Source organism: Siniperca chuatsi, linkage group LG18 (assembly GCF_020085105.1).
Source record: "Siniperca chuatsi isolate FFG_IHB_CAS linkage group LG18, ASM2008510v1, whole genome shotgun sequence".
In the NCBI taxonomy this organism is placed as follows: domain Eukaryota; kingdom Metazoa; phylum Chordata; class Actinopteri; order Centrarchiformes; family Sinipercidae; genus Siniperca; species Siniperca chuatsi.
This window is the reverse complement of record NC_058059.1, coordinates 26,939,461-27,078,607: the sequence shown is the minus strand read 5'-3', so window position 1 is coordinate 27,078,607 and position 139,147 is coordinate 26,939,461. Positions and strand designations below refer to the sequence as shown.

Genomic DNA, 139,147 nt, shown 5'->3' with positions numbered 1-139,147 from the left:
AGTAACATCCAGCAGCATTTTTTCGAGTTCATTACCAACCGCCGACACCATCGCTACAGCGCTTCTGGAAAGGCTGAGCACCATTCTCCCAAATGGACAATGAATAAGCACGTATCAAGTTGATATAGTCAAACTCTGACTGTAGTGTACATTTGTTCATGTTCAGCCCCAAATCTCAAATTAGAGAGAGGTCAACTGATATTTGCAAGGTTGTTTAAGTTATTATTTTGGGTATTTCCTTCTGTTAACTGTTTTGTATTGGTTATCAAGTTTTCTGGAGTTTACTCTCTACACCTCAGAGCACTTGACTCCCATGCTTATGTCCATTCAGGTGTCTGAATAGCAACTTAACACCACAAACTGCACTTCACGTTTACTTATCCTGATCTTTACCTCCCTATTGGTTTCCCCAACAAAACAAGGTCCATAGGGGCATCTCAAGAAATAAACATTTTCTATTACGTTTTATATTATACTGTATTCGCCTGTGTGGGTGGCCAAAATAAGATGTACTGATGTGTTTGTCAAGGCATTGCTTACTGCTTTATTTTATGTTGGAATCAAATAGCTGTTAAATATTTAACTGCAAAGTAGTAATTCGGTTTTGATTCCTTCCCTTTTTTGCATAAAATCATACTGGGATGTTTGCTGAAATTGATTGGATGTGGCACAGCGCTACCTAGAAAATTTTCCACCAGCTGCCACTCAGAGGGACCCCTATCAAATTACCGGTAGCCTACCTCAGAAAGGATGAAAGCTTGGATTAATTTGTATGAAAAACTGTTTTGATTCTTTTGATCGGTGGACCCTTACGGAATAAAGGAATATAAAATATCGAGGAATGAACACATATTCAGACTTTATGACCACTTAAAAGGTACGGAGGCAACATTTTTTGTTTGTCTGTCTTGTAAATCTGAATGAATTATACTTTGGTGCTCACGGTTTCCATAAAATCAGCTGAAAGATTGAATTGTGAATAATCTAACCGATTTAAAGATGTGTAGCATTTCCACATTGACAAACGTTTAAACATTTATATTTGTATGCACGATATAAGCAGCTCAGAATTAGCTCAAGCGGGCAACCGGGTGGGCTTCAAGATGTTTTAAACATCCAAAGCTCTTCTATGAAAACCAGACCCCAATGTCTAATTGAGGCTTGCATTTATTTGTCAAAACGTCTAGCCACACCCGGCCAGTAAAAGGGATCGGCATCTAATTGGGGCTCAGCTTTTAATTGAAGTTTTATGGTATTTGCTTTACTTCCCGAGGGGAAATTAAAAGATTGATACCACTCTCTGTGTCTGTGTGTTCAATACCGAGCTGGAGTCAGGATATGGTTAGCCTAGCTCAGCATAAAGACTGGAAGCAGAGAGAAATAACTAGCCTGGCTCTGTCCAAAGTTAAAAGATACACCTACCAAACCTCTATAGCTCTATAGCTAACTAATTAACACAAACCTATCTTATCTAATTTGTTTAATCTGTTCTTCAAATAATAGTTTCATCATGTAACCCCCCCTAAAACTACAAATTGTCACTTTTACATTTCTGTTAGTATACAGACTAAACAAACAAGATACATGTCAAATAGTTAGCTTTATGTATGTTCAGATAGAATTATTTGAATTATTGGTCACGAATTTCCATTGGAGTGTTTGTTTAGTCTGTGTTTATTTGCCCTAAACAGCCAATGTGCCAACTGCACAGACATTAGCTGTAGCTGGCTAGCAACTTACTCAAGTTTCTAGTGTGTGTGTGTGTGTGTGTGTGTGTGCGTGCGTGGAATGTGCCTCTGTGTGTTCGTGTGACAACTCAGATAGCCCAGTCTCACTCCTTTTTCTTCTGGTCTCTCCATGAAGTAGATTTATCTTTATGATATAGATTTATAAAGCCCAGGGAAAGCCACAGCTTCCTTGCTTGAGTTGAACCATTTTAAACTTGCATGGTGGATGCATCTTTGCTTCAGTTCCCACCACCCAGAGTGAATTTTAATTGTATCTGTCTTTATTAAAATGCTATGTACCACAGTCCTCAAGCCACAAGCCATCAACCTGTCTCTTAGACCCCATTTCAACTAGGCTGCTTAAAGACATTTTACCCTTAGTTAGCAGTTCTTTACTGGATATGATCAATCTGTCTTTATTAACAGGCTATTTACCACAATCCTTTAAAGTAGCTGTAATTAAACCGCTTCTTAAAAAGCCCACTCTTGATCCAGGGGTTTTAGCCAACTACAGACCTATATCTAACCTTCTCTTTCTTTCTAAGATCCTTGAGAAAGCAGTCGCCTATCAGTTGTGTGACTTTCTAAATATTAGTTTATTTGAGGATTTTCAGTCAGGATTTAGAGTGCATTATAGCACAGAGACAGCACTTGTGAAAAGTACAAATGATCTTTTAATTGCATCAGACAATGGACTTGTCTCTGTACTTGTCTTGTTAGATTTTAGTGCTGCATTCGACACCATTGACCATCACATCATATCACAGAGACTGGAACCGCACTAAGCTAGTTTAAATCCTATCTATCAGATCGATCTCAGTTTGTACATGTTAACGGTGAGTCCTCCGTGCAGGCCAAAGGTAGTCACGGAGTTCCACAAGGTTCTGTGCTTGGACCGATTCTATTCACCTTATATATACTTCCTTTAGGCAATGTTATTAGGAAACACTCCATAAACTTTCATTGTTATGCAGATGATACCCAATTATATCTATCAATCAAGCCAGATGAAACTTATCGGTTAGCTAAATTTCAAGCATGCTTTAAGGACATAAAAATTTAGATGACCTGCAATTTTCTTATGTTAAACTCTGACAAAACTGAAGTTATTGTACTTGGCCCCAAACTCCTCTGAGACATATTATCTAAACATATAGGTGCTCTAGATGGCTTTGCCCTGGCCTCCAGCTGCACCGTCAGGAACCTCAAAGTTATCTTTGATCAGGATTCATCCTTTAACTCCCACATGAAACAAACTTCAAGGACTGCCTTCATTCACCTACGCATCATTGCAAAAATCAGGCACATCCTGTCTCAAAATGATGCCGAAAAACTAGCCCATGCATTTGTTACTTCTAGGCTGGATAATTGCAATTCCTTATTATCAGGTTGCCCGAATATGTCCCTTAAGATTCTCCAGTTGATCCAGAATGCTGCTGCACGTGTAGTGACAAGAACAAGGAAAAGAGATCATATTTCTCCAATATAAGCTTCTCTGCACTGGCTACCTGTAAAATCCAGAATAGAATTTAAAATCCTTCTCCTCACCTACAAAGCTCTTAATGGTCAGGCACCATCGTATCTTAAAGAGCTCATAATACCTTATTACCACACTAGAACACTGCGCTCCCAGAATGCAGGGTTACTTGTGGTTCCTAGAGTCTCCAAAAGTAGAATGGGAGCCAGAGCCTTCAGTTATCAATTCAATTGAATTAAATTTTATTTATATAGCACCAATTCATAACAGAAGTTATCTCATTGCACTTTTCCTACAGGGCAGGTCTAGACCGTACTCTTTATAATATTATTTACAGAGACCCAACAAATCCCACCATGAGCAAGCATTTGGTGACAGTGGCAAGGAACAACTTCCTTTAAGAGGCAGAAACCTTGGACAAAACCAAAATCAATGGGGAGAGAGAGAGAGAGAGAGAGAGAGAGAGAGAGGTTTTGAGTGAGAGGGGTGGGGGAGAGGGAGGCACCTCAAGCTCCTCTCCTGTGGAATCAGGTGCTAGTTTGGGTTCGGGAGGCAGACACCATCCCCACATTTAAGAGTAGGCTTAAGACTTTCCTCTTTGATAAAGCTTATAGTTAGGGCTGGATTGGGTGAGTCCTGAACCATCCCTTAGTTTTGCTGCTATAGGCCTAGACTGCCGGGAGACTTCCCATGATGAGCTCCTCTCTCCTCCTCTCCCTCTCCATCTGTATGCTTTTTTATCCCATTAATGCATTTACTAACTCGACATCTTCTCTCTCCCGTAGTTTTATGCTTTCTCATCTCTCTCCTCTCTCCTTCTGTCGCTTTCAGCTGGTGTTTCTGCCTCCGGAGCTGCAGAGTCTGGATCTGTGATTGCAAGGCACCTTCTGGCCCTGTGTTCTTGCTCAATACTTCCTGCTACAATTATTATTGTCAATATTATATCTATTATTATATTTTATTAATCTTAATATTATAACCACTACCATTACATTACTATTACTTTACATCTCTAAGTGGAACTTGCATTGTGCTGTATATTCTCTTTCCTCCTGCTCTCTCTCCCTCTCAAGACAACCGGCAGCAGCAGATGGCAACCCACCCTGAGTCTGGTTCTGGTCTGCCTGTTAAAAGGACGTTTTTTCTTGCCACTGTCACCAAGTGCTTGCTCATGGTGGGAGTTGTTAGGTCTCTGTAAATAATATTATAAAGAGACCTGCTCTACCAGGCTAGCTGTCTGAGATTAATATTGATAGTTATCTTTATTTCACTCTAACAGAGAAAGCACATATCTCCCGTAATATTGAATTATTCCTTTAACACAAAATTCCACTAGCATGAATAATTCTTTAAAAATACTCACTTTATTGTCAGATACATTAACATACCATTGCCGTCGTCCCACCCTCGCCCATCTCCTCCCCTCATCTTTTCAGTCTCACTGCTTGATTGTCCCTGGCTCCTTTTACCACTCCTCTGCTTACTTTACTGACATCTTATTTTTCACCCCTCGGTTTCTTCCTAAGCATGTTCATTTCTCTCTCTGTACCTTGGAGAAGGAGTGCAGCATTGCAACACAGTTGCAGGTGTCAGCAAAGCAGATGCTGTTTTCTCTAAGCTTCCTTTGCATGCAATGTCAGCACTGGAGACCATAGAGGTAGCTGTCTCTGCTGTTGCCACAGTCCTGTATCCAATCCATACTCACAGTTATTGCTTCCATGCATCTCGGATTCCTTCTTCAAATTTATCGACATCTTTCCTTGTTTTATCTATTTCTGTATCTTCTACAGCTTGTGCCTATTTACTGAACTTCTTACCAACCTCCTTCCCAGCTGTTCTGTTCAGTCTTGTAGAAGAGCAATTGTTTGTAGCAGATCTTTCAAATATGGAGTTAGATAAGTCTCAATATTAATGAATGCACACAGAAGGATTCACAAATGTATTTTGGGATTTATATAAAAATGACTCTCTCCATAAAAATATTTTTAAATGCACACAAAATATTTTGTTGTTGTATATAAATGTAGAACGAATAAAAAAAAAGTTCACAAATGTATTTCTGGTGCACACACAAATATTTCTTTTTTAAATAAATGAACCATTTACAAACTGCTAATATGTGTAATAGAAATCCACAAGTATATGTATTTAAAAGTATTTTATTATTTTCATCAAAAATATATTTGGATGTTATTACATTTATATACAACTGCTGAATCTGCATTTACAAACTTGACTTACTTGTCATGTGTGAACTTCACTGCGTTTGTGAGTGGGTTTTCTGAGACTCCCCTGACAAGGCTCGATTCACAAATGCATTTTTTTCAACAGGGATTTATCTGTAGCCAATCAGATGGCTCCTTCAGCTTCAGCCAATCACATAAGCGTAGATTCGAGGGTATCATTTAATGTAATTACATAACATAGCCGCAGGTCAACCTCAACGTGGAGTCTGGTAGCTGTTCTCCACAGGTAAGTGATGACTCTCCTGTCGTGCATGATTCAATATGTTTGAGTTATGAATGCTTGCTAAATTAGTGATGTGGCATTTCACACTAGCGTTAGCTAACAAGTTAATGCTGATAGACAACCTAGGATCATCCATTAGCTAGCTAGCTAACTTAGAAATCATTCATAACTCAAACATATTTAATCATACACAACAGGAGAGTTATCACTTACCTGTGGAGAGCAGCTACCAGACTCCATGTTGAGGCTGACCAGCAGGTAGATGTATCGCCATAGATATATACACTAGATGCAGCATTCAGGCTTGAGAGATGCATCTGTGCCACTGCAAGCTTGTAGCAGGTTCTGACCCATTCAAATCGATGTCAAATGTCAGACTTTTGTGCTGCTTTTGGATGTTCCAACAAAGGAAATGCCAAAACTAAGAAACAGGGAATAACATTCACAGCTGAGAAGTTATTTTGCAATATTGTTTATCGTGTATATGTCTATGGATGTAATGCTACGTGATCACATTAAATGACACCCTCGAACTTGAATTATACACTATGATTGTACAGGATTGAGTCTGTCACTGTACTTATCTTGTGTTATAAATAAAGTTGCATTAAAATTGAAAAAAATGACACCCTCGAATCTAGCTTACATGATGTTGTTGAAAAAATGCATTTGTGAATCGAGCCACATCAGGGGAGTCAAATACATATACTTGTGGATTTCTATTACATATATTTAAAACAAGAAATATTTGTGTGTCACCAGAAATGCATTTGTTAACCTTATTTTTTATAATAATAAAACTTTATTTATAGAGCACTTATCAAAACAAAGTATAAAGTGCTTCACAAAGAGAGAAATACAATACCACAGTGAATAATAAAATCTAAAATACATAAAAACAATAAAAAAACAGCCAGTTCAGGTAAAATCAGGATATGCTTTCAGATAAAAATGTGTTTTGAGAAGAGACTTAAAAGAAGACACTGACTCAGACAACCTCATTTCTTCGGGCAAGTTGTTCCAGAGCCTCGGGGCCCTGATGGCAAAAGCTCAGTCCCCCTTAGTTTCCATCCTGGACTCAGGAACAGACAGAAGACCCCTGCCTGAAGATCTCAAACTACGTAAAGGTTCATAAGGGATTAAAAGGTCTAAAATATAGTCTGGAGCCAGGCCATGAAGAGCCTTAAAAGTAATCAATAAGATCTTAAAGTCAATCCGAAAACGAACAGGGAGCCATTGTAAAGGGGCTAAAACAGGTGTGATGTGGTTGTACCTCTTGGTCCTGGTTAAAAGCCTGGCAGCTGAGTTCTGTACAGTCTGCGGTCGTGTCAAAGTTTTTTGATTAAGATGAGTGAACAGACTATTACAATAATCGAGGCGTGAGGAGATAAAAGCATGCACAGTTTCTGCATCACTAAAATTTAAAATAGATCGGATTTTTGCAATGTTTCTGAGGTGATAAAAACATAATTGGATAAGCTTAGTGATATGTTGCTCAAAACATAAATTGCTATCAAACAGGACACCAAGATTTCTTGCTTGATATGTTGTGACAGGTAGCCAGTAGATGGCAGTATTTGTTTAGTGATGTGTTGGGGCCCAATAACAAGGATTTCAGTTTTATTTGAGTTGAACTGTGGAAAATGTACCGACATCCAGTTTTTTATGTCAGACAGGCAGTCCTGCAGAGAACTCAGCATACTAAGGTCAGTGGGCTTGACAGGGAGGTACAACTGAGTGTCATCTGCATAACAATGAAAAGATGTCTGCGGATGACATCACCCAAGGGAAACATGTATAAGGAGAACAGTATTGGTCCCAGAAGTGAACCTTGAGGTACACCATACTTGATATGGGAGAAGGATGACATGTAGTTATTAATGGTGACACAGAATTTCCTATTGGACAAATATGATAATAACCAGTCTAGTGCAGTGCCAGATATGCCCACCCAGTGCCTCAGTCTATCTAAGAGAATGCCATGATCAATTGTGTCAAAGGCAGCACTTAAGTCCAGCAGCACAAGAATTGAACACATGCCTGCGTCGGCATTCATTAAAAGGTCGTTAGTGACTGAGAAGGGCTGTCTCAGTGCTGTGGTGTTGACGAAAGCCAGATTGGAACTTTTCAAAGGTATTATTGTTTTCCACAGCAGCAAGAAGCTGCTAAGATACAAGATTTTCATATTATTATTATTTGTGGATTTGTTTTACATTTATATAGAACTATTCAATTCAGTTCCGTTTTATTAATATAGAGCCAATTCATAACAGAAGTTATCTCATTGCACTTTTCCTATAGAGCAGGTCTAGACCGTACAACGATAAATATTTTGTGTGCATTGAAAAATATTTTTGTGAAGTGTCATTTATATATTAATCCTGATATACATTTGTGAATCCTTCATTAATATTGAGAGTGATCTAACTCCATATTCAAAAATGTGATTTTAGCAATGTTTTCCAAAGAAGGAAGCAGGAAACTACTGAAAATAAATACAGTATAATGATTTGCTGATGAAGACTTGAGTCAGTTTCTCCCTCAGTGAAGCTTGGGAGGGACTATCATGCCTGATTTCTCCATCCAATCTTGTGTGTCTATCACACAAAATATATCAGATGCTAGTGACTGGATTTAAATGATGCTTTGGGGAATAATGTGTATCACTGATTGGCCTACAGGGAGAAATTAATGTTTGATTTGATCATTTCTACTTGGGCCTTAACTATAACTCTGTGTTATCTAATGGGGAGGACATATGAAATGGTTAATCCAAGCAAACATTTTCCATTTAGCCACGTGAGGTTAGGTGAGGAGTTGCCAACACACACTCTTAATAAAGCATGCACAGAGATATAGGTTGTTAAGTAATTGAAACATAGTTCATTAAGCTATAAACTCTGGTTGACTTTTCCAAACGTAAATAAAACAAGATCAAAAGCAGGTTTCAAGATATTTCTTGACATGCGATGTGGTCGTAAAACTGCCATGTAACCCACCCACAGATGTTTCAATAACCTACGTAAAGGCTACATATTGGCACCCTGGTGACGCAGAATCAAGGAGGCGCATCATATACATCACACACTGTATCAGGTAATTATCTCCTTTGGACTACACAATCAAAAGTAAATAGTTCATCATATTTCATATCAATACTTCAGATATTGAAATATGAGATATCTGTCTCTGAGATTTATGCCTCCTTTTCAATATAATGGAGGTGAATGGTTTATGTTTCGAAAACTGTTTTAAAAAATTCAACAGCAACATCCCTTTCCATAAACAGTGTTACACCAGTAACACTACATAACAACATAGTTCCACTGCAGTTGAGAGGAGTTGTTACAGAAAAACAGAGTTTCTAATGCAATGATTACACCTGAAACTGAACAAGTTGTAAACACAACATCTGGTTATAATCGCCTTATAAAGTTGTTATGGTAAAAGTGTTAGCAAACAGTTGCTTACACATCCAACAGACACAGAGGAACATTAGCATTCATTTGAAGTTGTGTTGCTGGCCACCCAACGAACCCCCCTATTCACTCTCCTTTTAGCTCTGTTTTTGGTCCTCACCAACTCTTGCGGGAAATATTCAACCCTTTAGTTGTTAAATACTGCACTATGTTCACCAGCTGGTTGCTAACTTTGTCAGTCTGCTGTTTGGTGCTGAGCAGGTAGTGCACAGCATGTTTATCACAGCTGTTTTGCAGAAAAACGAGATGGATGAGAACGATGAAACTGAACCAAAACATCTGAAAGATGCAAAAACGCTCTGTAGAGCTGCGGGAAGGGAGTAGGGTGATAATTCTCTATGGGTCATCATTACGAGCGACCTCTTTCACATTACACAGTCATTTGACCCATTGTTAATATAAAAGTATTAATTGGTGCAGCATTAACAAGTGTTATGTAGTGATGATTCACTACAATACATTCGCAATACATCTGCAATACAATACATAGCACTACATGTGATTCACTGTATATCTTCTTCTTTTCCTTTCGGCTGTTCCCTTTCAGGGGTCGCCACAGCGAATCATGTGCCTCCATCTAACCCTGTTCTCTGCATCCTCTTCACTCACACCAATTAACTTCATGTCCTCTCTCATTACATCAATAAATCTCTTCTTTGGTCTTCCTCCAGACCTCCTGCCTGGCAGCTCCAACCTCAGCATCCTTCTACCAATATATTCACAGTCTCTCCTCTGAACACGTCCAAACCACCTCGATCTGGCCTCTCTGACTTTATCTCCGAAACATCTAACATGAGCTGTCCCTCTGATGTCCTCATTCCTGATCCTGTCCGTCCTCGTCTCTCCCAAAGAGAACCTCAACATCTTAAGCTCTGCTACCTCCAGCTCTGCCTCTTGTCTTTTCTTCAGTGCCACTGTCTCTAAGCTGTACAACATTGCTGGTCTCACCACCGTCTTCAACACCTTTCCTTTCATTCTTGCTGATACTCTTTTATCACACAACACACCTGACACTTATATATACACACACACATATATATATATATATATATATATATATATATATATATATATATATATATATATATATATATATATATACATATTTCAATCATATTTCCTGAAACTAGTGACCAAAACAATTGCTAGCACAAAGCCAGGGCACAGAGGGTGTTACTAACTAATATTGGCAATTTTATTGACGAAAGGCAAAACCACAATCCTGGTGCAGAATGGTGCAGGCTGAAAGAGAAGCTGGAGCAGGATGAATACATTTTTTGAAAGAGAACTGCAGTATCAGCAGGTGGAGTTTTAATGATTCAGTAATGGCCAATCACATCAACTCTTCTAATCCCCTTTGAAGGAGAAACTGCACCCAGCCTGAAAATCCTGCTCATGCTGCCATTTAGCAGTTTCTGCATTCTCTGCCTAACTACAACACTTCAGACGGCGCATTGTCACAGCTGGGTGTGGTCCCAAGTGAAACCATTCACACCTGACCACACCCAACTGTGATGTTAGGTGGGCAGCACATTGAACCTTTCAACCTATGGAGGTCAGTGCTTTCACCATATACAAGATTTAGTGTGAAGTTCATCCTTGAAAGCAGCAGACAGTTTTGCCAGTATGCTTCTTCAAATGCATATTTTTAGCAGCGAATTAATCCACGTTTGTTGCTCATCTAGTATTTACAGCAGCAGGATGGTGTTTGTGGGATTGAGTCAAAATAAACTACAGTGTGTGTGTTCATGGTAATGAAGGAACATGTCACCCAGTGCAACTGTGTGGCTCATTGATGTGTTTTTAATAGTTTCTGGACTACAATCCAGCTCTGTGGCTCTGCATTGTTGGTAGTGGTCTTTTCATGAGATTTTATGCTGAAAGCGAAACTTTAGACTTGAAAGGAAAACTATGGTTCATTCCAACTTTGGTTATATTTTCGTAGCTCTGGCCAGCAGTTCTATCAGATATGAAAACATTGTACTCACCAGTCATTGCTGAGATCTGCGAATGTGGCAACATCACTAAATAGAAGCAGTCAAACATGTTTTTAGATGTCATAAGAGCAGGCTTGAGACTTTCCTCTTTGATAAAGCTTATAGTTAGGGCTGGCTTGGGTGAGTCCTGAACCATCCCTTAGTTATGCTGCTATAGGCCTAGACTAACGGAAGACTTCCCATGATCAGAATCAGAATCAGAAATACTTTATTGATACCCGGGGAAACTCTTTTGCTACAGCAGCTCACTATCACGTCAGTGCACACAGGAATAGAAGTACTAGGCAAAAAAATCAAATGATGCACTGAGCTCCACTCTCCTTCTCTCCCTCTCCATCTGTATGCATTTTTATCCCATTACTGCACGTTACTAACTCGACATCTTTCCTCTCCCGTAGTTTTGTGCTTTCTCGTTTCTCTCCTCTCTCCTTCTGTCGCTTTCAGCAGGTATTTCTGCCTCCGGAGCAGCAGAGTCTGGATCTGTGGTTGTGGGCCACCTGCTGCCCCCGTGTTCCTGCTCCACAACTGCTACAACAGTTGTTGTTATTGGCCTTGTCCCTCTTTCTCTCTCTCACTCTAACACCGATGGCCGCCCACCCTGAGTCTGGTTCTGTCCAAGGTTTCTGCCTCTTAAAGGAAGTTTTTTCTTGCCACTCTCGCCAAGTGCTTGCTCATGGTGGGATTAGTTGGGTCTCTGTAAATATTATTATAAAGAGTACAGTCTAGACCTGCTCTATAGGAAAAGTGCAATGAGATAACTTCTGTTATGAATTGGTGCTATATAAAAAATATTGGATTGAAAATTGAATTGAATTGTAGCCCTAATTGTTATTAGCCATGCTAGCGGCATGACTCATACATGAAAGGCAATGTCGTCCTGTCCGTCAGTCCACCAGTTTGGTCCAGACTACAATATCTCAACAACTATTGAATGAATTGCCATTAAATTGTGTATACACATTCATGGTCCACAGAGGATGAATTCTAATGACTTTGGTGATCCTCTGACTTTTCCTCTAGCGCCACCATGAGGTTGACATTTCTTGTTTTGAGTGAAATGTCTCAACAACTATTGGATGGATTGTCATAACATTTGGTACAGGCATTCATGTTCCCCTCAGGAAGAATTGTAATAACTTCGGTGATCCTTTGATTTTTCATCTAGTGCCATCATCAGGTCAACATTTGAATTTCTCCAATTCTTATCTTTATGACTAAATACCTGCAAAACTAACATCAGCCTCAGCTGTACTTTGTGTTTAGCGCTAACTAGCTAATTTTAGCATACTAACATGCTAAACTAAGGTGACCATGGTAAACATTATCACTGCTAAACATCTGCATGTTAGCATTGTGATTGTGAGCATGTTAGTATGCTGACACAGCATTTTGCTCAAAACACCTCCGTGCCTAAGTACAGCCACACAGAGCTGTTAGCATGGCTGTAGACTCTTAGTCTTGTTTTGTAAATTAACTTTAAGAAAGTATGCTCACTTTCAGTTTGACCTCCAAATAAAGTGGTTTAGATAATCTGTATAAACTGTTGGTTTGTTTATAACGTTTATGTCGAATTGTCTGAGTGCTTGTGTTTGTTGCCCTGATCGACCTATTTCTAATGATTTTGCTGCATCCCAGAGCTCAGCAATTACTTTGGTGAAGACAATATCATTATAACCAATATAGCTGAATGCCAGAGCCACAAAAATAAAACTCAAGTTGTTAGTTGTTTTCATTTAATTAATCCATGCTGCCTTTTCTCACTAGTTGTCTGTCCACTCAAGGTGGGGCAATTTTGTTCTGTCCATCCGTTCATCTGTCTGTCCAACACTTCCAAAGCAAGAAATCTTATAACCATTGTGATGAAATTGGGTATGGATGTTCAAGTTCTCCAGAGGATGATTCCTAGTGATAATTCCTATAGCGCCACCATCAATCCAAAATGTCCTCTTGTACCCAACAAATATTTGTATCTCAGACAATTACATTTATTGAGAGGATTCCTACTTCCCAGAGGATGAACCCCATGGCCCTTTCTCTAGCACCACCCTCAGGACAAATATATATTTAGCCCCACTACCACTAACACTTCCATATTATAGGGTGTAATGAACACTGCACATTAGCTGTCTTACTGTCTGAAAACCCTTTGTCTTTCTCTTGTCCTTTCTCTATCTCCCTCTGTTGTCCACAAGATGCACATTCCATTCTCTAGTTCAGTATTTACCATTATCATCTACTGAATCCCAGTTTTTCTTAAATTTGCCTTCTCCCTGTCCCTTTTTTGAGAGTTCTATTCGTTATATAAAAGCATAAAAGGTTCTTTCCCTGCCACCAGTAGAAAGAAAATCTGTTTTCTTTTTCCTTTTTGTTTCTGTCTGGGTCCCTGCTGCTTTGCTCGGCTGCTCCCCTCCCTCCCTCTTTCCCCTCCTCCCTCCCTTCCTCTGCTTTTGCTGGCTCTGCTTTCATTCCAGCCTCCTCCCCCCTCAGCTCCTCCATCCCTCCGTCTTCCCTCTGGAGAATAGGGGTCATTGCACAAATGATTATTCAGACCCCGGTCGCCATGGCAATGCTGCCATGTAACGGGCGACAGGCATGCATCGAGCACAGCAAAGATGCCGATTAGTAAGCTGGCAATGGAGAAAGCAAGCGCTGCCTTTGTGAAGCTCCATTTTGCCTCCATTTTTTTTTTCTCGACAGCCTCTGTTTTTTGTGTGTCTCCAGCTAACTGGGGTGGAGGGAATGAGGGAGGGGAGCAGTGGAACAGAAAGAAAGCCTGCAAACATTCTGCTCACAACCCTCCAGCTTTGTCTCCTTTTCTTGCTCGCCTTGTGTCTGAATGAGGACTGCTGTTGGTTTATTTCAGCAGCTGTTTAAAAACAGTTCTAACAGTTCTGTTCTGCTAGCATATATCAAATCTATTCTGAACAGTTAGCCAGAATCTAGAGTTTGCAGGTATGGTTGAAAAGCAGGTACATGTAGGACAAGGTTTGAAAAATAATTCTAATTCTTTGTGTTTTTGTGCAACAAACGGAATAATTCCTATTTATTAGTTGCTCTAGCTCCTCATTGTGTTTGTAGGCTTTCCTTCTTTCCATTTTTCTTCAGTGGGAGCTATGGAAGCCCATAGAAACAGTCCATTTTTAAAAGTTAGGTTCACCTAAATTTAAAAAAAAGTCATATTTTCTCACTTACCTCCGGTGGTATCTAGTTTATTAGTATTTGGCAATAAAAAAAATTACATTTGAAAAAAATTAAAAACAATGTACACAAATCATGTCCTGAATAGTCAGTATAGACACAGAGAACTGAAGTAAAACCAGAACTGTCCAGGTCCTGTCTGGAGGCTAAGAAAAACTCATTCAAAATCAAATTAACGTGTGTAATAAATGTAAATTGATAACAATAAATAAAAACCCTACCTTTGGACGTAACTTTCTTCAACAATATGTTGTGCAGTGTTTTTCAATTTGTCTATACAGGGATGATTTTTTTATTATGTACTGTTGTTTTTTATCTTTAATATCTCTGTTTTTAGTAGCCTTTAACAAACAACATTTTCTATAAGTCACCAGGTTTTCAAAGTCTGAAACTTGTTCACAGTGTTCTGTGGATTATCCAGACAGTGACACTGTTTGTGGAAAGAATTTTTAAAAATGTTAATTTTCAATGCTGTGAGCATCACAAACCAAATTCCATTCACCTCCACTGTATCGGTGTGGAAACAGTAACCCCATAGACAGAACCTGGACAAGTAAAACCAAAACTGTCTGTATGGCTAGATACCACTTGTAAGTGAGAAAAAAAACTAATCCTTTTGTAATTTGGGTGAACTGACCCTTTAAGAAAAGTGGCAAAATTACTGAAGTTGAACTAAGAAAAGCAAACCCAAAATAAGTTTACACAAAATAAAATAGGTCCATTTCAAACTATGCAGATGACTCTATATTGTTAGTTGGCTCCAGGACAATGAGACCAGCCACCACCTGGTCATCAACAACTTTGTCAAGTGGTGTGAGAAGTCCAATCATTAATTAAGCATAGCTAAAACCAAAGACATGATAATTGACTTTAGAAGACGTGCCCACACTTATGAAGTCATATCCATTAAGGGTCAGACATTGGAACGTGTGCAATCATACAAATATCTTGGGACAATTATTGACTCTTAGCAACTTGTGAATCCGTGTTTAAAAAGGGGCACCAGAGTTTGTGTTTTTAATCCTCTTGGATTTTTGGATTTTTTTAGATGTGAAGCAATTTCATGGCTGCCCTGGTCCTAGATGAAATTTGATGGGACTAAAGGAACCATTTCTTTTGTTTCTGTTGCATCATCGGAGCGAGGGGGGCAATGAGCCGGGCCAGGCTACAGGAAATGTTCCATTATGATTCAATTACCCTGAGAGGCCAACAATGAGTAAGCCACAGTATGTGAGTCCTTCCTGCCAATCAGGTGTGGAGGTCACCAGACAAGGAAAAGGACATTATGTCCATCAGCACTCCATCTCCAAGGACGTTCATGTCCCTACACACTATAAGACCTTGAAGGAAAAGAGAAGGGCAGAATTACACTGTTATAGTGAAGCTGCCAGCAATGTAAAGGTAAAAAGAATACTTTCTTTGTTAACTGCACTCTGACATGGTTGGAATATTAGTAATTGAGTAAATATTAGTTGACTTCTTATATCTGTTACTACCTGTTAAAAGCAGACCCCGGCCTATTTTCATAATGGTACATTTGAAAGAGTGCTCTAGCAATTTAGTATAGCACTTCTATAAAGTTGGGTGACTCGCAGGAGACAGATTTTTAAAGAATGGTCAAAATATCCTGACTTTTAGTCCCTGCAAAAACACTGGATCCTACACTTCCCACAATGCAACACAAATCTTTTATTATACCCTATCTGGCTGACATCCATGTCTTTCAAACTCTAGGCCTCCAGCTAATAATACAGGCTGTGATAAATTTGTATTCTCCAAGCTGAGATGACATTATATACATTTCAGATAACAATTTCACCAAAAGGTCCATTTAGTAGCTGTTGTGGAGCTTTTGATCCCATCACATGATTGTAATCACAAGATAGAGTTTACTGTTGTTTCGTTTTTTTTCTGAGCACTTCATCCAAGATGAACTTTTGGCTTACAATCTGCTGATGAAGATCATGTGATGTGATTGAAAGCTCCAGAACAACTGTTAAATGGACCTTGTGATTTTACTGTTTTCTCAATTGTTGTTTCCAAGGTCAAGAATTAACTCTGAACTTCAGATTTAAACTTTAATTATACAATTTTCTAATAATCAATATTCTATAATATAATAGTACTCCCCTTTATAAGTTAATTGACTCTAACGTGTGAAATCAATGGAGTGCCCTTTGAAATTTTAATTCAAGGGGCAGTGTATTGCATTTAATTTGGTTAACTGTATGGTATGGTTAACTCCATGGTATAACCAAACATGCAAATAAAGCAAATGTCGCAAAAACTTGAAAGGAAATGGCGTTCCAACAACCTGAAAGAATCTCGTTTTCTGGCAAGATAGTCTTAAAACATATAGGAAAGCCCTCCGTCATTAATAGAGGAAAATAAAAACAACCCCAGGTTTGTTTTCATCACTGTAGCCAGGCTGACAGAGTCACAGCTCTATTGAGTTATATATTCCTATAACGTTTAGTAGTAACGACTTTGTGAGCATCTTTAATGATACAATTTTAACTATTAGAGACAAAATTCATCATGTCCTGCCCTCAACGGTACAGATTTGTCTTCGAACACAGGAATCTTAGAAACAGCTGTAAAACCTGATGTGTATTTTGACTGCTTTGCTCAACCTTTTGACTGCTTTGCTCAACCTTCTTAAACTAACTTAAGCCATCAACCTGTCTCTTAGACCCCATTTCAACTAGGCTGCTTAAAGACGTTTTACCCTTAGTTAGCAGTTCTTTACTGGATATGATCGATCTGTCTTTATTAACAGGCTATGTACCACAATCCTTTAAAGTAGCTGTAATTAAACCTCTTCTTAAAAAGCCCACTCTTGATCCAGGGGTTTCAGCCAACTACAGACCTATATCTAACCTTCCCTTACTCTCTAAGATCTTTGAGAAAGCAGTCGCCAATCTGTCGTGTGACTTTCTATATAACATTAGTTTATTTGAGGATTTTCAGTCAGGATTTAGAGTGCATCATAGCACAGAGACAGCACTGGTGAAAATTACAAATGCATCAGACAATGGACTTGTCTCTGTACTTGTCTTGTTAGATCTTAGTGCTGCATTCAACACCATTGACCATCATATCCTATTACAGAGACTGGAACAATTAATTGGCATTAAAGGAGCCGCTGGTTTAAATCCTATCTATCAGATCGATCTCAATTTGTACATGTTAACGATGAGTCCTCTGTGCACACCAAAGGTAGTTACGGAGTTCCACAAGGTTCTGTGCTTGGACCGATTTTATTCACCTTATATATACTTCCTTTAGGCAATATTATTAGGAAACACTCCATAAACTTTCATTGTTATGCAGGTGATACCCAATATATCTATCGATCAAGCCAGATGAAATTAACCGGTTAGCTAAACTTCAAGAATTCCTTAAGGACATAAAGACCTGGATGACCTGTAATTTTCTTATGTTAAACTCTGACAAAACTGAAGTTATTGTACTTGGCCCCAAACACCCCCGAGACACATTATCTAAAGATATAGTTACACTAGATGGCTTTGCCCTGGCCTCCAGCACCACCGTAAGGAACCTCGAAGTTATCTTTGATCAGGATTTATCCTTTAACTCCGACATGAAACAAACTTCAAGGACTGCTTTCTTTCACCTACGCATCATTGCAAAAATCAGGCACATCCTGTCTCAAAATAATGCCGAAAAACTAGTGCATGCATTTGTTACTTCTAGGTTGGACTATTGCAATTCCTTATTATCGGCTGCCCGAATAAGTCCCTTAAGATTCTCCAGTTGATCCAGAATGCTGCTGCACGTGTAGTGACAAGAACAAGGAAAAGAGATCATATTTCTCCAGTATTAGTTTCCCTGCTCTGGCTCCCTGTAAAATCCAGAATAGAATTTAAAATCTCCACATTTAAGAGTAGGCGTAACACTTTCCTCTTTGATAAAGCTTATAGTTAGGGCTGGCTTGGGTGAGCCCTGAACCATTCCTTAGTTATGCTGCTATAGGCCTAGACTGCCTGGAGACTTCCCATGATGCACCTATTCCTCTCTCCTTCTCTCTCTCTCCATCTGTATGCATTTTTATCCCATTAATGCATGTTACTAATTCTACATCTTTCCTCTCCCGTAGTTTTGTGCTTTCTCGTTTCTCTCCTCTCTCCTTCTGTCGCTTTCAGCAGGTATTTCTGTGTCTGGAGCTGGATCTTTGGTTGGTTTGGCCTCCTGCTGCCCCCGTGTTCCTGCTCAACAACTGCTACTACAGTTCAGAAATAGCAGCTTTGTTACTATTATTATCATTATTATTCCTATCACAATCATTCCTATTATAATTACTTTATTAATATTAATATTACCATTACCATCACATTATTACTATTTTAAAATTCTAGGTGGAATTTGTATTGTGCTTCCCTCTCCCCCACCCCCCTTCTCTCTCTCTCTCTGGTTCTGTCCAAGGTTTCTGCCTTTCTGGAAGTTTTTCCTTGCCACTGTCGCCAAGTGTTTGCTCATGGTGGGATTTGTTGGGTCTCTGTAAATAATATTAAAAAGAGTATGGTCTAGACCTGCTCTATAGGACAAGTGCAATGAGATAACTTCTGTTATGAATTGGTGCTATATAAATTTCTTGTCTCTCTTCAACTTTCTCTTTATTTGCCATCAGTAAAGCACTTAGTTTTTTTTTAGTTTTGAAAAGGGCTTAAAAATATATAAATATATAATATATATATCTTTCACTATCTATGGGTGGTGCATGACCCAGACAATACCATAAGGCACAATGTCACTTCATCTGGCAGTGCATTTACAGAAGACGCTACAGTGGTTGTGTTACAAGAATGTTATGTATAGCATAAGAGCAAAGGACAAAACAGAATGTACTAATGGCGAGTAAATGCCAGTTTACAACATAAGGCCAACAATGGCCCTGTCTGCTGTTTGGACAACAATGAAGGTAAAGGAGCATCTCACATATGTGAACAGTCCTGGAGCTTTTGGGAAAGTCGTCCCTCTAAGGTTAAGAGTCTTAAAGGGGCACTCCAATGATTTTACACATCAAGATTAGTTGACTAGTAATGAGGAATACACAGCCTCTGAAAACATCTTGTATAATATCTTCTGAGGCTCTGGAGGTGCTTGGTGAAGTCTGAATAACCCTGATGATGGACATTTACTAGACATAGAAGCTCTGACAAAATAATTTTATCATGTTGCAATATGGGAAATGCAATCTTTTAGAGCTTGACTCATAGTAGGAACTAAAATTCAGGATACCTCGGCCTTTGCTGCCTCAATTTTTTATGTATCTCTCTAAATTGATGGATTGCCTCTTTAAGTGGATAATTAATGGATGAAAGAGATTCAAAAATTAAAAAAAGGAGTGTAAAACAGAGATGAGGAGTCAGGAGAAGAGTGCAGATGATGTTCAGTGTTCCTGCAAGAATCCAATTGCACAGCAGCTTTTTCACATTTGCTGTTTAGTTCAGCTTGGTGTATTTGTCTGTGTGTGGTTCTGTCAGCTTTGTCCCTCAAAGAGCTCCCCCCCCCTCGCTTTTCCTAGAGAGAGAGCATGAGAGAGGGGAGAGAGAGAGGCTGGAGCCAGCAGTCTGGAACAAGCATGACAGAATTTGAATTATAGAAGCAGCAAAGCACAGAGGAGAGGGAGCGGGGGAGGGAGAGGGGGTTGTGTTTCAGTGTGTGTGTGCGCCGTCTGTTTCTGTGTGGCAGGGAAACAGAAAGAAAGAGAAAGAGAGAGAAATGTTTCAGCAGTGGAGGTTGTAATTTTGAAAGCATTGTTGAAAAGCAGGTTTGGAACAGTGTTTCATAGCTATTTTTTTATTTGGATGGGTCTTCTCACTGTGAATGAATGAAGAGTAAAATGTGTAAGACCTAAATGTGTTCAGTAAAATATACAGTACAACACGATTGTGTGTTTCAAAACTCTCAAAACCACATTAAGAAAATACTGAATACACTGGGAAACAAACCTAAACATAGTCCAAATGACAAAAAACACTTAGCATGCTGATATACTCACAATTGAATTGTGAATATACTGATGTTTGGCAGGTAATGTTTACCATGTTCAAGTTTCTTTTATTCTTTTAGTTTAGCATGTTAGCATGCTAACATTTGCTAATTAGCACTAAACACATAGTACAGTTGAGGCTGGTGGGAATGTCATTAGTTTTGCAGGTATTTGGTCATAAACCAAAGTATTGGACAAAATGAAATATTTACCTGATGATGGCACTAGATGAAAAGTCAGAGGATCTCCTAAGTTATTACAATTAATCCTCTGGGGACCATAATGTCTGCTCAAAATGTCAGTGCAATCCATTCAACAGATATTTCAGTCTAGACCAAAGCGATGGACCAACTAACTGACATTGCCATACTGTAGACACACACTGCGTGGCTAAAAAGCTAAAAAGTATACCATGAAAATCACCTTGAGAAGCCATCCAAGTGAATGACATGTCTGCTTTATGGTTGTTGTGCAATAAACTGACAACATGCAAAATCCAAAGTATGATCCTTAAAGCTGCATTAGCTGTAAACAGAACTTTGACATATTACCATCTCATAAAGTTGATAAAGGTAAACGTGTTAGCAAACGTTTGTCTATTTACAGACACAGACACGTGCAAAATCAGCATTCATTTGGAATTGTGTTTCTGGCCACCTGACTAATGCAGGTCCTAACCTAATACTGACCTTTCTTTTAGCACTGTGTTTGGTCTCCACCAACTACTGAAGGAAATATGTGACTCTTAAGCTGCTAAATGCTCCACAATGTTCTCCAGCAATTTGCTAACTATCTATCCGCTATTTAATGCTGGCTAGGTAGTGTATAGACAGTTTATCAGAGCTTTTTTGTTGAAAACTGCTGCTGGAAATGAGGTTGATGAGAGCTTTAAACCAAAATAATGAGCTAACAAACAATGAGAGGCAAAAAGCTCCACAGAGCTGAGGGGAACTGCAGTCAGGTGATAATTCTCTGTGGGTTTGTTATGAGTGACACCTTTGATATTACACATAGTCATTTGATCCATTGTTAATATAAAAATATTGATTAGTGCAGCTATAATGCACAAGTACCATTTATGGCCATGTAGAAAAATGTGTAATGATTGGCCAGAGGATGTGCATTAAATTAAACAGCACGATGCTGACATCTTCATTAGTGTTCTACAGACACTGTTTTCACTAGAAAAATTATTTTCATCGTGGCCTATGTTTACATTGTCCCAACAAGCAACCTCCTGGGGTCATGCGAATAACTACTGTCCTCTCTCAGAAGTAGTAACTTAACCAAGTAGTTTTAGATGCCTACACTTAACTAAACCATAACTATAGCATTTAGAAAATACTTATACTAATTATAATAATATTTTTGTAATGGTCATATGGGTCGTTGTGATAAACAACCTATTTGTTTAAGTGTGAGGACTTGTTGGTTCTACTGCATGCAGCATCTCAGAAGTCCTTTCCTCAAACTGACAACTTCTCACACTGTCCTAAATCTGAACAAACCCAGGTTTTTCTTGTATGTTTTGGCGACTAACTAGCTAGTTAACGAGATATAATATGTAAATATAACAATTTTGGAATTGCTCGAAGGCATATTATTCTGGAGACTAGCAGTTCCCCTTCCTGTGTTTGTGTTAAGCTAACACCAAACATATCTTTGACCAATCAAATTGATATTGATATTCTCATGGAACCCTCAGTAAGACAGCAAACAAGCAAATTTCCCAAAATCTTGGAGCATTCCTATAAAATCTTTGAAATTTACGATTTTACACAAGCGACATGTGCTTCAGCAGGTATGCAGAACTCTCTGCAACACCGTGGTAAATGCAAAAATAGAACTCACTTAACCAGTAAGGTTGCTTTTACAAGCGCAATTGAAGGTGGGGTCAGCGATTCTAATCCAATATACGTCTTTCTGTCAAATTCAGTGAATTTCTCCTCACGGTCCGCTAGCTGTCCGTTCAGTGCATGCGATGAAAAATCCGGTGTTTGTACTCAGCCCTGGCTCTGTGAATGGGAAACACACAACACTATTCCAGCCATGATTTGTGTGTCAATAACGTTAAATGACTTGCCCACGGACATTCAGCTGACTTTGTAGTTTGCCAAGATCTGCTGCTGTTGTGATGTTAGCTGTAGCAGCAGGAGAGTTGTGAGCGTCGCTGTCTGGAGCTGCCAGCAGCCAGGGACAGGGACAGTTTGCTAACCCACAACCTAGCTAAGCTAAGCTACAACCTAGCTAACATTAGTTACATTGCTTGCTGTGTTGTTGTTCGCTCTATATTGTGGTATTGGTCATAGTATTGTATTTCTCTCTCTAATTCAAGTAGTGCAAATGCAAGTAGTTAAAAAACATGTCTACAGAACCCCCGCAAGGTCACGGGAAGAATATGTTTTGCATTCCCTTGCAGTTCCTTTTATAGTCCCTCTGATCCATATTTCTAGAGGAAACCTGAGCTCCAAAAGTAGCTAAAGAAACTGGCTGTGACCACAGCTGTCCATTCCTGGCTGCCATTGGTGGCAACTCACTGCACCTGCACAAATCTTGCATATGGTTAGTGTTACACCCATTAATTGTGAATGTTTTACATCCTTGGTCATCATAACAGCCACAGCCATAATCATAGCTACAACCATAGCCATAATTACAGCAAGAGCAACTCCCAAAGCCTTGCCACAGTCATAACCCCAACCATTGCCTCAGCTATACACCCACTGTCACACATATCTCACAAAAGAGTTTCCCCTCGGGGATCAATAAAGTATTTTGGATTCTGATTCTGACATATCACAGCCATGGCAGCAGCCAGTCATCACACCAACTGCTGGTGCGATGAGGACTTCTGTTTGGTATTGAGCCGCTGTCTGCAAGCTGTCAGGAGATGAGCACTGAGTTTTGACAAGCCCTGGAACAAGTGGTCTTCAGTAGTCAGCACTACTTCTAGGCAAGTCAAGTTCACCAGGAGTACTGAACAGTCTCAACACCAACATCACATTCACATTTGAATTTTTATTGGACGTAATGGCTCAAATAGCAAGTAGTCATGTTGGAGTGTTTGTGATTGTTTTACATCTGTTTATTTTTTAATGATTGTGTCTGAGAAAAAGTATTTTTGTGCATCACAAGACCAGCAAGACCACTATGCCAATTCAATTCAATTCAATTTTATTTATATAGCGCCAATTCATAACAGAAGTTATCTCATTGCACTTGTCCTATAGAGCAGGTCTAGACCGTACTCTTTATAACATTATTTACCAAGAGCAAGCACTTGGCGACAGTGGCAAGGAAAAACTTCCTTTAAGAGGCAGAAACCTTGAGCAGAACCAGACTCAGGGTGGGCGGCCATCTGCTGCTGCTGTGTTAGGTTGTCTGTATCATAATGATGATACAGACAATAATTATAGGGATAGAGGGAGAAGCATCCCTAGAAGGAGACAATGAGATGGACATAACCTCTACACCACTTCTACTAACCCCTGATTGCACAGGAAACTGTGTGCACACAACTCCTTTAAGTACAGTAGGTCAAAGCTGAAACAGGGAGTGGGTCAGTAAACTGAAATGAATGTTTACAACGCAAAGTTTACCGTTTGCAAATTAGTTGGCTGTTATTAGGATGTAAGGTTTGCATCATGTTGTTTTTGTTGTTTGATCATCTGACTGCTTGTGTTTCATGCCCCGTCTAACTTCTTTTTAGTGATGTCACCGCATCCTCAGATCTCAGAATTAACTTGGTGAGTACAATGTTATAATTACCATTAGGGAAGATGGTCAAAACTATGACAATAAGACCCTAGTCGCAATAAACCGGAATGAGCTTTTAAAGCTATTTAGCCAGAGCTAGAGGTGGTGTGTGTCTCAAACTGTGAATGTAAATTGGTTTTATCTTGTCAGCCTAAAGACATTTCAGTGACATCATTAAAGATACCTTCAGCACTGTATGTTTTATTGCAGACCCTTTCTCCTTGGCTTTCTCCATAGAGACAGATGTGGATGGATAAGTGAAGTGTAGAGGTAAACAACTGAATTTTCTCCACCTCAATCTTTCCACTTCACTGTTTAACTCTCCCTCTGCCTCACACTATCTACCCACATTCAGTCAATCCTGACAGCACAGCAGGACAGAGCACACAGTTGTTCTGTGGTGGATATTTGTTGGTATATATTCAGCAGCAGTAACACCCCCCCAACACACACAGAAACCCGTCAAACTGCGATGATTCGACCAGCTCCCCCATCCCAAAGCTATCGCCTCAAAGAACACTTTCGCACAGAGAGAAAGGGAGAGAAGGTGAGGTAGGTGTGTGTGTGTGTGTGTGTGTGTGTGTGTGTGTGTGTGTGTGTGTGTGTTGGAGAGGAGGGAACATTCCAGAGAAGGCAGACAAAAAGAGAAACAGAGAGGGACAGACATCATTGTAATGACTGCATGCAACTTGATACTCTTGCATACTGAATGTTCCCCCAGAGGGCTTTTTCCATTACCCCACAACGGTGGAGTCGTTTAGCTGATCCAGCCCAGCTTTTCCACTCTTTCTTTCTTTTTTCACTCCCTCCATCCCTATTCTTTTTCTGTTTTTTCATAGACACATTGTGCAAATGTAACCTTTTGAATGCCCCAACTCCCCCCACTCCCCATCCCCAGGAAGTTGGCTAGCCACTTTGCTGCCAAGAAATATGAAAAACTGGCAGGCTGCCCGTTTCATCTGCAAACACACAGCGGAAAAGGGAGGGAAGATGGAAGCAGCAGGAGATGGAGGGAGGCGGCGAGGGAGGGAGGGAGTGGAGGTGACACAGAGGAGAAGGAAATGCTTCTGCTGTGCTTGCCACGAGGAAGAAAAAAGAATCCAGAGCAGAGAGAAAGAGAGCTGCAGAGAGATAAGGATGAATTTTACTTGCATGAAAAGGGGCCACATTACTGACTGAAGATAAAGCATGTGGAACATTTTCTGAGCAGCAGCAAACACCACACACTACTGATGAGCAGAGTGAGCTGGGTTAACACATTGGCATGCACACACACACCACACACGCAACCAAATCCTGCTCTACATGCATGGTATATAGTGGAGACACATGCACAGACATGCAGATAGATAATAATAATAATAATGCATGGTATATAGTGGAGACACGTGCACAGACATAAACATGCAGATAATAATAATAATAATAATAATATTATTATTATTATTATTATTATTATTATTATTATTATTATTATTATTATTAATAATAACAATAATAACAATAATAATATTTATTTAGCACCTTTTCCAGGAATGCAGTTAAAATTGCTTTACACTAGAGGGAAATTCCAGTATTTTTCAACCTGGGTCTTATTCTCGATTGTAGCCATTCTGACTATGGGTCATGCTAACTTAGCATTCACATTTACACTCTATTGTAGAGATTAGGGAAATACGGAGTCCAGAAAAACAACCACAGTATATACTACGCAAACCTCCTAAAGCTTTCCAAATAAACATGATTTTACAGAAATCATTTGAAACATTTGTCTCAGAGTCCAACCCAAAGTAAACACAGAAATTATCCCTCTGGGTTAGCTTTTGTAGCTAACTGCATAGGGAACTACTTGCAGACTAACCAAACTAATACTGGAAAAAAGGAACTCTTTTTTTCCCTTTTGTGCTGTACACATCATATAGATTCTTGCCGGTCCTCAACCATGAAGAAATAGCCGAGACACTGAGTATATTTTGTCTGTTGAGCTCACTGACCCACTCTTTTCTAGCTAGGTAGGTAGCTAGCACTCAAATACAGTGGTGTGAAAAAGTGTTTGCCCCCTTCCTGATGTTCTTTTTCTGAAATGCGGTGTTACTTTTATGCCAGATGTAATGGGACACACACCTTCCAAAAAGTTACATTTTTGTCTCGTCAGTCCACAGAGTAAGTCCTTACTCTAAGTAATTACTCTGAACATCATACCAACAGTAAAATATGGTGGTGGTAGTGTGATGGTCTGGGGCTGTTTTGCTGCTTCAGGACCTGGGAGACTTGCTGTGATAAATGGAACCATGAATTCTGCTGTCTACCAAAAACTCCTGAAGGAGAATGTCCGGCCATCTGAAGACTTTGGAGTGGCCTAGTCAAAGTCCTGACCTGAATCCTATTGAGATGCTGTGGCATGACCTTAAAAAGGCAGTTCATGCTCGAAAACCCTCCAATGTGCCTGAATTACAACAATTCTGCAAAGATGAGTGGGCCAAAATTCCTCCACAGCGCTGTAAAAGACTCATTGCAAGTTATCGCAAACGCTTGATTGCAGTTGTTGCTGCTAAGGGTGGCCCAACCAGTTATTAGGTTTAGGGGGCAATCACTATTTCACACAGGGCCATGTGGGTTTGGATTTTGTTTTCCCTTAAAATAACAACCTTCATTTAAAAACTGCATTTTGTGGATAACAGGATAATGCTAAGCGCTAACACGGTTGCCATAGCTTGCGTCACAGTATAGCATGTGATTCCACTTGCCATAAATCCGATAGTATAGGTTTGTGAGCTCATGAGCGCCCTCTCTCAGTTGTCAAATGTCACTGATGGCTGTGTAACTTCGCCAGTTCATGAGAGATGTGCCCAGGGTGCATTGTTGAGCTAGATACGCTGCACAAAATGCAGAAAATTAATATCAATATGTCCCCTGTTTGAACAAAGCCATGACTTCTTGAAATACTACTGCAAGGTGTAAGAAGTGGATGTAATGGATTTTGCAATGATGAATTGGTCACATAGGCCTGCGTTGACAGTGGCGAGCTGAATGCATAACCAGTAAATTCTTTTCCCATCGAGGTACATATTTTCATGTTACTGTACTTGTTATATTTTTTTTTCTGTGAAACTATGCCCGTTCATGAGAGACCATGGTGAGCCAGCTGTGTGAATAACAAGTATGTCCGATCAACCCCTGTCAAAGGGTTGCTTAACTCGCCAGTTTAGGCGGTGCCTGGCTCAGCTCAGTTACAGTACATCAAGTTACACTTGCACATTGTTAGCAAGCAAATGCACTTGGTCAGATGAGGACATTGTCCATCTCCACAACCATCTGTTGGGTATTAGTATGCACCCATTTCTTCCAGTCTGAAAAGCACTGACTGAGCTTGTAGGCTGTGGTACATGGAGGGAGTACAACAGTGCGTCCTCCAGTCTCTGTCATTTTATTGGTGACTGTGAAACTAACTGGAAAAATCATCTGCATCTAGTTTGCATACTGGATGTAGAGGAGACTGCAGCTACAATTTGGTGCTGGAGTTTGGGCTGTGTCAGAAACTGTGTCGGAGTCACAGAAGCTGTTCCTAACTTTATCCTGTCCAAACCCCAGCAGATCATAACAGTACATTGAAACACCCACTTTTCTACATGCTTACTGTCACCACACTTACCCACTTCTGTCAGCAGCTCCATATCCACGGGGGCCTTCATGGTGCAATTACCTGTAATTGATGCGGTGTTACTAGATCAGCCTGTACATATTTCGTAATCATTGACATGGAAAATCTGTCTTGAAATTTTCCACAAATGTAAAATGTACGATAACGTACGATACAGTTTTGCTCACCAACTTAATTGCTGAGATCTGGAGATAGGATAGGCACATGCACCATCGGACATGTTTTGAACAGTATGTAAGTTTGAAAGAATATGCACTGGCCCCAACTTGGGTCCAATATTGGGTGGGCAAAAAATGTAGGTACTGAGGATGTCATGGTGTAAGGAGACTCGCGTGCTCCAACTGAGTTTGGGCTGTTTATGGTAGCATCGCTATAATAGCCTGCAGGTGCTGGGAAGGGCTCTTTTCAACTTGTAAATAGATAGCTAGTAGCTATGAGGTCACCGCGGTCCAGACCACGGTAATTATTTCCTACATTTTTTTATACATATTATAGAAAATCTGTCCTATATGACTGTAAAATCAGGATTTGAAAACATCTGGTCTATCCTTTAAGTGTCTGCTACTACTTAGTTGTCACAAACTGTTAACCTATATGCTTTCAGAACGTGACACGTCCAAACGTTTGCGCACAGAATCAGTTAGGAGTTTCTGCTCTGAATTTTCAGTGACAAAAATAGGCAAATACATTATAATGAAGTTACACTGCATGGCAGCAGCTTTGAATAACGCTGTCTGTTACCGCCTACTCCAAAACTTGTGCGAGGTTCATGGTGATGAAGGATCGCATACAGCCTATGTCCAAAATAAAGATGTTGGCATGTATGAGAGAGAAGTCAGTCTCTTCTGGGTCATTGTGCTGCCAAAGGCCATTTTTGCGATTACCAAAATGTTTCAGTGATACCTCATTAATCACTATAATTCATTGATGAGAATAATGAGAAATACCTCGTCTTTTTATTTTATTGTAAATAAGAATTACATTTACAGTATTGTATTTCTTATTTTAAAGGGTATATTATGTACTGGTATATATTGAATTTAAAGGCATATTAGGCCTATGTATCTTTTCAACAATTTTATATAGCGTCCTTCAATCTGTGGAACATATTAATAATTTATTTCTTTGCAAAGAAATAAGTTTGAATCAAATTGTAATTTTCCAAATCAAAAACCTCTTTCTTTCTTCCTTGGACTCACATTCATCAGGTGGACACAAACACGACTCCAAACGAATGATAATGTTGTTCTTCTGTAACTGCTGGATGTATAGATAAGCAACTGTTTGCTTGTTAATTACACTATCTAGTACTCACGTTCAAAACATTTCATATAATTATGGCAATTCAATTAGCTGATTTTTATGTGATTTCTTTCTTAAAATTATATTTGACTTCTTCTCTTTTTTGGCTGTGGAAATATCCTTTGTCAAAGGACAGCAGATATTGCAATCCCAGAATTCCTCGATCCAGACATCAGCAGCACACAGTATGGACATTCGTGATATATTTGATACAAAGATCTGGTTTGATAACAATGTATTTCATCATTTTGGTTAGATTATTAAAGCTTGTCCAACTGCTCAGGCATTCTCCATGTTATCTTTCCTGCACCTCGTGACATTTTCTATCAAGGAAAAGTGCTGAGAAAGGAGAAAAGGACTGTTCGGAGAGACCCTGGTTCTTCCATGGAACATCTGTGTGATGTGTCTTCCTGCAAGCTCTTCCTGTGGTTTTGATGTCTCCAAGTGATGCTCTTCCTGTCTGTTGCCTGGCAACAGAAGGGAAAAAATAGATAAGGTGATGAGTGAAGGTGAGCCCGAGGGAGATAGGAGAGGAAAGAGAAAGGGGAGAGATGGGGGGAGTAAAGCGTTGGTTGTTATTTTCTTCTTGGCAAGCTTTTGCGGATTGTTCCATTTCTGTTTTCTAACATTCCTTTTAAATCAAAAAACTACAAGCGATGTGATGTACTGCTGAGTGCAAGACGATTACATCAGTGGTGAATACATGTCAGAATGTGGATTTCATGTCAAATTTGACACTCTTGACAATAAAGTTTCCTCCGTGGTGTATAAAGTAAGGGTTTATCAATATTAATTGTATTAGATCGTGGTGTATATTTCATGTGTCTTTAGTTTGTCTTTCTTAAACTGATAGATTGCCCTTTGATGCTACAAATACACATACAGTATACAGTATGAAACATGTATGTATTATAAGTATGCACACATGAACATATATCTGCAGAAATAACATTATAAGTCTTGTGATTTAAATTGTTTCTCAGTCACCTTCTTACACGACTTTCCTTAAATTTTGAAGAAAATGGGTTTTATGCTTTTTCATTGGCTTATGTAATTTTTCATTACAGCCAACAGATTTCATTCACAACCTTTTTTTCAGATTGCCACTGTTCTTCCACTACAATAATCTGCCAAGCCTGCAGTTGTAAATATTAAGTTACTAATAAATGGATATTTTCATAGCATAAGTGGTCATAAGGTCCATTACATTTTGTTATAGCAGAAGCCTCATATTAACTTCAGCTGAACTTTAGAATGCATTTTGTCCCTGATCACGTACTGTACATTGGAATCGCTTTAGGAAGAGATCTCTTTGTGGCCAGTTTGGACAATTGCAGTGCCTAAATACTTTTTTAATTCACATATGGGCATATGAATATTGTTTTAAGTAATTTGAATGTGAACCTATCCTTTAATAAACTATGCCTTATTAGAAAGTTGCACCAATCTTACCTGCAGGGGTGGAGTGACATTCATCTGGCCCCCAAGTGGCCAGCTGGTGCTAACGTGAACATCTGAGCGATTAAAGGAACAGTTCAATATTTTGGAAGACATGCTTACTCATGTTTGTGCCTGGAAAGAGATGAGAAGACTGATACCACCCACGTAACTGTCTAGAGCTGTGAGGGGCTTTAGAGGTGCAGGTAGACATTTGTTTAAACTCTGGACAGAGTCAGGCTAGCTGTTTCCCCGCCCAGCATCCGGTCTTTATGCTGAGCCAAGCTAGTTGCCACCCACCTCCAGCTTCACACTTAACACACAGATATGAGATTGACATTGATCTTGTCAACTAACTCTCCCAAGAAAGAGAATAAGTATATTTCCTTAAATGTTGAACTAGTCGGTTTAGCTCGCACATTTGCAATTTGAACTTTTCCAGTGGACCTTTCACACTTGCTCTGTCTGCCTACATTGAATATATTTGCTGTTTTAAAGCACACGGCTGCATCCTGCAAACGTGTTTTTCTTCTGGATTTACTCGGCACAATGCTTTTCTTTGTTTTTTGCTTTCCATCTAAATCATGATGTGTAGAATACTGCAGAACACAATTGTGTGACAGGTTTTAAAAAATATTGAGGTCATGCGTCCTACAACTTTTTCATGGATAAGTGTTTTTATTGCCTCGTTTGATAAACAAAGGACTAACCAGTAGCCTTGCTGTTATAATACTCATTTTCACACATTTCTTAAAAGGTCAGATTTTTGTAATGTAAGGTAACAAGAAATGTGTGAATGGAAATAAATAAAGCTGGCCCCTTAAAACAAACTATACACTGTAAAATGTATTTGATTTATTTAAGCTATATGTATAAAATATATCAAATATAGCATCTATTTAAACCCCCCTCAAAAAATAAAAAAATAATTGGTTATATCACAGTTATATAAGGTTAAATAATACTGAAGGCTTAAATTTCAAAATAAAAATTGATGTAGTGAGTGAATACATTTCTGGCAGACTATTTGGACATAGTATCACTTATAGTGTTGGGTTGCATAGTATTCTTTTATTGTTTTAGATACCTGCTTCTTCCTTTTCATTACAGGGCTTAGATGGATCCCAGCATGCACTGGACACAGGGCAGAGCTTTGGGTGTCTCTCAGACTGTCTCTTACTTCCAGGAGCTTCACATCCACTGCTTTCACACACACACACACACACACACACACACACACACACACACACACACACAATGCTTTAGTGTCATTGAGTTACCACAGTGACGCATCCTGATGGAACATTTGGTTGGTGTGTGTGTGTGTGTGTGTTTGTGTGTGCATATGCAACCATGCAGCATTTATGTGGGATATTATTTTTAATGGTGTTCTTGAAAACAGAGTTTTGTAAGCTTGTACATTTAAGTTTGTGCCTATAAACTCTACGTTGCAAACTTGCATATTCAGGTCTGTGTTTGCAGTCTGAACATTTAGGTGTCTACCTGTATGCCGTTCCCCAGTTTGTGCCTTCACTTCCAGGCTTGCAAGTTGCAAGCTTACTTTTACAAGCTGCGAGGCAAAAAACCCCTCACCTCTACCTAACTTTGCCCTTACCTCAACCAGTTACCTCTGTGATGCCTAACCATGCTCTAACATTAACCTAAATTTGACCTTCGTCATTAATAAAAAACAATAAGATTATTTTGTGTCAAACTAGTATTTTGACGGTCAAGAATGAACTCAACATACATATCGTTTTATGTTTATATACTGTATGTTGCGTTCTGTGGTGGGAAATTAAGAGCTAACTGTTCAGAGAATATGCCGTGACATTAAAATCTCAAAATGTCCCGTTCTGGACAAGTGTTGCTCCATTTCTTCCATTCTCACATATCATCCTTATATCTCTCCTCATGTCCTAAGTGGGAGGATGCAAGTGATGGAAGCAAGGATGCATAAATGACAAGAATCCCAAATGAGAAGAATCCCAAGAGTGACAGAGATAAAGAGGAAGAGAGAGAGAACTAAATGAAAAAGACAGAATCACCAGAAGGGAAAATGTGCAGTCCCAAAGCTAGAGAGGGACAGATGGGGGGGGGGGTCATAGAAGGATCAATATCTAATTTCAGTACTGAGTTTACTGTGGATGGTTTTCCAATAAGACTGGGATAGAACACCAAAGTTTGAATAGTCATGTATCTTTGTCTTTCTTTTTCCCTCAGCCTGTCTCCATCTCTGCAGCCTTATGGGTGGACCACACCTCCATCTGTCTCTGTGTCCACTGTTAATGATGTGCAGGCTTGGACTGACTTACACCAGCTATTAGGGTCACTGCTAAGCCAAGATGTGAAGTCATTCCTAAAGAATGACTAGCATCTACTGTACATTTAAAGGTCCAGTGTGGAACATTTAGGAGGAGCTGTTGGCAGAAATGGAACATAATATTCATAAGTATGTTTTCATTAGTGTATAATCACCTGAAAATAAGAAGCGTTGTGTTTTTGTTACCTTAGAATAAGCCGTTTATATCTACAGAGGGAGCAGGTCCCCTTCCACGGAGGCCGCCATGTTGCACCGCCATGTTTCTACAGTAGCCTAGAACGGACAAACCAAACACCAATAGGGCCGTTCGTGTTTTTTGCGGGTTTTGCGGCCACCGTAGGTTCTGCTAAACGCTTGGAAGGGGAGGAGGAGGCGAGCGGGATTCAAATGGTTGCAAACTGTAGTTTCACCACTAGATGCCACTAAATCCTCCACACTGGACCTTTAAGCAGTGTTAATTACAGTAAATGCGGTTGCATCACCTGTAGAGGTCTTGAACCCATAACTGCTCTGGAGCCCCAACAATGTTGCCCAAAGACTACTGTGTGTCAACTGGTTTGTGCTAATTTAACTGACAATTTGTTTAGAAATATGCACCATGAAAACAAATTATGAACTGACATGATAAGGACCTCAAAGGGGTACTCCAGCGATTTAGTATTGCGCTTTCTTAATGTTGGCGGACTCAGAATTCAATTCAGTTCAATTCAATTTTATTTATATAGCACCAAATTATAACAGAAGTTATTTCATTGCACTTTTCCTATAGAGCAGGTTTAGACTGTACTCTTTATAATATCATTTACAGAGACCCAACTAATCCCACCATGAACAAACATTTGGCGACAGTGGCAAGGAAAAACTTCCTTTAAGAGGCAGAAACCTTGGACAGAACCAGACTCAATGGTGGCGGCCATCCGCTGCTGCCATGTTAGGTTTTGAGGGGGAGCACAATGCAAAGACCACATAGAATTTTTGTATTTGTTTATTTTTTAAATAGTAGAATTGTAATTGTAGTGTTAATATTAATACATTAATAATAATAATAAGAATGACAACTATAGGAAAAATAATGTCAGCATCAGTAACAGAGCCAATAACAACAACTGTAGTAGCAGTTGTCGAGCAGGAACACGGGGGCAGCAGGTGGCCCACAACCACAGATCCAGACTCTGCAGCTCCGGAGGCACAAATACCTGCTGAAAGCTGAGACAGATTTGAAAAACAATGGTCAAAATCTGTGGGGCAGACGCTGCGATTTCCTTTCTTTTAGTATGGATCAAGCTACAAAAACAATTGATCCTAATACAACCGGATAGTGTATTTTCATTAGATTCTTCCCACCTGGTAAATGCCTACGTCTTTCAAACTCCACAGAGCCAGTTTGTGATGCAGGGTATAAACTTGTAGTCTCAAGCCCAAGCCGAGATAACCCTTATGGCATTGCCATAACTATTAAATTGACCTTTATATGTAAAATCTGTGGTGGCCTCCAAGGAAGGCCCTGCTTTATTATCTGGTCTTGAGGTCCTGTCTTGAAGAGGGTCCCTGTGACAAAATGTCATTTTAAGACCTTCGTTATTTCAGTTTTGTACTAATAAGATGCTCATTTCTAAATAAATGTATTAACCAAATTACCACACAGCAAATCTATGGTCAGGTAGTATTCCAACACAGAGGGTTGATACGCTGTCTCTTATGATGTAGTATGTCGCTGTAACTAAAAAAGAAGATATTCCATATTTTTCTTATTAACACTCAATGTCTACTAACAAGTATTGTGTGTGTACCCAAGGCCTGATATATCTTCTTCCTCTGTGCCATCGAGCCTCATTGTTGTTGAAAACACATCAGAGAGCCGCTCTGTTGCACTGGGTGACATGTTCCTTCATCACCATGAACACACACACTGTAGTTTATTTTGTCTCAGGCCCACACACACCGTGCTGCTGCCCCAAACACTCACTAGAGTAAAGTTTGTGGAAAAACTACAGTGCCAGCTGAAATTACTGACCCTTTAAATGTAAAACTATATATCTGTGAGGTGTTTTTGAAGATTTACATCTTCAGTAGGAACCAATGGGCTCGGAGCTGAGTGCCACAGACAGGGGAAGTCAGAAAGTATAAGCATTGTTGGTTTTAGTGTTTTCATAGGATTTGTTGACAATAAGAAAACGTATAGAATAACTTGCCTAGTTGAATAGCCTAAACATAGAGTCAGCAATGCTGTGGATCGACCAAAACCTCCGGAAGTACTTCAGCATGCCATGAAAAGTGGAAAAATTAAGAAAAAAGTGAGTGATTGTCCACTCTTCCACAGAAGTTGTTGTTTTTTGTAAATCATGTCAGAGCTGAGGTAATGGTAAGGTCAGTTTCTTTTCTCTGTGTCTCTCTGCAGTCCAAACCATGGCAGTGAGTGCAGGATGGTGGTGTTGAGGGGGACTTTACCTCTCTGAAATATTTATGAGAAAATGCACCAGTGCAACTGTGCAGCAGAGATAACTGTGGGGCTCTAGTTCTCTCCCTCTGTCTCTCTTTCCTTATCTCTTCCCTCCATGAATCGTGTTTCTCAAATCTCTCTCAGTGTGTGATTAGAATGTTTTTTAATCCTCTTTTTTGCCTTTTTCACCTTCCTTTTGTCTTATTATTTTCACTTAAAAACATGGCTGATAAACAACAGGACACACCCCCTTCACTACCTCTCTGTTGTCGTTGGTCTCTTTACCCTTTTCTCACACTCAGACCCTTCATTATGTGAAGGGTTTTGAGAGGGATATATTCTATTAGTGGCAGAATTTAGAATGTGTGTAGTAGTAGTTGTTTGTTTTGTTTGCTCAGCCCACATGGACCCACAAGACAACTCCAGTGGGGAAACAATATTTGTCAGAAAAGAACATAACTTATGCATATGGCATCACATTTCAAACAGAGAACTTTGTCTGCTCTTCTGGGAGACCATTAAACCCACCTGTTTCTAAGGGTAATGGTCGTGTACCTGAACATAACTGTGCACACACAGATCCTTGACTTTTGGTTAAATTCAGCTTCACATGAGGTCAGTTGAGGTTTGTACCAAACATCACCAGACCATATGTCTGCATACATAAGGAACAATTTGCACTGAGCATCACGATTATGAAAAACCACACGAAATAAAGAATTCACCTCGTCAGTCCATTAATGCAAAATGTCCCAACTGAAGATCTTTCTAGTAAGATGTTCCTACATGATAGTCTAAATGTTGTTTCCTCTAGACTGCCAGAGTAGAATTCTGGTGGAGAGATACTGTAGACCTTTGTTATATTTGAATTTGAAGCCACTACAATTAGTATTTTTATCTTAACAACGGATCACATGACTTGAATGTGAAAGGGGTTGCTCATAGTGACGAACCCACAGAGCATTATCACCTGACTCTGCAGTTCCCCTACAGAGCTTTTTAGCATCTTCAGTTCATTGGGTTTATTTTCCGGCCCACTTTAATGTTTTGGTTCACTGCCAGTGCTTTCATAGTGTCGTTTTCAGATGCAGCAGGCAGCTGTTTTCAGTTTATTTATTTTTTCTTCTCTTACAAATTGAAAGATAATTGGTGTAAACTGTCAGAATCAGCCCTCATAACCCACTCTTCCTCTGGTCATTAAAACCCTCAAATTCCCAGAAACAATACAGAGGACAAGACCTCAGTGTCCTCAACAGCTCTGCAGACATGTTCGCAGGTCTATACCACAGCCAGATCATCTCTGGGGGGTCTTTAACGTTTGCCCACCTTGATGGTGCACACTCAGGACAGCTCACAGTGCATCATCATGCTCACGGCTGCTTACCAAAAGAGTAAAAGGCAGCCTGTTTTCAAATCATCACCCAGCTTTTAAAGAGTGCAGTTTAACCCGTGGTTAGGTTAGTGTCAACAGTGAGTTAACTGGCAACATATTGTGAAACATTAGTATTGTTGCTATGGTTACCCAAGCATATGTGTTCACACTGGAACAGCGGCAAACTTAAGTATACTCAAAGATGTCACTATCCATACTAACTCTCAATACTAACTTTTCTTTGAGTGTGCTCTTGATGTCCCACAATGCACAGCACAAAGGACATAGTTGAGCTAATCATAGCTGCACAAAAATCCAAACCAATTGTGGTGGTGGTGCAGCAGCCTCAAGAAAATAAGTATGACATCTTTGGAAGGCAATGTTGCTTTCTTTTTGTGAAGTGGAATTGGCAGTAAGTAACTAAGTCCCAGTCTGAGTGACATCTGATGGTGCATGTACTGCATCGTTACCTGTTACATTACCAGCAGAATACAGGAAAGTGAGTTGAACTCTGCAAAAACAGTACACTATAATAATTAGTGCAGAATATATGTTGCATATTGTTAGCATGTAGTATAGCATTGGTACACAGTTATATTAACCCTTGTCTGGATCAGATTCTTCCTCCACCTGAATGAGAATTCCCTCAACTTCCTGCTGTTTTATGTACAGTGTCTCTATTCTTTATCCGTTTTATTTTCAGGTACTGTGTGTGTCTTTCACAAGGACCTTACAACGCACCTCATTTATATGCTGCACATACTAACATGACTAATATTCTCATATAGCCTGTACACATGCATGTTTGATATCTCATTTTCCTACAGCAGCACACTGTGTGTTCAGTACAGGAATGAACAAATCTTCAACACCACATCCTCAAGCTGAACTGAGTATAATGGATCACTGGTGACATCAACAAAAACAGTAGCTATTTTGCACTAGAGCTCCCCTCACTGGTGACTGAAGGCAGTGTTATTCAGATGAAGCTCAGCCTTGTGTTCCTTACTGGTAAGAGCTTAATGATATATAACAAACAACTACAGACACAATTATGTCTGTTGCCGAGTTCTTAACTGTAGAAAGAGGGCTTATACAGACTTAGTGAACTGAATGAAACAGACTGAACGTAATTAGAATCCAAGACTGAACTGAAGACTAGCAGAAGCAGCGCCTCAAGGCCCCCAGTATGTTTCAACAAAGTGCTTGTTGGATCAGCATCTGAAACTCCTTGTCCGATGGCGGAATCGGAGGGACTGCATCTGACAATTTTTCTACGTTTCTGAAACAGACGACCTGACATTTGTCTATTAGTCTAGTCGAGATTTCTGGCTCTTTCTTGCCCCCAGTGGTGGCACCAGAAAAGACACTGTGGCAGACAGCGATTGTACACACAGTGGCTTTAAAAAATGCACAAACTACATAGTCAGTTTGACAGAATGATTGGAACCCTAGCTTCTTCTGGAGCTTTCAGCCACAGCTCATGGTCTTCATCAGCAGATGGAATTTGCTCAGTCGTCATGGAAACACAATGACCTGTATTCAGTAAAGTAATTTATATTCTCCACCTCTTTTAAATAGTATATAAAGCATGTGCATTGTATAAGCCTACACTACAGCTGTGAACACAGTGACATTAAACATTCATACTCCCTTGCTTTAAATGACACACACCCGCCTTTATTTATCTATTTATTCATTCTGTTCTATTATGATAAGAATATAAGATATTTATAAAAATCCTTCAATTTCAAGTTAACCGTGTGCATGTGTCTGGATTCAGGAGTGGGGCTGGTGCTCTGACGCACGCCAGCCTTTTAACCTGACAGTAGTACTGTGTCTGCAGGCCCTGATACAGTTAGGTAAAGTCTAATTTTCAGGTGAAATGATATCTTCTTTTATAGTGGAGGCTTTACTCTTTGGATAAATTGACACCAGTTAAGACTAATAAAATATGATTCATCAATAAGAATAAAGCATTATTTGGGAAATGCACATGTGCAGAAATTGTGGCGGCAGTAATGTGGTGACATGTCCGACATCAGCAGATTACAGTTTCACAATGCAAACACTAAGGCTACGAGGCAGAGCAAGACTGAAACTGACAATAAACTGCTCTGACAAAGATTTCACATTCACAGCTCTATACTGCGCTGCCCTCCTGTGGTTTGTTGACTACACTGCAGCTCTCCTGTAGGAAGCGCCATCATGCAGCTGCACCGCTTTGGAATAATGACGCTGCCTGCCGGAGTGTCACTACAGCAGGCAAATATTCGGTCCCACTCACAGAGTTACACACAGTCACAGCTGACAGCTGGTCAGCACAACCACAGTCTCATTCTCTAGTGAGGCCTTTTTCACAGCAGTCATTTGGACTGGTCATGGTAGGAAAAGCACAGGTGTTAATAATTGCATTTACGATGGCTCTGTTCTATTCAGGTGTCCCAGTAAGCCACGACAGTGCGACAGCATGTACAGCACCAGGAGCCTGAAACTGAAGCAGCTAAATGGAATTCAGCCGTCATTCATTTGATTATTTACACCTGGGCTTTTCCTGCTGTCACATGTCAGAATGTCTTCTGTTAAAGGTGAACCACTACACATGTGAATCGTCTCTTTATATTGTATTTTAATTAGTGTCAAGTATCTATGATTGTTGGTGTAGAAAAACACCACTGATGCAGTCTGACTAATAGAAAACAGCCATTTGTTGAATCAATCACTTTGCACAGTTGAAATGTATAAATCTACTTTATTATTCTGCTTTTTTCGAACTGGGATGACAGTTTGTGTTTGGAAATGAATGACAATTGCATAGCTGAGTGATTGAGTGCTGATGCAGGAAAACCATTGTGTCAGAGAATACATGTTCAGTGAGTAAGTACTATATGTTCAGGGCTGTTGCTGCTATTGGAGACCCTGAGGTCATGTCCTCTGTATCTTTCCTTGGAAACTGGGAGTTTTAGCAACCTAGGGGGCGTTCACATTCTAGTGTAGGGATTGCTGGCACGAGTTCCCCAACTTGCAAGGTGAGAAGACGGGAAAGCAGTCTTAAAGGATCGATCAAGTTCTCTGTAAAGTTTTGTAAAGTGATGACCCTGATGAAGGCCACAAGCTGAAGTGCGTCGGTCTGACACCACCGTGCATGCTGCCTGCTGCCGTAGCTCCGTCTCATCGTCTTAAAAGAGTTTCCCCTCGGGGATCAATAAAGTATTTCTGATTCTGATTCTGACAGTTAAATTGTTCTTAATTATAACGAATGTTGCTGGATATTTAACCCTTTAAGACTTCCTTCCCCTCTCTGTGCACCTTGCAAATAGGAGAAGTGCCAGAAACCGCCAAACTCTACAGTGAGGCAAATGAAAAATGACCCACTGCTGTGTATATGTAATATGTGTCCTTGCTTTGCAGAGGGGGCTTTAAAACAGACTTTAGACCTTCATGTTGAGAGATATTTACAGAAATGACTATCAAACAGTTCAAAATCCAAATTGAATTTGTCATATGGGGGACTTGGACTCATAACTTCAGTAAATACTGAGATTGCTGGCCCAGTGCATGTGTTTGAATTGTGTTTTTTATTCAGCTAAAGTGAAGTGACACTCCCTCCCAAAAACTACGAATAAACCCCGAAAGTGTAAATATTCAAAGAATTTTTTAACCTGCAATTAAAGGTGCTCTGTGGAGTTTTCTCACAAACAGACAAAAATTATATTTGTGTTGAGTGTTTCTCATTGTGTCTATCCTTGAAGCCTAACAACGTGTTGAATGCATGTCCTTCCTTATAAAACATTAGCAAAGCCATTTTTCCTATTTAAAATATTGCATTGTTTACATCCATGTTAGCTTGCTAGCAGTCTTCTTGTTCCCTGCCTTTGTTTGCAATCAGCGGAATAAAGTGAAATCAATGTTTGAATAGCGCCATCTGGCTGCTGATGGTCGCCACCGCCGTTACCTTGCTGAAGGCCAGCTGGTACCAGCATTTGTCTGCGGTACTCTCTGTGAAAGTAAAACCATGCAGATTATTAAAACAATATGAGTCATCGGTGGGTTAGTGACCATGTGAGAGATGTAAAACTGGCTGATGGTGGACAGAGACAAACATGTACAATTTAGACCAAAGTTTAAGTTTAAAGGCCCATGACATTCAGAATCAGAATCAGAAATACTTTATTGATCCCCGAGGGGAAACTCTTTCGTGTTCATTTACTACAAATCACTTATAATTCACATGACTATTGACATGCCAGTATATTCCCTTCCTGAAAGTCTTTTCCTACCTTCTGCCTCTAGTTTCCATTCATCTCCACAGTGCTTTGCCGTGGCGCACACGTTTTAAGCGAATCTGCATATACAACAGCATCACCATAAACTGACTTCGACAACAGTAAAAGCAGACATGATCAAACTCACGTTTGAGGTCTCTGCCTGGAAGGCCACAACACACATTCCAAAGTCCCAAACACACAGTGGCTTTCAGAGTTTCTCAAGCCAGCAAAAAGTCTAAATCAGCAATCTGCTCATTATTCTAATGCATCTGGGATGCTTCTGCACCAGATTATAAATACTCCTCTGATGTACATGGAATATGCCAAAATCAACCACAGAAGGGCGGACACAATAACAAGAACACGTGTACGGTTTAACCCAATGAAATAGTGTGGAAAGATGCAAAAATGTCAAATCACAGTTAAATAAATAAATAAGCAAGCAGTGAATTTTGTATTCTAATGAGCCTTAAAACAGCATTTTAATAACTGGTCAATTTAATTATGAGCATTTATTAAGTACATTAGTTTGAAGTATAAAGTTTATTTTTCGACTTTATTTTGTTGTTTATGTTTTTTTTAATTTATATTTACCTTAATATACATCTAAATGGACTTTTTAAGACCTATCCAGTCTTTGATGTTTTCAAAATGCAATCGTGTATATGATATTAATATGATCAATGTGTAAGAATATGTAACTAAGTAAAGTCAGCCAGTAGGGGCGCTGTTGTCACTTCTCCTCCCGGGAACCAAATAAGGAAATGACGTGGTGCCTGTGCAGCGATGGTCCCAAATAGAAAACTGAAACACTGACACCGGGACCGGGTTTGTGAGAGGAAGAGGAGGGTGCGGGACCTGGCGCTGTGGGACAAGACGAGGTTAGTATTATTAGAAAGAATCGCTTTTATGAAGTTTAGAAATACCAGAAACCGGAAGAGCTGTCGCCGGCTAACTAGCTGGTTGGCTAAAACATATAACTTAGCACGTGCGGGGCCTCGAAATTCATCTGGAAACTGTGTTGTTATCAATTTAAAGCTCGAAGTGTAGTGGGAAACGACAGTCATGTGTACAGTTTCATGGTGAAAATAAAATGGACAGCTATTTGTTAGTATTAGGTTATAACTTATACAAGTTAGTTAAATGCCTCATATTTGAAAGGTCCAGCCCTATTTACAACTGTTCACTTTAACTCCCACGTGCATGTGGTCGTGACGTCAGCTCCCAGTTCTTTGAGTTTTAATAGCAGCTATAGCTAAGTTATTACTTTCCATATGTTTTAAAATTGTATTTCACTGGGCGTAAAACACATTTAATAGCGTCTGAGGTCATAGAAGGGTCATGGTAACGTTCTGTGTTTAACTTTAGGACACATGCATTTGTGTTATCTCGTAATAATTACACGGGGCTGGGGTGTTCTGTTGGAAAGTCCCTCAGTTGTGTGATTTTTTTTTTTTAAATTTATATAAATGTCTAAATCAACTTGATTATTAACACCTGTGTACCACGCCAATTAATTAGTATGAGCTCTTTGAAATAGTAATTATAAATACAGCTAGTATGACTTTATAAAGTGTGTATCCTCCAGCCTCAGTCCCGTTCCTTCTGAAGTGTGTGCCCTCTGCCCTGGTCACAAGATGGGGGCTGACAGCTGAACTACTGCCAAGTGTAGCCAGATTTGGCTGCAGCCAACACACTCTGTGTGTGTGTGTGCGCACGCTTGTCTTACATGCGGAACAGGTGATAGATCCCTGCCCACTTAAAACATTGCTGGATTGGGAAGTTTGATTATACACCCTTTAAGATACAACCTCTACAGAGCTGAATGAATATGAATGAATGCCCATTAATTAGAGTCGAATGGAGCTTGCACAACAGGTGGATGACAGCTCACATGAAACAATAACTATCCTAGAAACTACAGAGACAACACTGAATACTGAAAAGCACATTTGCAATCTGGCAGGCTGTACATTTTAAATGCAGAGTGATATTTTTAGTATTTTTAGTAAAGACACAAACTACAGTTACAGTGGGGAGGCTTGGTTGGAAACATAGATATGATGGTTGGAAAGCTCACCAGTGACATCTGTTGGTTAAAACGTGAACGCACTATAGGAAAACAGCAGGTCTGAGATCAGTGTTCTTCACCGTCAGTGTGCGTAGAGTGACATTCAACACTTGACGCTTCCAACTATCACAAGCTAATGTTACTTAGCAACCTTAGCTAGCTAGCCAAACAGTCAGTAACACAGATGATTCCTTTGTGACATATAAAATGTCAAGGAGCAAAGGTAAAAGCCAAAAAACGGTAACGCCATTAGAACAAGAACAGCCGAGTATCGATAATGTTAACGTTACTTCAAGCAGAAGTAAACACCGAGTTTAGTTTAATACAACATGGTAGCAATACTGCTTTGCTTGCTTTCACCTACCCAGTCTTTTTTTACTCCAGTGCTCATGAAGGAGAGGACACAATTATTAGTTATTAGTTTTTGTAGAGTGCAAAACTTTGATATTATTTATTTTAATTAAATTTCTTTTGTTGTTGTTTAAAACACAGCATTCCAAGACCATCCATTGTAAGACTCTGCTCTAGTAGTTGATTTAAACGTGTGTTGAATAAATGATTTATTTATAGCAACACATTACCTAGTCATATTTAGAAATCTCCAGTCAGCTTTTAGCACTGACTTAATGCCCTTCCCTATGGAATCTGTGTTATAGCTTTTTTAAATTCTCATTCCACAATTCTGTTTGTGATTCTGTTATCAAAGAAACTATAGGGCCCTACCTTAATGCTGCCATCAGTCTGTCGCTGGCCCCCACTGGACCCCCGTCAAAAGAGACTTGCCACCGGGCCTAACAACTTTTCTGGGGGAAACCCTGCACAAACTCTTGCAATTGGAATAATACTACTAGTTACTAGTCAACAATAGCTAAACGTCTAGGTATGTCTCAGTCAAAACTAAACTAGGTGCCATAAAATACAGTAAGAAAGTGGTTTTTGAAGAGAGACAGAGGGGGAAAAGACAGACAAGTTAGTATATATAAATAATGTCGTTATGACACGTTGTAACATGTTACTCACCAGCTTCATTGTTGCTATGATACGTCCTGCACAGCTTTGATGTAATATACTGCATACTTTAATCTTTGTCACTTCACAGTACAACAGTTAACATCACATACAGTATCTGGGAACAGTGGCCAATTTAGAAACACACAATGTGTTGCACTGTAAAAAGGTTGTCTGGTCTGATAAGTGCTGGTTCCAACTGCACCACCACAATGGTGGACTTGATATCAGCCTCTGTGGTGCTGAATAGACCGCTGAATACACTTTAAAGGAACTTTGCATTGAACTGTCTGTAAGTCATGTTATATATTAGAGATACATAGATCACAAAGCATGAATGTTGTAAACAACACAGTAGAATGTTTTATTCTTGAAATCGTTCAGTATGAAAAAGAAGCTTAATGTTAAGTCAACAGTCAGAGTTTTTGGCTTGCTGCATTTTATGATACATATTACTGGATGGAAGTAATGCTTGAAGCAGATGTTGCTCTTAAGCACAAATTAAACATCAAATCATGCAGAGACCATTCTTTCGTGAATCATCAATTGATAATGCCATTCTGTCAGTATGAGCATATGGAATTTGTTTCTCAAAGAAGGAAAAAAAGACAACAAACCTGTAGCAAGCACACGCACCCTAGAATTTAACAAAGAGAATATTCGGAAACATCAGGAAATGTGGAATTTCAGCCAGAGGATACTACTAAAATATTATAGGAATAGCCACAGATCATTTACTGTGACGATCTAAAAACAAAAACTCACTGTGATCATTGCTATCTGGGTGATGGCAGCCTTACATGACGAGAGGAGGGAGAGGAGGATGAAGGCAACAGAAACTGGCAGATGTAAATCAGTCAATGGATACGCAACAAGTAGCCAGTTTGATGCAAATATGTAATTGTTCAGTTAATTAGTTAGGCCTATTTCCTAATGAAAAGATCGTCACTTTGTAAATCAAACAACACTTAAAGGTGTGGATGTTTTGGACCATGTGGACACAACCCAAACATTGCAAGAATCATGCACGTACATCACCTTCATCAATGTTTTTCTTCATCTTCAGCAATGTTTTTACAAGTGGGTCCCTATTTTGTTTGTATCATGCACAAGGACGCACACACATGCAATCGTAGGAGCGCATGTATGGCATGATTCACATCCTGCCATTGTTTTCATGCTATTCTGCTGATCAACAGTTGGTGGCAGTAATGCCCCAAGAAAAGTAGTGCACCACCGAATGCAGGGAAGAAGAAGACTAGCTAGCTAGTAAACTAGGATGCTGGATTTTAAATATCGGCTTTGCAAATGTTTTGTGAGGAAGGCAATGCATTCAACATGTTTGATAGACTTCAAGGATGCTAGGGCTGCATTATCGATTATTTTAGTAATCGAGTATTCTACCCATTATTCCATCGAGTAATCGGATAAGAAATACTTTTGCTTCATTAAAGAGCGATAGTAAATATGCAAAAGAGAGAATAAGACAGGTCTCTTAAAATGAACAACTAATTGGTTTCCTTTTTAGAAAAATCTACATTTTTATTGCTTAAATTGCATGCAATAATATTATCTGTCAAAACTAAACCCATTTAGTGCATTTAAGTTCCATATTACATTCTGGGTTTTAAAGAAAACGTTCTGAAATGCAAAAACAAACAGGTTTTGTTTTAAAATAGGTATATAAACATTCCTCTCTCTCTCTCCCTAAACCTCTCCCTATCTTTCTCTTTCTCTCTCTCTCTCTCTCTCTCTCTCCTAAAACTCTCTCTCTCTCTCTCTCTCTCTCTCTCTCTCTCTCTCTCTCTCTCAAAACCTAACACGGCCGCCCACCATTGAGTCTGGTTCTGTCCGAGGTTTCTGCCTCTTACAGGAAGTTTTTCCTTGCCACTGTCGCCAAGTGCTTGCTCATGGTGGGATTTGTTGGGTCTCTGTAAATAATATTATAAAGAGTACGGCCTAGACCTGCTCTAAAGGAAAAGTGTGATGAGATAACTTCTGTTATGAATTGGCGCTATATAAATAAAATTGAATTGAATATACTTAAGTTTGAGAACTACAAGTTTCAACCTATCTACAGCTCAGGCATAACGTAAGCCTTCACTGTCTTCTTTGTGGCATTTGTGGGAGGCAAAAACAAGTGGACAGGAACTGTGACTAATAATATATATCATGAATGAAGCTCAGGCTTTCACAGATTGACTGCAGCATTTTATTTTCTGTGGTTAATATCTTGAACAAAACCTAGCTAACTTAGGAACATCATAACTAGCCACCACATTGATTTATGTTGTTAACTAGCCATGACATATAGCCATAATTAACGTATCCTACATTCTTTACCAGCCTTCATACACCTTTTGTCGGGTTGCTCTGCGGACTGGATGCAGACTGTAATGCTTTCTGCTGAGATGCTGAAGCAGACGTCGAGCTGTTGTGGTCGGCTAGTTCAGTTTTACAACAGACGCACTGCAGAGTTTTCATGGACACTTCCTGTCTCTTCTCTGCGCCCCTCGCGATTTACTCTCTTCCTTCTCTTTGTAATCCGTGCTGTCAAATCACACGTACGACGCTCTGAACCGTCTCTGATCACACACAGCGTCAGCGCGTTGTGCGACAGTAATAATCATCCGTGTGAAACACAGTGTGCTGTATAGAGTTATATGGATTAGACAAAGCTTCGATGCAAATAATTTGAATTGATGATATTTAGTAATCGAGTTACTTGAGGAATCGTTTTAGCCCTAAACACAATGAGTTTTGATAAGAAACAATTAATGTAAACCTAACTTTTTTGTTTAGAAGAAAACTCCACAGGGCACCTTTAAGCAGGGCTGCCAACTTTTCAATTTAGTTTGGAGTGAGATTCTGTATCGGGGAAGTTGGTGCATTTTATGAGTAGGCCTTCTGTGACATTACCCACCGCAGGGGTCGGGGTCATCACTCCTCAACCCTCAGGAATTCAAGTTCAATTCACACTTTTAAAGCATTTATAGATGAAAATCCATGTCAATAATCACAGTCAATGATGAATAAGGAAGGTTCAGCATACTTGCCAACCTCCAGACATCATCAGACCAAACCTTCACCCAGAAAACTATTTATTTCAGAGACCGTTTTCCTGCATTCTAGTGAATTTATGGAGTAATTTTCAGAATCAGAATCAAAAATACTATTGTTATATTTTGTTGCCAAAATGTGGAGTTGGGAGGACAGGAGGGAAGGGGGCATTGAAAAATGGGACTCCCAGGAGAATCTGGGGGGTTGGCAAGTAGCTACATCTACAAACAGTCACAATGTTTGAAAAGTAAATGGAGGAGAAAAACACATTGTCCAGAAAGCAAACAAACTAGATTTTATTTAACTAGAAAGCCAGCCTAGAAATAGAAGCGAGGGAAAGAGTTCTTAGCTGAACTATTTTGTTTGAATTTGTCATATTTTTCTTATTGATTATCAGGGGTGCAAACAATCCAAAATAGGTCATTTGTGTAATATGTGTAGATCTGATGAGTTTTTGAAACCAACCTTAATTGGTTTATATGAAGAAATGTCAAGCTTGGGACTCATAGGTACAGTGTGAACTTTAAGGTTGGGGCTTCACAAAAAACTAAAATTATTGGAAATATAATGTGTACAACAGAGGCTTCGTTAACACAAAAATGAATAATCACAATACCAGCAGGTGCATTTTCATATGCCGACCAATATACCCAATGAGTGATGGAATATTGCTAGAATTACCATAGAAACTGAACTCGCACAAAGCACCAAACCCGACACTAAACTAGATACAGATCCCAGCTATTAGATTTTCTCCAGAGATGAGCCTTGCAGGCTCGTTGATAGACCTACGATGTGGCGTCAAATATGAACCTTAGCATATACAGACAGGTGACAAATTACAGGAAAAACCTGAATGAATGAGTGGAGATAACGAATGCAGATGCTTCCACAAAGGTGCACTGATTCGTACAATTAAGCAGTTAACATCCAATCATGCTCTGTGGCATGTATAAAACTGCTGAGAAGGCCCAGTTGATTCTGATTTTGTATCTAGATGGCAGGAAGAAAAGATCTAAGTGACAGAGGGTTCCTTTGTGGGGGCACGGATGGCAGGAGCTTCAGTCACAAAGACTGCTCTGGCTGTTTCAATAGGAACAGTGACTAAAGTGACATCTGCATTTAGATCTGTGGGAAAGACATCAGTACATAGGCTCGGAAATTGTGGTCGACAGCGCCCATTTGATGACCATGATGCTCATGCATTAGTGCAATATGTAAGGAAAAACAGAAGAGCAACTCTTCATCAGGTGACTGAGAATGTCAATGCAGGACGTGATCAGATTTTGTCAGCAAGAACAGTGAGTCAACAATTACAAAGAGAGGAATATTATAGTAGGGTTGCAGTGCATAAACCACTCATTACAAAGCTTAATGCACATTTGAGAGTTCAGTGGTGCAAAAACCATCGGCACTGGTCTACAGAGATGTGGGGGGAAAAAGTGATATGGTTAGATGAGTCATCCTTCACCAGTTTTTAGTTTTTCCTATTTATTTTAGTTTTTCCTATTTATTGATATTGATATTATTCATATCTCCATTACTGCTGTGCAATATCTTAATAATCTCTGGGGGCGAGTGCATGTGTGGCGTCCACCATGAGAACGGTACAGGCCTGAATGTGTGACTCCTACAGTGAGGGGTTCCGGTTGCTCTGTTATGCTGTGGGGGGCATTTTGCTGGCATGGTGTAGGTCCACTTGTCCCCTTAGAGGAAAGGGTCACTGCAAATCAATACAAAGTTGTTCTGAGTGATCGCCTTTATCCTGTGATGGAACATTTCTGTCCTGATGAGAGTGGTCTCTAACTGGATGACAATGCCTCCATCCATAGGGCACAAGGGGTCACTGAATGGTTTGACGAGTATGAAAATGATGTGAATCATATGCTATGGCCTTCGCAGTCACCAGATCTCAACCAAATTGAACACCTATGGGAGATTTTAGAGTTTTAGACAGCACTCTCCTCCACCATCATCAAAACACCAAATAAAGGAATATATTTTGGAAGAATGGTGTTCCATCTTTCCAGTAGAGTTCCAGAGAGTTCCAGTGCTGTTCTGGTGGCATGTGATTGCTCCACCTTACTAAGACACTTAATGTTGGTTTTTCCTTTAATTTGTCACCCGTCTGCATGTTGAAACACAGAGAGGTCTGTAGTGTATTGGGCTCTCCAACAGGTGGCAGCGTAACCTAGGCTATAAATGCTGTGTGCACATTAGGGACAGCGTTCAGACAATGGCCGCCAGCTTAGGGAAGCAGGAGCTGTTAATTTTAGTGAATAAAGAGACCACAAAAAGCTACCATGTTGGTTTCTTATTCTGTCAATAAGAAGAAACAACAAGGTCGATATTATTCCAAAGTGCATTTTGTTTAATAAATAAACAAGTAAACAATTGCATGAGGCCAAGGCAGCTTATCAATATCAGAAATGATGAAATACATTTATCTTGGCCTAAGAACTCTGAATATATCATCTGTTTCTCAAGTATGTCAGATCTAGAAGTACATTTTAAATGTCGCTGCTGAATATGAACTTATTACACAGAAATGCATATAGGTTATTAGACACAATGACCAATTCAATATTAGATCAAATCTAATTCAAATGTGCAATGTCATTTAGTAAACAAGCAAATATTAGGGCTCTGTAGCCATCACCAGAAATCCTACAACTGAAACAGAAGGTCATAACATCTGGGTACAAGGGCTATTTCATTTATCCATGTCATCGGTTTAATTCAATTCATTGCGCTTTTCCTATAGAGCAGGCCTAGACCGTACTCTTTATAATATTATTTATAGAGACCCAACAAATCCCACCATGAGCAAGCACTTGGCAACAGTGGCAAGGAAAAACTTTTAAGAGGTTAAAAAACCTCGAGCAGAACCAGACTCAATGGTGGGCAGCCATCCGCCGCTGGCGGTTGGGTTGAGAGAGGGTGGGGGTGAGGGAGGGGGGAGGGGCGAGGGAAGCACAATGCAAATACCACCTAGAATTTTAAAATAGTAATAATGTAATGGTAGTGATAATATTAATAATAATAGGAATGACAGTCATAGGAATAATAATGACAATAATATTAAGTGTCTTTGCAAAGCATTTATCTGGCAGATTCCATCATCAGGTCTATTTCAGAAGTGCTCAAAAGAGATAGGCAATAGTAGACTAGGTAGCCATCAAGGCCATGTCTATGTAAAGTTGATACAGTCCCACAAATTTTAATAAGAAACAACCATGGGCCTGTCCCTGCTGTTTTCCAAGCTCCAGTTCACACAATCTGAATCAAAGAAAAATGACAATACCCTACATGTCAATATTGGCAATAGTCCCCAAAATAATTTTCTCTCTAATATTGCACACATAAAATAAATACATATAGCTCACATCGATACAACGAGAGAAGGACACATTTCACACAAAATTATACATCCACGAGTGCTGAATGGACAGCTCCTCCAAATGGTGCACACAATTACGCATACGGAGGTGTCTGTTACACATAAGCATAACATTATAGAGGCAAAGACAGGACCACACAGACAAACAAGTTTGCACTTTGCACAATTTGAGCCAAATGTTGCCACACTTAAATTGACTTGAGCGCATAAGCGTACATTTACGAGACGGCAACATTACTGCTTGAGAATTTAGCACAATGAATGGCTTACCTAGTGCAACAGAAGGCACCTCTCTTTCCGGCTGGAATAGATGTCCACTATCTTCTCAAGTGACAGCTTTGAAGTCATATCGCCCTCACAATGCAGCAGCGCTAGATCAGAGAATATCTCCTGGGCCATTGTAAATCTCAGCCAGTTTCTAATCCTCCTCATAGTGAAGAAACTTATCTCTGATGTTGCTGATCCAATTGGCAATGTCAGTGCCAGCTGGAGTAGTGGGAAAAAGTTTTGGTAGTTCTCCTTGCTTCTTGAAGCTTCTGAAGTGTGATGGGAGATGAGACAGTACATCTGATAAGGTCAATTTCTGCTGTCACCAGCTGTGGTGGATCTTAAGGCTTGCATAAGTATTCAGAAGTTAGTCGATGCCTTTCTTCTCAGACTTCACAGCATCACACGCCATTGCAAGGCGCATGGCTTCATCTGAAAATTGTCTGAACTCGGCCATCATGTTGTCCAGCAGAGGGAGATATAGGTGATAGTAGAAGGTGTGAGCCTCAGATCTTCCGCTCCCCATTACCTCCATCTGGCCACCTCAAGTGTGGCCCCCACTACATACTGATCAAGCGATAGAGGGGGTCTTGAGTTTCTTTTCCACTTGGAGCTGGTTGAGGGTTTGCTTTTTACAGTGCCAGCTGACACACTGACATAATCACAAAACTGTTTGATCTGGATCCATATGCCATCCCAAGCTTCCTCCTCTCCTCTGCACAGCTGGAAGTGGGCTCTCAGATCGTTGATCGCAGAGGCTGCATCTGCAAGTGTTGTGTTTGTGGACTGTAATTTCTTGTGTACAACGTGCACAACTCGCAGTAGGTCCTCAAGGATAATGAGGCAGCCAATGAATCACAGGGTGGTAATGTGCTGATACAACCCACTTGCCTCCACTGACCACTTCACTCCTACATCGTGCGTCTCCTTCAGACAGCGTGACAGCAACCTACTGTGATTTAACTGCAACATTTGCATCCCCAACGTGTCTCACAGGCCTGCACAATTTCCTTGGGCTTCATCGGCAGTGCTTTCTGCATCATCAGAAACTCGTGATGGTTGCTTGGTTCCGAAAGCATGGAGTACAGCGTGTCAAACACATTTAATGTCATTTTGATGTCTCTGTTGACGGTGTGTGATTTAAACCTGAACCAGGTTGAGCTTGTGGGCCATACAGTGTACGTAGATGGCAAAGGGATAATCCTCCTTGATACACTTCCGCACACCAGTTAAGTGCCCCGACATAACTGAGGCCCCATCATACGACATGCATCTATCGGAACGTCCTGCATTCCACATGACTCCAACCCTTTCTCGATACCCCTAACAATACCAGCAGCATTGCGGGAGGCAGAGCAGTCAATGAAGCAAATGAATCGCTCCCAACCTGTAGCTTCTCTGTGTATCTGATGCAAACAGACAGTTGCTCGGACTTTGATGATTTCGCCTCATCCGCAATAACAGTGAAAAAACTAGTCGTACGCACTGCATTGGCTATTTCCTCTCGAACAAGATCTGCGCACATAGCAATAATCTCATTTTGAGAGTCTGAACAAGTTGAAGTACTTATCCTGCATTTTATGAAAATTGGGAGAGGAAATCACATAAAGTGAGTCAAAAAAAAAAGTGTCAAAAAGTGAGCTCTTGCTTACGAACTGTTGCCTTCATGGTGTCCACGGAAAGGTAGGCCAAGTCCAGAGAGCAGTTTGACCACATGTACAACTTTGCTCAGGTACTCTGTGGGACAGTTTGGCTGCCACAGACCCAGATGTTTCACTCGCCCACAGCTGCATGCAAGTTAAGTGTGCCTGTGATGTTCCATGCTTTGTGAACCTCTCAGACAATTTACTCCAATACTGTGCACCTCTCTTCGTTAGTATTTCTTCCCCACATGAATACGCTCACCTTCATTAGTTGTAAATATACGTTCAGTTCACCATTCATATGGATGACTGTGGCTTAATGGTAGAGCGGGTCATCCACCAATCGGTGGTTCGATCCCAGCTTCCCCCAGCCCACATGTCGAAGTGTCCCTGAACATTGCTCCATGCATGTGAGTGTGTGTGAATGATTAGTTTCTTTCAACTGATGAGCAGTTGGCACCTGCCATCAGTGTGTGAATGGGGTGAATATGATATGTAGTTAAAGCTCTTTGAGTAGTCAGAAAGACTGGAAAGGTGCTACAGTACAGTCCATTTACCATTACCGTTAACCAAATACATGAGCCTGTTCAACGTACAGCGCTCTTTTAGCACGTTAATACACAACACTGGTTACATTTAGAATACCGATTTGAAACTAATGCATTTTCCCCATGATACATCCAACTCAGGAACCACTCACAGTGGCAGCGATGTTCCTTCAGGCTCCGCAGCCTGGCCAAGTGCCAGGGAAAGCACCAAGAGGAATGATAATGTTAGCTAAGCACCAACCTAGAGAACTGTGACCTGATCACATTGACCCAAAAATAAATTTTGAGATTAGCTAAGCTACAAACATAGCTAACTGGAGAGGAGGGAGAGCTAGCTTGCTAGCCAAGTTTGACGTTACCTAAACACAACTCAACTGTTATGTCTCAAAATAATCAGAGTAGGGGAGGGGATGGTTCTAACACTTTTTGTCTCAGCACCTATAACTGGCTGAATTTTTGTTAGAGCTCTCAAAAAAGTACCCTTATTTGTCTCCTACAAATAGCAATGTTGCCAACATCTCCTACTATATCACAGAATTCATAAATTAATGTTAAAATTGTTACAACCTGCCCCACTACTGGGGTACATTGTAACGAGTGAAGAATTAAAAATTGAGACCACACCACAAAATATGCATTTGAAGAAATTTCTTCCACATGTCCAACATCTTCCTCTGGTTTGTCAAGAACAAAAGGAACTCGCCACTGACTTTTAATCAGAATCAGAAATACTTTATTGATCCCAGAGGGGAACTCTTAAAAAGTACCAAAACACTTTGTACTCTCATTTTCGTATAGTTTAAGTAGTCCCGAGTATAGTTTAAATTATACTTACACACAAGTTACTCACGTCTTGAAGAAAAAGGAAAGCTAGAAGTTGGAAAAAGTAAGACGGCGAGACGGAGCTACGGCAACAGGCAGCATGTACTTTGGCGCATGCGCACTACAATCACTTTAAGAATGACTGTAATCCACAATAATGAGCACTTGCTGATACTTTGCTTCATTTATGTTTGGATAACAGGTCTGTTGTTGACACATCTGTTCTGGTCAAATAGTCTAAATTTCAGCACCATGCACTGTTCAGAAAGCCTGCTGCCTCTCTGCAGTATTAGACGTTACTGTATGAGGTCATATTTATTGGGATTGTATTTATATTCTTATCTATAATAGATTAATGGAAAGTTAGCTCTAAAGATACGGCAGCTCTCAAGAACTAGAAAAAGTCTCAAATAAAAACTATAATAGCCATCTGGTATTTTGAATACCAGCCCGTTATGAGAAAAATAAAATAAGCCGGTCACCTAGGGGCTTATCTGAAAATGTATTGGTATCACTCGGAGTTGCCTATTGTTGAATACAGTCTAAATGAATATGAAAATGATGTGATGTGTTGAGGTGAAAAGGTTACATATAGCCACTTTAATAAAATTCATAAATGTAATCATTTATGTTGACCCTTGCAACTGTTTGTTCATCTGAATTCTGCATTCGCAAACAAAATGAAATAAGTCAATTATTATAATTTTTACCCAGACAAGTGAAAGGTAAATTTACTTGTTTGAAGGACAGGTGCCTGAAAAAGTTAATGTCGAGCTCTGCTTTAAGGAAAGCGGTTCATCCAGTCATGGATGTGCCTCTGAGGCTCTAATGCTCCCAGTACAACAATCCTCCAGGACTGGTTCAGAAACATTCTGGTGAAATGAAGTTAATGATTTGGCCACCACAGTATCCTGACATCAGTCCTATAGAACACCTTTGGGATGAACTGGAATGCATAAAAAGGAGCATCCACCCATCAATCTTCCTGCATGATCAGTTTTAATTAACATTGGGACACTACAGGTCCCTTTTTGACTGGCTGCCATGATGCTTCTCCCTGACTCACTGTGGAGCATAGTTGAGCTCAGCTAACATCTGGTTTGAGGTATTTTCATCCAAGTAGTGAATAGTAGTTCGTATAAATTTCCCTGTGAGTGAACCATGTTATCTGTGGACTATGACAGGATGGGTGACAAAACAGCAGATGAGGCAAGCTTCTACTCCAATGCAGAGGACTACTGGAAAGAGGTTCCCCCCACAGTGGATGGCATGCTGGGAGGCTATGGCAGCATCTCCAGCATCGATATCAATGGATCCAAGGCTTTCCTGCAGAAGTTCCTTGGTGTAAGAAGTTATTTTAAGATGTCAGACAGCGATAACGTATTTGCTTTATCAGTTTGAATGGGAATGACTTATGAACTGACTTGACAACATTTAAAAACTTGCAACTCAGATTTTACTTTAACACCAATAACTCCTGATTTCTCTTGGAATTACACGATATCCCCAAGTTAAAAAAAAAAAAAAGCCCAGCAAATTAACTCTAAATGGACAACAAAATGCAAAACATTAAATTCTGATTTTTTTTAATTAAATTTGGTGAAGGACTTATAACAACTTGTTTAGGACTTGAAACACCAGTTTTGGTCTTGACTTGGGACTTGTCGGTCTTGACTTGGGTCTTGTTGGACTTGACCTTAAAAATAATTATTATTTATATCCAGAAAATGTGCAGAGACCTTGGAGACATACAATTTACAATGTGGAGTGAATGAACAGCAGGTTATTATTCCGTCCAGCCGCCTCTTGCCCAGTGTATGCTGGGATGGGCTCCAGCCCCCTGCGATCATGGATAAGAGGGTATAAATTATGTAGATGGATGATATACATTTGCCATATGATATACTGTATATCAATATTGGAAAAATATTCTAATAATATTGCAATATTGATTAAAGCCATATTACCATATTACCCAGCCCAATTGAAATAACACATTTTGATTGTATACAACAAAACAATTCTGAATACTATTATTATTAGTAATTGTAAGAATTTTGTTAGAGTTGTAATGTTCAGTGGTTTCCGTGCTGTTTCAAAGCCTTTTCACCCTGACAGACGCAGCTCGTGTCACAGCTTTTATTCACTAGTGTGTGATTGTGCCGTTGAAGGAAGGGCAGGGGAAGACGGGCACGGGCTGTGCTCTGGACTGTGGAGCCGGCATTGGGAGGATCACCAAGCGTTTACTGCTGCCTCTGTTCAACACCGTGGACCTGGTGGATGTGACACAGGAGTTCCTGGACAAAGCCAAGACGTACCTGGGAGAGGAGGGCAAGAGAGTGGGGAACTACCTCTGCAGCGGCCTGCAGGACTTTGTACCAGAGAGTGGACGCTATGATGTCATCTGGATCCAATGGGTCATTGGTGAGTCTGCCTCAGTGGTTGCCATCAGTAAGCAATGGTTGTTGTTTCATTAAACAAATTATAATAAATGGGTTTGAAATATAGAATTGTTTTTACAGGAGTCTTGCAAACAAAATGGTTATGTCATTGTTGAGACAGTTTGAAAGTGTGCGCTGTTATCCCCATTTGTATAACTCATTGTGTCGAGACGATGTGGTCAGACGACACATTGCATTCCGTAGTTCATTTCAGGCATGTTGAAGCCTTAAGCCTGAGGGAGGACCACAAGTCTTTGATCAGAGCGCCTAAGTATCCTTGCAGTATCCCTGCTGTGCTTGCTAAAACGTGGTCACAGTCTTGTTGCTGCAGCAATTACGGCAGCTTGGTAGTTAAGTGTTGCAAAACCCCTCAGTCAGTGCTCTGTGGTCAAAGAATACAACTCAAAGCCTGCTTTGTTCTACACTGAACATCTTTCCAACTCTTTTTTCCCCCGCAGGCCACCTGACAGACGATCACCTGGTGGAGTTCCTGAGGCGGTGCCAGAAAGCCCTGCGGCCCAACGGCCTCATCGTCATCAAGGACAATGTGTCGTATGAGGGCGTGGTCCCTGATGAGGTGGACAGCAGCGTCTGCCGCGACCTGGAAATAGTTCACAGTCTCGTGGGCAGAGCGGGCCTCCGCATCGTCCACGAGGAGCAACAAATGAACTTCCCAAAGGAGATCTACCAAGTCCACACACTGGCTCTCAGATAGAGGACTGTTCCCTCCTCCATGGTAAAGGAAGAGGGTGTATACAAAGTATTTCTAATGTGGAAATTGTGTTTTTCTAGTGAGCAATGCATATATTATCTGTTTGGAAATGATCTGCAGTGTTTGTGGAGTGTGTTTGCTAACTCTAAGCATCGGTCTTCTGCTCTGTGCTTATTGCTGAGTCATCGTTTCTGGGCTACCAGGCCTTAAGCTACAGTCACATTACACTTCTGTCTCCCATTGGAACTGTGACAGCACATCCTTTGTCAGCGCTGAGTGCGGGGCCGTTTCATGGAACGAAGGCTAATGTGAGCGAACCCCAGTGTCCACTGAGAAGCGGAGTATCTTCTTATGTTCTTAATGTTGTTGTTTTGTAGCTTATTGAAAACATGTTTGCAGGTAATTTATGATCAATGTGGTAACAGAGACTTTGTGGCCGTATTCTACTGTTTTAATTAGGGATGTCCCAATCAAGTTTTTTTTTTTTTTTTACTCCAACCCCGATCCAGGTCCTTAAATATCGGGTATCTGCTCACGCCGAGTCTGATCCGATACTTATATGTTGATTACATGTATCACATTGGAATAACAGCTTTACAAATTTCTTGACCCAAATACAGAAGGTCCTGGTTCAAAACGATTGAGTTTCTAAGCTTAAATTATTGATATGATATGACATCTCTGGAAACTGAGGTGACGTGATCTGCTACAGAGGAGACCTATCTCTCTGCTGGAGCTGTTGGAACCACAGACACACTCAGTCCATTCATGGCTGTACTCTGGTGTTACAGACTGATGCTTCTCTTACCTTATAAACTATCTTTGGAGTACAGACGCTGGCCTGCAGAGAAACACAAACCCAACAACAGCCAAGTCTTATTTTGGCCTGTCATAAAGTTACTAACAGAATTAACATCAATAAGCAACAGCTGATATGACCTGCTGCCGCTGGCCATTTTTTAACGGGTGACGGATGAGAAGCCGCTACCTGAATGTTTTGTACACTGATCTTTGCTAATATATGCGGAGAGATAACAGCTTTAGGGGGCCCGTACACTCCACCAGAACTACTTGTCGCATGGTGAATGGCTTCAGAGCCCCCCCGTTCTGTAATCGAATTAGGGGGGCTGTGCCGCACCATTTCTGTAACTTTCTGAAACTGACCGTCCCACAATCACACCCACTGAACGCTGTGATTGGTCAGCTTTGTGGAGGTCAGAAGCCTGGGTGTGGTCGTGCAGAACAACTATAAACACTTGTGGACAACACGTCATACAAACCGCTTCTTTTCTAGCATAAAGGCACGGTCACGTTCCGTTCCTGTTCAACGAATTTCCCCACACTCGGCGCCGAAAAAGGACGTGATAAATAAACTCTGATCAGAGAGTGACTACAGCGTGTAGTCTGGTAGTGTGATAATGTATTAAATATAGTGATAAAACACACTAGAATAATAACATCTCCATTTCCAAACAGTGCATCACTGTTTCTATTGGCTGGACAAGCACATCCACTCAGTCAAAGGTGAACTTTGACCTGCGAATCTGCCGGAGCAGACCCCCACGTGGCCACGTGGTTCAGGTAGCGCTCAACACTTCCAAACAAATTGGTGCTGTCAACCTGTTTGAATGTTTCCAGTGGGACAGACAGCAACAGCGACAATACATAATAATGTGTATTGATTACTACGTTGACTACACTTATATTCAATACATATACAAGCATTTCTTCTGGGGAGTGGCAGAGAGACAGCATTAATCAGTTCTTCTGTCTTTAATTTTGGAGGGAAATGCTCCTGCGCGTCATTTTATCCTAGAAAACCAAACGGGGAGATAGCAAGTTACAGCACACATCTTGTCTTTCTTCATCTCGAACGTTTCCATTCCACACCACGCGTCTCGCTCCGAGAGCTTTCACAGATGCCTCAGGATTTGGACTTTTACCACCCCAGTTTCAGAATATTTTAGACAACAAAAAGCGAATTGTCACAGCAGCCTGATGTAGTTTTTAGAGTGGGATGGTTTATTACGCCATATTTTATACAATAATATCTCACACACATACTGCTGCAACATTGGTCCATTATACTGTATATGTCAACAAGTCAAGTTTCCAGCTTCTTCAAGTTAGGATTCACCCACTACAGCGCTTTTACATAATATAGTTCACACTGGTATGTATTACATCTAACATTTTCATTTTCTACTTGGCAGTCTCAGTAAGCCAGTGACACATTCAGACTGTGCTCAGTAAGGGCAGTACGAATGTCTGGTCAGGTTAACCTTTAATTGTATGTGAAAATGTACAATATACAATCCATTACGAGACGGTTATTTATATAACAATTTATCCCCACTTGCTGCTTTAACAAATGTCAACCAGTTAAATGTATTTCCTACTGAAGTGAAAACAACTTTTGCAAGTTCCATTGATCGGTCAGGGTAGTGAAAAGCAAATCTGCTCTTTACTCGTTTCTCTGGGCTTCCTCAAGTCTACGGAGAGGCTACAACTAACTGTACCGCAAGCTTCTAAACTTTTAGGAAATGTATAGTTTATAATATATTATTTATAGAAAGGTTTCATTTTTCTAAGCTGATATTACAAGGTGTTGTTGTTGGACGTCCTGCTCCACCTCTGGAACCACTTCATGCCTCCACCAAAATGGGCTAAAATGACGTATTGTAAAAGTCTTATCTGTCCGAACCCTACCAGTCCCAATACTTCCTACCTACTGCTTAGAAAGTTTTCACATCCACTTGCATTTTTGCACATTAGTGCTACTCTGCTGCTTCATTCATAATGCACACATTAAACGTCAACAGTCTCACTTACTGCCTCTACTAGCTTTTAGAAATGTCCCTTTGGACACATTAATGGAGTCAAATGGATTTTAGGGTCAAGCCGCACACTAACAGCAGAGTGCAGTTTTTAAAGTGAGATTTTGTTTCCCAGTTTCTAGATTGGCATTATTAATACAAATGGACTGGTAAAGCCCACTGAAACTTCAATTACAGCTGTTGAAATGATTTTTATTTTATTTTGAAACTTGCTTCAAAACACTGAGGGGTTTTGCTGCTACAGCCATACTTGTTCTGGTATGACCAGTAGCTAATGTTAGCAAACTTTACCGAGTCAGTTCACTGACTTTAAGACTCATCTCTCCTTGTGCTGCTGCCACTGTACATTATGTTTTTAATGTCATGGATAAATATCCAAATGCTTTTATCACAAAAGTAAAACAAAGAGTAATGTTGATAATATCCCGGAATTGCCACTTGAATACAAACATGAAGCAAATATTCTACAGTGTATCATGTGAACAGATGTAGACTGAGCTTTGACAGATTTGAACATGTTTAAGAGGAAACCAGTGAATACATTGGATATTGGGTTGTGAAAACTAACTAGAAAAACGGGGAGCTTGCTGGTGTCTGGCAGAGTGGGACAGAGCTAGAACTATGTCTGATAGCGTTTATTGGTTATCAGTCAGTTCGATAACACAAAATTTAAGGTTGTACTTTGTTCATGAACAAAACTATGTTGATGTATGTAACAAAATAATCTCAGCTAAAAGGTTCACTTATTATTACTAGCTGGTGACGTGATAACAGGTGTTGGTATAAAGAGAGGAGATGGATCTTTGGTACTCTGTCCACGTTACAAAGTAACCCACCACGAATGCCTTGCTGGATGCTGTTGCAGCAAACTGAGCCCGGTTCAACTTCTTTGCCGGATGACGCTGTGTTATTTTGCCAGAGCCCCCTGCATCATAACCCCGCTGCACAGCCGGACTGGCCTCCTGCATGTTTTCAAGCAGGGCTAAAGTCAGTGTGAACGTGGCCTCAGAGGCACCTCAATACAACCACCTGTTGACCTAAGTATGGAACTTCGGTTCTGTGCCTGCTCCATTCGCTGAATAAAGACTGAGAGATGTGAGATGTTCAAGAATGAACTTCCATGTTCGAATATGCTGATGCTGATTGATGGATGAATGCACTTCGATTCCACAGCAGGGATTGTATCATGCAGTCAACATGGCAGCAGCAGCTAAAGGTGAACTCGGAGGAGTAGCGGGCTGAGGTCACGTGATCAGGACCAGGTCTCACTCTGAAGCTGGCCCGACCTCTCCATGGCCGCCAGCACCTGCTCGGCGTCCCCGGTGGACACGCCTCCCTCCTGCTGGAAGACCTCTTTCAGAGCGTCACGCACACTGGTCGGCATCTGTTTGGCATTGCTGCAGAGAAAAGAAACCAAGGTTACCACTGTTTATTCCCAGCCAGTGTTTGTACTGTCCCCTTTTTAACACAGCAAACCTAGAACTTCAGCTACATGCCATAATAGATTTCTTTTTGTCCCACATCTCTGCTGAGGAATCTGGGCCCGGGGCTCAGAGGTCCTGCAATAAACTAAGTTAGCGGGACACAGTAGTGTAAAGGAGGGGAGCTAATTTCCAACTGAAAATAAAATCTCAAATGCTCTCAGACACTCTTCATTATGTGATGTCAAGCAGATCTGAAAAATTGTGAAGCTCTTCTAAATACCCAGATGGGAACAAAGAAGTTTAGCTTTGGTGCCTTGGACTCACCCAGCGATGTAAACGTAGGCACTTTTATTGGCAATCAGGTCCCACAGCAGCTCGGCGTTCTCCCTCACACGGTGCTGCACATACACCTTTTCCTCCTGAAACATTCAGTTCCATTATTAGTCACAGAGACACACACAGCCAAAGTTACAGTACTGGCTGGTTTGCAGCCTTTCTTCTTATACATTGAGACATTTAACAGTCGTAATGAAATCGTTCTTAAAAGCCACCATGTAGAATTTGATAATGTCAGACTTTGGCAGCCCCCAGGTGGTAGTAGAAAAAAAAAACACTGTAGAAGAAACAGACGGTCTGCGGGCGGACATCAGTGTACTCTGATGGTGGGATGAAAGCAACAGGTAGACTGTCTCTTGTTTAATTTTTCTACAAATTAAACTTATGCCATTAGAACAATTTGTTGCTATAATCACATCATTAGTAGTATTTTGGTATTTCATGTGTTGCTTATTGGTTAATGTTAACTTTAAGTTAGACTAACTAACTATGTAAGTATCAACAGTTGGGTGTCTGACCTGGTCTCGTGAGAAGGCAGTGAAGAGGGTCAGATGTCCAGCCTTCATCATCTCCTCCCACTCTGAACTGAAGTAGAAGTCTTTGGATTCCGAGCGACAGCCGAAGAACAGGACGTTGGCTAAACAGCAGACGAGGAGGAGGTGTGTCATGTCAGAGTTGTGAAATGATGTGAGGTGAGAGAAAGTCAGAGACATAAAGATCTCACCGTTTTTTCCCTCAGCAATCCTCTCTTGTAAAGCCGCCCTGAAGGGGGCCACTCCTGTTCCGGGTCCAACCATTATCACAGGGGTGTCCTTTTCTTTAGGGAACTTCAGACTTCCCTTCTTCACCCACAGAGGCACATACACCTCCCCTGCAACACCGTTTAGTACACAACATTATATGGTCGCATGGCTTTAAATTACCTTTGCATGTAATGTAACAGATAATCGACGTTTTTTGCAACAGGAGGCACTTATTCTCCAAGTTGTGTGTCATTTTTAATTAAAGTGCATGATTTAGTAAGGACTACAGTATTTACAGTAGTTATGACAAGGCCGCTTTCCAAAACTTTTAGCACAGGATCCTTTATTTTCCTCAGCTGCAGAAACTAACTGACTGTAATCGGTTTTATTTTGCAGTTTGTTTGTGCTAAGCTATCGGCAAATAATCACTTCCTGCATAGATGTTTCACTTCCAGTGGCTAAAAGGGTAAATCTCAGACTTTCCTGGTAGGCTTTTACTATGAAACATCTGCAGGGAGTGTTGCGTTTCACTGACAGTAGCTTAACTAGGAACAACAACAAAAACGCAAAGCAGAGGCAAACGGTTTTAATTAGTCAGTGAGGACCGTATTTGTTGGAGCCAATTGTATGATTTGCAGCTTACTCAGGGATGTCGATGTTTTGGTCTGAATCTGAATACTTCTTGAGTGTTGTTGATAATGTGTCAGTGCCTTGTCCCTGGGTGCATACCTAAGGACCTGAGAACTACAAATAACAAATGAGTGTGTGGCGTAAATAAGTGTGTGTGTGGTAAATAAGCGTGTGATTAAGTGAGTTTGAATGCCACAAATTCTCTTAAATCGTTTGTACGTGCCACTTAAGAGCGAATCCGTTTGTACGAGTGGTTCCTACATGAGGCCCACTGTGCTGACAGAAAAGCTGAACGCTACTAACAGACCAAAGGAACACAACGTATGTCTGAAATCAACACGACCTCCAGTCAATCAGAATTAGGTCATCTCTGCGGCTGTGATATAAGCACTTGTAGAGTGTGATGAGAGACCTTGTGCAGGGTCCAGAGAGGCTAACCAGGTGGAGCAGAGGCCTCTTCGTGGTTTATACAGTTTGGTTTTGTAACGAACCACAGCTACCAGGATTTGAAGCGTGTGTGGGTGAGCCTGTAGGGAGAGAGAAGGCTTTTCACTGGGATTTCTCCTCTATCTGTCTTTACTAAATTCATTTCATTTACAGCTTTGCTTAAGGCTTCCAGTTGAAGCACAGCATATTTTATCCTAGCAGTTAAATAGCTGTCATTAAGGAAGAGCTACCTGGAGAGAGGAGGCGATGGAGAATGAGCGAGGCTGGATCTCAGGGAACAGATCCAAGAGATAGTCTACTTTGAGTTCTGCTGTAGTATGGGGGAAATCTGCCAAGACCTGCAGGAGCAAGAGCACAACACACTCAATAAGCAAACCAAAGGACAGGTTTATATATTTAAAGCCTCTATGTGTGGGATGTCTGACTCCTGCTAGTAGTAACAAAAAAGACACTGAGGCAGAGAGCAATAATCTGACTCTGCTGAATGAGCTAAAAGCAACACTTTGACTCTACCGGTATTTTTTAGCCGGATTCATTTTTCTACACAACACAAATTTATGCTATTAAAATTATTTAAAAGATGCTATAACCACATTATGAAAATAATAAAATACGCTTTAAAATAAGCAAAAAGCTAAGTCAAAAGCAAAGTCTTAATTGGAATCATTGGAAGGCAGAGTGTAATATTATTTTTCATTTCAAGACTAAACTCCCAGCTGACTCGAACCCTGAGCCGTCACCTCCAGCGCGGTGCGTCGGGGCCGGTTGCAGTAGCTGTGCAGCTCGTCCTGGCCTGCCGCTGAGCTGAACTCGACCAGCTTCTCCTGCTCCAGCTCGTTGGTGGCAAAGGTAGACAGCAGCTCAAAGAAAGAGCGGCGAGGCACAGCGGCAATGTCCAGGTAGCTCTCCACCAGGTGGCGCACAGTGCAGGGTTGAGGAAGCCTAGCTGGAACTAAGACAAAGGTTCATTCACTGTCTATGATGGCTAGACAATTCTGCTTTAAAGCTGCACTTATGAGTAATTTTATATTAACAGCGGATCAAATGATGTGTAATGTGAAAGGGGTCACTTGTCAAAAACCCCCACAAAGAATTATCACCCGACTGTCGTTCCCCACAGCTCTGCAGCCCCTTTTGGCCTCTTTCGGCTCATTGTTTTGGTTTTATGAACAACTTTACCGTTTGGTTGAGTCTCACCATACTCATCCACTTCAGCAGGCAGCTGTTTTCAACAAAAAAAAGCTCTGATAAACCCACTGTACACTCCCTGTCCAGCAGACAGACAAAGTTGGCGGCTAGCTGGTGAACGTAGTAGCATTTAGCAGCTTAAGAGCCAGAAATGTTTCTCACTGGTTGGTGGAGACCAAAACAGAGCTAAAACAGAGTGAATATTGGACTTACATTCATCAGGTGGACTGAAAGTTAATGTCGCCTAGAATTGGTAGCTGTTGGTAGCTTGCTTGCTAAAGGGAGGCTGCTAGCTATCTGAACAGTTAGTGAGCTTGCTGGGCAACATGGGATTGGCTAAAAGCTGGGATTGATTCCAATGTCATCAAAAGGGAAATTATGAAATAAAATATGACCTCATGAAGAGTCATGAAATAAAATAAGACATGAAATGAAAGTTTTGAAAAAGTGCATTCTGAAATAAAAAAACATTTGATGAAATAATGAGGTTGTTTTAATAATTTCTCATAATTTTACAGCTTATTGGTTCATTTATGCATTTTACACAATGTATAATGTATTATTTATTTATTTCATATTGAACACTTTTAAACTTCATCAAATGAAGCCCCAGACGGTCAAAAGAAGGTTACAGGGGTGTTAATGATAGAGCAGGATATTAGCTTAAGTTAATTTACTATTATGTATACTACTATTCTATCACTTCTGGAACTGGAATATACTCTTACATCTAAAGCCAAAGTCGTAGGCTTACTTGTTAACAGATTTCAGTGCACACAGTGAAAAACACACACACACACACACACACACCTACCTGCAGTGTTGTCTGTGGCCCTGAGAGTGAACCTGGCCTCTGGATCTAATCTCAGGAGTTGACAGAATTGCTGTACGTCCTCTGGTGTGTTACAAGGACGCATCATCACCACGTCACCAGCAACAAACCTACACAGCAATACCACAACTACTGGTTTTTCAAGTTCAAGAAGGCATACCACTTTCATTTGGTATACAAAAAAAAAAAACAACAGTACTTTGTTCTCCACCTCTACATTTTAGACTGAAAAATGGAAAATGTCCCGCAAAATGCCACAGTGCACACTTCTCCTACTACGGCTTCGGGTGGTCTTCAGAGATAAGTGTATCCCACAATTCATTACAATACTGCACAACTCAAATGATAATGTAAACTTGAATATGAAAATAAAATTCCACAATAGCATTATAATTTTGTGTGGTCACGTGTTATTTGAGTAAAAATGAAAATGCAATAATCCAATTTTCTTAAATTTACTTTTATGGGCGACTATATTAAAATGAAAATGGAAAAGCTGTTTAAGATTTTATTTTCAAAGTTGTAACCCGCTGAGTGTGGCTGTGAAATCGCAATATTCAAATGTTAATTCAAATTTGAAAATTAATTTAAACAATGTAACCTGATTTTCCATTTATGCAAGCAATATTTAAGTCAAAATGAAAATGAAAACAGTATTTGACATTTCATTTTCAAAGAGCTAACCGGCTGTACTTTGGACAATATTCAAATGCAATAAGCTAAACAGCGCCCCCAGTCTATTCCATTTACACGTCAGCGTGCTCTTTTGGGGTCAACATGAAAATGAAAATGAAAACTGTCAGTGCTCTCTTCATCTGGTCATACTGGGATCACCGTGATCCAACCTGCCAATGTTTTGAAATACTCAGACAAAGTCAGTGAGATCACTTTGGGAGATTTCATTATCCGGATCATTCTGATCCAGATTACAAGTTTTGAAATACCGGCCCCTGATCACCACCTGGTGGTGAGTTGGATCAGATGGCGGGGGAGCCTGCCGGGCAGACCAGGTAAACCCAAACTTGTAGTGAGGGTGAACTGGGAACGTCTGGCTGAGGCCCATGTCCGCGGGGTCTTCAACTCCCACCTCCGGAAGAATTTCTCATGCATCCCCGGGGAGGTCGGGGACATGGAATCCGAGAGGGCCATGTTCAAAGCCTCCATTGTGGAGGCAGCTGCTAGGAGTTGTTGTCAGAAGGTCGTCAGTGCCTGTCGTGGTGGCGACCTAAAGGAGGCCATCAAGCTGAAGAAGAAGGCCTTTCGGGCTTGGTAGGCTCAGGGGTCTCCTGAAGCAGCAGAAAGGTACTGGGAGGTCAGAAGGGCTGCAGCTTTGGTGGTTGCAGAAGCAAAACACCCGGGTGTGGGAGGAGTTCTGGGACGCTATGGAGAAGGACGCTCAGGAAGGGAAAGCAGGCCTTGACTCCGGCTGTGTTCAGATGGAAAACGTTCCTGGGGAGAAGGATGTCTGGACTACCTTGCTTAGCCTGAGCGGAAGAAAATGGATGGATGGATGGATGGATGGATGGATGGATGGATGGATGTCCAAACACTACGAAGTTATGGCAGAACCTCCACAGATGGAGATCACCTCATATCAAAAATCTGTCCTTGATAAGACTGATAAAAATAATATCGCATATCTGACATTGTAACATTAAAAATCCCATTATTTTATCAATGATTGAGAACAGTGTTCCTTCCCCTAGACAAAATCCTTTCAAAATAAAATCATGTTGTCTCTTGTATTTCCAGTAGTCCTATGTACTTCTAGATAACTAAGATGGACTTGCTTTATTAATTGTATTAGCCTACTGTGCCTTTGTTTTTCACTGGCTCGACTGAGCCATGTATATACGAGTGACAGGATGTCCTTATTAGTCAAGCATGTCCCAGTGAGCTTTAATAAACCTCTACATGCTAGCGGTATTGCAGTTACCAGAAATATGTCACACAAGTAGGCACCTGACTACTCACAAATACTTCAAGTGCGGGTGTTGGGACGGACCCTAAGCCATGGCTCCATTGTCACGCCTGCTTTCTTGTATCACTACTGGCTTCCAGGATGTCATGGACGTTCTACAAACTGTGTTTTTTTTTCCAACTGAATGTTTTGAAAGCAAATAACACATTTTGATTCTGCACTGATCGGCAAAATGAAATGTTACAAGATAGAGAGAGAAAGGGAGAAAGTGAGAGAAAAGCTGCGAGTTAAAAATGTCGACTGTTTTCTGTTCTCTCTCAGGCATGACAGTGCACAAGCACTGAATGAACGGACGTTAAGTTGAATTCCTATTAGCTCACATGCTGCACGTAAAGCGTTTTGATGGATATTCATTTATTCATCCACGTAGTTGGCATGAATGAGGGTTTTTTAACCGCTTTCGAAATAGTTTTTGTAGACTGGTCCAATATGAGAAGAATCTCCTCAACAACTTATTGCACATAAGAGACGAATATTGAGATTATACATTTATTACAGTGATCTTAGAAGGCATTACAAGACGTGCATTTCTCTCTCTCTCTACATGTTTTACCCTGTGCTGCTGCAGCCTTTACGTTAATGTGACAGCATGCAGTTCAGACTTGTCGTTTCGTGTTGAAAGCGATACGGAAATGTTACAGGTCTGACCTGGTAAGACTGCCGCCGTGACTTTAACGTAAAAGTGACCAGGGTGCTTATTCAGACATGAGACTGACATGTTAAATTGTTGTCAGATTAACATAGAGGGGTGCCGGTCTGAAAGGGGCTCAAGATTACTTACTCAATGTTGGATCCAGTGATATCAAACTCGATGTGCCTCACGTCCTGAAAGTGTGACATGTCCGTTACTCTCTTGTTGGACACTAGTCTGGAAAAAAAGGGATGGGACTGGGAGGGGACAGTTTTCTCCATGGGAATCCTCAGCCTGTCATCTGTCTTCTCTTTCACATCATCCAAGAAGTGGAAAGTGTACGATGGAGGGAGCCTGCCACAAGAAACAAGCAAAAAAAAAAAAAAATCCAACTGACTAGGATTCAACACAAAACCCAAACAGGAATTAACAATGGGCTTTTAAAGGACGCAAACTTTCTATGAAAATATGCAACCACAGAATGAGATACTGTGTCAAATCAAGTGGATACTCACGGTTCATCTTCCCTCAGTGGAACCACATCGACCAAAGATGGGTAAAGAGCAAACACTTTCTCCCAAAATGATGTGAGCCACGGATCAATCACAGCATCTGACCTGGTTCAAACGGATTTGGAGGTAAGCAAGCGCATACCACGCAGCTGCAATGTCCACAGTTCGATTCCAACTCGTTGCATGTCATTCCCCACTTTCCCCCCACATTTTCTGTCTCACTCTACTTTGCTGATAAATTGATAAATTCTGGATCATCCAAATATATTATGAAGCAAATTTAGTTAACTTGTGAATAAAATTGCAAAAGCATAACAAATGGCATAAAATCTGTATAAGTAGGAACAGATTTGCCCTTGACCAAGGAATCAAAAGGAAAAAAAAGAATTCTGCTTTCACACCTCATTGTTGAAGAGTTATGAGCTGAAATGAAAAGTGCTTAGAAATGCCCACATGGTGGTGCTATTGGATCTGCACCAAAAACAAATTGCTTTTTCAGTTCTTACTTGGCCTAAGGCCAAACTAAGCACAAAATTTTACTAAAATCTGTGATGTGGGTTTGAGATAGAAAGGTTAAACAAAAAAAAAGTGGATGGAGCAATATTTTATCAGTTACCTCCTGGAATTTACCTGTTTTATGAGCTATTTTTCTTTCCATAATCTAAATCAAGTTCCCAATAAACCTTTTGTGGCTGTATGCTGTAGAAAAACATGATAAAAATACCTGGAAAACAAATGCTTTCCGCTCCTTTCCCCCCCCTCCCCTGTTAAGGACGTGTCCCATAATTCACCAGCTCCTTCAGACATGCTGTTTCTTACCCCAGGTCATGTTGGTCATCTGCCAGCCCGACAGGCAACAGCACACTGGCACCCAGCTGCAGAAGGCGCTTATGAAGCTTCTTCGCCACAAAATTGAACCTACGTGCAAAAGTGTTTGATGCTTTTATAAAGACCAGGAGTCACTCTGAATGTGTACTGTGAGAACTGCAAACCTCAAAAGGACTGACTTTGGATAGGAGGAGTCCCCCAGGCCCAGTATGGCACAGTCCAGACGACTCAGAGAGCCAACAGGTAAAGTCTTCTTGAAAAGAAACCTCCAGAAGTTCTTTGAAGTAAGTAGACATGGACAGAAACACAGTGAACAGGGTCAGACATACAGTATATACAGTACATTTATAGGTTTTCTTATTCCATTGAATTTGTCTGTGTTTTGACAAATCTAATAGGCCTGGTATAAAACAAGAAAATCTGAACAAAACTATTGATATACGATATTTTTAATGTCTGTGTTTAACTGTAATGTCTTTTGTTTTGGTTGTATTTGTCTGACAGTTGCCACAGACACAAATGGAGTTTCTGAAAGGATAATAAACAAAACTAACTAACAAATGCACTCATCAAGTCAATATTCAAGTTTATCCATATTCACATGCATCTTGTGGTTTTCAGTGGGCATTGACAAAGCATTGAGGCCTGGTCACACCAGCATTTCAAACAGCAACATTTTGTGGTGAAATCAATTCATTCAAATGGAATCTCTCAAATCTTTTGCGTCAAGTTCAACTTTGACATGCTAATTCATGCCATTGACCAATACAGTAGCAAGCTCTCTTGACAGTGCTGACCTTAGAGGGAATGAAGAGCCAGAGAGTCCAAAATGGAGAAATCTATTGTAGCTTATTAGATGTGTTGCATTATCCCTTTTTATTTAATCTTCTCTATTGGAGAATAAACTGTGTGGAGGTGGCATTGGGCCGCCGCACGACCCAGCCCCTTACCATGCTCTAACCCTATCTCTTCTCTCCCTCCCTCCCAGGGTCCAGCTGCTACAGGCGCTGCTCACGACCTGTAGGGGGCTCCTCGAACGCTGGGGCAGGAGTGCTGGAGGTGTGGGCAGCCAGGACACTGCCGACGTGACTGCCCACTCATGGAGGTCGGACAAGTGATTCGGGTTGCCGGCTCTCCGACACCATCCCCCAGCCCGGGGGCGACATACCGCGTTCTGGTAAGAATCCAAGGGGGTATACACCGGGCAATGGTGGATTTGGGCTGTAAGCAGTCCATTATTCACCAGAACCTGGTTCGACTGGCTCTGGTGGAGGCGGGTTGGGTGGATATTAAGTGTGTACATAGGGATGTTCACAGATACCAGGAAACAGTTTTCCAGGTGGCTCATTACAACTCGATGGCCGGGCATATGGGGTGTAATAAAACACTAGACCGGATAGTGGCCCGATTCTACTGGCCTGGGATTTGGGGAGACGTTCGCTGTTGGTGTGCGTCTTGCCCCGAATGTCAGATGGTTAACCAACCAGCCATCCCGAGAGCGCCTTTGTGCCCATTACCACTGATGGAGGTCCCATTTGAACGCCTAGGTATGGACCTCATCGGGCCATTTTACCGGAGCGCACGTGGATATTGCTTTGTGCTAGTGTTAGTGGACTACGCAACCCGATATCCCGAAGCAGTGCCATTGCGCACCATCTCTGCAAAGAGTGTGGCGCAGGCACTGTTTCAGGTCATCTCCCGAGTCGGGATCCCGAAAGACATCCTGACTGACCAGGGCACCTCATTCATGTCATGCACACTGAGAGAACTTTATGTTTATTGGGCATCAAGTCGATTCGAACCAGTGTATACCACCCTCAGATCGACGGGCTCATCGAGCGTCTGAACAAAACTCTGAAATCCATGATCCGTAAATTTGTGCACAAGGATGAGTGCAATTGGGATAGGTGGCTAGATCCTCTGTTGTTTGCAGTGCGGGAGTTACCTCAGGCCTCCACGGGATTTTCTCCCTTTGAGCTGCTGTTTGGCAGAAACCCACGTGGGGTCCTGAGTTAGAGAAAACTGGGAGGAGGGTCCAAGCCCCAATAAAAACGAAGTTCAGTACGTCCTGGACCTGAGAGCAAAACTCCACACGTTAGGGCAGTTGTCACAGGAGAATTTGCTCCAGGCTCAGGAGCGTCAACAACACCTGTACAACAGAGGGGCTAGATTAAGACAATTCACGCCGGGAGATAAAGTGCTTGTATTACTCCCTTCGTCCGGCCAAATTACTCGCCAGGTGGCAAGGACCCTTTGTGGTCACACTGCGTGTGGGTGACGTGGACAATGAGGTTGTGCGGTCTGATAGGGGAAGGGCAATGCAGATCTACCACCTCAACCTCCTAAAAGCATGGAGAGAGTTGCTCTGGTGACAAAGGTGAGTAAGAGAGATGAGTTTGGGCCTGAGGTTTCAAAATCGGCCAGTGCCGCCTCGCTCCCTTTTGACAATCATCTCACACTGTCCCAGAGAACAGACGTTGCTGAGTTGCAACGGTGTTTTGCCAACGTGTTCTTCCCCCCTTCCGGGTCGCACCAAGCTCATAGAGCATCACATTGAGACTCATCCGAGAGTGACGGTGCATTCACGGCCCTACTGGATGCCTGAGCACAAACGGAAAATGGTTCAGGAAGAATTAAAGGCCATGCTGAAGATGGGGCTAATAGAAGAGTCCAACAGTGCCTGGTGTAGCCCCATCGTTCTTGTAGGCAAGAAGGATGGGACCATACGGTTCTGTGTAGACTACCGCAAAGTGAATGATGTATCACGATTTGATGCCTATCCAATGCCTCGGGTCGACGAGCTCCTGGATCGGTTAGGCACCACTTGTTTTTTCACGATGCTGGATTTGACCAAGGGTTACTGGCAGATTCCCTTGTCTCCAGAATCTAAGGGAAAGACGGCCTTCTCCACTCCGTACGGGTTGCACCAATTTACCACACTTCCGTTCAGGTTGTTTGGGGCGCTGGCCACCTTCCAACGCCTTATGGACCGAGTGCTGCTTCCGCATGCTGCATATGTGGCCACCTACCTAGATGACGTTATCATCCACAGTGACAGCTGGGCGGAGCATATGCGGCGGGTGGCTGTGGTGCTCAGGTCATTGAGGCAGGCCGGTCTCACCGCCAACCCGAAGAAGTGCGTGGTTGGACGGAGGGAGGTACGGTATCTGGGGTACCACTTGGGTGGAGGGCAGGTGCACCCCCAGGTAGACAAGATGGCTGCGATTGCCGGCTGCCCGAAGCCCAAGTCAACAAAAGGTGAGGCGGTTCATGGGGCTGGCCGGCTATTACCGGCGGTTCATTCCCAACTTCGCAGAGCTGACCGGTCCCTTGACCGATCTCACCCGGAAAGGTGCCTCAGATCCGGTCCAGTGGACGGAGTGGTGCCAACCGGTGTTCGAGAGGGTAAAACAAGGGGAGCCTCTCCTCCACACACCTAACTATTCTCTCCCTTTTGTTCAACAAACTGACACGTCGAACAGAGGAGTGGGGGCTGTTTTGTCCCAGCAGGTGCAGGGTGTCGACCGCCCGGTCGTATACATCAGCCGGCTGTCAGAGAGGGAGGCCAAGTACAGTACAATTGAAAAAGAGTGCCTGGCCATCCGGTGGGCGATCGAGGCCCTGCGGTAATGAAGGATGCCAACGCCCGGAACACCCAGTGGTATCTGGCTCTCCAGCCTTTTAATTTCAAAGTGATCCAGGTAATTGGCACAGCTGAAACTGGTTAATTAATTATGCTCTCCCTAAATACAGTAGCATGCTGGACACAAGGGGGGAGAAGCAGAGGCGGTCGGAGGAAAGGCGGATGCTGACGGAAAGATTGTGTGTGGAGAAAAAGAAAGAAATAAAGAATATAAACTGGAAACGTGGTCTCAGCGTGCGTCTCAGGGCCAAGGGAACTCAAGGTAGCACGATTCCGCTACAAACTGCTATAACTGCATTTAACAACTTGAGAAAAAAGCACAACTTTGTCAGGAGATTATAGAAACAATTAAAGGGACAGGTCAGTCAAAAACTATATTAAACAATGTTTCCTCTTACAGTATGTCTTTTTGTTCTGTTTTATTACCATCATATTGTCCGGAGGGTCTCCTTGACCAGTGGTGGAGCACACAAAAACAACCAGAGACTCTGAGATCAAGTTGGCCTGTTTGATGAAAGGAAACACAAATCAGGGCACAGTGTTTTCATGTGATTGATGTAGGCTTTAAAAAACCCAAACAAATGGCTAGAGGGGTCACCCGCCATTGCAGGGAACTGAGTTAAATCCCTGGATCTGGTGCTGTAATTATAAATGGTCAGAGCCATAATAACTCCCTCTCCTTGATATACTTAACACCACACTCACCACGTTGTAGTTATCCAGAGACAACACTTGAACCTGCAGCTGCCTTCTCTGCGCCTGCCGTGCAATCCTTTGGGCTACGTCTTGGGCTGTACCAGTCTGGCTCCCATACAGGATGCGCAGGGTGGGATTTGTCATTATGACTGAGAGAAAATGCTCTGTTACTTCAGAAAGACATGGACTTGGAATAGTAAAAAGAATACCAGAAAGGAGGAGAAACAAAATACATAAAGAGCATGATGTCCCACATACAAGAAGAGAATGTAAGTGCCAGTGCAGACCAATGAATAATTACATCTATCTTATATAGCATAGTCAGTTTCTTTGAACAACTAAAAGAAATACTAACAAGAGCTCTGTTATGTATTTACTGATGCTTTATAGCAATAAGGCTCAACCAATTAATTAACAGCATATGGTCCGATTGATGGGAATACATTGTGCTGTGTGATATGATTTGTATGCCCATTATTTAACTGTATTTTATTTATTCTAATATTTACACATCATTGTAATATTGTGTTTCTTTGCATGTGGTCACTTCATCATGTGATGAAAATAATGTTTACTTTCAGACAGTGTGGTGTCTATATAGTGAACCGGGCGTAATCAATCTGTTTTAATATGCTCAATTTAAGCATATTTACGTTATTATATTTCATCGTGACGTTCAATTCAACTTTATTTATATAGCGCCAAATCATAACAGAAGTTATCTCATTGCACTTTTCCTTTAGAGCAGGTCTAGACCGAACTCTATAATATTCATGTCTGTCTATAACGCAAGAAATTGGCTTTTTTACTGACCAGGAAATGTTTCAGTTACTTGTCCAGTAAACATTAAAATTACATTACTAAGACTACCTCTCTGAAAATGCAGTTAGCCTCCTACCTTAATTCACGACTTCGGCTAAATGTTACTCCATACTCTATCTACTTGACATTACATGACTGTGGCTTGCTGCTAGCAGGCTAGTTAGCTGGCTAAAAAATATGGTCAATTATTTTTGTTCGTATTTATTTTTCTCCACTATAAATCACATATATCACCAAATACCAAGGAAACAAGATACTTACCGCTGCTGTCTTCGTCAACAATGGTCTTAAACGATAATAAAATTGACAAATACCTCCATTAGTAAAGGAGGTAGCTCCTCATTCTGAACACTAACGCCACACTTTACGGCAGGCAAGTTTCACGTTGTGATTGGCTCGTGCGTTGATGCTACATTCGTAGCCACACAAGGAAAAACAGAGACGCGGCTTTTCTAATTGAAAACGCGTTCACCGACAACCACTGTCTATGGGAAAATCTGAAATACAGTGGAACATCAAACATTCAACCATTTTTATCAGAGGAGTGCTGCCGTGAGTGAGTACTGCAGCCCACTAGTCATTTTCCAGGTCTAAAATGTTTCTAATATTAAAGTGCTAAACCGTAGATAAAGTAGTTTAAACTAGCTCCACCACGACAAGCGTAAAAAATGCATCAGTGTTAACGATCTAATGTCATACATAATAATGTATATCTCACAGGGGCCTGATATTATTTCTGTACTTAAAATTTTGGATGTGGGAGTTTTACTCGAAATGGAGTATTTTTACACAGCAGTATTGCTGCTTTTACTTGATCTGAGTACTTCTACCAATGTGTGTATTGCATCTTCCTGCCGACTAATTAGAAAAGACGGCATTATTACAGTATACCATCGCCAAGGTTCCGAGATTACTCCCTACACAACCAGGTATAAGATGTCAAATCACAGCAGTTGTCCAAATATATAAAATATAATATAATCGATTTTAATATATAATTATATTAAAATATATAAATATATTTATATATTATAGAGACTTAACAACATCACACAGTTTGCACACTGTATTTCAGTACATTTCCAAATGTTGCTGCCTGTGTAGGAACAGTGCATCTCTTTCAACACAATTTCAGCTTTTACATTGACCACAAGGTGAATACAGGAAAATGATACAGAAGTGGAATCTCTTACAAGCTACATTTAACAGACTCTATACAATAAGTAGTAGTAGATATTTCCTGAAACATGCTAAGATGTCAAAGTTAAGAGCACTTGAAAGAGTATAATAGCATTAGTGATGGCTACAAACAGGCGATGTGTTGTTAGTTCATACATACACTATGTACCATATATAGCAATTCAAATAAGACTGGGATCGAAAGATATGCGAGAGACAAGAGGAAAGGAACCTAAAGCGGACAGTTTGGCAAATGGTTTGTGTTGACTTGATTAATTGTAACTTTGTTTGGAGAAATAGGAACATATGCACCACTAAAGCACCAGATCAACTGGCATGATAAGAGCATAAGGTGACTCATGCTTTATTATCTGATCTTAAAGAGGGTCCCTGTGTCAAAATGTAGTTTTAAATGGATACTTCACCAATTTAGTATTGCACTTTCATAAAGCGGGGGGGGATAAGTGAGACAGATAAAAAAATAAAAAAACATAAGAAGGGTCCAAGTTAAAGCAGCAACCATAATTAGATCCCACCTGTTGGGTAAACACCCCATGCCCCCACTTTCTTCTGTCGTCTCCAAGCTACATGACATCATCAGGCTTATGTTCCCAGAATTTAAAAAGCAGAAAAAAATGATACAACTGTTTTACAGGATGAGCAGTACTCACAACAAAAAATAAACTTGACATATAAAAGCTGAGTTCCCTTTGCGATCTTCGACCTGGATAAGAAGGGAAACGTGCTTCTGGTGAGGGCAAGACAAGTTGTGTAATGGATTGAAGAGCAACAACATGAGGCTGCATTAGTGATGCAGTGACAACCAGCAATGATAGCAAAAAGCAATATCAATCAATAGATTATCTTTTAGTTAACTTAATAAATGTTGGACAGGTGTTACTTTGGTTGACAACACAGACAAATAGTATTGTTTAAAAAAAGAGATTTCCAGAAAAAGGCACACATCAATTGAGAAGGTATAATAAGGCGAAGAACAGTCAGTCTCGAACCAGTGAGTGGGGTAACCTACTTGGCTCTTAATATATGATACAAAAATAAATAAATTATAGAATTTAAAAAGAACCACAAAATACAACAGGCTTGGAAGCCAGTGACAGCCAAAAACACAACACCATTAAAAATTATTATATTAAAAACTTGTTTCTGCATATACATCACAAAGTACTGTTTGGTTAATACAGGAAAGTGGCTCAGCTCTTTGAAAACCTGCTGAGAGCCTTTCTATACGTGACAAGGTTAGCTCACAGCAGCTTCACGATCATGCAAAAATAAGGAGAGCTGCGGTGAGTGAAGGAGCAGCGCAGCGGTGCAGTCGGTTCTAGCCGTGGTAGAGGCGTATCCGCTGAGATATGTCGCTACGACACAGAGGGCAGTTCTGCAGAGCGTCGCTGCAGACCTGACAACAGCATACATGACCACAGGGCAGGAAGATGACCTGAGACTGGAGACACGGCAAGACAGTCAGTCATCTGGAGGAGTGCGCACATGTGTGCTAAACCTTAATGTTTGCACTTCATTACTACAAAGTTTTTTAAGTAATTTTCTGGAGTAATGTAGAGCGATCCTCTCCGTTTAAAGGGATTTCTACTTTTTTGCCTTCTAGAACCAAAAACACAAAAACAACTCTGACACTGTGGGCCACCCCTCTGAGAAAAAGGCAGTCTGACATCACTCCCTTGTTCACTCATTCACTACTCCCTATATAATGGACACTCAACAGTTTACTCTATAGTGAGCAGTAAATTGAGATTTCTGACACTTATTAATCATCATCATTTTGCATCATCAAATTGAGTCAGAAAAACGAGAGACATCCTGCAGATAGAAACAAATGAAAGAGCAGGGGGAGTTAAAGCTGAAGTAGGATCAAACAACCAATCAGGCTTAGCTAGCATTTAACTAGCCAATCACAGCGACTCTGTACAAATATGGGTCATTTGGTTTCTAGGTGTTTGTTACAAGATAATTAGCGTCCGCGGCTAGCCTGCTGTTAGCCTCCCTGATGCAGTCTATGGTAAGCAGCTGAAGAGCGATGCCGAGGTTGCCCTATTCCTTTTTGACAAGTGCTAACGGTAGCACTACAACAAGTCACCCGTGCAATGTTGATATCTAACTAAACCAACTAAATTAAGCTAACCTAGCAAAAATAAGATAACGAACGTTGGCTATCCTGTTGTTAGCCTCTACTCCGTTTTTAATTGAGTGCTTTCTTTTTCTCTCTCTTCTCCTCCAAGCTCTTCCTTCTTTTGGCTCCTTTTGTAGCCTGCTATTCGCCGTTGTAGGCAAAGGAGGTACTGGAACTGTATCCGCTGAGCCTAGCAGAGAGGAAGGGAGCAGAGCCATGTAGAGAGAGGATGAGGGCGAAGCTGGATGTGGCCAGTGCCCCACTGGACCACCAGAGCTCACAGGCACTAACACACACCAGTTCACAAGCGCCATAAGCACACAGTGCACGATAAAGATAAAATAACATACGCTGCGCCATGGCCCTCTCCTGCTTCAAGCCCTGTGTGAAAGGCGAAAGCATTACACTCCACACACAGCACAGCTCTCTACATGGGTCTGGAAGGGAGGAACCAAGACATGTAGAAACTGGATGGCCCATGTTTGTACAGAGTCACTGTGATTGGCTAGTTAATCAGAATCAGAAATACTTTATTGATCCCCGAGGGGAAACTCTTTTGTTACAGAGTGCTAGCTATGCCTGATTAGGGTCCAGACAGGGTCCAGTTTTTAAAAAACCTAAATACAAAGGGGCGGGCCCCCACAGACACACATTGTTTTAAAGGAACCCTTCAATTAAATATTGTTAGTGACATGCAATGGTCAAAATTAGGTATTTCAACTGAAATTATAATGAAATAATATTGCCTACTTCAGCTTTAATAGATAATTAGAATAGTTATAATTAGAGTTAGACTAAGTTCTCTTTCAAATTAAACATCTTAACATATGAGTGGAAAGTTTTGTTCTTACAACTGTATAATTTTTTTTTGACTCATACGTAGCTTAACCATGTCGTGTGATAAGCTACTTCAATACACTTTAAGATCAAATATTACTGGGACAACAGTAACAAGTGTGGTGTTGATTACTACTGAGACTGAAGGTATTAGTTTCTGGTTTTGCTGAGGGTTTTTCTTACCCCGGTCTCCATGCAGACCACACACTCGGAGCTCCCTGGTCCCTCCACAGGGCTAGGGGCTGAGGGAGTGACGGGGGTCCCTGGGGTGAGTGGTGGGCTGGGGATCTGGGTGGTCAAAGTGTTGGGAAACAATGGAGGGGAGGAAGGCAATGGAGCTGTGGGGATGACTTCTGCCTCCTCATCCTGCTGGACAGCCTTACAAGCTCCTGGTGGAGGAGGAAATGATCAGTGGACAGCAAACAGGTCGGCTTTTCATTGACTTCCCATAGAGACAGAGCGCAACGCATCATACTCCGAAAACCGCGCCCACCGGAGGGAAAACGATTGCCACCACAATATGCAACCAAGGGCTGAAACGCTACCAAAATGCCTGTGGTTAGCTAAAACATAGATTTCAGCATGTCAAGGATTATTTTAGCCCCCTATGTCTACCAGACAGGAAAAGGTATGTTGACAAACTCAATTTTGTCAGTCTATCTCAGTGTCCCTTCTCCTTACCTTGCTTTTCTTGGAGAAATGCTACTGTAACGTTAGTTAACTAAAGTACTTGCAAACATAATACTGCATACCTTTCAGTATACTTGGCTAACCACAGGACTGTTAAGATCTTGTCATTATACATGTATTAATTTGATCTGTTGAGGTTTTATTGTTGTGATCTTCTCTATGGTTAACGTGAGGTCATTATTGTAACCGTAGTTCTCAGCCCCCGCTAAATTGATGTTAGTAACGTTATGCTCCACACAGACCCAGAGTCTTTGCATGCTAACCAACTCCCTTTAACTTGGCACCGTTATCCTACGCGGATCACACATATACACCTCTAATTTGGCCTTAAACATAACCACACACGGCGGAGAGGGACTTGAAAACTCCCACACCATGTGCTTTTTTTTGTCTGCAACACGTGTTCATGCTTGTGCACGTTGAACACACAGACACACACACACCCTTTTGTTCTTTAGTTTAGTGCATTTTAGTTAGATTAATTGTGTTTTACTTTTGTTTATCTTTTAAATAAACACTTGTGGATGTACATGCTGGTTTCTTTAATGTTGTATAAGAGTGAATATACCACCTCTTCTATGTAGAACTCCAATCCTTCACCCTACTACTATTGATGGTAATTTTGTTTATAGTTATTCATTTAATAATTAATCAGAGTTCCAAATTGATAGTTTAGTATATTTTATGAGACTAATCTAATTGGCCAGCAATTTTCTCTTCTTGGTACCAAAGGGTGAATTTAACACAAGTTAAATTCTTTTATTAATAATAGTAATAATAGTAATTATTCTATTATTTAATATAAATATTGATTTAAACCATAATTCCCTACATGTTGGTGTGAAGAGAAATACACAACACTCAGGGTCCTATTGTCATGGTGGTACAAGGAGCAGCGCAAGCGACGCTCTGACAGTTTGGTATTTTCCTGACCTTGAAATTCTCTTTGCCTGTCTGTGTGCTATTTTGGTGGCCAGCTCAGAGCGCACAGTGTATAGATGGGAGGAGAGAAACAAACAGGTGGGAGGTTTATTCAAATGAGGCAACACAGAGTTGTTGGTATTTGGTGGAAAATGTGTCTTAGACGTTGCGCTGAGAACAGACATCTCAGAACCATGTCTGTTTCTGACGCCAATCTGATCATTTAGTCAACAAGGGCAAACTAAATATTAGCAACAAATACGCAGCAAAGGCGGAATAATGATTAAAATGTAAATAAAGTAATTTAAGTAAACTCTCAGCCAGCAGATGCATTTAAATCTGCAACAAAAATAACGTTTAATGTGATTAAAGCAGAAACATCAGTAACTCCATCTGCATTGATCTCTTAGTGATTCTTATAGTACTGTATGAAAAGTTTCTCTTTCAGTTCATTAAATCCCTGCAGCCATCTGCAGGCAGCAGCACACATATGCTGGTAAATCTGGAGCCTCTGATATGAGCCGTGCCAGAGCGCAGTGCCATTACACACGACCGTCCACTGCGTCACAGCTTCTTTTCCAACTTAAAAACATCAACAAAAACATTTCGACGATTCACTTGAAATGTTCACTTCCACTATTTTTTTTAATTATTTGTTTCTATCATCAAAACCCAAACAATCTGCCTCTGGCTGCAGATTTGTGGTGCCGTGTGTTCACGTTGTGCTGCTCTGCACCATCCAGATAACAACATGGTTTGTTGAGCTATTTTTTCAAGATGGCACCGTGAATGGCTGCCTCTGTGTTTTGGTGCACATTGTTTTGTCTCGCCAGAGGAAAGGGAAGCATGCTGGTGCACTTGTGCACCTCCGCCGGGATCGCACACTGTTGACGGGAATATTTCTCTACAACGTGTGCTCACTGTGCATTAAACTGGAATGCAGAGAGTAGGCTAAAGTCTTTCCTCTTCGCTAAAGCTTCTAGTTAGGGCTGGGTTGGGTGAGTCCTGAACCATCCCTTAGTTATGCTGCTATAGGCCTAGACACTTCCCATGATGCACCTCTTTCCTCTCTTCTTCTCTCCCTCTCCATCTGTATGCATTTTTATCCCATTACTGCATGTTACTAACTCAACATCTTCTCTCTCCTGTAGTTCTGTGCTTTCTCGTCTCTCTCCTCTCTCCTTCTGTCACTTTCAGCAGGTATTTCTGCCTCCAGAGCTGCAGAGTCTGGATCTGTGGTTGTGGGCCACCTGCTGCCCCCGGGTTACTGTTCAACAACTGCTACTACAGTTGTTGTTATTGGCTCTGTTACTAATACTGACAAATCTCTCTCTCTCTCTCAAACCTGACACAGCAGTGGCAGATGGCCGCCCACCATTGAGTCTGGTTCTGTCCAAGGTTTCTGCCTCTTAAAAGGAAGTTTTTCCTTGCCACTGTCGCAAAATGCTTGCTCATGGTGGGATTAGTTGGGTCTCTGTAAATAATATTATAAAGACTACAGTCTAGACCTGCTCTATAGGAAAAGTGCAATGAGATAACTTCTGTTATGAATTGGCGCTATATAAATAAAATTGAATTGAAACAAAACCTACTTGGCATTAAAGCTGATTCTGATTTCCTGGAGAAGCCAGTTCTTCATTTGTTGAGCCGTCATGCGTCACTATAATTAGTTTCAGCGCGGTGAGACCAGTGATGTGATTGGTTGAGAGCATATCTATTAATCACTACACCCTGCAATCTACACACAGTGGCCACTTTATTAGGTACACCTGTACAATCTAATGCAATCCAATACAACTATTCTGCCATAAAGTCTACTTACTAATGCCTATAATGTTTTTGTTGAGGTGTTCATTAAATTATATGTTTTAGTATTGAGATCATAGTAAAAAATTAGAAACACCTCTCCATATAATATAGTCCAGTACAACACCATCACTCTTACCTCAGCAATGAGCATATCATTGGATTTACACATTTCCGACAACTTTGCCAAAAAACGGAACATTACGAGCTAAAGACAGATGTTATTGCAGGGCTGTTGTTTTGACAACATCCTTGTTTTAACAGTCTACGATCATATCCATGTTGGTTAGTTCCAGCTTTTGACAGCTATTCCTCTTTGTTGATACAGTTTGTGTTTGGCATGCTGTATGTTATCATGATTGTTGAGACTTTACATGTTTTTGCTTTTTTGTGACCAGTGTGGGCACAGATGATTTCTTTGCTTTGAAAACTCACACATATGCAAATGCAAATTGCCCATTTGTTGCAGTATTTACAGTATAATTGTATAATATATAGAAATGTAGGATGTGTGTAATGTACCTTCAAGATGGTGTTCCTGAGCCCAGTTCAAAAGAGCTTTCTGGATTCCTATTTCATTAATGCCAAGCTGAAAACAGAGAAATTGATAATTAATATATTATAATTAATAATAATAGTTAAACCTGCATTCATTTTTCTTGGCCACTTGGGGGCAGCACAACAAGCTATAAACACTCACTCACTTTTAACTTTGTATTAGTTGATGATACAATTGCCTATTTACACATCCAGCAGACACAGAGTAAGATTAGCATTAGCTTGTTTGTCCAATATTCACTCTCCTTTCAGCTCTGTTTTTGGCCTCTACACACTCTTGAGAAAAATATCTGGCTCCTTAGCAGCTAAATGTTTCACTATGTTCACCAACTAGTCTCTAACCTTGACTCTCTGCTGTTTGGCGCTGAGCAGTTAGCATACAGTGGGTTTTAAGAGCTTTTAAACAGCTGCGCTGCTTCATCAATGGTAGATGTGGTGCCAGTGAACCAAAACAGTCAAGTTGTGGCCAGGAAACCAAAATAATGAGCTGAAAGACCCTATAAAGCTCTGTAGAGCTGAAGGGTGATTATTCTCTGGGCTTCGTCACTACAAACGACCCCTTTCACATATAAGTAGTCATTATGATAATTTAATATAATATATATAACTGAATTACTTCCCAAGTAGCCACTTTTTTTTTTGCAGTTTAAGTTCACTTTCAGTTAACTGCTCCTGGCAACCGCTACCCTAGCTTCTGTGCTGATTGAAAATTATGTTGACCGGACAGATGTGTTACTCGCCACTGACAATGGCAAAATAACCTCCTTCCTTCCAAACAGAAAAATGGCTAACATGAACACAATGTCGGACTGAATGATGTGAAAATAAAAAAGGCAAAATGGACGTCAGTGATGCATCTGTTTTTGTGCTATTTTGATCATGGTGGAGGGTGTGCATTTCTCCAGACTGCAAATCAATAGGACTCTATACAGATGCTGGTGCAGCAACTCAAGCAAACACCACTTCTGTACGGGAAAATGGTGACTTTGTGTTGACAAATGTGTTACAGTATGTATGATCACCAATGTCAAAGTGGCAACTGATAGAAATGCGTTAGTAATGATGTTGCAGACAGACCTTCTTGAGGTCAGAGGAGTTCATGTGGCAAAGAGCCTCAGTCGTCACTCGATGATGAGCCAGGACGGGTAGGTAGTGCTGAGCTGACAGTTTGCACAACAGGTTGACTAACTCTTTCTCCATTCCCGCTTCCTGTATAAAGATTACAGTTTAAGAACAGCACAGTTTGGTTTTCAGATGTTTCTGCGTGTCCTCCCTGCTCTGTACTGTACCTGCATGCGCAGTGACAGGGGCTTGGCATCCAACAGTCTCTGATACTGGATCATCCAGTAGTTCTGCTGGTTAGACTCAGACTTCAGCTCCATCTCCGCCTGGAAAACACAAAGTGATTGCTGGTCTCATTTAACCACTTGACCCCAGAATGGGAAAGACAACAGGGGAGAACAGATTTAACGTTTCAGTTCAAATGACCACTAACTGATGTATGTAAATGACTAACAGAAGGCAAATGTGAGCAATCTCTGCCTCCAGAACAGCCCCATTTTGATAACATGTAACAGAGGAAAGCATGAGACATTGCTTGACAATGAAAGAGAGGAGAAGTAGTGCCCACTAAGGCCTGGTCAAAGCAGCCATTTCCTCACCAGAACCTGCCGCAGCTCCTTCTCTCTCTGGTCTCTCTGCTTCAGCAGCTGTTGCAACAAATCACTGAGAGCTGTGCGCTGCTCCACCAGAACCTCCTGCACACGCACATACACACACACACCATCACATGAGGTAGAGTGACAATACACACTCATCAGTAAGTGTTGTAAATAATACACTGGCTCTGATGTGATTAATATAATAATTATTATTATCATTCAATTGAATCACGTATTTAATATCCCTTTACTTCTGATTATTTTCTTGACCCTCACTGTGTACAATGATACATTGTTGCCATGAAGCAATGACATGAAAATAGTCAAAAGAAATGATATAATAATCAACAGGAAAAATAAAAAAATCAAGTTAATGTAGGAAGGCAAAGAAAGAAGGCGGTGACACCCACCTGCAGGTTCTCAGCATCCAGATTGCGTCTTTTAATCTCCAATTTAGTCAGCTGCATTAATTCACCCTCTATGAGCTTGATCTGGGAACAGTGGAGAAGCAAACATGAAGCTAGCAGGGAGAAGGGACATGCACCGCGCGCCTGGGGTGGCTAGGTTCAAAATTCAGAGGTGCACGACCAAGCGCCGCGGCAGCTCGTGGCTCTACGCCAAAGGCGCAATGACGTCGGTTTTGGCCCGTGGACCCTTGCGCCAGGGATACTGCGTCGAGCATAAACCAGGCTTAATGTGTTAGCAGTTGTCCACCTGATAAATGCCAGTCCAATATTCACTCTCATTTTAGCTTTGTTTTTGGTCTCCACCAACTCCTGAAGAAAATATCTAAATGCTCCACTATGTTCACCAGCTAACTCTCTGGCTTTGTCTGCTGTTTGGTGCTGAGCAGATAGTGTACATTGCCTTTATCAGAGCTTTTTAGCTGAAAATAGCTGCCTGGTGCTGCTGGAAACAAGGTTGATGAGAGTGGTGCGACTGAACCAAAACAGTAAAGTTGCAGGCCGGAAAACCAAAACAATTAGCTTCAACAAGCTTTAAAGCTCCGTAGAGCTGAGGGGAACTGCAGAGTCGGGTGATAATTCTCTGTTGGTTCAACACTGAGCGACGCCTTTCACATTACATTTAGTCATTTGATCCATTGGTAATATAACAATATCGATTACAGTCACTTCATGGTATACATGTTGGCCGTTATCCTCCAAATAATCTCACTGAATAAACTGGAACAGCTCACCAGTGTGAGTGTCGGAGCACAAGATTTATAGTCCTACTGGAATTCAAATACATTTTTGCTAAAAGATCAATATTTATTTCTGCTTGGTGTTTGTTTGTATTTTTCTGCAGTGACAGCACTTCCTGTAGTGGTCCTCTTAAAATTATTAAAATAATTTAAAGTAAAAGCAGCAAATTTTCACATTTGTGAAGCTGGAATCATGAAATGTTTTTATATGAAAAATTACTTAAACGATCAAAACAGTTGCCAACTGATTTTCTGTCAATCGACTAATTGATTAATCGACCAATCATTTCAGCTGTACTTGTATAAACCTGTACTTTGTGTAAAAATCTTTGTAAAGTAACTAGTAACTAAAGCTGTCAGATAAATGTAAGTAAAAAGAACAATATTTCCCTCTGAGATGTGGTGGAAAACAAGTAGAAAGTGGCATCGATTCTCTCTCTGTACTTAATGATGTTGCACTGTCTAGTCGATGTTTCCTATGTATTGTACCGCTGTAATGTCGGTAAAGACCCGTTTCAGTAGTTAGCCCGTTCGGTAATTAGCCTCGTTAAGTGTTAAGCTAACTGGCTAGCCTTGCTAGCTTGCCCTGTATTACTGTAAACACAGTTAGCATGTTCTCAGTGTGATATTGTTTAGTGATTCCACAGTCACACAGAGAGTATACAGACATCTGGACTGCTGGATCAGTATCAACTCAGATATGCATGCATTTGTTTCTTTGTGCTTTATTTCAGAAACTAGAGAATTATGCACCGCTATGCTGTCCCATTTGTGCTACTTGTACTATTTCCATTCTGCAAGTAAAGAGCTTAAATCTAACTGAGGACTCTTTGACCTGTAGTGGTCAATTTTCCAACAAACCAGTTTCAGCTCCCCCAAAGCAGTCAGCCTACGGGAAACACTGCTATTTTTTTCTCTTTACTTAAAGCAAACACTGACCACTTTTACTGACTTATAACCAGCTTGTAATGTATTATATCTGCCTTTACCTCAGGAATTCCATTACTTTACTTAAAGCACCCAATGACGACTAAGAGTAACTTATAATCCCATTATAATGCATTATAACATTGATTATAATGCATTATAAAAGGGTTATAATGTATTACAACTATGATAATTATAATACACTATGATTGTCATTGAGTGACCAGCAATTATTAAGTATTATGATACTTGACCTTATGTCATTATAAAATGCTTTGTGTTATGATTATTGGTATAAAGCATTATGAACATTTATGAGTGCTTATAACTATGATTATACATTGCTGTAAGCAATGTATAATCATAGCCCTGCCACAGAGTAGCTTAAATTTCTGAGTTCTCAGACCATTTTCACAATTGAGAATGACTTCCTGATGGGAGCCGAAATGTCTTGATTCTGAAAACAGTCTCCAGATGACTACGACTGAAACCTTTTCTACGGTGGAACACTCCTGGACGAATGAGGGACTACACCGTATTGCTGTAAGCACAGTATAACGCATTATGGGATTTGTTGGTTCTCTGTAATTAATATTATAAAGAGTACGGTCTGGACCTGCTCTATAGGAAAAGTGCAATGAGATAACTTCTGTTATGAATTGGCGCTATATAAATAAAATTTAACTGAATTGAATTATAAGTATGTTTATAATGCATTATAGACATGGGCTTCATAGAAAGTGTTACCATTCCGGCAGTCTTACTGGTGTTTGTTTCCTCAATATATCTTACCTACAATTCTGAGAAATACTGCCTCATACTGTAAATCTGCCCAGTAGTTACAGCTCTGCAGCCGCCCCTGTTAAGTTCCAATAACAGCCTACATGAGTCTCATGTTTTAACACTTCTGTTCATCATCTGTGATGTGAACATGACAGTCAGAGAAACAAAAAGTGTGTCCTGGTCACAGTTCATTATAACATCCTAGTGCACCATAGATTCTCTCTCACTTTTCTACCACTGACTGTATATAAAGATGGACGACATGACAAAAGTGAAGCCAAAACATATTCATCGCCCCCTGGTGGCTGGCTGCAGTATAGGTCATAAACCCCGCCCCCTCCATGTTAGCGGATGGGACATGGGCCAAACTAAAAACTCAAAGTACACGTCAAATAAATTTTTCCCCAAAGATGGTTTCTGTCATTTTAGGTAGTTCTTATCACGCTGATGTATGTTCAAGTGTTCATTTTTCTGATAAGTCTGGTTTTAATTAGTTATTTGATGCTATAAAAGGGGGTTCTCACGTCATGATTGACAGCTGAGGCCGGGTGGCGATTGAGTCAGCCAGGTGTATGGGCGGGACCTTGATACCGCGGCTCCACCCCCGATCACTACTGCACAGACTCTGGCTCCAAGTGATGTCACCAGCGCAAGATGGCAGCTCCCGTATTGGGATATTTTGGCTTCATTTAGTACAGCGGGAGGAAGTGTAGACGCGTCGGCCATCTAGTTTATGGTTTCTACTAATAGCTCTGTCGGCTAAAGAGTCAGTCACACTGAACAGTGGAGGAGGTCGTACAGCGCCTGGTTCAAAAGTAGTTTAGCTGACTTTGCTGCATTCAACACCAGAGCTGAGAGCGTCAGAGCAGCCAACAGAAATGAGTCGTGCTGTCCTCCATTTCCGCCACCAATCTTTGTTCTATCACAGTTGTTATTTGGTCATTTTGAGACAAGACTTGGTTTGTTAAAGTTTACAGCTTACCACGCTGTTATCCTGTTGCTCTGTGTACAATGACTCAGCTAAAAAAAACCTGCAGTAATTCGACTGATAAAATGCGAGTCAACTCGGGGGCTTTTCGACTGATGATTAGAATCAACGTTTAGGGGGCAGCCCTGCAATTAACTTTTTAATTGTTTGGCTATACTACCATAATTATAGAAAGCATGATAAGCAATTTATAATAAAAATAGTTCCTTAAATCACTTTAATTCCAACAGCCTAACAGCTTAACAGGCTGAGGGGGCAACATTGTTACCTGTTGCTTTGTCCCATCTTTGATTTTAGCACTCCATACATTACTCTGTCATGATTGGAATCAAGGGGTAACGTACAAAATGCGAGGTTACAGGACAACTCTTTGATGTGTGTTTTGACAGTCTGATCATTTGGCATCACCACAACTGGACCCATGAAAGAGAGACAGCTAACACTAGCTAGACCCCCACCTTTTAAAAAAGTAGGACAAACGCAACACAGACTGCAGGAGCTGCCGACGTGCAGAGGTTTTCAAAGTGGGAGGCAGCCTCCCCAGGGGGGCTCCTAACAGGGGGGATTCAGGTGAGGCTCAGTGAATGGAAGCGAAAAATGTTACATTAGTTATCAAAAGGAGATCACATAGAATAGCCTAAATGTGTGTGATTTGGTTAAAGAGATCATTCAGAGATACAGTAGTTTTGGGGAATTTTACTGTTTTTCCCACTTTACCAGAGTCAGAAACTAATTAAACTTTTTAAAATGTTTTTGGTGTAGTCTGAAGTTATGTCAAACAGCAATATTAGGCTATCTAGGCTCAATTGTTGCGTGTCTATGGGATCAAATAACATAATCATGATCCCATAGGCATCTAGGAGAGGAGTGAAACTAAGCAAGTAAACTAATTTAAAAAGTTATGTAAAATGAGCCATACAGAATGTTAAACTGAGGAATGAAATGTAATAATTTATTCCTGTAAATAGTGATAGGAGATGAGGTTCTGGGGATGCTGTATAATATTATTTCAGCTACAGTATTTCTTTTGCCTAGTGTCAGGGTACCTAATTATAAGAATGCAGAAAAACCACATTAGATACTTCAGCTTCCTCTAGATCTCAAGCCGTCCCACTAGATAATTTCTTAGTCATTTTATTTTTGGAAAAATGAAATGAAAATCTGATTTTGAAAAAACGCTAAACTGGGATGTCTTGCAAACTATGGGAGCTTGTTGAAGTTGTTTAACTAGCCTTAGACTGAATGGAAACATTCATCTACATCCTTTACTGTACAGCTTTTCATGTGATGGTGAGCTCCATTCTATCAGGGTCCTAAAAAAAAAAAACAGTGACATGTTTGACCCTCACCCCACCCATCTCCACCCATCCACACAGACCTGGTTGCGGATGTAGCCATGTACAGCATCTTTTTGCAGCTGCAAGGCCTGGAATGCTGCTTTCTGCATCTCCTCCTGCAGAGAACAATCAGAGGACATGACAGGTCACGTGGTTGCTTAAATGGTTTGATTTTGATTCACTTCAAATTGGATTTCTCCATCAAGCTCTCATGACACTGATGGCAACTACAGAAGACATAAGCAGGCACCACATACCTCCTGTAAGATGTGGGCAATGGCTTTAGATTTGTCCAAAACTTGGAGAGACAGCATCTCATCAAACTTCCTGTCCAAATTCTCCATACTATTATATGACAAGGGAAGAGAAACCACACACAGAGTTTACAACATGTTTCTCAAAGCTTTGATTTTTCAGGTCCACACATGTTTGCAATGTTAACATCCATCTGCTCAGATCTGGTGTCGGTGTGTTTGTGTGCATGTTTAACCTTCTGTAGGCCTCCGACGCCAGGCTCCGTCTGCGAAAGTCACTGGCCTCCTGGAGGAGGCTCATAGCACAGCTGTCCGACAGCATCTTCTGCATGGCCGCTAAAAACACCAGAGAGGGAAGAGAGGGGACAGGTTTTAGAAGAAAAGAAAATGTGTTGTCAGGGAATGAATGTCAAACAATATGAACATCATAACGATAATCTTTTTTTGCTGTAATAGGGTTCAAAACATAAACCGTTTTCAGAGATTGGTGTTGGATGAAAGGCCATGAGGTCATTAAAACCTAAAAAGGTTTATCCCCTCAGGAGCATGAATGTGCTCAGCAATTTTCATGACAATCTGCTTATGAGATACAGTGCATCCGGAAAGTATTCACAGCGCTTCACTTTGTTGAAGCACCTTTGGCACCAGTTACAGCTTCAAGTCTTTTTGAGTATGATGCTACAAGCTTGGCACACCCATTTTTGGGCAGTTTCTCCCCTTCTTCTTTGCAGGACTTCTCGAGCTCCATCAGGTTGGATGGGGAGCGTCGGTGCACAGCCATGTTCAGATGTCTCCAGTGATGTTCAGTCGGGTTCGGGTCTGGGCTCTGGCTGGGCCACTCAGGGACATTCACAGAGTCCTGTAGCCACTCCTTTGTGATCTTGGCTGTGTGCTTAGGGTCGTCGGGAGATGAACCTTCGCCCCAGTCTGAGGTCCAGAGCGCTCTGGAGCAGGTTTTCATCAAGGATGTCTCTGTACATTGCTGCATTCAACTTTCCCTCGATCCTAACTAGTCTCCCAGTTCCTGCTGCTGAAAAACATCCCCACAGCATGATGCTGCCACCGCCATGCTTCACTGCATGCTTCATATGCCTTTTACTGAGGAGTGGCTTCCGTCTGGCCCCTCCACCATACAGGCCTGACTGGTGGAGTGCTGCAGAGATGGTTGTTCTTCTGGAAGGTTCTCCTCTCTCCACAGAGAACCACTGGAGCTCTGACTGACCATCGGGTTCTTGGTCACCTCCCTGACTAAGGCCCTTCTCCCCCGATCACTCAGTTTGGCCGGGCGGCCGGCTATAGGAAGAGTCCTGGTGGTTCCAAACTTCTTCCATCTACAGATGATGGAGGCCGCTGTGCTCATTGGGACCTTTAATGCTGCAGAAATGTTTCTGTTCCCTTCCCCAGATCTGTGCCTCGATACAGTCCTGTCTCAGAGGTCTACAGACAATTTCTTGGACTTGATGGCTTGGTCTGTGCTCTGACAGGCACTGTTAACTGTGGGACCTTTTATAGACCGGTGTGTGCCTCTCCAGATCATGTTCAATCAACTGAATTTACCACAGGTGGACTCCAGTCAAGTTTTAGAAACATCTCAAGGATGATCAGTGGAAACAGGAAGCACCTGAGCTCAGCTTTGAGTGTCATGGCAAAGGCTGTGAATACTTATGTACATGTGATTTTTTTTTCCATTTTTCTTTTTAATACATTTGCAAAGATTTCAAACAAACTTATTTCACGTTGTCATTACGAGGTATTGTTTGTAGAATTTGGAGGAAAATAATGAATTTAATCCATTTTGGAATAAGGCTGTAACATAACAAAATGTGGAAAAGGTGAAGCGCTGTGAATACTTTCTGGATGCACTGTATTTTGTGGGCAAGATTGACATTACATCCTGAGGTTGGAGCTAGAGAAAAGCTTACCAAAACTGAAAGAGTTCAACCTCTGGGGAGCATGAATCAGCTGAAACTACTTTAATACATTTCTTGAGTGAAAGTTAACATTTTGTCCTGATAGTAGTGCAAGACTTAAGGTCGGGGGGTTCACAAAAATCTTTGGGAATCATCATCTTGGGACAATGGATTGTCACAGCATAGTTCAGTTCATAGTTGTCAAGATATCTTGCTCTGGAACAAAGATGATGTTGGATGGCCAGGCCTGTCTTTTTTTTGTCTTTTAAATTGAACTGATATAATAAGAATTTGCTTTAAAGTGGTCATATTATGCTCATTTTCAGGTTCATAATTTTATTTAGGGGTTGTACCAGAATAGGTTTACATGGTTTCATTTTCACAAAGCACCATATTCTTTCTCATACTGCATCACCTCTTTTCACCCTGTGTCTTGAACGCTCCGTTTTAGCTACAGAGTGAGGCATCTCACTTCTATTGGATCTTTGTTGGGAGCTGCACATGCGCAGTACCTAGGTAAGGACTACTAGCCAACCAGAAGCAGAGTAAGGGCAGGCTGACGAGCAAGGTAGTGTGATCCAAAACAAAGCCGCTGCAGCCGGTTACTATGGCTTCGGTTCCGCCGTACATGTCCAAGCCCGATTCTGACAGAAAACACAGGCAGAACAACCCGAACCAGCTTCACAACCGAGACCGGAGCAAGATGCTTCAGAGTGGTGAGTTATTCATTTGTAACTAATTTATCTTTCATAAGTAACGTTTTAGCTGTGCATTGTCTCTACATCACAATAACAACTTTATGCCCATTGGCTGCTTGGAGGGTATCTAATGTTATTATATGGAGTGTAACTCCCTTTGGGGTGGACTTTGGGCATTTTCACTTTGCAAACCTATTACATGTGCAAAAAATATATATAACACAATAAAGGAAAGGGAAAAAGCCAAAAGCATAATATGACCACTTTAAAGTTGAAGGTGGCTTACAAACGGTGTGCTCCACATATTTCATTGTAAATATGTAAATTAATGTAAATACTTGGAATCTTTACATTGTTGTTTTGCCAGCTTTATTAAATTAATAACTCACTGGCAAAATAAAGTGAATTTTTTGGGTTCGTGGTTTGTGAAAAACAGGGGCACTCGAGCAATGACTCTACATACATAACGCTGTATAGGTAAAGTGCATCAGCCAAGTTCCTTACCTGCCACCTCCCTCTTCCTCAGTGAATTGGCTTCTTCCTGTGTGATGGCAGCCAGATGCTCCATACGAATTCTGAAGGGGAAGTCAACACCAACATTTGTAAAGTAATCCTTTGCTGACTTTAAACAGTAACCATGCGGCCAGACAGCTGAAAATCATGGTAAAATGTAAAAATATAATCAGGAAAAATGTATAGATTGTAATACAAATTCTGTTTCTATACAAATTACAATTACTTTATTGTAATTAATCTACAAGTTGTGTGAATGGCACTGAAGTACAGACAACCAATATATTTAATGCCATAGTCTATTTGAACATTTCTGACTGTGCGTGTGTCTTAGTTTAGCATGTTAGCATGCTACATTTGCTAATGAGTGCTAAACACAAAATGCAGCTGAGGCTGATGAGAAGGGCATTAGTTTTGCAGGTATTTGGTCATAAACCAAAGTATTGGACACAGTGAAATTTTTACTTGATGATGTTAGATGAAAAGCTAAGAGATCCCCAAAGTTATTACAATTAATCTTGAGGGAAACATGAAGTTCAGGGCAATCCATCCACAAGACATTTCACTAAACCCCCTGCTGTTTTGGCCTTTTAGCTGTTCCAGATTCTAGCTTTAAAACGTAAGATCATGGATATTTCACTGCAGTGGCTCATATTAGCTTCAGATGCACTCTAAATGTTTTCACAAACTAGGACTGTAGATTTTGCCCCCCATGTCTTACATGAGAGTTGTGATTTAAACAGAGGTGTAGTGGTATACGCAGGTATACAGCACAAACCCACCTCTGGGCAGGGGGGGTTTAACGTATAACTACCTAAAAATAGCCACAGATATCAGTGCACATCTTGCAGAGTACGGCTGCAGGCAATCATTTTAGAGTCTTTCATGTAATCTGTCGCCCAAGTCTGGGGAGAAGTGCTGACAGACTCCGGGAACAAACGTCCCTTCTCTTGTTGTTCCAAAACCCGCCAGCTTCGTAGCTCACACAACTCCAAATATGAAGCAAACACAGCAAGGCAGTTTTTAAACTTTGATAAGTAAACACTGTCTGACAACGATTACACCAACGACAGTTACGAGCTAGAGGAAGACGTATTTCCAGAAGGAGACTATGAGACGGACATAACGTTACATAATGACGTTACACCGGCAACCGCAGCACCACAGGGGTGTAAAGTATACCCACCAAGCAAGACAGCGCTACAGCACTGGCTATGAATGCATCACTTTCCACCCAGTATGGACAGGAGGAATGATTACAGTGACCAAAAACATTTTCAGTGTACTTATGACGTTAGCGATGTATTAAGATGGGCTTTGAAAAATCTGAACCTGTCCTTTAAACTCAATTTTACAGAATGGACTTTCTTAACACCTAATTACATTTTGAATGTATTTTTCCACTACTGTGTGCTGTGCCAAAGTTTTGCTTCTCTAGTTTTTAAGGCCTCCTGTCAGGGCTCCAGGGTGCGACCATTTTCGTTGCATGCGACTAAACATTTTCAAGAAATTTAGCTGGTCTGATTAAAAAAATAATGTATGAAAATATTTTTTAACAAACACCGACTGGGTGTGCAATGGTGATACGTGGATCGGCTCTTACGTGATCCGAATCTGCATGAACACATAAATCATCCACCCGCCACCCACTAGAACAAATTATTTTCTCCAATTTAGAGACCCGCCACGGCATGGACATTTCACTCCTCCTCTACCGGTCCCTGTAGGCTTTATTGCCATTGAAATGATGTCGAGCAGCGCAAGCTTTCCAGGTGATTTCTTTATTGTGTGTTATGTTGATGTACGAGTGTTTTCTTTAACGATTTACTTTAATGATTAAAGAGGCTGCTGTCAGTCATTTTAATGTTTCCATGCGTGCAGTCATGTCACAGCAAATATCGCGGGACATTTAAGCAGCAAAACTAAAAACTGTAGTTATAAACTTGACAGGACAGAGGAAACTCTCCAGAGGAAACAGAATGAAACTTTTAGCTTCTGAAATACATTTTTTAGACAGCTCTGATGGAGCTCAGGATTTATCAGGAGGACGGCTGCTTTACGCCAAACTATTTTTCTGTATGAACCTGGACTGTGTGTGTGTGTGACCTTTTGGATGTGCAGAAGAACGCAGAACATTAATTAACATTAGATCGTGACCAATCCTGTTGGCATGTCGGGAGATTTAAATAATCAATGAAGTTACGCTGCTGTGCCTCGTGCGTGAATGCACACAGTGTCTCTCTTAGTGGGGAGAGCTTCACCCTATTTCACCCACCTGCAACCCATCTGCCATTAATCACAATGTTCATTTTTATGACCGGGCCCATCCGATCCACGGATTATCTGCAGGCCACGCGGATATAACTGCGATCCGCGCATCACTGGAACAGTGCTTTTGCCGTCGGAGCATCGACGTTCCAAATTGAAACGTTAAGAAAGCACAATGTCTCCAATAAACACGTCATGTGCCGTGACAGGTGCGTACATTATGTGCTGGTGCACCTAAATAAAAAAGTTAGTCTGGAGCACTGCCTCCTGTCGCCTGTCGTTTTTTTTAAGTTGCTTCCCCTGGAAAGCACTTTGTGCATCTTACTTGGAAAGTGCTGTAAAAATAGGCTCAGTCTGGGAAGTGGAAAACAATTGGATGAGCGCTGCTATGTGTTGGAGAGCCTCATATCTTTTTAATAGATTTGGATGTTATGGATCAATATTCTGTCCACTCACCGATCTTCCTCCATGGCTTGAAGAAACTCAGCACTTTTTTTCTGTCTGGATAGATCGAAATAAATGTACTGCAGTTAGTACAGACTCATCTGTGGACATTGTATGAATAAAGCATCATTATGTGACACAGTTCACTACATAGCCAGTTCCTTCTTGTCCTACCTGTTTTTGTCCATCAGCATGCTGCTGATGCGACTGCTGATGCTGTCTTCAGCTTGTCGGACCTTCTCCAGCACCAGCAGCCTCTCTGCCTCCTGAGCCCTCTGCTGCTGGCTGACCCCCTGCTCCAGACGCTCCTGCTCCTAAACATAAGACAGATTGTACACAGCAGACAGACAAACAGCTTTCAAAGCTCACAGAAAAGAAACACTCCCTAATTAGTAGGTGGCAGTAACTCCACTGGGTTGCTGGAGGTTCGCGTTTTTCTTGTTGTTGTGGTTGTTTCACTGTCAATAGTTGGTGCAGTGCCAGAGTATACAGCCCCCAAATATGAGATGAATTTCAATCACGAGGAATGCAATTTCTCAGAATGCCATTCAACCATTAAAGCAGGGCTCCAGACAGCGACCACTTAGTCGCATTTTGCAATCATTTTTGGAGACAATGCTCCGAATTTTTATAACAAGGAGCATCAGTGCAACTTGCAAATATGCTCCCCTTTTTTTGTTTGTTTTTGAAAATCATCATCACATATCATGTGAAACAACAGGAGGTAACGATAATTGGTGCATGTGTGTGTGAGCGTGTATATGTTGTGGGGACATAAACGTGTTTACATAGTCACATTGTGGGGACTCGCCTTCCTTGTGTGTGTGTGTGTGTGTGTGTGTGTGTGTGTGTGTGTGTGTGTGTGTGTGTGTGTGTGTGTGTGTACCAGTGTCTGGTCCGTAAGTGCTCTCGCTTGGCCCTTTGGTGACAATGAAACGAACTATCGATTCATTTTTCAAAAGAAAAGCTCATTCAGACCCTGCCACAGTTGGACTGGCCATCGGGAGCACCGGGTGAAATCCCGGTGGGCCGGTCGCTCTGTGGGTTTTTAACAAAAACAAGAGCGAGAGAGGTGCGTCGTCGGCCAACTTTGATTATGCACCAGGCCACTTCGTCCTCCTCAAAATCCTCAATACCAGTTCAACTGTAGGGATAAGATAAGCACCGTTTGGGTTTGGGTTCGGCTGACTATTTAGCAATAACGGTGCCTTTTGTTGAAACATGTTCAACTTTTCATAAAGTCGATGCGCCTGTCAATGTCCCTTTTTGTGAACCGACCAATCACAGCCTGGATGAGGCGGGACATTAAACAAACAAGTAACTCGTTGTTATGCATGAATGGTTATGGTTATTGACAAGTCAGTACTTAGCATTAACAAATTAGAGACAAACCACCGATGTGAACCATTACTCTTAGGATTCTTTAGGATTTAATGAAGAAACAAAACCTACAAAAATAATGTTGGTTGTGTATTTCTCAAATTGCTGTCCAACTGGAATTAATATTATACTAGTAGAAGGCTACTATTATACAAAATTATAATGAATTTAGTAACATTATATAATTAATATATTAATATAATACTAACATTATACTATTACATTAACATTATACCTTTTATTTAATGTTATATACTAGTTACTCATCCAGGTTGAGGATAGTGCATCTGCAGTGGACAGATGTAGATGTAGATCCTATCCAGCCTCCTCCTAACAGCAACACGTTCCCCTTGTTCTATTTTAAATCTATTTTACTAAAGTTATCGTTATAAATATTCTTCAGTCATCTTGTTTACATAAACTGCGGCGTGGGTTGGTGGTGCATCAGCGGGGGACAATATTAGATTCTATTAGCTATTCTATTATATATATAGCTATTGCAAAGAAAGGAACGCCATGTATTGTATGTACTGCTTTCAGTGTGGCCGAGCACAGCACATTGTTATTTCTGTAAATTGTCTATTTATTACCAAAGCATTTATCAGTAACACAGTTAAGATAAAAAATATGAATGTGTTGCGTTGCATGTCGATTTAAGTGGTGCTCCTGAAATTTTCAGTAGGGAGCACAAGTGCTACTAGTGGAAAAAGTTAGTCTGGAAGCCTGCCTTTACAAAATATGAAGCCATATATTTGTGATCTGTTTTTAAAGATTTACATCTTCAGTAGCAACTAATGGGCTGAGTGCCACAGACAGGGTAGGGAAGTTGAAACTATTGAACTACAACTGTTAGTGAAGACAAGACAAGATATAGCTCCATCAAATGATCGATAACGTGCATATCTATCAAATATTGGCGTGAGTGAGCGTGTTGTGTACCTGTCGGACTGAGTTGAGCATGTTTTCCTTGCGGGAGGTGTTCATGAGAATAAGCTGGGTGTGCTCCTTTTTCTTCTCCTCCAAGTGCCGTTCGAAGGCCAGCTTCTCTTGCTGCTTCTGTTCCTGAAGGACAGAGGGACAAGTCAGAGCGTCTTCATACTGTACTGTATGTGTACATGTTTGTGTCAACTTCTAAACTTTGCTACAAGCCTGCACTGCAGCTGCCACAATACAACTTTCAGCCAGGAAAATAAAAACTACAATTAAAATATACAGTATAAATAAAAACTAACCAATAAGAAGCTAAATAACACAATGACTCCACTTGTCTTCACACCCTATCTGCATGCTTACATGTTAACCTGCACAGTATCTGTACTTGTTGTCCTAGGAAGGATGTCCAACGACTTCTACGCCAGGAAAGTTGTAAAATGTTTTAAAGGGCAATGAGCTCAACATCATTATGCTAAGTGTGGCAGAAAAAAAATACTTTTAGGTATAAATGTGTGTGTTTGTGCTTTGTCATGGTTAAAGGACCCTGTGTATGTGTTGTGATAACCGCTGGCTGTGACAGTCGGTGCTCGGATTCTACAGTTCACTGTTTCCCCTTATAAATGCTTACATTATTAAATATTGACATTTTTAAGTGAACACCCCTTTTTGAGACCGCATCCACGGTTCAATTATTGGTCCCTGATTCCATGGTGGTGCCCTGTTATTATTACCTCCTATTAATAATTTTACTGATATTAATCATTTTATTGATGTCAATAAATATTGTTGATATTTATCCCAACAGACTAAAATCAGGATCAGTCCCTACCAGTATTTCATGTACTTTGACTATAAATGATGCCTTGTGGTTGAGAATTTGTAGACTTATAATATTCAAATTCCAGCATGTTGCACAATCAGTGATGTCACAGCAGGTGCCCTCAATCAGCTGTCAAAGGCAAAATACCTGCTTTGACGCCACTGACTGGGTCTGGCCTGAAATGCAACATCCTTTAAAGACCCAAATGACAGCGAGCAGTGCAGCAATAGCTGTATGTCTTCTGTGATTCAGTACAGAAAGATATCTGCTTCTTTAGCAGCAAAATGCTTCACTGTGTTCACCAGCTAGTCGCTAACTTTGTCGGTTTATCAGAGCTTTTTAGCTGAAAACAGCTGCCTGCTGCGCCTGCAAACAAAGTTGATGAGAGCGGAGTTTGAGGTCTAGAAAACCATGACAATTAGCTAAAAGAGGCTAAAAAATCTCTGTGGAGCTGAGGGAAACTGCAGAGTGCGGTCATAATTTATGTAGGTTTGTAACTATGAGTGACACCTTTATCCTTACAGTACACACAGTCATTTGATCCACTGTTAATATAAAAATACTGGTTAGTGCAAGTACAAGCTGGGATCTTCTCTCATCAGTTACTAAAGAAAAATAAGGTATTCCAAAACCTATCCCCCAGAGACTGTGCTGAAGAAAGGGCACTGTGTCATCTGTGTCTTAAGTCGACAGGGGAGGCCATGACAAAGCTGCTGATGTGCAGGAGTTCAGTTAAAACCTATGGATATCTGGAAAAGAGCCCTAGAGACAGGCCGAATCTAACAGTGATTATGTTGCTGGAGTCACCCACCTTTCTTTTCTCATAGTCACTGAATTTGGTCTGCAACAGAAAGTGAGGAAAGATTGAGTGACACTTCCAGTTTCATCAACGAAAACCAGTTAATACAATGTAAAGTGGGTTAGTGTGTCACCTACTGTACCTGCCAGGCCTCCTCCAAGCCATCCAAACAGTCAGAGTTCTGACTGCCACAGTCACTCTCGAGCACCGGCAGGAGATACTGGGATGGGGGGCAGTACTCCTCCCCCAGCTCTGAAACCCATGTCAACCAAGAAATCCAACAATATTCTCTTATACAGTCTAATATAATGCATTCGCACAATACATTTAACCTTGGTTTTTGGGATTTTCATCCTCTTACTTCGACTGACGGATTACATGCCCTTCTGTAGTAATAATAACAGCTATGTCTTAGATCACTTTCAGTCTAGGCTTACGTTTTATACCTGTTGCTCACAATTTTAAACCTGCAGCGCAGTTCAACGAAGCTTTAGTTTTTGTGCTACAGAACTCATCAAAACACTATTAAAACTATAAGAAATACATAAGAGCCATACCACTGCATTGGGTGACCCGTTTCTTCAATACAGTGGCCAAGGCCGGTATAGTTGATTCTGAAGTAACTCTACGACTGCATTTTCACTCTCTGGAGAGTAGCTCCGCAGTGACCTACACTGGCAATGTTCTGGTAATGGACAAGCATTTGACCCAATGCAACAATATGGCTCCTTAAAGTGTTTTTTATAGTTTTTGGACAATATCAGTCTGTGAATTCAATCAATATTGCATAATTGTGTAGGATGCAACAGATTGTGAATTTTAAATTTTAAATACCCAAACCATTTGATAACAATATCCCAATTCAACATAGTGCAAAACATTATTCATGAATTAAACAAATAAATGTCTACACAGGCTGCGTAGTGATAGCAGCATGTTAGAAGAGCGGCAGCAGCATCTTCAGTGCTCCATCTGGGTCGATACAAGATGCCTTCAGGCACAGTATTGAGTGTCAGTCACCTGTGTTTTGGCAGCACTCAGAGCCCACTACACAATCTCTGTAGTTACGTGCGTAAAACGGAAGAAAATAGAATTAAAATGCACTTCGGGTCGCTGCAAGTGAAGACAGCTGGATTGATCAAAATAGAAGCATATCTGTTCCGTCAGACACACGTAAGACAGCACAGTGTGTGTGTGTGTGTGTGTGTGTGTGTGTAAGCAGTGAGTACCACAAAGTAAACCCTCACCGGTGCATAGGAAGCGTTGGATGCTCTCTGTGCCCGCTGTACACACAGACGCAGGTGGGTGGGACATCATGGCAGCATCAAGTGTAAAGCTCTGTCACAGCACACATATACACACACACACACACACACACACACACACACACACAGGGTTTGTATAAAATCATACCCAAGTTTTTAGCCTTCCTGTATTCCTGTAAGTTTGAATCCCAAGACACACACCTCTAGGGTGCGGACGTAGGCCAGAGCTTTGGGGAGCTGGACAATGTTGTTGTCACTCAGGTCCAGGGTGCGCAGGCTGCTCAAAGAACCAAATGAGGACGGCAGCTCGCTTAGACAGTTACCTATACAGAAACACAGTGATGGGGAAACACATAATGAGTGTCACTGGACTTGTACATGTCCTCTCACTCATGGGAGGAAGCAGGAAGCATCATACCCTTCAAGTTGAGTGTCTGCAGAAGCCGCAGATCTCCAATGGAGTCCGGCAGGGCCTTCAAACAGTTCTTCTCTACATTCAAAATCTGACAGGACACAAAATGGACACACATGGATGATGAGTAGCATTTATTCACACTCATTTCCTCTGCACCATGAGCCGAGTTCAGAATGGCTTTACCTGCAGTGACGCCAGCTTCCCAATGTCCTCTGGGAGTGAGGTGAGCTTGTTCTCATGCAGATCCAAAACCTTTGGAAGCAGACACATTCAGTCATGCTTCTTTAGTGATGATGCAGGGCTCAGAGATTAGGCTTCTAGCAGACATTTTATTGCAGTAAAAAAAAATCTGGTCTTTAGGTAAACCATCATCCATTTTTCATCATCAGATGGGAAGCTTAACCCGCAACCTACACCAAACTAGCCAACATGTATATCTTCATAAATGTCCAAAATGGACAACTGGTTTTAAAATCAAACAACCCTGTAATATGCTTTTAACAGGCATTTACATTTCCCATCATGCATCATGCTTGTGTCTAGTTTGCATTACCTTTAAAGTGGAAAGGGTGCTAATGTCACATCCTTTGGGCAGCAGTGACCTCAGCTCATTGTTATGGAGAATGAGGACCTAAAGGAAAGCAACAGAGGACATGTCTGACTGCTGACTGTTCAACCAGGGACACACACACATACTGACACAAGTATCGGTGATACAATATTTAATACATAAATAGAATAGAAAATAAATATATTATAAGTTTAAATTAAATAAATTGGATCTCTGCACCTGCAAATACATTTAAATATGGAATAGAAATAAACAGGTATGTTCCTGAAACTATTCATCTCCATGTTGCATTCTTACCTTCTTCTGTAGCACCTTGCAAATGGAAAAGGCACTGGAGGGAACCTGTGGCAGAACAGTCCATAGATGCCATCATCTGCAGTACTTACCACACACTAATTACTACAGAATTTTACAAACAATTGCTTCTGCAGGTACAGCAGTAATGTATGAAATGGAAGGTAAACAAAGGTTAAAACCTGTCAACACCCACACACAAGAGCATAACCCAAGTCCTCATCAGTCACTCTCAGTCCTTCAGCATAAGTAAATGAAACAGCTTTCATCGTCTTGTCTCATGACAAGAGCAGATTCTGCTCCTATTTCACTGTTTTATCATTATCAGTCGTCCACTGACATAAACTAAGCTTCCACTGACAGTCAAAAAAACAACAGAAAAAAAGAACAGGAGCGGCACTGCGGACCACCAAAACATTAATACTTGGGTTCGACCCGTGTCACTCTGAATGGGATAACACGCGAAAGTCAACCCTCCTTCATGACCACAAGCTTGTTAAGGAAGTACTGCACCACAAATAAAGCTACCACTCGCTCCTCTATGTTTCTGGTTAAATAATTATTACATTCTGATTAACAGGTGACACTGAGCAATTATAATATACTAATATTTCTGAAGTTTGGACATAGCCAGGCTAGCTGTTTCCCCCTGCTTCCAGTCTTTATGCTAAGCTAGGCTAACCACATCCTGACTCCAACTCTGTACTTAACACACAGACATGAGATTGATATTGATCTTCCAATCTCGCTCTCAGATGGAAAGGGAATAAATGGGGAAAAGGATATAAATACAAAGACCCAAAATGTTGAACTATTCTTTTAAGGTTGCTTAATAATACCTTTGGTTGAACTAAACATGTTGTAAAACACAGCGAAGGCTTTAAAAAGTGAATCAATCAAGTGAAGTGAATCAGTGAAGCTTGCCTCACACCTGTTGACAGTAGGTCCACTCCATTTCAGTGCGCCGGTGCACTGCTTAACACGTGGCCGGGACAACTGTTTAAATGGAGTGTAATCTGTCAGCCAGCGGCAGCAACCACGTGACTGTTAGCTGACAAAACAAACAACAATGTCGGCCTACAGGGTAAAAGCCACGGTAGCTTTCCTAGTCTACACATAACTGCCAGCATGGACAGAAATGTTCACAATACGATTTTATGTAAGTCTGATTGACATTCATCAGTTCTCTGTCCAACTGCAGTCCTCCTTCCTGATGCCACTAGTTCTGTGAGCCAATGGGGATTGAGCATGTGTAGTACGGTTCCCTTGTATGAAGTAGGCTATGTAAACTTTCACTTCTACTGCACTTCCGGTTTCCACTGCTTTTCTAGCCTGTTAGCTTACTACTGTAATTTTCCATAGAGGTTAGCGAGTTAGCTAACATTAGCTTGCAGTTTACTGCACACAGCCTGTGGTAGTTCATTAGCCGCCAGCGTCTAGCTTTCCAACAAAACTTGCAACGTGTGATTTCTAAAATGAGCAGTGATGAACGTTACTATATACTGTTATGATCAAAAGTTCTCTACTTAATTAAAAATTAAAATTAATTAAAAATGTCGCTGTCTTTTGATACTTGTATCGTTTGACTAGAGCTGAAAACTTAGGATCTAAACATTGAGAAACAAGGCAACTTTGCTTCTTCATGTCGAACCTCCCCCTTCTCCTATGAGAAAGATGATTAGCCGAATTAAAAAGTGATTGACAACTGGTTCAGGGTGCTTATTGGTGAACATTGATTGACAGTGGACTGCAAGCCTTTGATTAGCTAAATTAAAAAATGATTGACAGTTACCCGCCCATTCAAAGTTTCCGGTCTGCAGAGATACCCTACTCTGTAAATGGATCTGGCGTATCTGCCGGCTACGATAACTGTCAAATAGTGTGCAGACTCCGCCTACTCGGCGCAGCCATAGACTGTATATAAAGATGGACGACACATCTCCACTTCCTCCCACTGTACGTAAACGAAGCCAAAATATCCCGGCCGACTCAATCGCAAGCAAGACTCAGCTGTCAATCATGACGTGAAACCCCTTTTTTATAGCATCAAATAACTAATTAAAACCAGACTTATCAGAAAAATGAACACTTGAACATACATCAGCGTGATAAGAACTACCTAAAATGACAGAAACCATCTTTGGGAAAAATGTATTTGACGTGTACTTTGATTTTTTTGTTTGGCCTATTTCCCATCCGCTAACATGGAGGGGGCGGGGTTTATGACCTATACTGTAACCAGCCCCCAGGGGGCGATAGAGATGGTTTGGCTTCACTTTTGGGGAGCTGTCATGTGGTCCATCTTTATATACAGTCAATAGGCCACCTCAGGCGTATGCCGGCATGGTAATGGTAACAGTAACATACTCACCTCTGACAGCTCACAAACTGAAAGGTCCAGGATGTCATCAGCACCTGCCTCCTTAGACTGAAGAACAAGGAATAACAATGATTGGGTTTGTTTGTAACAGATATTCTTTCTGTTGGACAGCAAAGACATATAATGTTATGTTAACAAAGAAAATACTGCAACACTTGTAAATAAAATAAATTGTCTTATCCTGATAATCACACAAAAATGGCTGCAGGTTGTCTCAGTAATATCATGCAGGTTGTTGAAGCAACCCTCAGCATCAGCATCAGGGTGTGAGGTGGTGACTGGAGGTTAGCTGATACACACTGTAAATAAACACACTCTTCTTACCCGGCACAGCTGATATTCCAGTCTCTTCTGGGAGTGCTCGCTGGGTTTCCTCTTCCTGAAGAACAGAGGCATCCTGAGTCCTGCTGTCTCTCTGCCTGCTGGGTTTCCCTCCTGCCCCGCCACTACAACAAGAGCTGCGCCAGAGGACTGATGGCCAAGCTGGAAACCACTGACGACACTGCCGGCAAACTGAAAAGTAAGAAAATTGTGATATTGAGGACTAATCAGATGAAGCAATATGGCTTGAACTCATATTGCAATAACCCTTTTGAAGTTCCACAATACACTATATGATGACTCAAAACTATAATTAAATGTGGAAATTATACAAGTTTAAGCTGATTTCATATAATTTTGCCCTCAATTGTCTATTTACACACTCAGAAAATGCAGAGCAACATTAGCATTCATTTGGAGTCGTGTTTCTGGCCACCTAATAAATGTAAGTCCAATATTTAATCTGTTTTTGGTCTCCACCCACTCCTGAGAAAAATATCTGGTTCTTTAGCAGCTAAATGCTCCCCCATGTTTACCAGCTAGTTCCTAACTTTGTTTGTCAGCTGTTTGGTGCTGGGCACTGGGCAGGTAGTGTACAGACTTTGAGATCTGGAAAACCATGACACTTAGCTAAAAGTGGCTAAAAAAATCTCTGTAGAGCTGAGGGAAAATGCAGTATGGTGAAACCTTTATCATTACAGTACACAGAGTCATTTGATCCATTGTTAATATAAAAATATTGATTAGTGCAGCTTTAAATGATTTAAATGTGTTGTAAAAAAGAACTTAAATAGGCTAATTATTCCCATCACCTCCAAAACAGTTCAATTAAATTTTTTATTCAATTCAAATTTATTTATATAGCGCCAATTCATAACAGAACTTATCTCAGGGCACTTTTCCTATAGAGCAGGTCTAGACCGAACTCTTTATAATATTATTTACAGAGACCCAACAAATCCCACCATGAACAAACATTTGGCGACAGTGGCAAGGAAAGACTTCCTTTAAGAGGCAGAAACCTTGGACAGAACCAGACTCAATGGTGGGCGGCGTGTGTGTGTGTGTGTGTGTGTGTGTGTGTGTGTGTGTGTGTGTGTGTGTGTGTGTGTGTGAGTGAGTGAGTGAGTGAGTGAGTGAGTGAGTGAGTGAGTGAGTGAGAGAGTGAGAAGGAGGAAAGAGAGCATACAGTAGAACAATGCACGTTCCACATAGAGATGTAAAATAGTAATGGTAGTGGTAATAATATTAATGACAATAATAATTGTAGTAGCGAGTGTAGATCCAGAAATACCTGCTGAAAGTGACAGAAGGAGAGAGGAGAGAGACGAGAAAGCACAGAACTACAGGAGAGAGAAGATGTTGAGTTAGTAACATGCAGTAATGGGATAAAAATGCATACAGAGCGAGAGGAGGAAAGAGGTGCATCATGGGAAGTCTCCTGGCAGTCTAGGCCTATAGCAGCAGTTCAGAACTAAGGGATGGTTCAGCCCCTTAAATGTGGAACTACCCAAGACCTTTAGCTTGATAAGAGGAACTTTTGGAGACTCTAGAAGTAACCCTGCATCCTGGGAGCGCAGTGTTCTAAATGTGAGAGATGGTGTTCTACTGCTCCCGAACCCAAACTGGGACCTGATTCCACAGTTTTGAGAGTTTAACATCATTCCTGTTTATTCTTTGATAAGTGAAGGCTCTCAAAGCGCTGCAACTTCATATCACATTCACCCCATTCACACACCACAGCAGAACTGCTCATCAAAGTAACTAATCACTCACACCCCGAAGGGGCGACATGTTAGCTGGGGGAAGCCGGGATCGAACCCCCGACCCGCTCAACCACTAAGCCACAGTCGCAGGAAGCGCCCTCTTTTCTGATCAGCGCTCATTTGATAAACATTTCAGTAGGTTCAGTAGCTAGTGGCGGTAATAAATATGCAAACCTACATGTAGATATTGTAAGTCAACACTTCCTGTTGTTTGCCTTGATTGATAGCAGTCAGCCTACCACGCTCATGAGCCACTTGTCTGTCCTCTCCAAGCACCTAGACTTTATGTCTCTAACCATCAGAGATGGCAGCCAGTAGTAGACAATCAGTTTCTGTCGCCCAGGACACTTTCCTCCCATTATCTTAATAAAGATAGGAACAATTACAAAAACTAAAATATAAATAAGTAATGGCACACCCAGGATCACGAAATATGACATGATAAGAATAAATGAAAAATATAAAGCGAATGAAATGTTTTGTTTTGTTTTTGACAGGTTGAGGGGAGAAGGAAATATAGCCTATACGTGTTTTCAACCCATTTCAGTTACTCATTCATTTCAGTTAGCTTTTAAATTGTACTTCTGATTCATCACAATTTCAGTGACATTTGTAGCTACTGAAGCGCCATAACAAAGGTTCTTACTTGTTGTAGCTTTGAACCATTCCATTTATTTCCAGATTATAGATTTTTAAGTGTAATTTCTGATAGTATCTATGTAACTAGGGGGAGGGAGGCTTACCGTAAATTACGTAGCTAATGTTATACAGTTTAAGAGCGTAACTAGCACAAACATTGCCAAAGGTGATCAAACTAGCTACACTTGCACCTAATAACAACCGCCGTAAAGCTACATATGCTAATATTAATAGCAACAATATGAATATTAGCTCGCTGTACGTAGCTCTCTTCACACCTAACTAATGCTTCCTACCGATAAAGGCTTAATGTCAAGATTGATAATGTTAGCTTCCCCATGACAACTTGCGTTACATTTAACGTTAGGAAACAGGAGCCTTACAAAGCTAGCATGTAAACTATAAGCCACATACTATAAAAACACGACATTAAACTGACGCTAGGTGTCATACTCACAGGCTGTGTGTCGATGTTGTTTCACTGCTCCTCGCCCTTTTGAATAAGTTAGCTAATAGCTGAAAAAATAAAGGGGGAGTTCCGATGTTTGCTAACGCTGAACGTCAACATTTAACGTTAGTTAGTGATTGGCCGAGCCACTCGTCAAAAGCAGAGCGGAAAGCGAAAGTATATTCTACGTTATTTTCCTAGTTCATAAAGATGAGATAATATATAATAATATAAATATATATATATAATACAGTAGTCCCGATATGTGTCCTGTCCAGTTGATTCTCATCCCATACGACTGCTGCTTAATGAAATCATAGCAAAGCGTATCTTCTTCGTTTAGTTACTAGCGGATTGCAACTAACGCTAGCTGTAAAGTGCATACCGCCCTCTACAGAACGGAGTGTGCAGTAACATGACCTCAAGGTGTCACTGACACAGTATGTTGTCCACACAGCGTTTTCTATCATGAAAGGCAAGTTTTGGTCACACAGTTGCAAATAAAAAATACTGTTCCGGAGATGAGACCACTAGGCTATATAATGCATTAAAGTAAATGCTTCATATATTTTCTATTTCATATGCCGTATTCAGTATGGCATTCAACCTTGCATGTTAGCAGTTTGTCCACCAGATGTCACACTCGACAAATGTTTGTTGTAATCGCAGAGTGCAAGGTAGGAAACATACAATCTATTCCCATAGATGTACAGCGGTGTGAAAAAGTGTTTGCCCCCTTCCTGATTTCTTATTTTTTTGCACGTTTGTCACACTTAAATGTTTCAGATCATCAAACAAATTTAAATATTAGTCAAAGATAACACAAGTAAACACAAAATGCAGTTTTTAAATGAAGGTTGTTATTATTAAGGGAAAACAAAATCCAAACCTACATGGCCCTGTGTGAAAAAGTGATTGTCCCCTAAACCTAATAACTGGTCGCTCCACCCTTAGCAGCAACAACTGCAGTCAAGCGTTTGTGATAACTTGCAATGAGTCTTTTACAGCGCTGTGGAGGAATTTTGGCCCACTCATCTTTGCAGAATTGTTGTAATTCAGCCACATTGGAGGGTTTTCGAGCATGAACTGCCGCTGTATATGCACGTGTTTACTGTATATATCTATGCAATATGCCTGCACGTGGTGGTGATTACAATCTCAGTTTTCCTTTTTCTTTACTGACTGAGCTCCAACATGTCAATTTAAGTAGAAATGTCAGTAACCTCCACCCTTTTATAGCCAAGTGAACTAATACAAGCAATGTGTTTGGGTGTGGTTTTAACCACAGACTCTGGATCCCTGAGCAGCACTGTCCAGACAGTAGAACTCTGCTGTGCTTATTACAGACCTCTGCAGGTGTGATGTGTGACTGTGGTTCAGGCTATAGGCTTAGTTTGACCACATGGGGCAAAGAGACTGTAAATAAGCACACAATTAAAGGCGTTGACATTGTGAGCTGACATTGTGGTTAGAACAGTTTTCCCCTGAGCCCCCCTTTGGTTAAAAAAATTCTCACTGCACTGCAACCCTAAAACCACTAGTGTCTCCTTAGAAGATGTGCACATGTAGGCTTATCAATAGAAACTTTAACTTCAGTCTGATATAATGGCATCACAAGAGTAATCTCTGATTGTTACTTATTGTTATCTTATTATACTTAATGGTCCTGCAGTAGACACAGTAGGCAACAAAGTCTACAGTATGCCACTTGTGCTTCAACACATCCATCTGAGCTTTTTGTATAAAACCAGCAGTAATTCATTTCATTATTTCCTGGCCACTTTGGGGCAGTGCAGCGGCAGGTAGTGTACAGTGGCTTCATCAGAGCCTTCTTGCTGAGAACAGCTGCCTGCTGCTGCTGGAAATGATGTTTCAAGCAGTGAGAGTGACCCAAATCAGTAAAGTTGTGGTCCGCAAAAACCAAAACAATGAGCTGAAAGATGCTAAAAAGTTCGGTAGAGCTGAGGGGCACTGCAGAGTCAGGTGATGATACTACTACCAGTGACACCTCTTACACGCCACATTCATTTGATCTATTGTTTATGTAAAAACATCGATTAGTGCAGCTTTGAGTCATACATAAAATAGAACATGGATGATAACTTCAGTCCCTCCAGCTTCTGACACTGCAGGCGTAAGAATACTAAGAGATGATACTAAAACTGTGTGACTCAAAGTCCACTTTCTTTCACAACAAATGTCGCTGTGAGTGAGTTACAGTGTTGTGGTGAATATATTTTCACTATATGTTTCACTTATATGTTTTAATGTGATAAGCACTGGTGGAGAGGACTTATTCAAGTACTGTACTTCAGTACAACTGAGGCCGAGTGCTTTACTTGAGTATTTCTATTTGATGCTACTTTATACTTCCACTTCACTACATTTGAGATGTAAATAGTGTACTAAATATATGATCAGCTTCTGAAATATGCTGCAACCACACCGGAGTTGTCAGTTATGAGGCTTATGATGCTGATCAGACCTACTCCGGTTGGAGAAGTTTGAGCTGTGCTGGGATCGCGTGAGGTCACCATGTACTAATAAGAATGATAAAGTGGCAACTCGTCTCGCAACAGACCTAACAGGAGAGCCTTTGAAGCCCGACATCTTTTTTTGTCTTGTTGGTCACGATTATCGCGCGCACAAGTTATTATCCTCTCTACTATCATCTTCCGGGGCCTCCGGGGCTCCGTATTTGAACACTATGAAAGGGGCCATTCTGCATAATGTGTAGGTGGTAATCCTTATGTACTTTTACTCAAATAGAATTGTGGTATTGCTACTTTTACTTAAAACATCTGAATACTTGTTCCACCCATGCAGTTAAGAGTTCTTTACTATTCTAACTATTATCATCGCTGGAGGATGGGTGTGGCTTACGAACATCCTGACAGGAGGCAGGAGCCACACCCCCTTACAGCGTCAGAGGAGGAGTGAGGTATAAATGGCTCCTCAGTGAACGCGCTCCTCTGTTCTCTGTCCGCGGGGCCACAGCGCTTTACAGGCACGGCGGCAGCTGCGACTTGCCAGGGGCCGGGTAGAGACGTGCCAGGGGCCGCGTAGAGACGTGCCGGGCTGTCGGGGAGCTGGTGCCGTCCGTCCACAGCCACAGAGCTTTGCTTTGTAAATGGAAAAAGAGAAGAGGAGTTGCCTAACACTACTCGGGGTTTCACCACCCAGACAAACGGTGGTATAGAGAGTCTAGCAGCTGAAAAGTTTACGGGTCTTTCTGCAACATCTGGCACTTTCCTGTGCTTTAGCTGAAGGCGAGATAAGCTGTAAGCCGCTGCGGTTTCATCAGCTAACGTTATTCACTCCGACGACTTCCAAGTTCACAGCAGTAAGGTGAGTTGAATACATGTCATTCCACTCAGGCATATTAATAAACCCACACACTTCTTCTAGCCCGTTCCAGTTCTTATATATCTTTGAAAAACCACACATTTCCACATCACACCGTTAACGTTGGCTACACAACGGAAACTGACGGCTGTATTTTTTCATAATACTCCGACTTCGGCTAACTCAGTAGTTATTAGAAACATGCCGCCACAAGATGTTTCTTTCGTTTTTGTTCAGTTTCTGGTAACTTGTTTAAGATATTTTTTGTCATTGTTTCATTTTTTTTTTAGCTAACAGTAGGCTAATTTCAATAACTACTGTGCTGGTTGAGTCCACATGGTCCGCTCCTTACGCCGAGCTATTTTCCGTATTAAACAGTAACAACTGTAATAATAATGATGATATTAGAACTAGTATTATTAGTAGTGGTAGTAGAGAAGGACAAACAAGTTGTTCCTTAATGTTTGTGCCTATACTGCAGATCTGCAAGCTTATTGACTTCCCTTCATTTTTAAGATGTGAATCATTTTGGCTGTGCAGGCTGCATGCACAAACACACTTTCCTAGGTATACAGCACTGAAAAGGCATCTTTAGAATTTGACTGCAACTGTAGTAGGCTTCTGCAAGAGAAGACTTCTGCCACAGGAGCTCGGGGCCTTAGTGTTAGTTAAAAAGAGACCGGTTCTAATGAAACAGCATGTCCTTCTCAAGAGAAGGAAACCGAATCTGCCTCAGAGCGGTCTGACCAGCCTGACCAGCCTGACCAGTGCTCTCAGTACTGGAGACTGTGGTGTCCTGCTGCCTCCAGTCATGCTTACTTAGTAGCTTTCCCCAGACTTGTATGAGCTGAGGTTATTTGTTAATTATATCAGATGAGGTGTGTGTGTGTGTGTGTGTGTGTGTGTGTGTGTGTGTGTTGGGTTGGGCTGGGGATCCATGATTTAATTAGTGTATGTATATGAAAGAAGCAAGGGGCCAGTAACCTCTGGATAAAACGACTGGCCCGATGCAGTGGTGTATGTACAATGGGCTGTAAATTGCCACCAGATCTTGCCTAAATTCCAGCCTAAATGTCAGGGAAACAAAGTGGACCAGTGTCTGACAAGACTGATCAGTCGAGCCTTTGAAGACATTTTAAAGCATACTTTTTTTAATACCCCTGCATGCCTAAAGGGTCAGAGATACTATAATTATTTACTCAACGTGATAAATTATTAGATAGAGCAATTCTACATGATCACTCATATACTAGAAAGGGTAGAGTGTCACACAATGCCATGGCCTGATACGACCTCTAATCCATCAAGCCTTTGTCCAGGAAAAGGCTCGTTAATGGAAACAGATAGCATATTATACCCTTAAACCCTTGCCTTTTCATATGAATTAAGATATTACTGTTGTCATGGAGTCCAGGAATACATTATGATACAATAGTTTTTCCTATGTGAGAACTTACAGTATGAGAGGCATCAGTCAGTTGCATTCAGTTTGGGGACAATGAGCCATTATTGGCTCTGTCAACCTGAAACTGCATGCATTTCCACTGTGTCCAGACTGCAGTGGAACTATGTTTCTCTTCATTAGCTCCTGTTTTTATTGACTGCTTCATCAGTCAGTTTATTACCACGGCAGAGTTGCTTATTCACTAGCCTTTGTTTTGGGTGGGGAGGTTACAAGTATCCAATAAAGACAGAGCAATGCGGATTAGAATAGGTCAACTTACTGGATATGTCATGGCAGTGACAAAAAGCTGCATTCAAGTCAGACAATTTTCATCATGTAAACATAGATTAGCCCACTGAATAAAATGCTAATTATTATTTTATTCAGCCTTTACTTAGTCACCAATGATTGTTATAATATACAGTAAATAAATCCTAGCCTAGCCATGAAAATGTTTTGGTCTTCAGAAACAGGTATTTGAATGTAGCAGAGTAGAACTTTACTTCGAGTGTTGTGTTGTCTGACCACATTTAAGTAAAGGCAAAAGTGTCCCGAATAGCCACACTCAAATGCTATCAGAGGGGCGAGACACTGTAAATTGTACACATGGGGGTTACTCTTTCAGACCGTCTCTCCTCAAAGGCGCTCATAGTGTTGACAAGACGTGACAGAATTAGTTGTGCGGAGAATGAAAAAAGAGAGCTTGAGAGAGAAGTTCAAGTCCTGCTCAGTTTCTCTAAACATGACGGCTGCTACCAGCAACCACCAGAGGAAACGTTGGTATCCGTACTGATGCAAGTGATAGCTGAATGACAAAAGGAGAAACAAATTGCAAGGTAGAAGAAGTCATCAGGTTGGTGCATGAGCTGTTTGACCCATCCAGAAATTGCTTTCACTTAATTTCACAGGAGTGGAAGCTGTTGTTTTGTGCAGACTCGGCCCGCTAATTGATTTCACGGCTGGTGATGTGCTACCCAAAGGAATCTGGCACTGAAGACAGGAAATATATGGGAAAACACAGCAAGACCATTGAGGCACAGTGTGGCTTAAGACATCCTGTGTTCTCAGTATAAATCTAGTAAAGTATTATATTCTTGTTATGTAATAACCACTTTTATTGCTTAAAACTCAGTTGCCACATTGCTAATGGCAGGGTGTAGTCAGAGGTTGAGCTTTATGATAAACTCAGCAATATGATTCAATTCCCTTGTAGACTTCGGGTAAATTCAGCAACTGTAGTGCGACGTTTTGGTCCTGGTTAACAATAAAATGCTCTGAATATGCCAGTACTCTGACATCACAGCTCTGGCCAGAGGATTCTGTAAAGCTCATGGGAAGTGTATTGTTTAGTAACATACAAACTGATGTGATTTCTCAGAAACAAAGTTGATACATTTATAAAATGTATGTAATAATATAAACCTATAGTATCAATACATACTGAACATTGGCATTAACTGTCAAAGTAATCTTTCAGATCGGACTTGAACTACTTTATATACTGTAGTTTAATCTACGGCAATGCATCCTTCTACAAGATCATCATATGTTTGCACTAATGGTATGTTACTTTATAGAAAATGTGTATATCGAGATATATATTGTATATTGCAGCATAGCCTAAATATTCTGAGATATTATTTTTAAGCCATATCGCCCAGCCCTAAGCAGACTGTACTTCCTGAAGAGGCTCAGGTCATTCAATGTGCGTAACAGGCTACTTCGCATGTTCTATGAAACACTGGTGGCCAGTGCACTCCTCTTTGCTGCTGTGTGTTGGGGAAGCGGCGCTATGGCTGGTGATACAAACAGACTGTAACAGGTCTGGAAGGCGGGCTCTGTTGTAGGAGTGCACCTTGACAGCCTGGAGGAGGTGGCTGAGGGGAGGATGAGGTCCAAAATCAGCAACATACTGGAGAACCCATCTCATCCCCTTCATGAGGAGATGAACGGCCTAAGAAGCAGCTTCAGTAATGTCTCATCCTACCGATTGTACCAACAGCCATTCGACTGCGACGCCTGCCGTAATGACTTCAGTCTCAGCCAACTCGTGCTTTCTGAGGCAAGATGGTCACCCATCATGGACTGTACTATACATTTATATAATATACACAATTATAATATAATCATATAATAAAGCGCAATTAATGCCAATTGTAGAATTTAAGATACATGGTATGCATGGTGAAAGTATTCCCATTCCTCTATGTGTATTTGTTCATTATAATTAGGAAGCACTGCATCTTGTGTGAAGGTCTCACTGAGATGGGAGTGTTGGGCCTGGCCAGTTACTGTAGCTAGTATCCGAGCTGCCCTCCTCAGGGCTTTAGTTGTGATCCCCCGGAAGGCTTTGTGTCACAGTTCCTTCCTTTTGACATTACAAACCTTCATGGCCTCACATGCAGACCCAGAGTGGTTTAAGTGAACACAGGCTCCTGAACATCCTGCAGCATTTTGTCTAATGCAGTTCAGAATTGTTTCGTAATGACAAAAGACAGAGTAACTGACAGTTCAGCAGTCCAACACAGATACATCAAGCCAAGTTCTCTTCTGTTTCAATCCATCAGGGATGGAGCTGAAATATCGTCATATAAGATGATGGAACAGCTTGTTAAAGGCTTGTTATCATGCTCATTTCCAGCTCTATATTTTTATTCTGGGATTCCACTAGAGTAGCTCTGCATAATTCACAGTAAAAAAAAAAAAATCCTTATTTATCTTATACTGGCCCTTTTACGCAGACCCATCCTCTGTTTGAAACAAGCCGTTTTAGCGCCTGTCTCTTTAAGCCCCCCTCCCTAAAAGCCCCCTTTCTTCTGATTGGCCAACTCTCCAGAAACCTGCTGAGGGGATTGTGAGTTGCTGTATCCAGTTCTCTTCATACACCCAGTGCTGTGAGCCCACACACTGCATCATTGTGTTGCCGGTGAGCTCAACGGCTCTGACAGCTACAGTAACTTAGCCTGGAAAATAGCATTATAGAGCACTGAATTGTATGAATTGTGTGACTTTACTGTTTAACTGACCACAAATGAGACGAGAATGAGGTTGGTAAAATGATATACGCCGCTGGGGCACAGCTTTTCTGGGGGCTGGGCCTCAATGCTTACTATACAAAAACACACCACTTTTATAACTTCACCGATTCACTGATTTTGGTGAAAGTGGATCATAATTTATGGAGGAAATATTTTCTGGTTTTCCCTCTGATGTCCTTCAGCTGCTCTGCATCAACTCTTGATGATTTATGGAGTTTCCTGATGGACAGATAGCTTTAAAGTAACTGCTAACTGCTGCTGTTAGCTAGTTAGCTTAGTTAGCCATGTAGCTTGTGGTGGTCCTTTTAGCTTAGCTGGCTGCCCAGACTGGGAGCTCGGAGCCCCAAGTGAGTGCTGGTGTTCACACCGCTAGCACAGGAGCTTTGGACCAGGAGGAGGAGGTTTTCAGGCCCAGGCTCCGAGCTCCCAGAGTCAGCTAGCTAATGGGATCGCCAGCTGTACGGCTAACGGAGCTAACGGTAGATATAGTTAGCAGTAGTTAGCGGTTACTTAGCAACAAGTAAAGCCATCTGTCCATCATAAAAATAACTAACTTTCCTTAACAACCGAAATACCACTTTCTGCAAGACATACTGAACAACCTCCAAAAACCTGAAGAGTAGTCCTGAGCAGAGTAGTCTCCACACAGAGCAGTCGAATAACTTGGACAGACGTGGGCGTCCCTGTACTTGGGTGCGCATTGACATCAACTAGGCTCGAATGTAGAAAGAAACGTTGGAAACCTGAGCTTTTTGCTCACAGGGATTACTTTTACATACGTTTACCTCATTATTTGAAACTTTGGCCATGTTTAATATGAACATCCAACACTGTAACATTGTATGTATGTATGTGTGTGTGTGTGTGTGTGTGTATATATATGACAATATAGAAAATAAGGAAAAGCATAATACGTCCCTTTTTTTAAGACAACATGCTGCTATTTGGAAAAGAACAATGAAAAACAGAACAATTCTCAGATTGAAAGTAATTATAACATACTGATAGTCTCACATTATTGCACAGACTTATTTGATGAACACAGATTTGACTAAGCGTTACTGAATCAACTTATGGTTTTCTGACTTGAAGCAAATCAAGTTAAGAAAACATTCTTGAATCAAATCGCCAGCTTGAAGAATTAAATTGCTTTCAGTTCACACCTCTACTCATAACAGGTGGACAAGGCTGTCCCATTTCAATGGCTCCTCCAAATGCAGTCAAGAAGTTCTGCTTTTTTTGCATTAATTTTACTGTGTTCTGGTCATTTGTGTTCACATAGTCCTTGTTAAGTTATTAAATTGGAAAATTGCGTGTCCAAAATGGATTTGACAGGCATTTGCTGAGGTGGACATGGAGTGTGTACATTAGTATCCTGGTTGTGATTTGGTTTTTGGGGTATCCCAAATCCTCACAAACCCAGATAAGCCCTTATCCCAGTTTTAGTAACCCACATGTGCTGGATGGAGTACTCTAATAAAATCCAGGATACTGTGGCATGTAAATAGTTAGTCAGGAAATAAAAAAGTATGATGGATCTACAATCTGAAATAAACATGAAAGTCAAGTAAAAGTATGACACCAGTAGGGCAGAAGGTAAATTTTACTGTCACTAGATACTGTAGGAATATGAATAACCAGATTTCTCAGGTTCCATGTAAACATCATGTCCCGAATAAGATCAAAACCAGGAAAAGATGTTTAGTCTTTATTGACTCTAAGAGAGATGTTGATTTTAACTATTTGTTAAATTTATTTAAAATGTTTGCTCATGGTTTGTGCTGTTGTATAGATGCACTGTAAAAGTTGGAAAAGGGCAAAATATTAGAAACACCTTAAAGTGAGTTCAGCCTCTAAAAAGAGAATTTAATGCTACTATTGGGAACATTAGAATACAAGTGGTTTAATTTTAACATTTAATTTGTGAATTAAATAGTTGGACTCACTTTTTCAAGTCATTCAAAAGATTAGCTCATTCATGAATAAGCCTTCACTAATATGAAGGTTTGGTCCCGGTGCATGAGGCTGTTTGTGGTTTTAATGTAGCCTTGGGCTTCTTAACATTGTGTTCCTGTGGCTGATTAGAGCCAAGTGTCTACTCTAGAAAATGAGGGTATTGAGGGCAGCCTGCTTCACTGCAGAGGACCAGCTGCTGCAATCTCAAATAATCTTGTGGGAAGGCTAGTCGTAAAGCTAAACATGCCCTTGCTGAAATTAGACACTCTAGAGGACAAATTGTGCTGCTGTTGCTCATTTGGAAAGTGAAATCTAGTCCTGCAATTATTTTATGTTGTTGTTGGCGCTAATTATAAATCATGAAGGCGGCTGAAGAGGCAGTGTGTGTGCTGACTCATTGCTGAGTAGCACACACTGCTACATGGTTGTACTCAGTGTGATTCAAAAGCAATATTATTCCCAGCTGTGCATGAAATCAGTTCAGTTTTGTAATGGAAAAATTAACAAAGGAGAAATACAGTCAACTGTATTTGTAACACTGTTTCTACCAACACCTATAGCAACTTTACTTACAACCATTTAATTTTGAAACTGTTTTACAATAAGTTTGGGTTTTGTTTCCATGATGTGTTAAAGAGATGAAGAAATTCAATTCTGAATTGTTTCCATGTTGTGTGAAAGAGATGAAGAAATTCAATTCAGTTTTATTTATATAGCGCCAATTCATAACAGAAGTTATCTCATTGCACTTTTCCTACAGAGCAGCTCTAGACTGTACTCTTTATAATATTATTTACAGAGACCCAACAGATCCCACCATGAGCAAGCATTTGGTGACAGTAGCAATAAAAAACTTATTTTAAGAGGCAGAAACCTCATGCAGAACCAGACTCAAAGGTGGAGAGAGAGAGAATATTAATAAAGTCATAATAATAGGACTGACAGTCATAGGAATAATAATGACAATAATAGTAACAGAGCCAAAAACAACAAGTGTAGGCAGCAGGTGGCTTGCAACCACAGATCCAGTCTCTACAGCTCCGGAGGTAGAAATACCTGCTGAAAGCGACAGAAGGAGAAAGCACAAAACTACGGGAGAGAGAAGATGTCGAGTTAGTAACATGCAGTAATGGGATAAAAATACATACAGATGTAGAGGGAGAGGAGGAGAGAGGAAAGAGTTGCATCATGGGAAGTCTCCCGACAGTCTAGGCCTATAGCAGCATAACTAAGGGATGGTTCAGGAGTCAACCAAGCCAGCCCTAACTATAAGCTTTATCAAAGAGGAAAGTCTAAAGCCTATTCTTAAATGTGGAGATGGTGCCTCCCAAACCCAAACTGGGACCTGATTCCACAGGAGAGGAGCTTGATAACATAATAACAATAACTATAGTCCAGCCTAGAAGTAACAAATGCATGGACTAGTTTTTCGGCATCATTTTGAGACAGGATGTGCCTAATTTTTGCAATGTTACGTAGGTTATAGAAGGTCCTCGAAGTTTGTTTCATGTGGGAGTTAAAGGATAAATCCTGATCAAAGATAACTCCGAGGTTCCTTACGGTGGTGCTGGAGGCCCGGGCAAAGCCATCTAGTGTAACTATATCTTTAGATAATGCGTCTCGGAGGTGTTTGGGGCTAAGTACAATAACTTTAGTTTTGTCAGAGTTTAACATCAGAAAATTGCAGGTCATCCAGGTGTTTGTTGTTAAGGCATGCTTGAAGTTTAGCTAAATGGTTAGTTTCATCTGACTTGATCGATAGATATAATTGGGTATCATCCGCATAACAATGAAAGTTTATGGAGTGTTTCCTAATAATATTGCCTAAAGGAAGCATATATAAGGTGAATAAAATCGGTCCAAGGCGTGCACGGAGGACTCACCGTTAACATGTACAAACTGAAATCAGTCTGATAGATAGGATTTAAACTAGCTTAGTGCTGCTCCTTTAATGCCAATTGAATGTTCCAGTCTCTGTAATAGGATGTGATGGTTAATGGTGTCGAACGCAGCACTATGATCTAACAAGACAAGTACAGAGACAAGTCCATTGTCTGATGCAATTAAAAGGTAATTTGTAATTTTCACCAGTGCTGTCTCTGTGCTATGATGCACTCTAAACCCTGACTGAAAATCCTCAAATAAACTAATATTTAGAAAGTCACACAACTGATAGGCGACTGCTCTCTCAAGGATCTTAGAAAGAAAGGGAAGGTTAGATATAGGTCTATAGTTGGCTGAAACCCCAGGATCAAGAGTGGGCTTTTTAAGAAGCGGTTTAATTATAGCTATTTTAAGACTGTGGTACATAGCCTGTTAATAAAGACAGACTGATCATATCCAGTAAAGAAGTGCTAACTAAGGGTAAAAGTTCTTTAAGCATCCTAGTTGGAATGGGATCTAAGAGACAGGTAAATTAGCAGCTAAATCAAATGAACTACATTTCCAGAAAGTGTAGGCCTCTGCATCCTGTCATAGAGCAGCCATAACATTTGTTGGAGGACCAAATGCTGCATAGCTTCAAAGAGCCTCATCTTGGGACATGTTATCAAGTTAAAATAAGTGATATTTGTAGGCCCAAAAAAGAGTGTATGTGGTTTTGTTTGAGTTGGACACAACTTTGAACTTGTTGAGTGCACAACAGCCAGTCTCTGATGGGAGCATGCCAATGTGTGCGTGTGTGTGAGTGTGTGTGAGTGTGTGTGAGTGTGTGTGAGTGTGTGTGTGTGTGTGTGTGTGTGTGTGTGTGTTTGTTTTCCTGTTGGGGTTTCACATTCCCATACCCCCACAAGTAAATAGCCCCAGGCTTTTTACCAGGAAGTTCCAAAACCAATCGATTGGATCTGGTGCCAAGAGTCACATTTGGGAAGACGGGGTGTGTTCCTGTCTCTGTTAGGCAAGGCAAGGCAAGTTTATTTGAATAGCACATTTCAACAACAAGGCAATTCAAAGTGCTTTACATAAAACATAGAAGCAGCATAGGGCAATATTAAAAGACATTTTAGTTACATAGAAAATAAAAACAAGATCAAACAGGAGAGTAAAAGTTACAGTGCAGTGTAAGAAGTTAATCGTTATTTGATTTAATAAAAGGCAGCGGCAAACAGAAAAGTCTTCAGCCTTGATTTCAAAGAACTGAGAGTTGCAGCAGACCTGCAGTTTTCTGGGAGTTTGTTCCAGATATGGGGAGCATAAAAACTGAACACTGCTTCTCTATGTTTAGTTTTGACTCTGGGGACAGAAAGCAGACCTGTCCCAGATGATCTGAGAGGTCTGGATGGTTCATAATGTAGCAGAAGATCAGAAATGTATTTTGGCCCTAAACCATTCAGTGCTTTATAAACTAACAGTAGCATTTTGAAATCAATTCATTGACAGACAGGAAGCCAATGTAAAGACCTCAGAACTGGAGTGATGTGATCTACTTTCTTGGTCTTAGTGAGGACGCAAGCAGCAGTGTTCTGAATCAGCTGCAGCTGTCTGATCGATTTTTTTTTTTTTTTACAGTTACAGTAGTCAAGGTGACTGAAGCTTACTGCTTGAACAAGTTTTTCCAAATCCTGCTGAGACATAAGTCTTGGATATATTCTTAAGGTGGTAGTAGGCTGACTTTGTAATTGTCTTAATGTGGCTGTTGAAATTCAGGTCTGAGTCCATGACTACACCAAGATTTCTGGCTTGGTTTGTGGTTTTTAACGTTACTGATTGAAGCTGAGCGCTGACTCTTAATCGTTCCTCCTCAGCTCCAAAAACAATTAGAAACAATTAGAAACACTTTTGAAAAGGTCTGTTGGCAAAATATCAAGGCAGCAGGAAGAGGATTTCAGATGTTGTATAATGTCCTCCAAAACTTTTATTGCCAAACCAAACAGAGTATTTCCATTAGGTGAGTATGCGTCTGACACAGAGAAATAAAAATAAAAAGTCCCTGTTCAGCGTTATGTAACTGTGTAACGTTACTTACTTACGGCGTCTTCTTCTCTTCACAGCACAGTTGTCCAGACGGTGAAAAGCTAACTTAACTATAGTTAGCGGCTGAGCTAACGTTACAATCATTGGGATTTTTTTCACCGTGTCAGAAAAAAATCACAAGAGAAATGCGATCGATTACTCTACCCTCAGCTTCCAGCGCCGCAGCTCCAAAACATATTTGGGATACCTCCGATTTTAGGCTATTTTATTGACATTAGCCTGACTCGTAGCTGCTAACTTGCTAGCTTCAACTCCGCTGTGAAAAGTAACATTACAAAAAGACACCGTAGTAACAAACATTTTCTGTGGCAGCAAACGCAACAGTGTCCAAAAGCAACTTTTTGGTAGATGAGTATGGAGTGCCATTTTAGTCAATATTAAATAAATAAAGAAATACATAAACATGCCTATGAAATTAATAAATATGGCTATGAAATAAATAAATGAGTTAATATAGTTCAGTAAATAAATAAATAGGTTTTTATTTCATTGGACTTTTATTTCATAATATCACATTTTATTTATTTCATGGGAGCAGAGCCCTGCCTCCAACGCTGTATCCAGTTCTCTTTATACATCCACCATGCTCACACACCAGGAAAGACTCACTTCCCACAACCAACCAGCTACACTCCGTCACACACACAGGTTACTACCCACAACACCACCTTTCTTAAAGGGGAACGCTTGGCCAGTAACACACAGGTGCAGATATCTCCAAAACTCAGCAACTCACACCAAAACAATCTAGATGGATAAATAGCACTACAGGTAAGAGGAAAAATATGTCCTTTTGATTTTGGGGTGAACTGTCCCTTTAAGCAGAAGTACTAAAACCAACTTTGAAAATACTCCACTACAAGTAAAAGCATTCTAAACCGTACTAAGGTAAAAGTATGCAAGTATTATAGCAACATTTACTTAAAGTAATCATTGCACAGTAAAATGACCCCTGTCAGTGTTTTCCTATTATATCTGATGTTTCTGGATTAATATTACTGCAATAATGTGTATGTTGAATTTTACTGCTGTAGATGTTTAAGGTTGAGCTCAATTTAACTACTTTAAATACTGTTGGGTAGTTTAATCTACAGCAATGCATCAGTCTACAAGATCATATGTTTGCAGTATATGAGATTTTATGGTATGTTATTCTAGAGAAAATGTGTATATTGAGATATATATCGTATATCGCGGCATATTAGCCTAAAAATATTGAGATATTTTTAATTTCTCCTGACAGCGTGATTGACTCTTCAGCTTACAGAGCTGAGTGAACAGTAGAGGAGGTTGTACCAGCGTCTGATTCAAAAGTAGTTTAGCTGACTTTGCTAACGTTCAGCACCGGAGCTGAGAGCGTTGGAGCAGCCAACAGAAACGAGTCGCACTGCTCTGCGTCGCGCTGCTCTGCGTCGCGCTGCTCTGTTTCCATCACCCCTCCCTGTTTCCGTCACTTAGTTTTGTAGTTAGTGAACTTTGAGACAAGACTTGGTTTGTTAAAGTTTACAGCTAGCCACGCTGTTATCCTGTTAGCCCTATGATTAATAGAAAAAATTATGAATGATTAAAGGAAAGAAAATATGAGTTGCAGCCCGATTTTATTGACAGCTTTAGCAGAGAGGCTTGCATGACAAGTCATAGTTTTGAGTAGGATTGGCACATCCATCGCCAACGGCTGACGGTCATCGACCACTGAGCCCTCTACTGTCGTAACATCGTGATTTATGACTTTTTTTGTATTCACTGGTATATTCTGCAGTTACATCACTATGACTAGTATTTAAAATATTTCTTATATCAGATGATCTGCTTAAGGAGGTAGCTTAAGCATAAGCTATAGGGATGAAAAGTAAGGAAAGATGGGCTGTGAATGAGCTCAAATGTGCAAAATATGTAAATAATAATTAATATCCAACATACATACATATAAAAAGTATAAAAGAAATTTTATACGAAATTTCCAACGATATCATCGCCCATGGCGATGTTTCACAGTGGATGTCGTCATATGCCAGTTTGGTAGACATCGCCCAACCCTAGTTTTGAGTTTACTGATCCCAGTAAAAACAATTTAGTCACCTAACTTTACCTTTTGTACTGACTGAAAAAAAATGTTAAATCTATCTAACAGTGATGAACAACTTTTAAAAAGCACCTGGATAAGGATCAATTAACTTATTTTTTTTCTTTTAAATTGTGACAAACTATGTAATGGAGACACTGTTTGTCAAACATATCTTTGGCATTTCTGTACTGTACATTTCTGTGACTGATCGGCTTATCGGCCAATACTGTGTATATATATATATTGAATAAATACACACCTTTTTATTTCTCATTCATCTATTAACTCACTTAAGTCACCGGTTTTAGATTGAAGAACAACAACAACAACAACTTTCTTCCAGTGCAGCAAAATATAAACAAAGCCATGTGAGGGTGTTATGTATTTGCAGGAACTATACTGCATATGTTTCAGTTGTGGATAGAGACAATGAGTTCAAAAAAGTAAGCAGTTTAGAGCTTTTCATTTAAGAATGCCATATATTGAACTGTTTTCACTAAACATTTGTCTTTACATTTCCACTGTCCTGCCTCTGTTGTTTGTCCTTTCCTTTATCTCTTGCCCTGTCTTCAGGTTACTACAGTATGGTGAACAGCAGGGTGGAGGCGCCCACAGTGGCAGTGATGGGCGGTGGCGGGGGGGCAGCCGGCAGGTCGTGCGCAGGATGTGGAGGTCGAATCTCAGACCGCTTCCTGCTCTTCTCCATGGAACGGTACTGGCACACGCAATGTCTCAAGTGCTCCTGCTGCCACGCTCAGCTGGGCGAGTACAGCAGCACCTGCTACAGCAAAGGAGGCATGATCCTCTGCAAGAACGATTACATCAGGTGAGCCCTGATGTTCTTTCCAAAAATTCAGAAATTACTAGAAAATCACACTTTCCTAATGTCCAAGGTGATGTCTTCTCATGCCTGTTTTGACTGACCAACAGTCCAAAACACAAAGATATTCAGTTTATTATCATATAAGACAAAGAAAAGGAGCGTATCCTCACAAGTGAGAAGCTGGAACTAGGTAATGTTAAGGGATTTAGCTTGAAAAAGTACAGAAACAATGAATCAATTATCAAATTAGTTGCTGAATTGAATAATCAACTAATTGTTTCAGCTCTACAATGGTATATGTCTGAACTAAATTCACCAGTGATTTGAATTTCTAAGTTTCTAGAGAGAGAAAAGGCATACACACCTGAGAAATTGTCTACTGATTGCAAAACATCATGCAAGAATAATCCTCTACCATCAGGTTACTCTCAGAAACATAATTGACAAAGAGTTATGAGGTAATAAAATATTAAATAGTCTTCAAACTCAACATTTTGAGTGGACAGGTGGAATACAATGTAAAATTTGGCGTATCAAACTGATTTTGGAAGCCAATTTTTCAAAAAAATGATGACATTGTGGGACCTGCTATCACTTTGTCATCCTCTTTTAGTTCCAGGGTGCAGGGTTGTTGTATTGCACCCATTAGGCATCTCTTCCACATAAAAACAAAAAGTGCACCAGATGAAAAGTATGACCAAATACACAGTGTCTGTTCAATGCTACCATGGTCAGCTGATTATGTTTGTCGCATGCAACTCAGTTTGCTAAGGTGGTGCTGATAAACAGGAGAGGGCAGCTCAAGTGAAGACTTAAGGGAAGAGAGTGCTACAGCATGACCACAATGGACACCATACTGCAGGATATGAATGCAGAAAAACATTTACACGCTGTTTACGTCATTCTCAAAAACAAAGAACCCTGTGTAGCCTTTCCTCATTTACCGCTTTTCCACATCAAAACGTCTCTGCAGGAAGTAATTATTCTGCCTCTTGTCATTTAACCTAACCATACTGTTCCTTGCAAATTCAGTCTAAATTTAGTATGCAATCATTTGTCATCATTATTTTATTTTACCTAATTAGTGAAGTTGAGTATTAAGTTGACATTCATTTTTTGTCTGTGACAGAGATAATCATAGGGTGATTGTTTCCGTAATGAAAGCAAACAATGAAGGTTATGTTAAAAATGGTATAGTAAATATGGCAATGGTAATGGTAAACGTGTGTGTGCGAGCTTGTGCCTGCGTTTTGTTCTTTGTTCTTTGTCTTTGAGTGTGCCATTTAGTGTCTATGAGGCAGATCGGTGTATGGTGTACGGCTGGATGTGGAAAGCCTCAGCTCAAGGCCTGCTGAGGAGGAACTGAGACACAGCAGACTTTGTACTGTATATCAGGCCAGCAATGATACAGTGGCTTGAAATAAATAACTGTACACTAAAATCACAATCTGCAACAAGAGACACTGCAGTCATGAAAAGTCTGCTGTGTTCTACAAAAATTCTACATATAGTCCACAAGTAAAAAGGGTCAGCTATACAGATGTTTATTCAGGTGCATATCAAAATGCTCCTCATTATTATTTATGTGGTATTACAGTAGCGTCCTTCCCAATTAGATGTTGGATATAAATAGGTTTCTGTTGTATTTCTGATTAGCCCAAGGTTTGATCAAAAAGTGGTTAAGTCCCAGTGTCCACTAGATGTGGCTGTGTGACGTTGTGGCTCTGTCACTGCTGCCAGAGACGATCAGCTGCCAATCTATCAGCGTGCCAATGTCCGACTCCACTCCAGGGGCGTTGTTTCCGCAAAAGCCAAGGTATGGCAATGTGACATGACTTCACAGAAATACTCAGTGACGATGTGATTTGAGAAACTTACCTAAAACATTTAAAAGCCAAGTCCCTTCTACTGCACTCATTCAGGCCTATTGGTCTATGAGGAGAAAATAGACCTCTGATAGGTCCATAATATGCCCACCAGTGAATATGAGTGTCAGAATTAAAATCAGAAATCCTTTATTGATCCCAGAGGGGAAACTCTTTGTTACAGCAGCTCACTGTCACGTCAATGCACACAGGAATAGAAATACTAAGCAAATCAGAATATAATACACTATAATACAGGTAAAATAAATTAAGTACCAAAGTGAATTTAGAGGTTGATAAGTATGTACGGTATAATACAGTGTAATAATATAAGTAATAAGTAATAGTACAATAATGAGTACTGTCAGGTTAAGTGTAGCTTATTGAGATGATTATGAGATAGTGGATATTGCACAGCAGTAATAGAAGTATGAATAAATATCAATAAATAGGGAATTTATAGGGAGTATATTGCACAGCAGTATTAAACAGAGAATATTGCACAATTATTCAAGTATTGCAGAGATGTTAATGATCAATGTCCAGTTTAGTGACTTCAGGTCATACAGACTGACTCTTAGAGGGAGGAGTTAAAGAGTCTGATGGCCACAGGCAGGAATGACTTCCTGTGGCGCTCTGTGGTGCATTGTGGGGGGATGAGTCTTCCTCTGAAGGTGCTCCTTTGTTTGACCAGCACGTCATGGAGCGGGTGGGAGACGCTGTCCAAGATGGCGTGTAGTTTACCCAGCATCCTCCTCTCTGACACCACCGCCAGAGAGTCCAGCTCCACCCCCACAATGTCACCGGCCTTACGGATCAGTTTGTTGAGCCTGTTGGCGTCCGCTACCCTCAGCCTGCTGCCCCAGCATGCAACAGCATACAGGACAGCACTGGCCACCACAGACTCATAAAACATCCTCAGCATTGTCCGGCAGATGTTGAAGGACCTCAGCCTCCTCAGGAAACAGAGGCGGCTCTGGCCCTTCCTGTAAACAGCTTGAGTGTTCTTAGTCTAGTCCAGTTTGTTGTCCATGTGTACGCCCAGGTACTTGTAATCCTCTACAATGTCCACACTGACCCCCTGGATGGAAACCGGGGTCACTGGTGCCTTGGCCCTCCGTAGATCTACAACCAGCTCCTTAGACTTTGTCGCATTGAGCTGCAGATGGTTCTGCTCGCACCATGAGACAAAGTTCCCCACCACAGCCCTGTACTCAGTCTCATCACCACCGCTGATACATCCCACCACAGCAGAGTCATCAGAAAACTTCTGAAGGTGGCAGGACTCGGTGTGGTGGCTGAAGTCTGTGGTGTAGATGGTGAAGAGGAAGGGAGAGAGGACAGTCCCCTGAGGGGCCCCAGTGTTGCTGACCACGCTGTCCGACACACAGTGCTGCAGACGCATGTGCTGTGGTCTGGTAGTCAGGTAGTCAACAATCCAGGACACGAGGGGGGCATCCACCTGCATCGCTGCCAGCTTCTCCCCCAGCAGTGCCGGCCGGATGGTGTTGAAAGCACTGCAAGTCAAAGAACATGATCCTCACCGCGCTCGCCGGCCTGTCCAGGTGGGTGCGGATGCGGTTCAGCAGGAAGATAATGGCGTCCTCAACTCCCAGCCGGGGCTGGTAGGCGAACTGAAGGGGGTCCAGGAGGGGTCTGACCATGGGCCGCAGCTGTTCCAGTACCAGTCTCTCCAGGGTCTTCATCATGTGGGAGGTCGGTGCCACCGGTCTGTAGTCCTTGGAGCCACTGGGACGCGGCGTCTTCGGCACAGGAACGAGGCAAGATGTCTTCCACAGAACAGGGACCCTTTGAAGACTCAGGCTCAGGTTGAAGACATGTTGGCACAGACCTTGCCACACCTAATTGACGATTGATTTTAACCGTTAACACCCAAAAGAAATCAGCACGTGTGTAAACATTAAAAGGTGCATAGAATCGACACTGAATATCATGATAATACAATTTAATGTTATTGTCTAATGTTAATGTCTAAATTGTGTTTGGTTAACTAAAGATGCAGCATGTGTTGCTCACGTTATCAGACTGCTCTCTGGCCCTGTGGATCTGTCAGGTCCAATCAATCAAATTTTGAGACACAAGACCCATGGCAAAGTTAGTGGGACCCAACCCTGAGCTGAGGTGAACTAGAAAGTGCTGACATAAGGCCTGGTTCAGGTCAGGTCCTCCGATTTTCACCCTTCATGCCAGTAAAGCAGGATAAGATGTAACTGAACCTGGACAGGAGTGTGTGTGTGTGTGTGTGTGTGTGTGTGTGTGTGTGTGTGTGTTTGTGTGTGTGTGTGTTTAGGGTTAATTAAGGAGAACAGGAATCCTCTCAGGCGTACTCATTAAATGACTGTTTGGATTAAGATAAAAAATTCATTACTCTGTAGCCATTGAAAGAGAGACGGAGAGCACCCAAACAAGTCAAGTAAGTGGCACAGTGCAGTTCAGGTGCTGACATGCTTCCAGCCTCTGATAGATAAAGACTGACTGCTGCTGTGTGCTGCCACATTCAAAGAACACAGATCTGACTTCTTCTGTTAGGGTTTTATGTGTGTCCGCATTTGTTAAACGTTAATGCTGTTGTGGTTGCGGGTGTTGCTTAAAGCTGCAGGAATTTGATCTTGAATTGAGCTTTTTTCCAAACGTGCACATACTGTAGATACTGTAGATATGTGGTGTACTGTGCAAAGCATCCGAAAACACACAACATCAAATAAGAGTTAAACATCACCAGAGTTTATTCTGACTTTTCTCACGGCCGAGGTGTTTCTGTTAGATGCAAATGAAATCTAGATGGCCCTGTAAATAATGCACATGACCTCGAGGTGCCACACAACAGCAAATCGACATGGCTGAGGTTGCTATGGCAACACATGAACCGCAGCAGTGAAGGTAACAGGCATATCCCACAGACATTAACTATGATGAGCTTTTACAACACTCAGCAACAAAGCAGCCTCGCAATGCTATACTCAACAAGAAACCAAAGAAAAGTTAGTTTGTGCTGAAGGCTGAGTATCAATAGACCCGAGAAACGAGACCGGCTTTATGTTACCTGCACCAGTGTGATAACACGAGCCTATGAAGTTCTGTATTTCACTCTTGTGTGTGTATTTGAGCACAGAGAGTTATGTGTTAATGTGATCATTAGGATCGATCAACTGTGTTGGAGTTATGGTTCAGGTACCGGTGAGATGATGAAATATCCAAGGAAGCCGGTTTGAGTAATGGATCCATGAGTTTGAAGGCTAATCAGATGCCAAACCACTGCACAGTAGTTTATAACTCAATAAGACAGATCTCTGGAAAGGTATGATGGTGGCAGTCACACAGCCGCAGGAGCATATCTACTCCTGCAGGGTCGAAGAAACAGCAGCATAAAATTTACACCCATATGCACAATAAACTTAAACAGGCAACACAGCAGGGACAAAGAATGTAAAGGTCACTTACCTGTGACGACTGCACTAAAATGATTTAATCAAAGTCCAATTTAGTCAGTTCTGTTTCAGGTAAAGTATGTAGAAAGTTCAGTCTGTATGTCACCACTGATGCTCTGATGCCAGATTTGATCAGATTGTGAAAAGTGATTTAACTGTCCACCTTTGTCATGTAGGTGAGGGCCCGCAAGACGCCATTCATCTTGGGAAATATGTCACTGGGGCTTAACTTTATATTCAGTAAGCTGCTTCATCAAGTCCACCGCAGGAGGAAAGTAGCTGCTGGCAGGTTGACTTGGGACTGAATTAGCATCCACATCTGTCTACTTAGAGCCTATCGAGGAATAGTGGGAATAGTACAGGTCATGGTGCAGCTTTGAGAATGATGGTGAATTTGAACTTTTTCTATTCCTCTTGGCTTTGTTGTATGACAAACCTAAGTGTCCGAAAAAAAAAGACTGAATTTTCAGTGGTAAAGCTGCCACCAATATCATTGCAAACTGCATATGTGTTGTGCGAGAACAGAGAGTTTGACAGGCATAGCAACAGTTTCTAAAGGGGGTGGGGCTTATCTTTAATTGTCAAATAGCAAAAAAGACTGCCACTGAAACCATTGTGGCTTTGTGCCAAAGCAGATAATTAAATTTAGAGAGCTCATCAGCCAACGGCAGATTTCACCGCTGTATGTCTAATTTTAATTTGAACCCCTTCTCACAAGAACTGAGCATTCACAGGGTGAGGTGTATAATCTGTTATTGCACCAAGAAATACTGTTTATGCCTTTTATGGCAAGCTGTGGACCACTGGACAAAGAAGAATGCTGTCTGCATGAAGTGTTGTAGATTTAAGTCTTGCTTGGGGTCTATGCTAAATACCATACCATCGCTAACATTATACTATATACATGAATTAGCTTAATGAATTAATGCCAGAGGAGCAGCTTGACTAAAGTTAGTAAAATAATTTAAAGGAGTGGATTGTGTCAGTGTCTACGCAACATAAAGCTGAGAAATTCCATCACTGGATGCTTTTAAACCTTCAGATGGCCTTTTTATTATGTTCTTTTAGCCAAATTAGGGACAATGTTATTATCAAACTTGCCATGTGGAAGTATTGACACCTCTCAACCGTAGTCTACCCCAGGACAACATAACAAGATGCAACATGGGGAGAGCCAGCTCAGTTAATCTCACCTAGCCAAACCTCTGTCTCATCAAGTTCACAGAGGTCTGGAGAAAATGCAGTCTGGCCAGTTGTTCCTTCCTAGAGTAATTTTAATTACTAGTAACAAATGGGTGACTGGTTCCAGAAAAATTTCCAAATCTAAATCAGCAATTTAAAGTTTACTTTTAAAGTGATACTCCTCCTAATAATCTTTTGATTATTAAATACTCACTCTCTAGGCTTGAAAGAGGGCTGTAAAAAGTTTGCAGTTTGCTCCTTTACAAAGAACAGTTGATGGTCTGTTTGAATTCCTCTCAGTTACAATAGATTCCAATGGCATTCAACTACTCTGCTGTTCATACATATCCTAATTATGTTCCAGTTGTAGTTTCACGAGAATAGGGCTGCTTACACAGCTTCCTTTGGAGTTTGGGGATTTGACGAGGCTGACAGACGCAGACACAGACATCTTAACACAAAATAAATGAGATAGTCATGAAGTGATCAGTTCCTTGTCAAATACGTCTTGCAAATTTACCACATTTTATGAATTCTGTTGGACAGCAGAGTTATACATTTGGTTGTGTTGATGTTGCTGTTGATAGTGATAAACTTGTGCCATGGTTTTATTTGCAGGCTGTTTGGACACAGTGGAGCCTGCAGTGCTTGTGGACAGTCTATACCTGCAAGTGAGATGGTGATGCGAGCGCAAGGCAACGTTTATCACCTTAAGGTGAGTGTGATTATGTAATTGTATCACTCCATCATTTACATTACCACATCATCACGCTGTTATCAATGAGCTCATCTTGAAAATAACTTGATAATAAATAATTACACATGAAACTGTTACTCTTTTTTTTTTTCTTAGTGTTTTACCTGTGCGACCTGCAGGAACCGCCTGGTCCCCGGTGATCGCTTTCACTACATCAATGGGAGCATCTTCTGTGAACACGACCGGCCGGGAGGAGGACTGCTCAGTGGACATCCAGCTCCATTGCAGGCCAACAACATGATGTCTGACCAGAAGGTGAGACGCCATGTGATGCTAGTAGGCATTTCTTTATCCACTTTTTAAAATGAGAATCAAAAAAAAAGAAAAAGAAAAGTAGCTTAGGGCAACAGGGAATAGTGTTGCACCTCCGCAAATTATGCTATTATGCTATCACAAGCAGAGACTTGTGATGTAACGGAAGGTGAATGGATAATCATGACACCTCACCATCTAAGAGGTCATGTTTGGAGGCATTTTGGATTTGACACCTAGATTTAAAAATCGTGGATATAGGTAAGGCAGTTTGCTGCCTTTTAAAAATGCAACTGCCTGACAGTAACATTACCACGCAACAAATCAGAAGTCACCTGTTAGCTTGTCAGTCAAATTGAGGCACCACAAATGAACGAAACATTAATTCTACAACATATAATTAGTTTAGGATTAGGCTATGGGGGCTGCGTTTGAATTTATTTGAACAAATGACATGTTAGTCGTCATTTGTTCAAACTTGATTTTTTTTAAACAACACACCCCTGTCAAGACAATAAAAGCATGAATCACTTCTTGCCCAAGTGAAGAGTCTGTTTAACTTTAGAAAGATTCTAGAAATGGTGGAAATCTAGGTATTACATACTGTCTTTCTCATCACTCAGAAAAGTGATGAAAATATGGTATTTATGTTTGTTTCATGTATTAATTTGAGGAAGGTTACAGTCTCCTTAATCACTCCACACAGATCTGATGTTTTTGTCTTCCACTATTTTTTAAGTCACATGCTTCATGTACATCATGATTTATCAGTCTGTTTCTGCTGCACTTTGTCGCATTTTGTTTTTATCGATACACCATGTTTTCCACCTCAGCACAGCATGAAGGCTTTTTTGCAAATTTTGACTTTTTCTTTTCTTTTCATTTCTCGTGTTTCTCTCGAGTTTAATAAATGCGCATAAAAAGAGGTGGATTGAAACATACGTATTGTGTGAAAAACACAGGTGTTACTAGTAACATTTACAACCTCTTCTTTCCAATGTTTACAGGTCTGCTGAGGAAGAGGATGGAAAACCAAACATGTGCCTTCTCCCCCACCTTTCTCCTCTGTTTCCCTCCTCTACCTGTAAACCCTGCCATTGCTTGACCTCCCTCCATTCTGATGGACTGTCACTCCACAGATCATCATTACTGCTACTGGTCCAGTGCTCTATTGGAGGGATGAGGATGCTGAGGATGGCTGGAATTTATTTATGCAGTAGGCTGTTGTCTATTGTGAACTGTGGCATGGCAATACTGATAAGAAGTGGCATCGCAAATGGGGGAAAAATGGAAGACTGTCATGGAAGTATCCCATTTGTGTGATTCCAGCGGAATCATCCTTTACCTTTACCCAGCTAGCCAGTTACAGCGGGCATTGAATAAAGAGGGAACACTTATAGCAATGTAATTCCTGCAGGAGGTGAAATATTTCCAAAATCATACAGCATCAACATTTTTAAGTTATGAATTTCCCGAGTCGTGATTTCAACTGCTGGATGTTTCCTTCCACACTCTGAGAGACAGATGAACAAGAAAACATCTATATTGTTACTTACACTATTTATCTGTGTAATTCTCTCTGAAATATTCAACAAACATGTTAGTCTCTGGATAGTTTTTTGCCACAGTGGGTTGGGGGAAGTGATAGTCACCCTCTGGTGGTAGCATTCCTACCACAAACAGAAGTAGCTTGAATTCTCCATACGCAATTTTTGTACAAAACTGATATCTCAGGCTACAATGTAGTATTAAAGGACCATACCAGGTTTTTTTTTTTTTTTTTTTTACGATTTTAGCCCATTAACAACAAATTGTATACACACGTAAATTCTCAAATAGTGGCTGAGGCCTTTATATACCTTTTATGAGAAAGAACCATACAAACAGGCCTTTATTTCTAATTTCTCCTGTTCCACAGTTAATACAAACTCAACACTTCTTCCATGTTTACCTTAGTTTTGCTAAAGGTCAGGAGGAGGTTGTTGTCCTGACACCAGCGGGTCAGCTCGTCTGCTTCCTTCAGGTAGGCCTTTTCATTGTTATCAGTGATCAGGCGCACCACAGCTGTGTAGTCAGCAAACTTGACACAGTCATGTATGTACAAGTAATACAGCAGGGGGCTCAGAACTCAGCCGTGGGGTGCACCAGTGTCAAGAATGAGGGTGGGAGAGGTGTGTGTACCCACCCTCACCACCTGGGGTCTGTCCGTAAGGAAGTCAATGACCCACCTGCACAGCGAGGTGTTTAATCCCAGGTCCTTAAGCTTTGTGACGAGCCTGCAGTAATCTCTATAAACAGATATCTACATATGAATGCAGAATTTGTAGGCAAGGGACAAGAGTTTGGTATCAGAAGCATTCTGGTTTCCATTTGTAGTCAGTTTGTAGTCCAAGTAGTACTGACCAATCACATTTGAGCGGGCTTTGGTTGCATGCAGGTAAACAGTCCGTGTGGAGAGCCAAAGAGGTGGAACGCATTGGCCGAAATGCAATCGTGGAACCCATCGGTTATTATCTGACTCTGACTAGCTTTTTATTAGCTTTTTTAAAATGTATCTGCATAAAAAACATAAAAATTATATCGGTTTTACAAACATAAATAGTTTCACCACACAAATACATGTAAAGTGATATTTACGCATTTTTGGATCCATTTTTACATATGAAACGGGTTTTGCACATTTGTAGATTGCTTCCTGTCAGCTTGCGGGCCACATGACATTTGTGACTTCTCCTATTTATTTGTGGAATTTTGTCCAATTCTTACTGCAGCAGATCTGTAAAAAGGAATCTGCAATGTGAGGTTACTAGCTACACCCTCATATGAGCTAACAGGACTACAGTCTGTACTGGAAGAGTCATCTGTAGATAGACCCGCCCCTACTCTGCCTCTGATTGGCCAAGGCTGAGAGGACAATTTCTCGCGGGCCACAGACAGAGCTACCTCCCTGTGCTCTTTACAAGAAGCCTTTTCCAAAAGTCTCTTAACCATATAAGGTCAGAAAATAAATCATAGAGTTCATCCGTGACTGTGTCTGCTGGGTCCGTAATGGTCAGTTCAAACTGTTATATTTCTCATGCAGGGAACACGAGGGAATAGGACCCAAACACAGACACAGAAACAGAACTGGTGAGGTCCAAAGATTTCATAATAGATAAGAGGCTTACACGGTTAAGTCAGGCAGTGGTCAAAACCAGGAAAGCAGTCCTACAGAGGCAAACCAGTCCAAGGGAGCAAGCCATAATCCAAAATCCAAATGTCCAGAGGCGAGGTCCAAGAGAAACAGAGAAAATCCAAAATACTGGGGAAACAAAGGTCTTGACGCTTGAAGCACACAGATTAAATACATACAGGTGAGGGGAGATAGCGAGACACAGGTGAAACTACTGATACCGTCTGGTCCTGCTGCCTTCCTGGTGTTCACACGCTTGAAAGTCCTACTGACATCATTCTCAGAAAGGGTGATAGGTGTGGAAGGTGCCCCCTTCCGTCCAGCAACCTCTGCTTCAGATGTTTTGGCTTGTTGGGTGCAGATGGCCTCAAGGCGAGCATAAAAGTTGTTTAGCTCACCTGCTAGAGACAAGTTAAACAACTTTTATCACAGTTTACAGTGTAGCTGTGCATTCATGGTTTCCTGTGAGATGAGGGATTATTTGAGACATTACGGGTGTGCCCACTTTCAATTTTACCTCCAAATAAAATGGTTTAGATCATTTGGATAAACTTTTAGCTTGTTTACAACTTGTCTGATCGGCTGACTGCAGATATCACTGCGTTCTGAGACCTAGAGTATGGTTGAGATGAGTATAATGTTATCATAACCAATAGAGGTGATGGCCAGAGCTATGAAAATAAGACCCAAATTGTAATGAACTGTATTTTTGCTTTAACATTGTTCATTGCGAGCATGTTAGCATGACAACCACATCCATATTTACATTTACTTCACCACAACTGCTTAGTATCAAAAACAAACTTTGGACCTCAAGTTTTATCCATCTTACAATTTGGTTCTCTTTACAATGAGCATTACAGCCTCATAGAGCTGCTAGCATGGCAGTAGACTCTTAGTCTTGTTAGTTAATGTGCTATTACAGGCAAAACCACCAGCACAGTCCTTTAAGGCAGCAATGCCACTTACTTCAGTTTTAGAGCAAGGTTTCTAACAGTGGGGGGTCTTCTTTGTATTTCACTGTTTTATATTTCCCCAAAGTCCTGTGATTCCAATAACTAAGCTGTTATGGATTTATAATAATTTCTACACAATCTGTGGAGATATACACTATGATTCTTGACTTTGGTAGGAATGCCACTACAGTACTACAGGGCCAAGAATGACTTTTCTTTATACTGTATCATGATGTACCTTCTCTTCTTCAGCTGTTGATGGTAGTTCCAGACATCATGAATACTTTTAGGGTTCATACAGTGTTTGTAATTGTGTTCTTTAAAAGAGATTTAGCAGCAGTGACGTATACTGTACATTCTAAATGTTTATAGCAGTAATGGGCCAGTTTTTACAGTTTAAACTGATCTCTTCAAAGTTTATGAATGAGTGAAGGAATATTGGGAGGACATGTTTAAAGTGCACTGATACCCTGTTGTGTGCTACAGTATATGAATTGTGTTTTCTGTGTTGCAATTTGTGGGGGGTTTTTTGGGGGGGGGGTTTCAATCAAGTGAGTTTTATTGCTCTAAATTGTGTATGGACAGAGAATAAGTCCTCTCAGAAGAACTAATAATAATTTAGCCATTCAGCTGTCTCACGTGTGATGTGTGTGATTGTGTTGAGGATGATTTGGCTAAAGCTACAGTAAGTGTGTACCAATGAGTTACAGATAGCCGCTTCAGACTGAGTAAGAAGTAAGAAACCCTTGCGGTTCTAAGACCAACATGGCTGATTACCCACAGGAATGGGATTTCAAAGACCTGAGCTGAGGCCATTACAGAAGCAATTAAAGTGGGATGCGCTGGAGGCCTGCATGGGCTTTAGCTGCACTCCAGTGTTGCAGCCTAATGAGGCCTAATCTGGTGAGCTGGTCTAATTAAAAGGGAGGGAGCTTTTTCCTGTGGGCACCAGGCAGCTCCAGCTGTCTGAGGGGGAAAAGCAAAGTACAAGTAAGAAAATCCATTGTTTTCAACCATAAAAAGTTTCATATTTCTCTATTCTCTGTCCGTTCAAATTAAAACATTTAACTTGACATTTTTAACATGTTTGCTGGTCTCTGATCTTTCCAAGGTCTCTACTCTGGTTTGTCATAATTGCTTTTTGGCACGAAATGTGCCTTTTAAATTAGCCTTTTTATATGTACATTTGGCATGGAAACTACAATATCTCATCTAATTTAAGGGTCACTCATTTTCCATATTGTTTGTGTGGCTTTCTAAAGAGCAGAATTAAAGGCTGAAGTGAAGCACGCAGGACGGGTAGAGGCACACATGAGTAGCCAGCTGTGACTCTTCAAATTAACAGGCCGGGGAACTCAGCAGATCCTCTCACAGGGTTAGTCCAATTAGCTTCACATTCACAGTAACAATGAGGCTTTTAATGGTAGTGTTTCAAAGTGCTCTTTCATAATGATGGAGGGTGAACACATTCCTCTGGTTTTTCAGTCATGGCTCCAAATCTGAGTCACACCAAGTTTCCTCTGAATCGACTTTAATGCTTTTGTTTTGTCTCGGTTGTTTGTCGGGCTGTTGCTTCAGATCACTATGAAGAGATTAATAATGTAATAATAATGAATACAATAAAATATAGCTTCTACCAACACCGTTAGTTTTGTGTTCAACTCAATTAAAGGGTTGATTCACCCAAATGTCACTTACCTCTAGTGGTATGTAGCCATACAATTTTCTCTTACTCTGGATAACGCAAAAAAAAAGTGAGGTTTTCATTGGAACACATTTCTACTGCAGAAATAGTTGCTTTAATATATTAAGATTATCACATTATATTTAACCAGGTGTTAACCATTCCTGCTTCAGCTTCCGGACCGCGGTCAGGAAGCACAGGGGAGTCTTGTTTTGCCTCCAAGTTGGTTCTCACTTCTGGGCTAACTAACCCCCTTCACTTTACCCAGCAGTTGGGAAACAAGACACGGAAGTTTCCTTGGGTCTTGAGGAGTTGCAGGTGTATTCATGGAGAAACTGTCACCTACACTGTACATTTACTTCCACATTGACAGTCACCAATGTGACAGTCACCATAACGCAGTCACCGTGATTTTATGCTATTCAACTGCACTAGTTGGGATATGTAGAGCATGTTGTTTTGGTATGTCTCTTCCCATTAAAATTTATGCGAAACAGACATTTAAAAGCCTATTTTCAAAAAAGCTCTCCTGGGGAAGCATGTCCCCGGACCCCCCTACATGGGTGGAGATCTCAGTTACACCCTTGTAGTGACATATTAAAGTTGCACTATTAAGCTCTATAGATGGAAATGTCAGTTCACCACTGGTCCGAACTGAAATGGCTGGACAAATATTGGCTGAATTGCCGTGGCATTTATTCTATATTCATGGTTTGGGGATTTCTTCACTTTTCATCTAGCACCATCAATAGGTCAAAACTTCAGTTTGGCCAATACTTTGGTTTATATCCAAATACCAGCAAAACTAATGACTTCATTTTTTAAATTCATGATTCATAACAAGCAGATAAAAACTGAGCCCCGCACCCCCAACAGATTTCCAAATAATCAAGTCAATATTGTCACAGTGACACAGTAATAGAACTCACTTAGGTCTTACGGGTGCTTACCAGGACCAGAAGGAGAGAACACATTACACATGTTATAAAGTCCTTTTACACTGGTCACTTTCCTATTGATTTTAAAATGATTTTACTTGTTTTTCAAGCACTTCATGGTCTTGCACCGGCATATATGTCTCACATGCTCACAGTGTATGAAATGGTATGGCCCCCCCTGGCACGAGTCTGTCAGTTGTTCCAAAGTGCAGGACTAAAACCTTTGGTGAGGCAGCTTTTAGCCTTTAGATTGTCAGTCATCTGTGATGCACTTTGAACTGCACTAACCTGTATGAAACGTGCAATACAAATAAAGTTAGATTGATTGATTGATACGACACTTCTTGGATTCACACAAACAAAAAGCATGTTAGAAATTATTTGACTGATCTGAAGACTGACTCTAATGCGTAAAGACTCCGGGCCACTGTATGCAATGTATTCAAACTGAGATAGATTTAACAAAAGAAAAAAAACCTGTCCAGGCCTCAAGAGTTTCCTGACTGGCCCCATGAATTCTAGCAATAGACCATTCCATATGAATAAGATGTGGAAATAGATACTGTGTGTCTAGTGCAAGTGTGTGAGAGAATGGGGAGCTTGCCAGCACATAACCAGCATTGTTTTAGCTACACCAGCTAGCAATACTC

At 40.9% G+C, this 139,147-nt stretch overlaps 4 protein-coding genes across 6 annotated transcripts; 2 read left to right on the top strand and 2 right to left on the bottom strand.

The window, feature by feature from the left end:
• Positions 1-41,647: 41,647 nt before the first annotated feature.
• Positions 41,648-57,534, top strand: ntmt1 (N-terminal Xaa-Pro-Lys N-methyltransferase 1). The gene is made up of 4 exons (XM_044173218.1): positions 41,648-41,803; positions 54,926-55,085; positions 55,913-56,165; positions 56,641-57,534. Exons 2-4 carry the CDS (start codon positions 54,927-54,929, stop codon positions 56,895-56,897), a joined length of 669 nt encoding a protein of 222 aa, XP_044029153.1. The 5' UTR covers positions 41,648-41,803; position 54,926; the 3' UTR covers positions 56,898-57,534.
• Positions 57,535-58,895: 1,361 nt separating this feature from the next.
• ndor1 (NADPH dependent diflavin oxidoreductase 1) lies at positions 58,896-74,943 on the bottom strand. 3 transcript variants are annotated; one of them, XM_044173216.1, is made up of 15 exons: positions 74,706-74,943; positions 73,632-73,792; positions 73,353-73,430; positions 69,463-69,560; positions 69,275-69,373; positions 68,459-68,560; positions 68,094-68,297; positions 65,314-65,441; positions 64,052-64,263; positions 63,542-63,649; positions 63,277-63,391; positions 62,216-62,362; positions 62,010-62,128; positions 61,480-61,574; positions 58,896-61,128 (listed from the first exon to the last, which is right to left on the bottom strand). In XM_044173216.1, the coding sequence occupies exons 2-15, from the start codon at positions 73,764-73,766 to the stop codon at positions 60,984-60,986; spliced, it is 1,785 nt and encodes a 594-aa protein (XP_044029151.1). In that variant the 5' UTR covers positions 73,767-73,792; positions 74,706-74,943; the 3' UTR covers positions 58,896-60,983. The 3 variants fall into 3 exon arrangements, with proteins under 3 accessions (XP_044029151.1, XP_044029152.1, XP_044029150.1); XM_044173217.1 differs by having other exon boundaries at positions 73,632-73,786; XM_044173215.1 differs by having other exon boundaries at positions 73,632-73,771; positions 74,706-74,938.
• Positions 74,944-75,495: 552 nt separating this feature from the next.
• On the bottom strand, positions 75,496-107,944 carry lrsam1 (leucine rich repeat and sterile alpha motif containing 1). The gene is made up of 25 exons (XM_044173214.1): positions 107,609-107,944; positions 104,750-104,938; positions 104,417-104,473; positions 102,049-102,093; positions 101,734-101,811; positions 101,364-101,432; positions 101,184-101,268; positions 100,967-101,088; positions 100,748-100,838; positions 99,643-99,752; positions 99,513-99,542; positions 97,888-98,010; positions 95,743-95,882; positions 95,581-95,625; positions 92,848-92,918; positions 89,972-90,071; positions 89,739-89,826; positions 89,523-89,597; positions 84,653-84,733; positions 84,243-84,338; positions 83,871-83,969; positions 83,659-83,790; positions 82,546-82,612; positions 78,790-78,995; positions 75,496-77,085 (listed from the first exon to the last, which is right to left on the bottom strand). Exons 2-25 carry the CDS (start codon positions 104,819-104,821, stop codon positions 76,963-76,965), a joined length of 2,205 nt encoding a protein of 734 aa, XP_044029149.1. The 5' UTR covers positions 104,822-104,938; positions 107,609-107,944; the 3' UTR covers positions 75,496-76,962.
• Positions 107,945-110,537: 2,593 nt separating this feature from the next.
• On the top strand, positions 110,538-137,517 carry lmo4a (LIM domain only 4a). Its single transcript, XM_044174310.1, has 5 exons — positions 110,538-110,947; positions 123,993-124,245; positions 131,357-131,453; positions 131,592-131,750; positions 132,755-137,517. Exons 2-5 carry the CDS (start codon positions 124,004-124,006, stop codon positions 132,761-132,763), a joined length of 507 nt encoding a protein of 168 aa, XP_044030245.1. The 5' UTR covers positions 110,538-110,947; positions 123,993-124,003; the 3' UTR covers positions 132,764-137,517.
• The last annotated feature ends 1,630 nt before the right edge of the window (positions 137,518-139,147 follow it).

Excerpts from the sequence above, each read along its gene's own strand:
- ntmt1 (XM_044173218.1), top strand. The coding sequence starts at position 54,927 with ATGGGTGACAAAACAGCAGATGAGGCAAGCTTCTACTCCAATGCAGAG. Across the intron at positions 55,086-55,912 it reads TCCTGCAGAAGTTCCTTGGT|GAAGGGCAGGGGAAGACGGG; the intron begins GTAAGAAGTTAT and ends GTGCCGTTGAAG. Across the intron at positions 56,166-56,640 it reads CTGGATCCAATGGGTCATTG|GCCACCTGACAGACGATCAC; the intron begins GTGAGTCTGCCT and ends TTTCCCCCGCAG.
- ndor1 (XM_044173216.1), bottom strand. The coding sequence starts at position 73,766 with ATGACAAATCCCACCCTGCGCATCCTGTATGGGAGCCAGACTGGTACA. Across the intron at positions 63,650-64,051 it reads CCCGACGCACCGCGCTGGAG|GTCTTGGCAGATTTCCCCCA; the intron begins GTGACGGCTCAG and ends TTGCTCCTGCAG. Across the intron at positions 63,392-63,541 it reads CCATCGCCTCCTCTCTCCAG|GCTCACCCACACACGCTTCA; the intron begins GTAGCTCTTCCT and ends CTCTCCCTACAG.
- lrsam1 (XM_044173214.1), bottom strand. The coding sequence starts at position 104,821 with ATGCCTCTGTTCTTCAGGAAGAGGAAACCCAGCGAGCACTCCCAGAAG. Across the intron at positions 102,094-104,416 it reads CAGTTTGTGAGCTGTCAGAG|GTTCCCTCCAGTGCCTTTTC; the intron begins GTGAGTATGTTA and ends GTTCTGCCACAG. Across the intron at positions 82,613-83,658 it reads ACTCCTCTGACCTCAAGAAG|CTTGGCATTAATGAAATAGG; the intron begins GTCTGTCTGCAA and ends CTCTGTTTTCAG.
- lmo4a (XM_044174310.1), top strand. The coding sequence starts at position 124,004 with ATGGTGAACAGCAGGGTGGAGGCGCCCACAGTGGCAGTGATGGGCGGT. Across the intron at positions 124,246-131,356 it reads TGCAAGAACGATTACATCAG|GCTGTTTGGACACAGTGGAG; the intron begins GTGAGCCCTGAT and ends TTTTATTTGCAG. Across the intron at positions 131,454-131,591 it reads GCAACGTTTATCACCTTAAG|TGTTTTACCTGTGCGACCTG; the intron begins GTGAGTGTGATT and ends TTTTTTTCTTAG.